The sequence below is a fragment of the Tursiops truncatus genome, chromosome 4 (genome assembly GCF_011762595.2).
Source record: "Tursiops truncatus isolate mTurTru1 chromosome 4, mTurTru1.mat.Y, whole genome shotgun sequence".
Lineage (NCBI taxonomy): Eukaryota > Metazoa > Chordata > Mammalia > Artiodactyla > Delphinidae > Tursiops > Tursiops truncatus.
Window position 1 is genome coordinate 32,177,978 of NC_047037.1, and position 144,179 is coordinate 32,322,156.

The following is a 144,179-nucleotide window of genomic DNA, read 5'->3' on the forward strand; positions in this document are numbered from 1 at the left end:
TCATCTCATGATGAAACAGTACCTTGCATTTAGAATAAGCAATCAGTACGTGTTTGAAGTGAACATCAATTTGTCCTTTCAAAAACGAAATTATAAATCACTGGATTTATTTACATGGCTGTTGACCCAAAAGACTGTTGAGTCATCTTCTTTTTCCCAAGTAACTGAAAGCTATATGCTGGGCGACGAGCTCCTTTGCCCCTGTGGGAAATGTGGATTTAAGGGACACAAAGGTTGCCACCTGGCTGGGCGTACTCCTGGTGTTCACCTCCAAAAAGCAACTGGGGCAACCGGTCGATTGGAGGAGTGCCCTTCTTCCCAGGGGAACTGCCGCCCTAGGCTTGTGCTGAGATTGCTCTGTTTCCACTGGGGGGACGGCTGAATGCCTCCGTGACACGAGGAATCAGACATAATTCCACCCCAGCTGTGCGGGGACCGGGCGAGGACGCCCCCTCTAGGGTGGCAGGGAGGACGGTGGGGAGGATTGTGCCATGAGGGCAGAGGGGCAGCCACACCGAGAATGGCCAGGAGGAATTGGGCCACACGATTAATGGAGAACAGATGTTAGGAGTGAGGGGCCCCTGGCAGCTCCCATATGGACAAGGAGTGGTGATGAGGGAGGACGGGGAACGTTTATGTAAAAGAAATGACTGCGGGATGACAAATTGTCTGGTGAGCGCTCTGCCGGTCTGCATATGTATTCGTGTGTATGTGAACACCAAGGGGATCTGAAAGTTAACATTGGTCATTTCATTATACGACAAAAAATTAAATGTAGCCAAGATACCGTAGGCATCTGGAGGCTGTTCCCCACCTTGCCCTCAGGACTGGATGATGAGTGTGGGCACTGTGAACCCTCTCATGTCTGTTTCATCAGCCTCAGATCCCCTTCCCCACCTCCCAGGAGAAATGCAGTGGAGAGAACCTGATCTTGGGAGGAAATCGACTTTGTCTGTGAAAACTTCACTTGACATTTTTAAAGCTCAACAAGAGTGTTCAAAGGAAAGATGGCCTCTTAGCCGCTGGTCACTGTTTGAGCAAAAGTTGCCTTGTGCGGTCAGGAGCCATTAATGCACGACTGAAACCTCAGTTTCTCTCTGTAAACATTGGCTTGACTCAGGGTAGAGGGGGGCGGGGCCTGAGGATCCCCAGGGACCCCTCCTCGCAGAGCTCTTGAGGCCGGATCCCTGGATGACACGAGGATGGTACCAACCGTGCAGTCAGCCACCCGGATTCCAACCCAGCGCGGCCACCTGCCGCTGCTGTTGGCAAGTTACCAAGCCTCCTGTCTCAGTTTTGTCATCACTAAAATGGGGATAATCACAGCACACACCATGTAAGCTTCTTATAGGGTTTGAATGAGTGAAAAAGAACACAGTGAACAAAGCCCCTGGCACATAGGAAGGGCTCAGTGAGACTCAGCTGTCATCATCACCACGCCACAGTTGTCACCAGCATCACGAGGATGATACTGATGTGTTGTGTGTTGTTCCCTGAAGAATCAGAAGGTCGCAGGCCCCTCATAAAATCATACCAGTCACTGATTCCAGCCTAAAAAGAAGAAATCCTGTCTCCAACACTTGGCCACCCTGCCTGTCCTAGAATTTTCCAGAGACCAGGAGCTCTGCACTTCTCAAGGCAGCTATTACATTACTGGGCACTTCTGCTGAAAGGGGCATTAAGTGAGAGCAGTTGACCAGTCCACCCACTGGCTGGTGGATATATCTGTTATATTCCAGGACCACCATGTGGCAGGAGCCCTGAGCCACCAGTACAAGACCCATCTGATGCATCCCAACCCCACTCTCCCTTCACCGTCTCCCTCTTCAGAGGATGAGGGTGGAAATTCTTGCTTTATCTCAGTAATGTTTAGTAAACTTTTTTAGAGCCTTGCATATCTTTTATTAGATATATTTCTAAGTAAGCACAGATGTATTTTTCATGATGCAGTAAATGGTATCAATTTTTTTTAATGGTATCAATTTTTAAGTTCATTTTCTACTTGTTTTTTTCTAGTGTACAGAAATAACAATTATAGTACCTGAAATCATGCAGTGTGTTCTTTGTAGATGTGTACAAATACAAAAATATGGTTGTGAAATGTTAACACTATCACCAGGATAGCACTTGCTTCTGGGGATAGAAGAAAGGGCAAGAAATTAGAAAGGATCACAGAAAAGTTTTCGGTAATCTTTGATGCTAGGTAAGTTTTGAAGCATATATGATGAAATGCCGGCATTTGTTAAATCCAGGGGAAAACAAATCACCCAATGCCACCATCTAAGAAAAAGAATCTTTGCCTAACCCAGGATCACGAAGATCTTCTCCTGTTTTCTTCTAGAGGTTTTATAGTTTTAGCTCTAAATGGAAGTCACTCTCTTCTATGAGCTCCATTCTCCCTGGAGGATGGAAGGAGCACGTGGCAGACAGCCAGCTGCTGTGGCCTCAGTGTCCCTCAGAGCTCTGCAGACAAGGGAAGGTGGCCTGTCCTCCTGCGGCCCTCCCCAACCCCTGTCCTAGAGGCCTTGGCTGTGGTGATGCAGCCTGGCCCCAGGTCATCCTTATCACCTCCACACTGGTGTGGGTAGAGGTTACAAACCTTACTGTTCAGACTGCACAGTGTTAACTGCAGCCACCATTTAAAAATCAGGAAAATCACATTAAAATCTGACTGGCAACTTTTACCAAGAAGCCTGTGAACAGCTCCACAGGGAACAGAGTTGCAGCGCTCGCTTTGGACGGGCTGGCTGCCCAGGTCCTCCTACCCCTCTCCCACTGACCATCTCCCAGACCCTGAAGCCAGGGTCAGCTACCCGCCCCTGAGTGGATGCTTTCCTACAGCTGCCCCCTTCAGTGACGGATATTACCTGTGAGGCCCCATCAACAGCTTTTTGATTCTCTTCCCTATTCAGCATCTCACCTGGCCTCAGGACAACCTCACTGAGCGAGTATCAGAGTCCACATTCTGCATATGAAGAAACTGCCCAAGGGCGTACAGCTGGTAAGTGGAGACCCAGCTTTGAGGTTTCCCTCTCTGCTCTCAGACTCATTTCACTCGGCCCATCCCGCTGGGCACTAGGGCCTTCTTTAAGCATTGGTGATGCAAATTGCTAAGGGCACAGGTGTGTTACTAGACCCGTCACGCACACTTGTCAGAGGTTCCGGGAGCTGGGGTCTGTGTCGCCGGCATCTTCAGGGAATCACAGGAGCTCAGGCTTCTAAGATGAGGAGTTTGCTTGGTTAAATATTTGATGAATGAATTAATAAATGGATGAACTGTCATCTGAGTAGCCCACATAGGTTTAACTATTAATCACAACACATTTTAACTGCAGAAATATTTTAGCTCAGGCATAAAAGAAGAGGAAGAAGGGTAGCCTACAATGCACCCATGCCAAACCCTCCCTCGCCACCGAGGCCCCCTTCTCATTTAAGGGAAGACTTCCCATGAAAAGCATAGACAATAATATTTGCACAACCCTCTGGGGTAAACTGGAGAGGATTTAAGGGTGTCTATATGAGACAAAATTCATTACATTTTCTCTGCAATATGTAATTTTGATGATAAAAATAAAATGCAAGTATTAGGAAAGACATTGAATTTATATAAAACTTCCAATATGATCTTTTCAAAATTTTTAATGAAAACCCTGAGCTTTCTTTCATGACCTTAACTTTTTTTTATTGCAATATAGTTGATTCATGATATTGTGTTAGTTTCAGGTGTACAGCAAAGTGATTCAGTTACATATATTTTTTTCAGAATTTTTTCATTATAGGTTAATACAAAATATTGAATATTGTTCCCTGTGTTACACAATAAATTCTTGTTTCTTATCTATTTTATATGTAGTAGTTTGTTTCTGTTAATCCCATACTCCTAATTTATCCCTTCCCCCTCCCCTTTCCCTTTTGGTAACCATAAGTTTGTTTTATATCTGTGAGTCTGTTTCTGTTTTGTAAATAAATTCATTTGTATTATTTTTTAGATTTCACATATAAGTGATATCATATGATATTTGTCTTTCTCTGTCTGACTTAGTAGGATAATCTCTAGGTCCATCCATGTTACTGCAAATGGCATTATTTCATTCTTTTTTATGGCTGAGTAGTATTCCATTGTATATATGTACCACATCTTCTTTATCCATTCCCCTATTGATGGGCACTTAGGTTGCTTCCATGTCTTGGCTATTGTAGATAGTGCTGGCAATGAACATTGAGGTTCATGTATCTTTTGAAATTAGAGTTTTTGTCTTTTCCAGGTATATGCCCAGGGGTAGGATTGCTGGATCATATGGTAGCTCTATTTTTACTTTTTTAAGAAACCTCCACACTGTTCTCCACAGTGGATGCACCAACTTACATTCCCAGCAACAGTGTATAAGGGATCCCTTTTCTGCACACCCTCTCCAGCATTTATTTGTATTCTTTTTGATGATGGCCATTCTGACCAATGTGAGGTGATACCTCATTGTGGTTTTGATTTACATTTCTCTAATAATTAGCAATGTTGAGTATCTTTTCATGTGCCTGTTGGCCATCTGTATGTCTTTGGAGAAATGCCTGTTTAGGTCTTCTGCCCATTTTTTGACTGGGTTGTTTGTTTTTTTTGATATTGAGTTGTATGAGCTATTTGTATATTTTGGAAGTTAACCCCTTGTTGGTCATATCATTTGCAAGTATTTTCTCCCTTTCTGTAGGTTGTCTATTCATTTATTTGGTTGATGGTTTCCTTTGCTGTGCAAAAGCTTTTAAGTATGATTAATGACCTTAACTTTTTATATCAGGATTTATACTGGAAATTGTTACAAACAATTCTTAATTAAGATATTTTTAGCTAACAGTGTCTTTAAATTCCTTCTAGTCCACCTTGATGAGAAACTTTACAAAGTAGTGATAATTTTCTTTACAACATTAATTTGAAAACTACCGCACTACAAAATGTATTTAAAGACTCATTGCAATTCCTCTTCTTTAACTGACAAATTTATTGTTGAAGTTTCTAGTAATTTATGGAGAGATTTTGAATCCAATGAAGCATTTTTAAGTCAACTGTTAAGTTATGAGAAACACTAGTTTAGGGAACTTCTGTTTCTCATTGGAGTAGAGTCATCTTGTACCTGGCTCGGGGTGAGAGGCGAGGGTACACAACAGAGAGCTATGATTATCTGACCATTGCTGGATAAAACATTTGCTTTGTTTGTAGGATTTAATTTTAGGCCAAGGGTCCAAAATGCATGTCCTGAGATTCAGAGACTACTGGATTGTTTTGTGAAGACAGAGATTCAGGACTGCCATCTAGAGTTGTACCTACAGGAACTCCGACTGGCCTCCCTGTGTTCCCAACCAGGGTTCCTGGCCTCCATAATCAATAGAAATTGATCAGAGGCCAGACAAGAAATTCAGGCAAGGCTTTACTGGGGCCCCTGCTGCAGCAGGAGGGAGCGAGAACAAACAACAGGTTCCCTTCCTCGATCCCCAAGGGGTGGGGGTTCAGTTAGCTGGTTAATTATATGGGGTGAGCGTAGGGTTTGGTCCAATGGTTGGGCCGGAGGGGTGGCTTAGGTAGTCTGCCCACTCCCTTGGGGGTGCTGTGTGGGTTTTTGGTGTTTTTGTGTTTTGTTGTTCATAATTTGCCCCGACTGCACATGCATGCAGTTATTTTTAGTCCCTTATCGTTCTTTGTATTGCGTTGCTCGAGGATAGGCGTGTCCAGGTGCAAGCACTGCAGCAAAGGCTCCCAGGTCCCAGCCTGTCTCACCTGCACCAGCTACCCTCCTCCGGTCCCTTGCCCCACAGTCCCCGGGTGGCTGCCCTTGGGCTACAGAATTCTGCTTGGGTGCACAGAGCCCCAGCTACCCCCGTGTTTCATAGCTCCTTGTCCACAGTGGACGGTGGCACCCTCTGCAGCTCTGTTGGAGGAGACGTCCGAGTGGTCCAGCTTCTCCCTGATCACGTGCAGCAAGCCCAAGATGCCACTTGTCACCCACTGGGTTTGTCACCTACAGGGATCCCCAGGCCAGGAGCTCTGACCATCCCAGGCTTGACCTGGTTGCCCTAAATGCTGAGAACATCCACAGCCCAGGGTCCCCTGTAACTCAGGGGAACGCTCTGAGCTGTCGAGTGCATAACACTAGTTCTCCAAGATGCCCAAAGTCACTCCACGAATAATAAAAAATAAGGTTCCTCTTGCATAAATTGGTTTGTGATCTCATCCGTTTAAAGACTGAGTTCTTAGAATCACAGGTGACACTAAGCACAAATACTGCCCCCACTACACAAGTGAATGTTCACAGAGAACCAGACTGACCAGGGACAAGGTAAAGCATAAATAAGCTCTAAGCCTCTAAATTCTTAACCTGGAGTCCGTGGACCCCCTACCAAGGGGTCCAAGGAGAGAATTTAAGCCTCTATGAACTTGAGTGGGAAAACTCAACATCCTTATTCTCAATAAGCTCTAACTGAAATTTAGTTTCCATTCTATTAGGAATATTGGCTATAAACTACAGCAACACTAGCAGTACCTGGGGCTTTATTCCAAGAGAAATCACAGGTATTTTCACCTCTCACTACAGTTGTTGCAGACACCTCAGAATAGTATCTTCATGCATCATTGCTTCAAAACATAGTGGGCAATAGACCTGTCACTGGGTCTCATTATTTAATGAATTAATAAAGAGGTGCATGTCATACTTTAATCACAAATTTGTTTTTTCTTAGGTTTTGATAACTGAATGTCAATGTAATTGGTTTTCTTTTTAACATTATATATTTCATTTTGTGGACTTAGTCAGTATTCTGAGGGGTTCATAGGCTTCATCCCTCTGCCAAAGAAGTCCCTGGCACACAAAATGTTAAGAACGTCTAAGTGCCTAAGGCCCCCAGCTCCCAGTGATTTGGAAAGCACAGGGGAGACTATCAGGGAGAGGGATGCAGGGGTCGTGGCCAGTGGGAGGAAGAGAGGCAGCTCTCCCAATTCCATCCCCGCTCTGCGGGGATGACATGCAGCCTTTCCCATTCTGCTTTGGTACATTTCAAAGGAGCTCTTATTAAAATTTTGAAAAATTTCAGGTGTCTGGAACACAGTTTGAGAAATGTGGATTTAAGGAATGGCTTAACCTGGGGATATATTGGAATTGAGTGGTGTTGCTAAACCATGTGTTAGTGTTAAAACTTTTGAAGCAAATTAAAGAGATCAGGGGATGCCTTCATAGTCCACAAGCGGCAGCTCACGCAGGAGGTAGCAGGTTGGACACATCACCCGTCTAGAACCTTCCCCATCCTTTGCTCATGGTCCAACTCTTATTAATAAGAACAGGCTGCTGCCAGCGTTCCACACTGGGCTGAGGCGCCTGTCAGCCCAGAGGAGAATCACTAGGGAAGCCACAGGGCTCCTGCCTCAGCCACCACTCTGTCGGGTTACACGGGGACCTGCACATTGTAGCACATGCTCCTGCTGGGAGCAAGGGCTGTGCTCAGCCATGGCTGAAGGGACTAACTGGTAGAAAACACTTGTTGCCTTGTTTGTGGCATTTAATTTTAGGCTGAGGATCTGAAATGCATGTCCTAGGTTGCAGAAAGATTCAGACTGGTGAGTTGTTTTAGTCCATATTACACATTAGGGGCAAGACACATCCAAGAGATGGCCCAGCGAGAGGCTCATGCCGCTTCCCCAAGCCAGTGCTTCGGGCCTCAGGACAGCTCCCAGAGCTAGCAGCCAGCTTATCCACACCGGATGCCTCCCAGAGCGTGGCGGGTCCATAACAGCACCGGGCAAAGGGGTGTTGACCAGTGTCCTGGTTGATCTTCTATCCCCTAGCTGAAGAAATGAGCGGGTGTATGGCGTGTACCTGGCTTTTCTTCCTCTGTTTTGCTGTCACGCTTGTAAAGACACTGGGGACTGGCCAAGCAGTCTTAGGGCACAGTCTCGTATTCCCACACTTCCCAGCAGTGGTCTGGAACTCCATCTAAAATGTTCTGTAAACAGCCCTCCTCTAACCACTGAGAGAGCGCCAAGCATTCCCGTAGCCCCTCCAGACAATATACTTGGCCAAGAAGATCTGCCTGGTTGGTGACCACGGACGTTGCTGCCAGGGCCCTCAGTCATCCTGGAAGCTGCCCCACTAGCGGCAGCAGAAGCCTGCGCTCCACTGCGGGGAGAGCAGGAGATCTCGGTGACCCGGATCCCGGCAAAGCCCTTACCCACGGTGTCTCAGTGTGTAATCTTGTCCCCACACAAGCAGTTATTCAGACAGAGCTTGATCACCACCCTCTAAAGAGGGGTGCCACTGTTACTCCCAAGTGTGAAAGTGGAAAATATGAAATTTTAGAATAGCATGTGCTGTATGTGCTGTAATGTTTTCTGAATATAAACTTGACTTTTTTTAGGTGTCGCTGTGCATCAGAGGCTTTTTTCGGAAAGAGCTTCATTAAAATATAATTCACATGCCATATAAGTCATCCATTTGAAGTGTACAGTTCGATGGTTTTCAGTTGTGCTATATTCAGAGTTGTGCAACCATCACCACAATCAAATTTTTGAACCTTTTCATAACCCCCAAAGTAACCCTTACCCTTTAGTCTTCACTCCCAATCCTGCCGTACCCCCCAGCCCAAGGCAATCAGCAACTACTTCCTGTCTCTACAGATCTGCACATCATGGACTTTTCAAATAAATGGAATCACACATATGTGCTCTTTTGTGACTGGCTTCTTTCACTTAGCTTAATGCTTTCAGGTTTCATCCATATTGTAGCATCAGTACTTCATTCCTTTTTATTCCCAAACAATATTCCATTGTATAGATATACCATGTTTTGTTATCCATTCACCAGTTGGTGGACATTTATGTTTTCTCCATTTGGGGGCTATTATGAATAATGTCGCTATGAGCATTCGTGTGCAACCCTTTGGACATATGTTTTCACTGATCTTGGGTATATACCTAGGCTCGGTATTGCTGGGTAATATGGTAAATCTAAATCTAACTTTTTGAGGAACTGCCAAATTGTTTTCCAAAGTAACAACCATTTTACATTCTCATCGGCAATGTATGAGTATTCCAATTTCTCCACATCCTTGTCAACATTTGTTATTTTCCATCTTTTTTTATTACACGTGGGTGTGAAGGGTTTTGAGTTGCATTTCCCTGAGAGCATCTTTTCATGTGCTTATTAGCCATTTGTATAACTTCTTTAGAGAAATGTTCATTCAGATCTTTTCCCCTCTTTTAAATTGGGTTATTTGTCTTTTTATTATTGAAAAGCTTGAATTTTTCATGACTATTCAACTGCACTTTAAAACTCAGCCCCCATAGGAATTCGTTGGGCTCCTCCAATTTTGTATCTCTCCCCAGGAAATGGAACACCATTCTGGGAGAATTCCAGCCCCTAAAGTTGTGGTTCTTAATCCAGTTTTGTCTCACAGATATCTTTGAGCGTCTGGTGGGAACTATGGATCTTCTCCCTGCATTTAGTATCAGGGAATTCCTGGACTTTCCACCATTCAAGCTTTGCCTTGACTAGGTTCCTTCTTTTCATAAGAGGAGTATAAACCTACTTCTGATTGGATTGTCAAATCATTTGAATGTGGCCTTAATGGGCAACATAAGTTTCCCAAATTCTAAGCTCCCACAGAGAGAAAGAGTGAACCGTGTTGTTACTAAAATCGCACTGTGGAGAAATAGCTTTTGTAGAAGATTGCCGTCCATCATTCCTCTAAATGTTCCCCTTTGATCAAGCCAGGCCATGAGAGCTTCACACCGTCATGCTGGGGACTTCTGAGAACCGGTTCTTCTGAATTGCACTTCAGCCTTACGCCAGCAGTCCACACTGAAGCCCCCGGTAAGGAAGCTGTACCGATCCTCTTATTAGTTACAAAAATGCTATGTCCCGCTCCGACGGCTCATACACTGAGAAAGAGAGTGCTTCCCTTGAACCCATGGTGTTTTGATTTTGTAATAATTAGTTAATAAACAATAATTTAATTATGTACTTAAGTAAGTAATAATGTTTTCTTCTCTACTCTGGCCCTTAAGAAGCTCAGAGCAGCATTGCTCCCTGCCTCTGGCAACTGGACTGGACTAGCTGTTTGTTTGGGACCAGCTTTTATAGCCCTCATCTGTCCTTTGGCCCAACCCCACTGTTAGTTCCTTTTTAAAGCATTTTTGTATACTATTTCAAGCTGTTTCTAGAACAAGTCAACACATTTCTTTTTCTAACCTTGCCATTCTGCACCTCATGTTGTGCACTTCATGAAACGCCATGCATGACAGCTGTTTGCTTAATGTACGTTCTCAATGACAGGTAGAGCTTCTCTTGTAGTTATTTTTCTCACATGTAACGTTTAGGTTCTGGACTCAAGGATATTTTGCAAACAGACAACCATCACCTATAGTTTACCAGGTGTTACATGTCTGCGTATGAAAAGGAAGGTAGAAATTTTTGCAGCTAAGCAGACAATAGAAACACATAGCATTGTATTGTTTCTATTCAACAAGATACTTCCATGTTTACTAGGCCAGGCACTGTTCTAAGTGCTTTACAAATACTTATCTTCACAAATCCTATGAGGTAAGTACAATTTTTATTTCCCCCACATTACAGATGAGAAAATGAAGTCATGGAGACGTTAATTATTTTCGTCAAGGTCACAGGGCTAATAAGTGGCAGAGCTAGGATTAGGAACAGGGTTGTGTGCCTGCAGAGTCCACACTCTCTATCCCCAGGCGCTGCTAGAAAGAGCTGGGGCTTTGGGACCCTGGGCAAGCCACTTAAATCCTCCCTGTCACATGGGACAATGACACTCACTGCCTCCTAGACTTGTTGAAATCAAATGAGGCTCCATGGGAAGGTCATGTCCATCCCATAGTGGGAACTCATTTGTATCTTCTTCGGCTAAAATCTGTGTAGAAATCCAAACACAACTTCACTAGAACCCAGGCCAAGGAAAATAACTCACCCAACAAAACATCATCCGAAAACCCAAAAGTAGACAACAGCACCCTTATCTTTTCAGCTAATTTGGGCACCCTGATCACCGAGAGGTTTTGTAAAATGTATTGTATATGAAGAAACTAACTCAAATTGAATTTTGACACATTTTAATATTTGGCATATCTTTTTTTTTTTTTTTTTTTGCGGTACGCCGGCCTCCCACTGCTGCGGCCTCTCCCGTTGCGGAACACAGGCTCCGGACGCGCAGGCTCAGTGGCCATGGCTCACAGGCCCAGCCACTCCGCGGCATGTGGGATCTTCCCGGACCGGGACACGAACCCGCGTCCCCTGCATCGGCAGGCGGACTCTCAACCACTGCGCCACCAGGGAAGCCCCTGGCATATCTTTTTGAAGAATGAAGTTGAGAGATGAAATTACAATCAAATGTTCTGACAAATTCAGACAATCATTAACTACTTCAACTTTAAACAACACAGTATAAATTTAAGGAAACACATAGCACCTCATGATTCCTTAAGTGCTTCCAGTGACTACAGAGTCTGCCATTGTTCCTCCTAGTCAACAAGTACTATGAGCATTCCAGAAGCAGGGGTTGCACCCTATATATTCTAAGTGGAAGCTTGGGACAGTCTTAAACTCAGAATCTCCTCACACCAGTCCACACTGGTACAGTATTTTCAGAGTCTGCAAAGCCCTCCCAGAAATACCTTTTCAGTAAATCCTCTCAACCCCATGAAGTATTATCCCCATTTTAGAGGTCAGTACAATGAAAGCTAGAATGGTGGTGATTTTCATCCACCTCGTGTTTGCTTAGTATCTATTATGTGTTAGGCAGCCTGCTGACTGAGGATGGCCCCTGCTTTTGAGGAGTTTTCCGTTCAGCGGGAGAGACACTAATTGTAAGAGGAAGCACAGGGTGCTCAGCGCTTTGAGAGACGCACACACAGGGCGCTGTGAGAAACAAGGAACTCCTCCTGGGATGTACGAAATTCTTGCCAGTTGAGGTACTAAGGGCATGGGGGGTGTGGGGGTGGAAGCGTGTGGGAAGAGGGGCTGGCTGAAGGGACGGCACGCACAAAGACTCACAGGGAAAATGTGTTGCCTCTGAGGAAGGACATTTATTCACTCCTCTTTGAACTGAGCACCTCCAAGTGCTGGGCTTGTGTGGAGAGATGAGGGCCCCACCAGACTGCCAAGTCCTTCCCCTCAAGGAGCTTAATTCTAAAGGCAGAATAGACAATAAAAACGTAAATCAAGTAACAAAATGACTGCAGAGTGCCGAGTGCTATGAAGGAAATAACCCAGGGCAGGGAGCGAGAGGAGCTGGGAGAAGTGGGTTTTGGAGACAGCAGTCAGGGAGGCTTTGGAGAAAGCGCCTATGGCAGGCACGGTGAGAGAAAGGGACACCAGGTAAACGGCAAGTGCAGCAACCCTCACAGGTTACAGCTGGCAGCACTCGAGAGGCAGAAAGGAGGCCAGCGCGGCTGGAGCACGAGGGAAGGACGATGATGCCGCGGGTGACAGAGGCGGGCACCGGGTACTGAGGGCCTCGTAGGCGACGACAAGCAATTCAGATTTAAACTGAGAGCAGTAAGGAGCCTTTGAGGGCTTGACGGTGTTTAACTTACATTTCTAAAGGGTATCTCCGGAGGCGCTGTGGAGAATGAATTAGTGGGGTCAAGAGTAGGAGTCGTCGTACCAATTAGGAGGCTACTGCCAGAACCTAGGTGAGTGACTGGTCGGCAGCCGTGAGAAGGAGAGAAATGGTTGGACCTGAGATAGGCGGCAGCATGGAGAGGACCTCCCGATGGCTTGGATACAGACGTGTGGGTAGGAAGGAATTAAGTATAACTCCTAGCAATCGGCACACATGACGCTGTCCTGACACGGAACCTAAGCAAGAGGGAGAATCGGGAGTTCTCTCTTGGAAACGTTCAACCTGAGATGCTTATCAGACATTCACGTGAAGCTATTCCATAAGCAGTTCAATATGTAAGGCAGCAGCTCTGGGGAGAGGTCAAGATCAGTTCTGAATGCAGGGGTCACTGGTCTACAGATGGTACTAAAAGCTTGAAGTTGAATGGAACAGTCTAGGGAAGAGCATGTTGAGTGAGAAAACCCACATGGAAGTCCTGGGCGGGGGTGGGGGGTGGGGGGTGGGCTTTAGAAGAGGAAAAGCCACAAGAGTAGAATGAGATGGAGTGGCCAGTGGGCAGGAGTGTCAGGTCAAAGAAGCCAGGAGTGGAAGAGGGAGGGGCCAAGTGTGTGAAATGATGCTCAGGACTAAGGAGGTCACTGGCAACCTCTAGAGCAGGAGAGCAGTTTCAGGGAGGGAAGTGGGGATGGAGAAGGTTAGGAAGATGATGGGAACAGTCACTGCAGACAATTCTCACCAGAGGTGTCTGCGTGAAGGGGAGCAAATGTATGCAGCAGTAGATAGGGAGGATATGGAACCAAGGTTTTGTTTTGCTTTAAAGAAAGAATAACAGGATGTTTCCATGCTGACGGGAAAGATCCACCAAGAGGGTCAGATCACAGAAGCCCCATCCCTGGGGGCAAGAGCCCTACACCTCACCTTCTGGTCTCTAGTCGCACATTCCAGCTCCTCTGCTGGGTCTAATCGCATGATGCTCTTGTGCCGGTGTCCTTCAGGGCGGCCAAGTTCTAAGCTCTGCTCTTCTCTCTCCTTGCCCTCCTCCTCCTCAGCTCTCCGTGGCTTCAAATGCCCCTGCACCTTGAGAGCTCCGTCTCCCCTTTAAACCTCTCCTCAGAAATGCAGATACCAAGATTTCCACCATGTGTCCCCAGGCTCCCACACTAACCCAGCCCCAGGCTCCACCCCCACCTCGCTCCTCCCCCTGTGTTTTGAGCAAGAGAAGGCTTCCTGTCAAAGTCCTTCAGCCCCTTTACACACTTCGGCCCAACCTCACACATTACCAGCCCAGCTGGCTAATGAGAAGCAAAACCAGTACACCAACCTGGATCACTCTGAGTCCGAGATCCATGCTTCCACTACATACAATGCTACTGCTCTCAGAGGAAGTTCCTATAGTTACTTTATTTTCAACACGAATCATAAAATCTTTAGTTAGTCTACAGCTATTCACATTTAAGTCAGCATGAGAAAGTATCACTTTACGATAATAAATATTAACATGAGAAAAAGTCTAGCAAAGTGGTTTATTTACAGGTTATTGCTGGAAAAAGTCCTTCGAACAAACCAGTGCAGTGAAAACACCTTAGAGCTAATATCAGTTTCTCAGACTCCTCATGGCAGCTTTATTAGTACATCTCATCTTTATGGTGTCTGTATGTTCGGCCTTTCAAAGAGCCGCTACTTCACGATGACAGTAACTCTTCGGTGTTTATTTTTATTTCCAAGTTTGTGATTTTTTAAGAGGCTACTTTAGGGCTGTGAATTGTTTCACTGTCTTTTCACTCTCTCTTTTTAGTTCTTCAATATGCGCATCCAGGCGCTCTAGAATGTGATGAGACCTCAGTTCCTCCTCTTCCAAAAATCTTGTGGCTATTGAACCAAGAGGAGACAGAGGCAAGGGACGCTAGAAGAGAAACACATTTTGACACACATAAGTTGAATAGTATATTTCTAAGACACATTATTCATGATATTTTCTAACTAGCAATATTAAAAGGTGATGTTTTAAAAAATGCTTTCCTCTGAAAGCATTTGTATATCCTTCTATACCCCAGAAGAGAAATACTTAATGCCTATTATTTCAAACACACTTTTAAAATCTGAATGTTACTTTTGTTTTAAAGCATAGAAAAGCTACCTATAATAAATTAGGTATCAGTTAAAATCAATACTTTCCTTCTTCCAAATTTTGAGTCCACAGTGCCTTATCTGAAACCACTGGTTTCAGAATTTAGATTTTAGAAAGGTCACATGTACCAAGTTCAGTCAATCCTCATTTGCAGTAGTTATTTTCTATGAAAGTCATCTCAAACACTGAATTAATGAATATTGAAACACTGTTCTTATGGGAAACACACACACACACACTTCACATGGACTATAATCCTAACTCCTAAAAACAACTCATCCAGTAGATTCTATTTTCTTTATTTTACAAAAGAGAAAACATGGTTGAGAGTGTTTAGTGACCTGCCCGAGGCCACCCCACTAAAGGGTGCCAGAGTCGGGGTTCAAACCCTGTTCAACGCCAGCATCTGAGCTTCTTGCACTGCACTGTGCTGTCCCCCAGGGGCTCCATCCTCTGGGTATCTCAACTCAGCACAAGAGTTGAAACAAGAGGGCAAAGTGCCACCTTGACTGACCTCAGCTGGAAACATGCAAGTCCAGTGACTCAAATTTTGTGCACCTCTGCACACGTTCACGAATGACTGTGGAAGTGCTCATGAGTACTGCTCAGGGGTTACAGTTTAGTGAGTAGACGAATTCGCAAATACAGACACATGAGGGGTCAGAGGTAACTCCCATAATCAAACACATTGATATTTCTGAAGTAAAATGCTAAATGGGATCAATAAAGTCTATACATACTATCACATCAACTCAGTTCAGGCCAGGTGAGGTTTCAGCGCCAAATAAGTTTTGCTGACAAACTTAGGAAGAAAGTTAGTTGTCAGGACTTTTTTGGATTTCAGAAATACATATATTACATATATTTTGACAACTAAAAGAAAACCTTCCCATGGACTTGTTGGCACATTAAAAAGTCAAAAATACTGAACTTTCTCAGATATACGACCACGGGAGGTTGATGGGAATGAATGGCCAGAGGCGAGTGCTTCAGCACAGAAGGTAAAGAAAAGATGGTGGAGTGGAGTCCTCACAGCAGCTGTGAGAACAAGGGGCCAGTCCACATGGAAAGGCAGCCTCTGACACCAGGGCCACCACTGTGTGGCACCCAGTCCATGTTCTAGACACGTCAGATGCAACTCCTTCCCCCGCCTCTACCCACCTCTTTCCCTTTCCAACCGTTCCTTTTCTCCTTCCCCACTGTCTATGCCCCAGGACTATCTTGGCAGGCAGAGATATTCCTTGAACCAATCATCCCAACACAAAATTGACCCTCTCTGAAAAAGGCAGCAATGGAATTTCCCATTCAGGCTAAAAAGAAATGAATACCTATAACTTATGTTATATTTCTTAAGATGCATTTTGAAAAGTAGTCGTGGACAACAGTGTCTTCACAAGCAAAACCTTAAGACAGAAATAATTGAGGATAACAAAGGCTGCTTAAGAGAGAGAACCAGTAAGGGGGGTGGGAGGGGGAATACTGCTCCACCTTAAAATAAAAAATAAAATCAAACTAAATAAACTTAATACACTAGTAAGCTCAGCAAGTCTCCATACCGAATATATAAAGTCTTCTTGGTCATTTATACTTTCAGAAACAGTGTCAGAAAAATTGGTTTCATTTGTATCTAGCACTGAAGGCAAAGAGTGAGTTTTGCACAGAAAGTTAGAAGGCAGAGAGATGGTGGAGCAGCAAGGGCTGATCTGATGACTCGGCGGGGTGAGGCCCCAGGACACAGCCTCTACGCTATCCAACGCTTGTCCTTGCGTAGAATGAAGACCTGCTTTGTAGTGCTCAGCCTCCATCCCATCATGCTTGCGCTGGCCACTGGCTGGCCTGGATGGCAGATGAGAAAATCAAACAGATAAACATTGTAGCAACTTTCCTCTTTTAAAACATACTTGTTGTTGAAGTTCACTTAAACTCACAGGACCAGGCTAAGAAGGCTGTAATTTACCAAATGAGCAGCTGGCTCCGACCAGATGGTCCTTCCTTCACTCCGGCCCCAATCCCCGATCCCCACCGCCAGGCCCCCGCCCCCCACACACTTACAATACAGCAAGGAAGATAAGCAAGCTGCCAGGGTGACCCCGTGTGGTTGGTGCTTAGGATAGAGGGAAGCACTGTGCAGAGAGAAGGCCCTTACCTTCATCTGGGGAAGAGGTGGGAGTGGGGGTGAGGGTGTCAGCAAAGGCTCCCGGTAGGAAAACGTGTAAACCGTACCGTAGGAGCTGAAGCCAGGTGGTTTTCCACTGAATGCTGACTTCTTAGGTAACAGTCTATCATTAGTTGACCAAAAATACAAAAGAAGCTTTTTACAAAAAGCCAACTTCTACTTCTTATGGGGCAAGTGGGGCTGGAGAGGTAGGAGGCGGCATGAGGAGGCTCAGTGGAATAGGCTGCCATTTACATCTACATCCAGAAGCCTCGATGAAAGTGCTTAGAACCCCTGCACCTCTTAACCTAACAGCTTTACTTGTGCACGGTGTACTTCAGGATTAAACAGAGTCCTTTGACGAAGGTTTAATTTCTGTAAATTGGAAATTATCCTCAAAGAAATGAGAATTATATTATAAAGATATATATTTTAAATAAACTATGAAGAAATTTTACTTGAACTCCATGTTCTTGAACTCAGGTACTCTGCTGTGTGTTGGTTTAAAGATCCTGTCCTGGTTTTTTTTTGCAAATCTGAGTAGAAATCTCCAGCTGAGCTTTGGTATCCATCAAATCTTTCTGTAGTTGTTGATTTTCAGACACTAATTTATTTAATGCCTCAGTATAATTCTCCTGGAGGTCTGCTAGTGAAACCTCTTTTGCCTAATAAAAAAGAATACTAGAGTCACTTACTTTATACAAGAATAACTTGTAATCTGTGATACTGCTGTTGGAAAATTACTTTCAGCTATGACTAGTTAATCTATGGCTTTACTCAGGAAAAAGTGAAGATTTGGTTTTGGTCCCCTAAAAGAGAAACAACGTTCTGTTTCTTACAGTGAATAGGGGCAGAAAACGAGGAGCACAATGGGCTTCCCTGATGTGCCAAGGAATATCCAAGGAACTGGAGGAAAGCTGGAACTAGGATGGAAGAAAGCTACGGATGAGAATCAAAAACAGGGAAAAAGAAAGAAAATAGCAGCCATGGATTCTTCCTCAAGAAAGAGAACGTTGAGCTCAGTGAAATAAGTCAGAAAGAGAAATCCAGATACTGTATGTTATCACTTAGATGTGGAATCTAAAAAATAAAACCAACAAATGAATATTACAAAACAGAAACAGAACTAGTGGTTTACCAATGGGGAGAGGGGAGGGGGGGGACCAGATAGGGGTAGGGGTTTAAGAGGTACAAATGCATGTATATGTATAAATAAATAAGCCACAAGGATATATTGTACAGCACAGGAAATAAAGCCATTATTTTACAATAACTCTAAATGGGCTATAATCTATAAAAATACTGAATCATGTTGTACACTTTAATATAATATTGTAACTATACTATACAATTATACAACTACGCTTTAACTTAAAAACAAAGCTACTGATTAAAAAAAAAAAAAAAGGAAAGAGCAGGTTGAATAGCCCCAGAACACCTGTGGAAGAAAATCAAAAGACCTATTTCAAAGAAAGAAATTTGGACATAAGGCTCTGAAAAGGAATTCTGGCTGGCAGGGACAACTTTTAAATAAACAACTCTCTGGTCTTAAAGAGTTTTACGTAATGTTGGCACCTATTCTGGTATGTGAAATAAATTTGGACATGATAAGGCAGTATTCAAGGATAAGGTAGGTATGACTACTCTGATCTGGTCTGAATTCTGTGATTATTTATTGTTCTTCAATTCTAGGTGTTTCCTGGTAATACAGTACCTAAAAAGACAGAGGTCTGGACCATTTTCTTCTAATGACAAAATATTTTCATTAGCATTCTGAAAAATTATGGTTATCTTCTTTGGAATTTAATTCGATGTTTAGCTTGGTCTTTTCTATAAAGAACTTTCCGAAAATAAGCTGGTAAACAGTGGTTTGACAAACAGAATGTACCTAGCAAAAAAATAAATCTTAAAATAAAACCATTTAACTATCTGTTCTAGCACTGACAGTAAGTTACAAAATGCTAAAATCTCAAAAAAAAATTTGCAGGACATAGGAGTTAAACTATAAACTACTGTCAATTTTTATTTTTACTGTGGTAAATACTTTATCAGAGCTATTGCTTTTACTATTAAGATATTAGATACTTTTATTAAAAGTTATTTAGCTAAAATATTCATTTGTAAAAGTAATATCACCTTCCTCCAAGGTAAAATGCAAAACGGCACTTTCTAATAATTGTTCTTAATACGTACACCATGTTTACACTGTGTGTAACTTCAAAACCAGAGGAAGTATAAACTGCTAACAGGATTCTCCCCCGCCAGAGTCTGATTTCTGATGTCATTTAAATATACTTTTTAAAAGAAGATAATGTTTGCTTTTGCCAGGCAGGCATCTTTTAATTTTTTCTCAAATTTATTATTTTACTATCAACAATTACAGATAAATGAATGTGGAAGGTAATATAAAAAGTGCATAGCAAGCACACACCTTGCTGTGTAAAGAAAGGACATTATCACCACTGTTAGATAGAGGTTTCAGGAGAAATTAAGCTGAACAGATTCTCTGGTCATAGTCTGGCTTACGCACCCCTGAGAGTTCCCAACTATTAAATATGAATAGGTAATCACTGCATAAGATAAGATTCTGTCAATCAGCTATTGCCAAATCCTGAGCCTTCTGAAGATTCTGTGGTGCAAATCAGATTGGTTCTAGGTTTTCTCCACCACTAGCTTAGTACTGGGTTAAATCAGGGCATATAAAGTCATTTTCCTCCCTCCTTCTCTTCTTCCCTTCTTCCCTCCCTCCCTCCCTTCCTTCCTTCCTTCCTTCCATCTTCCCCCTTACAAAATGTTTAGCTGTTGTCTCCTCTCCCACTTTTTCAATCCTTGTAGGTTTGTGCTTTAAAAAAAAAAAAAAAAATCCTTTCATTATAGTTTTAGAGGGATTTGGGGAGGGAGCGAGATTAGATGTGCACATTCATCTGCCACCTTAAATGATGGCATAATATTTCCTAGTATAGAAAGTCATGATTAACCATCCCTCTATAGATTAACATTTAGTTTTTTTCAAAATTTTGGATATTGCAAACAACACTGAAATGACCATTTTTATGCCTTTGCTCCTACAGGATGGGTTCTTTGGGAATGCAAACTGATACGACCTTTCTGGAAAACAATGATGATCAAAATCAGAAAAGCACATGACTCAGGACTTTATAGGCTACATGTATTTACATACAGTTTAATGGATATTGCTAAATTGCCCTCTAGAATAGCTATGTCAATTCACTTTCTCATTAACAGAGCACTGAAGAGCCTGTTCCTCTATATTCCTGCCAACACTGGCTATACTGGATTTAAAAAATCACTGCCAAGCCAATAAACAAAAGAATATTTATTTCTTTTGTTTTGATTATTAGAGGGGTGTAACTGCTTTTCTTCATTACTGGATTTTTGCATTACTTCTATGAATTATCTATTTATGTCCTTTACCCATTTTTCTACTGGATTCCAATCTTTTTATTATCTTTACAGGAAATCCTTACATATTAATATTTTATATTAACCTTTTATCTGTTAATAGATTGTTTTCCTCTAGTCTATTAGTCTTTTTTAATGGGGTCTTTTGTCATCCAGAAATTTTATATTTTTATGTTGTAAAATTCCTTATGTTGTAAAATTCTTTATGGTTTTGTGACGCTAAGAGAGTCTCACCCTCTCAAAATATTATAAAAATGGTCCCCCGTATTTTCTTTTAGCTGAAATAACGTATTCATGTAGTTTTTTGCATGTTCTGCCACCACAGCCTCCATAATCCATGAGTGTGGAACTAAAACTACTTAGGAGCAAACAGGGGCATTGTGTCACCATGAATCTTTGGAGGCACACACTCTCTGGAAATACAGAAAAAAATAATTTCTACAATCTCTGGGCATTTGACCTACATCAAGAAAAGATGGGTCAGATCAGATGGGTCATTTTGAAAATTACATAGATTTTATAACAAAATAGTTCAAGGAGCATCCACACAGTTTATAACTCACTGTAGCTGATCATGTTCTCTGATTTCACAGCAGTTTGTTTACATTTCTTATCCTCCCTACTAGATTACCCTCAACCTTGTAAAGGCAAGAATCTTACCTTAATTCATCTTTGTGTCCATTACGTTGTCTAGTAAAATACTCTGAACATAAAAGATTCTAGACTATTTGATGAAATGAACTATATCTTGTAGAAATATAACTAAAACCAAACTATTTAAAAGATCATATACTTTATAATGAAAAGATATTGTGAACACAATAATTTCAGTAATAATAATAACAGCATCAAACATTTATTGTATATTTACTAAATGCCAGACACTATGCTAAGCCCTTTACATACATTCTCCCTATTAAGAACACATTATGTATTTTATCACATACATAATATTTTTTTAAATCTTCCAATTGCTGGAGTGGAGAGTCATATTTTGCTCACTCCCATCACTGTCTTGACTTCTTTTCATTTGAGAAAGTTTTTGCAGAAGGATTGTTTCATAGTTTGATCTTAACTTTCTCTTTACAATATCAGTATTTACAAAGTGATTTCTTTAAAGGCTTGGATAGTAGAAAAACTTAAGTTTCTATTTATGTACCTCATGTAAACCCAATTCCAATTTCATCACCATTTCAGAAAGACGATGATTTTCTAACTTGAGTGACTCCAACTGAGCCAAAATCTCCTGAGAAGGGAAAAGCAAAAAACAAATAAATGTAACAAATAAATCAAGCGCATCTTATAAAATTTTTCCACATGTAATTTTCATTAGGCGAGGTCACATTCTTCATTCATATATACAAATACTTTCTGAAAGGTTGTTGAAAAGGTGTTTCAACATGAATTCATATGCATGCAATTAGAATACTATTCTAAGAAGATGAATCAGGCACTGGTAACCCCCAGCACTCCTCTTACTGGCCTCCACCTCCAGCATCATGTGGACTGCACTCCTTTCACAAGGCAGTAAAACTTATTTTCAGTCCTCATTCTCCTTAGCTTTTCTGCTTAGCCATTCCTACTTGAAAAGATTCCTTCCTTCCCTGCCTTCCTACTTCCTTTGTGAAAACTACCTGATTTCCTTCCTTATTGCTACTTTTCTTTTTAGCTCCATTCCAACACCTTTTTACCCTAAATGAGTAGATACCTAAGTTTGGTGCAAGTCTCTCCTCTTCATACTCTATGCCTTCTCGCTATAATAGCAAAGTCTCTCAGGGTTTCAAATGCCAACTTCATGCAAAGATTTCCACAACTAAATGTCTTACCTTGATTTTAATCTTGAACTCCAGGCCTTCTGTGGAATTGACTACTAGATATTTCCATATGGAAGTCCAGCCTTTATCTCAAACCAGTGTCCCAGCTTGCCCATTTTATGTACCCTTTATACAAACTCATTATCCTCCTCAAACCTGCTCCCTATCTTTTCTGTATTTCACTAAAGAGCATCACTTCCTATTCAGTTGCCCAAGCCAGAATCCTGAGTGACATCTTCTCCTAACTCTGTCTAACTCATTCTCCTGGTCCAATCAAATACAAAGCCCAGTCGATTTTCTCCAGAATGCATCCATTTCCCTCTGCCTCCCTGGCGCAGTGCTCGGGCCACAGTCTCGCTGCTGTGACAGCATCCGAGTCTCTTTGCCTCCTCACTTATTCTCCACACGACAACCACAGAGACCTTTTACTCCTGCACAGGGTGGGCAGGCCCTTCAGGAGCAGGTCACTGCTTTCCAGTCTCATCCCTGACCACTCGCCCTGTCTGAACTCTGGTCTGTCACAGCGAACGTGGCACAGCCTTAATACACACCCTACACGCCACAGAGAGGGTCTCTTCACTTGTCTCATCTACTCTCACCTCCCACCAATCTCCACTAGACTGCTTGTTAACCAGCCTACCCTTAGCCTGAAGAAGAGGGCTAATAAAAATTTACTAAATTAACTACTATGGAATATACCTTTAATAAATTGAATCTTCAAAAACAAACTTCAGGGGCTTCCCTGGTGGCACAGTTGTTGGGAATCCACCTGCCAATGCAGGGGACATGGGTTCGAGCCCTGGTCCGGGAAGATCTAACATGCCGCAGAGCAACTAAGCCCATGCGCCACAACTACTCAGCCTGAGCTCTAGAGCCCGCAAGCCACAACTACTGAGCCCGCGTGCCACAACTACTGAAGCCCACACGCCTAGAGCCTGTGCTCTGCAACAAGAGAAGCCACTGCAATGAGAAGCCCGTGCACTGCAATGAAGAGTAGCCCCCGCTCACCACAACTAGAGAAAGCCTGCACACAGCAACAAAGACACAATGCAGCCAAAAATAAATAAATTTAAAAAACAAACTTCAAATAAAGAGAATTTTTGTTCTAGTTTCACCTTGTGCTCTACTGCTTTTTCTTCTGCCTTTTGCATCTCTGCTTTGAGTTGCTTCTCCATGTCAGAGGAAGAACTTTTGGTGGAAGCAATAGTGATATCTCGCTGATGTAACTCTCGAGTTAGCTGAGAGATCTCCATCTTCATTCCCTCTAGTACAGAACTGTAACTCTGTTCAGCCTGCAAAATCTGTTCTTTCAACTACAAAGAAATAGAAGGCATTAAAAATTAAGAGAAGACATGTTAGATAGAAAAATATAATAATAAAGCAATTTTTACCTTACCTCAAGACATGAATTTTTCCCTGATTAAATCTGCAGAAAATTAGCAATTTACCAAGCTGCATATCTGTACTGAAGGTCAGGTGGTTATACCCACAATTACCTATTAGATTTCAAAACAGGGAGAGATGCCTTACTCAAATGCTGAGAACCAGTATCAAAGTCGAAGCCACATTGTTTAGAGGACAGCACCTGTCACCTTCATTCTTTTTCTAATTGCAAATCTAAAAATTTTGCTTATATAGTTTCCTGGTCCACAGAAGACAACAGAAAGGCAAGAGGAAGAAAGGGGCTAGTAGTAATCTCAAAGAAGTAATAAAAAATATGAGTCAACAAACAGGACAGCCAGGGCCCACTAACATAGAGACAAACTCTGCACACTTCAAATGCCAATGAGGATATAACTACCCACAGCACAGAAGAGAATACACATCCATCACCACCTTTGGTCAGTAAGAAAATATTAAATGCCAGCTCATATAATATGTTCATGTGCTTGTGCAAGCAAGAAGGTGCGTAGCTTCTAGAAAACTTTTCATCAAGGCACATTTAAAATAACGTTGTAGAGTTCAAAGGGGCAGGCTTCAACTCTCTTGAAAATACTTACACGGCATCCCTGGGGATGACACAGAAAGACACTCTCCTAAGCACCTTCCAGGTACTCTCTACTCGTGAGCATCAAATGGCCTCTGGGTTACATTTTTCTCTCATTAAAAATAATTCCTGTAACCTCTCAACCCACAGCTCAGTCCATAAACACAAAGGGCTTTGCGATCCCAGGCATGCGGACCTTTACCTTCTTAATCTCTGCCCTGTACTCATTGTTATGCACTTCCATCTTCTTTAGTTCTTCATATTTTTCCATTAGCTCTTGGCTCAGCTGTTTACATGTCGTACTCACAGATTCCAAGCTGTATGACAAAATTAAGGTCACATATTTAAAATAAAACAAAACCCTGAAACCCACAAATTGAGTTATCTAACCTTACCTTCTTGATGTCCAAGAAATACCCTTAAACATCACCTCCCACCCCAAAATAAAACTCATTTCTGATTTCCTTATCACTGGAGGCAGCTAAATCCAATTCACACTTCTGGAGATACTTTTGAGTTCTGTGTTTACCTATATTCTTTCTCTCTGCTTAGAATATTACTGGTTACAAAATTCTCAAGATTATAGCAACTTAGGTAGTTTTTTTCTCTCTAGTTGTACAGGAGCTGCATCATAATCTCAGTCTTCACCAACTTAATTACAATCCCATCCTACACACAGCTGCCAAAAGAATCTTCTTCAAAGAGTTTCCAACTTGTCACCCTTACTTAAGAATCAATCACTCATCAGATACAAGAACCTCAGGGGCACCATACCTCTCTTATCTCACAGCTCATATCTACTAATAAAGTCTTTTTGCCGCTAAATTGCTAGGCTTTACTGTCTGCCATGTGCCATTTGCTAAGCCTGACTTCTTGTCTCTTCACACACCATCCCCTTGACCACACAGCACCTTCCCCTCCTACCAGGCAATGGATAGTCAACACCCTTTCAAGAGTCAGATCAACATTTACCTGGATAGAGCCACACTGACCCTCATTCCTTAATTACCTTAAAAACAGTCTATTTTCAATTGTTAGAGCTTGAATGTAGACATTTTCTAGAATTTTCACTTTAAATTGCTCTTAGGTCCTTTAATGTGCATATTATGTTTCTCGAACCACAAATTCTATGATTAAAATAATGTCTTTTACTTCTTACCTCCCTCTAACCTTGCCCACCATACCCTTATGCCCTGCATCATTTGGTTCCAGACTGTTCAATACAGGCTTAATAACTATCTAGGTTGTTTCACCCACACAGCCAACTTACCAGATAAGCTATCGTTCAAAAATACCATCTCTACAATACAACAACACAGAAACAATCACTTAAATTCCTACAGTTCCTGTTTCAGGGAATATTCTGTTCAAACTGAACAACACAAATAAGCTGTCTAAAAGGGTTCATTTTTCTACTTGCCTTTTGATACAGAAAAATAATTTTGAAAGTCTTTGTTTTACTACTGAACACTGGTATTTGTATCCATTTATTCCAACTTTACCTATTTCTAAAAATCCTAGAATGCTTATTTATTTGGTACTTAGAATGTGACTACAGTGTGTCAAACATTGAGGTAGAGCGAGAAGAAAATCAGATAATCTTGTCCTATCTACAGATGGGAAAATCGAGGCCTAAAGAGACTAAAGTGTACCAGGTCACAATGCAAGAGGCAGTGTGTCAGAAACAAGAGGCAAGCCTTCAGGGCCTGCTGAGAGCACAGCAAAACATGTAAAAGATCACTAAAAAGTCTATCAATGGAAAATCAGGATAAAAAATGTAAATATTAGTTCTAATGTCAATAAGAATACTAAGCTTTTACTTTATTCAATCTAAAGTATGCAAATATACCTCAGTAATGACAACTAAGAATATCTTAAGTATTCCAAGGTGAGAAAGAAATAAAGCAAAAACTCTGTGTGTGTATGCATGTATATTTAATATGTAAAGAAAATATTTAGTGGTTTGCAAAAACAGAAATAAAAGATATATTACTTAAAGATAGGACAAAAAACTTATTACTGTACTTAAAAGGGTAAAACAGCAATTTTTTGGTTATCTGTTTGCCTAAAGGCTAACAGTTTATTTTATTTTTATCTTCTACACAGCAGAAAATACTACTTTACAAATGACCATGATTTACGTTTAAACAAAATATCAAACTCTTCCCAATCAGCAAGTTCAGCGGGATGATAAAAAAATTCACAGTATGGTGATACAAGTGAGCTGGGCATGGTATAGCGTAAGTCAGGATTCAATCAACACACTAGGAAATATCAACAGCATTTCAGCACAGAAGGAAGGAGCACCATGTGTCCAGGGAGATCTTCCCAAGAGCAGCTCCAGTGATGTGGCTGGTAGAGGGGAAAGGCTGCCTAACTGAAGGCCTTCTGCACAGGAGAAATGTGAAGATGTACAGTCAGTCAATAGAGACACCTCTTTTGAAGAATTTGGTTTTAAAGGACAGCAGACAAATACAGAAAGAACTTGACAGGCGTATAGAATTAAAGGAGGATTTTCATTTTTTTCCCAAGATGAGGAATATTAAAACATATTTTATACTAGTGGAAATGATTTAGCAGAGATTAAAAACTTGATGATGTAAAAGAGAAAAGGAGAAGCTGTAGAATCAGTATGTAAGTGGAGTCTTCGGAGCACAGACATCATCCACTGATTCATTCACTCTAACAGATTAAGGACACAGACAGATTGCAGGCTGACTGGTAGGTTTGGTGGTAAGAATATTAGGAAGTTCTCCTTTAACTGAGATTTACAGTTCTCCTTTAATCTCAATGAAATAAGAAGTTAGGCCATTTGTGAATGATAGAGAGGAAAAAATTTTTTCACTTGTTATATTAGCTTACTTTATCAATATGATGATTGAAAATAGTTTCTAACAATTTGAGTGTTTCTGAAATGTATGTAATTACGTACCTGACTTCCAGACGAGTCACTTCTGCCTGCAGAAGTTCTTCACTAGTGTGGGTAAAATCCAGTCGGGAGAGCACATTCTCTAAGTCTCCCTGCCCTTGAGAGGCATACCTCCTTTCTGCCTGAGACTCCTCCAGTGACCTATGGGAAGACACAGAAGGACTGTTAAACGCCTTGTATCTTTGCAAACAAAAGCAACACACAGCCAGTTCATATTTCCCAACTCTTTTTGGTAATGAAACTCTTCAGAACTCTTCAGTTTGTTTCCTGATTTACGAAAAAACAAAACAAAACAAAAAACTGGGCGAGTAAAGAGGCAGAGATGATGCTTCTAAAAAAGTCAGCAACAGTCTACTCCTTTCTCAACTGGGATTTGGCCTGTTTTTCAAGGGAAAAAGACAAAATGGCAAAATTCACCTTGTTGACACTTGATACCTTGAGTCAAAGAAACTGAAAAGTTATAGACAAAAACAGAAATGTGCACCAGACTTAAATTATAAACTTCAGAGCAACAATTCATACATAGAAGCAAAATTAACTTTAGGAATTTTTTAAAGGGCTATCTCAATAGCTGGCTTATTGATGATAAGCAGCTACTAAACATGACCTGTTCTACCAAGGAAGGGAGGCCTCCCAGGAGACGTAGACTGTAATTCCTTTCACGTTTGCAGTTTTGGCAAGGGTATGGATTGACAAAAGGGTTCCTCACTTTCTAAACATCAGAGTCTCTTGGTTAGGGGACTCAAACTGTAGGCAGAAAAACTAATCATACAATACTTTCTAAAGATATAAAAATTTAACTCAGAAATTAACACTGAATAAGAAAACCCATAATATGATCAAACACAAAATTATGACTATGCAATATTAAAAATGGTGCTTAATGCTAAACCACCCCATGGCTAAGATTAATAATATTTAAGATTAAATATACCTTATGGTCTCTACTTTGTGTTGAGTGTCAGTTGCCTTTAATTTTGCTTGTAGCTTCTCCTTTTGTATTCTTGTCTCACACATGAAATTTTCTTGAGTCTGAAGAGCTGCCTTCAATTCTCTCTTTTCTTCTTGCAGAACCTGCAAAAATACTCAGAAAAAAAGTCAGATGTTATTAAATTTTTCTATTTCATGAGAAAACGTAGCCAGGGAATCAAACTGTAAGTTATCTAACAGGCACCATATTAATAAGGCCTGTTATTAATATCTGATCCTGTTATTAAATCAATATATATTGGCTACAGAGTAGGGAAGAAACCATAGATTTTGGAACCTAGTTCCAGGTTCATTAGTCTCTCTTAAAACACACATTTCCTCAGTTACAGTATATTACAATTTAAAAACATACCTCTAACAGTTTTTCAGATTCCCTCAATTTTTCTTCTTTTTGCTGCTGGTCTTGCATAATAGTCATATTGGTTCCAACCAAGTCATTGACCCTCATGGTGAGGCGCTCTATTTCCAACTCATTGGCACAGATGGTGTCATTGGCCCGCTCCAGCTTACTGCTCAGGTGCTGAATTTCCGATTGGCTGGACAGCTCCACAGACTCTAATTTTTGTTTCCGATTGGCAAGCTGAGCCTAGAAACACACAAATTAACAACTGGTAACAGTGAAAAGGTAAAAGAATAATCAATGAATAAGGAAAACTAAAATGAAACTGAGTTTTACTTCCATAAATACATATAGCATTAGCTCATTAAAAATATATAATCCATTCATGATAAAAAAAATTTCCATGATAAAAACTAGGAATAGAGGGGAACTTTCTCAATTTGGTAAAGACGATCTACAGAAACCTTACAGCTAACATTATACTTAAAGGGGGGAAACTTGATACTTTCCCACTAAGATCAGGTACAAGGCAAGGATGTCTCCTCACACCACTCCTTTTCAGTGTCACACTGGATATCCTTGTCAATGCAATAAGGCAAGAAAAGGAAATAAAAGGTATACAGATCAGAAAAGAAGTCATAAAACTGTCTTTGTCCACAGATAACATGATCATCTATGTAGAAAATCTGAAAGAATCAACCAAAAAAAAAAAAATCTCCTGGAGTTAGTAAGCAATTATAGCAAGGTTGCAGGATATAAGGTTAATATATAAAAGTCAATCACTTTCCTATATGTCAACAATAAACATGTGGAATTTAAATTAAAAACACAATACTATGGGCTTCCCTGGTGGCGCAGTGGTTGAGAGTCCACCTGCTGATGCAGGGGACGCGGGTTCGTGCCCCAGTCTGGGAAGATCCCGCATGCCGCAGAGCGGCTGGGCCCATGAGCCATGGCCACTGAGCCTGCGCGTCCAGAGCCTGTGCTCCGCAACGGAGAGGTCACAACAGTGATAGGCCCGCATACTGTCAAAAAAAAAAAAAAAAACCCCCACAATACTATTTATAGTAACACCTAAATAAATCACTTAAGTATAAATCTAACAAAATATGTACAAGCTCTATATGAGCAAAACTACAAAACTCTGATGAATGAAATTTAAAAAACTAAATAAATGAGATATTCCATGTTCATGGAAAGAATCAATCCTGTCAAGATGTCAGTTCTTCCCAATATTATCTATGAATTCAACACAATCCCAATCAAAACATCAAGTTATTTTATGGATATCAACAAATTACAGTTTACATGCAGAGGCAAAGACTAAGAATAGCCAATACAATATCAAAAGAGAAGAACAAAGTTGGATGACTGATGTTACCTAACTTCAAGATTTACTATAAAGCTACAGTAATCAAGACAGTGTAGTACTGGCAAAAGAACAGACAAATAGATTACTGTAACAGAATACAGAGCCCAGAAATAGACCTTTATAAATATAGTCAACTGATCTTTGATAAAAGAGCAAAGGTGATACAATGGAGCAAAGATAGTCTCTTCAACAAATGGTGCTGGAATAACTGGACATCCACATGCAAAAAAATGAATCCAGACAAAGGCCTTACACTCTCCACAAAAATTAGCTAAAATGGATCATAGACATAAATGTAAAATGAAAACTATAAAACACTTAGAAGACAGCATAGGAGACAACATAGATGACTTTGGGGACAGTAGGAGATAGAGGACCTACTGAGGTAGGAGACAGATGGACCCCTGGGCTGGACAGCTGGTGTCTGCAAGTGAAGTAAAATTGAAGCTTTGTTCTCACCCAGCCACTCCAAGGACAAAGCTAGTGGCAAAAGCTGAGCTCTGCTGAAGTAAAAAGATGACCAGTCCTGAGGTCAAGGAAAACTTCCCTGTCTGCATATGTGCAGGAAGGCTCCTTGGGGGTCCAAAAGAGAGGGGGCACCACCCCATAATAAGTGTGGACATATCCCCACAGGCCTCTGCAGTGGGATCCATCTTTGCAAAAAGTTGCGCACGCATCTTGGGGAGGGTCCTAGGACCAGTCAGGTGTGAAAAAAGAAACAAGATAACTGGCCAAAGGTAAACAAAGACCTGGAAGAACTGTCCTACATAAAGGATTTAAATCAACTCTTTACTGCACTCCTCCTCATTAGACAGGACGCACATACTCTTTCTCTCTGGGTGTGTATTTATGCCTAACTTCTGACTTACTGCACTCCTCATTCAGGATGACCGCACTCCTCTCCTGGTGTGTATTTCTGCCTTGCTTCTGTCTTAAATAAACTGCTTCTCTGTGTGCTCTCCCACATGATATGCTGTTTCTCTAATAATAAACTTTGTACCTGTTTTTACAGTTTTTGCCTCCTTGAAACATTCTTGCCTTCAATGGGGGTTACAGCCAGGGCACAATGCTTCTAGCCTCTAGTCCCTGGTGGTCTAGCAGCTAGGATTCCTGGTTTTCATCCAGACTACCTAGGTTCAATTCCTGGCCAGGAAACTAAGATCTCTCTTCAGGACCGCTCACCGCTATCTCTCCGAGATCAATATCTTTATAGACACAACACCAAAGACACAATCCCTGAAAGAAATAACTGATAAGCTGAAATTCATTAAAATTGAAAACTTTTACTCTGTGAAAGACAATGTCAAGAGATTGAGAAGAAAAGCCAGGTCTGGGAGAAAATATTTGCAAAAGACACACCTGATAAAAGGACTGTTATATAACATATAAAAAGAACTCTTAAAATTCAACAAGAAAACAAACAACTCCATTAAAAAATAGGCCAAAGACTTGAATACAGATGGCAAACAAATATTATATATGAAAAGATGATCTATATCATATGTCACCAAGGAAACGTAAATTAAAACAACAATTACATATCTATTAGAATGGCCAAAATCTGGAACACTGATAATAGTAAATTCTGGCGAGGATAAGGAACAACAGGAACTCTCATTCATTGCTGGTGAGAATGCAAAATGTTACAGCCATTTTGGAAGACGGTCTGATGTTTTCTTACAAAACATATTCTTACCATATAATCCAGCAATTGTGTTTCTTTGCATTTACCCAAAGAAGTTTGAAAATGTATGTCCACACAAAAACCTGAATATGGATGTTTAAAGCAGTTTTATTCATAATTGCCAAAACTTGAAAGCAACCAAGTACGTGTGGGGATAAGTAAACTATGCTATAACCAGACAATGGAATATTATTCAATGCTAAAAAGAAATAAGCTATCAAGCCATGAAAACACATGAAGGAGTCTTAAACGCATATTACTAAGTGAAAGAAACCAGTCTGAAAAGGCTACATACTGTATGATTCCAACTATACAACATTCTGGAAAAGGGAAAACAATAGAGAAAATAAAAAGATCAGTGATTATGGGGAGGGTAGGCAGGGGAGTGATGAATAGGCAGAGCACAGAGGAAATTTATGGCAGTGAAAATAATCTGTATGATATTATAATGATGGATATGTTTATGGATGGATGGAGAAGAGACGCTGCCTACCTACTGAAAAGACAGCTGCATTATTCTACCTACTTGTACAGAAGTTTAACTATATCCATGACTCATCATATAGGAAAACTGGATTTATCTCTTATTTAAAACATAGGAAAAAGGAACTATAGTGCCTTATTTTATTTCTTACAGAAGTGCAGAAATTAAAATTTTTTAAAAGTCACTAAATCACTTAAATTTCCAGGTCAAATTTTCCTCTCTCCCCACCGCCAAACATGTTTCATGTAGTTAATTATTGTGTTTTAACATCCTTTTCATGAAAATCACACACATTCCAATGATTCAAATTGACCACAAAAATGTTTACCTGTGTGAGGAAAGGAGTGGGGAGAAGAGAATTGTAGAATTTTGTTCCTTCAGGAAAAAGGTGTGTGGAGGGGAGGAAGGATTTGTTCCGTCATCAACTTTTGGACACTCCCTGAGCTAAAAGACTCAACTAAATATAGTTAATCTCAAAGTTTCCTTCTATGCTTTATCTACTGAGTTACATACCAATAAGACCATTTTAGCAACTGTCTCATGGACCTGCAGTACATAGCTCCTAGAACTTGGATGATTTTTTAGGCTATGTATCCCAGCTATACTGTTTTTTAGCTCCCAACTTTCTAGTTTTCAGAAATTTTAATCCAGCATCCTGAAAAGTACTTCATCTTCACGCTGAAGATAGGCATAAATCATTTGTGTAAGTAAAACTTCCCTTATTCTAAATATTTTTAAAAGGTAAAGCAGGGCTCCCCTGGTGGCACACTGGTTGAGAGTCCGCCTGTCGATGCAGGGGACACGGGTTCGTGCCCCGGTCCGGGAGGATCCCACATGCCGCAGAGCGGCTGGGCCCGTGAGCCATGGCCGCTGAGCCTGCGCGTCCGGAGCCTGTGCTCCGCAACGGGAGAGGCCACAACAGTGAGAGGCCCGCGTACCGCAAAAAAAAAAGGTAAAGCACACAATTTTATTTTTAGAAATTTAAGTGGAAATGTCTCTGGGAAATCTATCTGCTGTGGATTTAAGGATTTTATTGTGAATAGTACAGGGCCAAAATCCTATATTGTGGGCGCATAAAGTAGACGCTCAACAATGCCCATAAGCCAGAAAAAGGGTGGGAGGAGAAAGGCAAAGAGGCAGATAAATAGTGTTTATATAAATTACAGATCCAAGATTCCAGCACAAAGATTCAAAAAAATTTTATCAGATTCCTGCAACAGTGTGAAAAAAGAACATCAAATAGGTTTAAATGCACAAGAATAACTGCCAGGATGCAACTGTCTCCAAACTTTTAAAATACAATATAAACTACCCACCCCCAACAAGGGGAAATCTTACATAGAATTCTGTACAGAATATATAACTGAAGACATTGGATGAGGATGATAAGAAAGAGCCCAACATGCTGAACCTCCCCAACCCTACTTTAAACTGCACAGCAGCCCTGGGGCTTGACAGAACATAGCTAGAAAACCACTGTTCAACTGGACGCTCCGGATGAAAAACAATACATAACTGCAAAACACTAGCATTGTCTTTTTAACACTGTTAACAGCTATTTAACATTATTCAGTTCAGATCTGTGACCTTAAAGTAAACTGGTATTGACGTTATAGTTTAAGCTATAGTTTAACCAGCTGGCCAAGATTTGATACTTAAAAACTAAACAACTAGTTTTGCAGCATCAAGAACATAGCTTTCTTTTTTTTTTAAACATCTTTATTGGAGTATAATTGCTTTACAACGGTGTGTTAGTTTCTGCTGTATAATAAAGTGAATCTGCTATATCCACATATACCCTCCCTCTTGCATCTCCTTCCCAACCTCCCTATCCCACCCTCTAAGTGGTCTCAAAGCACCTAGCTGATCTCCCTGTGCTATGCGGCTGCTTCCCATTAGCTATCTATTTTACATTTGGTAGTGTATAGATGTCAATGCCACTCTCTCACTGCGTCACAGCTTACCATTCCCCCTCCCCATGTCAAGTCCATTCTCTATGTCTGTGTCTTTAATTCTGATCTGCCCCTATGTTCTTCAGAACCTTTTTTTTTTTTTTTTTAGATTCCATATATATGTGTTAGCATTTCTCTTTCTGACTTACTTCAGTCTGTGTGACAGATTCTAGGTCCAACCACCTCACTACAAATAACTCAATTTTGTTTCTTTTTATGGCTGAGTAATATTGCATTGTGTATATGTGCCACATCTTCTTTATCCATTCATCTGTCGATGGACACTGGGGATGCTTCCATGTCCTGGCTACTGTAAATAGTGCTGCAATGAACATTGTGGTACATGACTCTTTTTGAATTATGGTTTTTTCAGGGTATATGCCCAGTAGTGGGATTGCTGGGTCATACAGTAGTTCTATTTTTAGTTTTTTAAGGAACCTCCATACTGTTCTCCATAGTGGCTGTATCAATTTACATTCCCACCAACAGTGCAAGAGGGTTCCCTTTTCTCCACACCCTCTCCAGCATTTATTGTTTGTAGACTTTTTGATGATGGCCATTCTGACCGGTGTGACATGATACCTCGTGGTTTGGATTTGCACTTCTCTAATGATTAGTGATTTTGAGCATCCTTTCATGTGTTTGTGGGCAATCTGTATATCTTCTTTGGAGAAATGTCTATTTAGGTCTTCTGCCCATTTTTGGATTGGGTTGTTTGTTTTTTTGTTATTGAGCTGCATGAGCTGCTTGTATATTTTGGAGATTAATCCTTTGTCAGTTGCTTCGTTTGCAAATATTTTCTCCCATTTTGAGGGTAGCCTTTTCGTCTTGTTTATGGTTTCCTTTGCTGTGCAAAAGGTTTTAAGTTTCATTTGGTCCCATTTGTTTATTTTTGGTTTTATTTCCCTTTCTCTAGGAGGTGGGTCAAAAAGGATCTTGCTGTGATTTATGTCACAGAGTGTTCTGCCTATGTTTTCCTCTAAGAGTTTTATAGTGTCTGGCCTTACATTTAGGTCTCTAATCCATTTTGAGTTTATTTTTGTGTATGGTGTTAGGGAATGTTCTAATTTCATTCTTTTACATGTAGCTGTCCAGTTTTCCCAGCACCACTTATTGAAGAGGCTGTCTTTTCTCCATTGTATATTCTTGCTTCCTTTATCAAAGATAAGGTGACCACACGTGAGTGGGTTTATCTCTGGGCTTTCTATCCTGTTCCATTGATCTATATTTCTGTTTTTGTGCCAGTACCATACTGTCTTGATTACTGTAGCTTTGTAGTATAGTCTGAAGTCCGGGAGCCTGTTTCCTCCAGCTATGTTTTTCTTTCTCAAGATTGCTTTGGCTATTCGGGGTCTTTAGTGTTTCCATGCAAATTGTGAAATTTTTTGTTCTAGAAGAACATAACATAGGTTTATTTTTTTCTTTATGTTTTTAAACTGAAGTATAGTTGACATACAATATTATGTTAGTTTCAGGCTTACAACATAGTGATTCTACACATATACATTACATATTGATCTCCATGATAAGCCTAGTAGCCATATATCACTATACAAAGTTATTACAATATTATAGACTATATTCCCTATGCTGCACATTTCATCCCCATGACTTAATTATTTTATAACTGGAAGTCTGTACCTCTTAATTCCCTTAGCCTATTTTGCCCAACTCCCCAACCCCAAACCCATGGCAACTACAGTTGTTCTCTGTATCTATGAGTCTGTCTCTGTTTTGTTGTTTGTTTCGTCTTTTAGATTCCACATGTAAGTGAGGTCATATGGAATTTGTCTTTGTCTTATTTCACTTAGAGTAGTACTCTCTAGGTTCATCCATGTTGTTGCAAATGGTAAAAATTTCATTCTTTTTCATGACTAATATTCCACTGTATACATATACCACATCTTGTTTATCCATTCATCTATCACTGGGCACTTAAGTTGCTTCTATATCTTGGCTACTGTGAATAATGCTGCAATGAATAGAGGGGTGCATATATCTTTTTGATTTTTGGCGGGGGGGGAATGCCCAGAAGTGTAATTGCTAGGTCATATGGTAGTTCTATTTTTAATTTTTGAGGAATCTCCATGCTGCTCTCCGTAGTGGCTGCACCAATTTACATTCCCACCAACAGTGCTTGAGGGTTCCCTTTTCTCCACATCCTCACCAACACTTGTTATTTGTTACCTTTTTGATAATAGCCAGTCTGACAGGTGTGAGGTGGTATCTCAGTGTGGTTTTAATTTGCATTTCCTTGATGATTAGTGATGCTGAGCATCTTTTCTCATGTCTGTTGGCCATCTGTATGTCTTCTCTGGAAAAATGTCTATTCAGGTCCTCTGCCAATTTTTTACTCAAGTTGTTTTTTGATGTTGAGCTGTTTAAGTTCTTTGTATATTTTGGATATTAACTTCTTATCAAATAAATCATTTGCAAATATGTTCTCCCATTCAGTAGTCTACCTTTTCATTTTGTTGATAGTTTCCTTTGCTCTTCAAAGACATTTTAGTTTGATATAGTCCCACTTGTTTATCTTTGCTGTTGTTTTCCTTGCCTGAGGACACAGATCCAAAAGACTACTGCTAAGAACGATGTCAAAGAACATATTGCCTATGTTTTCTTCTAGGAGTTTTATGCTTTCAGGTCTCACATTTAAGTCTTTAATCCATTTTGAGTTTATTTTTGTACAGGGTATAAGAAAGTGATCCAGTTTCGTTCTTTTGCCTATAGATGTATAGTTTTCCCAACACCATTTACTGAAGAGACTGTCTTTTCCCCATTGTATATTCTTGGCTCCCTTGTCATAAATTAATTGACCATATAAGCGTGGGTTTATTTCTGGACTCTCTATTCTGGTGCATTGATCTATGTGTCTGTTTTTGTGCCAGTACCATATAGTTTTTGTTTTTGTTTTTGTTTTTTGCGGTACACGGGCCTCTCACTATTGTAGCCTCTCCCGTTGCGGAGCACAGGCTCCGGACACGCAGGCTCAGTGGCCATGGCTCACGGGCCCAGCTGCTCCACGGCATGTGGGATCCTCCCAGACCGGGGCACGAACCCGTGTCCCCTGCATCGGCAGGCGGACTATCAACCACTGCACCACCAGGGAAGCCCCACATAGTTTTGATTACTATAGACTTATAGTATAGTTTGAAATCAGGGAATATGACACCTCCAGCTTTACTCTTCTTTCTTAAGATTGCTTTAACTATTTGGGGTTTGGTTTTGTGTGTGTGTGGTTCTATACAAACTTTAGATTTATCTGTTCCAGTTCTGTGAAAAATGTCATTGGAATTTTGATAGGGACTGCACTGAATGTGTAGATTGCTTTAGGTAGTATGGCCATTCTAACAATATTTATTCTTCTAATCCATGAGTATCGTACATCTTTCCATTTATTTGTGTCATCTTCATCTTCAATTTCTCTCATAAACATCTTAATAGTTTTCAAAGTATACGTGTTTCACCTTTTTGGTTAAACTTACTCCTAGGTATTTTATACTTTTTGATGCACTTGTAAATGGGACTGAAGTCTTAATTTATCTTTCTGATAGTTCATCATTAGTATATAAAAAAGCAACAGATTTCTGTATATTGATTTTGTAGCCTCCAACTTTACTGAATTAATTAGTTTTTTTTTTTTGTTTTTTTTTTTTTGTGGTACGTGGGCCTCTCACTGTTGTGGCCTCTCCCGTTGCGGAGCACAGGCTCCAGACGTGCAGGCTCAGCGGCCATGGCTCACAGGCCCAGCCACTCCGCGGCATGTGGGATCTTTCCGGACCGGGGCACAAACCCATGTCTCCTGCATCGGCAGGCGGACTCTCAACCACTACGCCACCAGGGAAGCCCTGAATTAATTCGCTTTAATAGTGTTTTTTGGTGGAGGCTTTAGTTTTCTATATATAATAACATACCATCTGCAAATAGTGACAGTTACTTCTTCCTTTCCAATTTGGATGCCTTTCATCTCTTTTCCTTGTCTGACTGCAATGCCTAGGACTTCTAGTATCATGCTGAATAAAAGTAGTGAGAATGGGCATCCTTGTCTTGTTCCTGATCTTAGAAGAAAAGCTTTCAGCTTTTCACAGTTGAGTATTACGCTAGCTGTGGGTTTGTCAAATATGGCCTTTATTATATTGAGGTATGTTCCCTCTACACCTGCTTTCTTGAGAGTTCTTATCATAAATGAATGTTGAATGTTGTCAAATGATTTTCCTTCATCTACTGAGGTGAACATATGATCTTTTATCATTTTTAAATGTGGTGTATAATGCTAATTGATTTGCAGAAATTGACCCATCCTTTTATCCCTGGAATAAGTTCCACTTAATCATAGTATATGATCCTTTTATTGTATTATTGAATTCGGATTAATAATATTTTGTTGAGGACCTTTGCATGTATGTTTATCAGGGATATTGGCCTATAATTTTCTGTTTGTTGCATCTCCATCTGGTTTTGTATCAGTGTAATGCTGGCCTTGCAGAATGAGTTTGGAAGTGTAGGAAGACTTTCTCTTCAATTTTTTGGGAACAGTTTGAGAAGGACAGGTATTAACTCTTCTTTAAATGTTTGGTAGAATTCACTTGTGAAGCTGTGGTCCTGGACTTCTTTTTTTTTTTTTTCGAAGTTTTTTGATTACTGATTCAGTTTCATTACTAGTGATTAGTCTGTTCAGAATTCCTATTTCTTCCTGATTCACCCTTAGAAAATTGAAATCTTCTAGGAATGTATCCATTTCTCCTAGGTTTTCCAAACTGTTGGCATAAAGTTGTTCATAGCAGTCTCTTATGATCCTTTGTATTTCTGTGGTGTCTGTTGTAACCTCTTTTGTTTCTCATTTTATTTATTTGGGCCCTTTCTTCTTTTCTTGATAAATCTGGCTAAAGGTTTATCAAATTGGTTATCTTCTCACAGAACCTTCTCTTAGTATCATTAATCTTTTCTATTGTCCTTTTAGTGTCTATTTCATTTATTTCTGCTCTGATCTTTATCATTCCCTCCTTTCTACTAATTTTGGGCTATATTTGTTCTTCTTTCTAGTACTATAGGTGCAAGGTTACACTGTTTATTTGAGATTTTCCTTGTCTCATGAGGTAGGCCTGTATCACAATGAATTTTCCTTTTAGAACTGCTTTTCCTGTGTCCCACAGATTTTGGAATGTTGTGTTTACATTTTCATTTCTCTCAAAGTATTTTTTAAATTTCCTCTTTCATTTCTTCATTGATCTACTGGTTGTCAAATAGCATGTTCTTTAGCCACCACGTTTGTGGTTTTTTCCACTTTTCTTCTTGTGCTTGATTTCTAGTTTCATACCATTGTGGTATTAAAATGATGCTTGATACAACTTCAAATTTCTTAAAGTTATTGAGACTTGTTTTGTGACCTAACATGTGATCTACTCTGGAGAATGTTCCATATGGACTTAAAAAGAATCTGCATTCTGCTGTTCTGGGGTGAAATATTCTTTATATATTTATTAAGTCCCTCTGGTCTAATGTATCATTTAAGGCCAATGTTGTGTCATTGATTTTCTGTATGGATGACATATGTATTCATGTAAATGAGGTGTTACAGCCCCCTACTATTACTGCATTACTGTCAATATCTCCCTTTATGTCTGCTTTATGTATTTAGGTGCTCCTATGTTTGGTGCATATTTACAGGTATTACGTCCTCTTGATGAATTGGTTCCTTAATCATTATGTAATGACCTTCTTTGTCTCTTGTTACAGTCTTTGTTTTAAAGTCTATTCTGAAATTGATAAACCATTAGCCAGACTCATCAAGAAAAAGAGGGAGAGGACTCAAATCATTAAAATTAGAAATGAAAAAGGAGAAGCTACAACAGATACCACAGAAACACAAAGCATCCTAAGAGACTACTATAAGAAACTCTATGCCAATAAAATGGACAACCTGGAAGAAATGCACAAATTCTTAGAAAGTTATAGCCTTCCAAGACTGAACCAGGAAGAAATATAAAATATGAACAGACGAATCACAAGTATTGAAATTGAAACTGTGATTAAAAATCTTCCAACAAACAAAAGTCCAGGACCAGACGGCTTCACAGGTGAATTCTATCAAACATTTAGAGAAGAGCTAACACCCATCCTTCTCAAACTCTTCGAAAAAATTGTGGAGGAAGGAAAACTCCCAAACTCATTCTATGAGGCCACCATCACCCTGATACCAAAACCAAAGATACTACAAAACAAGAAAATTACAGAGCAATATCACTGATGAATATAGATGCAAAAATCCTCAACAAAATACTAGCAAACAGAATCCAACAACACATTAAAAGGATCATACACCATGATCAAGTGGGACTTATCCCAGGGATGCAAGGATTCTTCAATAAATGCAAATCAATCAATGTGATACACCACATTAACAAACTGAAGAATAAAAACCATATGATCATCTCAATAGATGCAGAAAAAACTTCTGAGAAAATTCAACACCCATTTATGATAAAAACTCTCCAGAAAGTGGGCACAGAGGGAACCTACCTCAACATAATAAAGGCCATATACTACAAACCCACAGCAAACATCATTCTCAATGGTGAAAAACTGAAAGCATTTCCTCTGAGATCAGGAATGAGACAAGGATGTCCACTCTCACCACTATTATTCAACATAGTTTTGGAAGTCCTAGCCACAGCAATAAGAGAAGAAAAAGAAATACAAGGAATACGAATTGGAAAAGAAAAGTAAAACTGTCACTGTTTGCAGATGACATGATACTACACATAGAGAACCCTAAAGATGCCACCAGAAAACTACTAGAACTAATCAATGAATTTGGTAAAGTTGCAGGACACAAAATTAATGCACAGAAATCTCTTGCATTCCTATACACTAATGATGAAAAATCTGAACAAGAAATTAAGGAAACACTCCATTTACCACTGCAACAAAAAGAATAAAATACCTAGGAATAAACCTACCTAGGGAGATAAAAGACCTGTATGCAGAAAACTATAAGACACTGATGAAAGAAATTAAAGATGATACCAACAGATGGAGAGATATACCATGTTCTTGGATTGGAAGAATCAATATTGTGAAAATTACTATACTACCCAAAGTAATCTACAGATTCAATGCAATCCCTATCAAATTATCAACGGCATATTTTACGGAACTAGAACAAAATATCTTAAAATTTGTATGGAGTCACAAAAGACCCCGAATAGCCAAAGCAGTCTTGAGGGAAAAGAAATGGAGCTGGAGGAATCAGACTCTCTGACTTCAGACTATACTAGAAAGTTACAGTAATCAAGACAATATGGTACTGGCACAAAAACAGAAACATAGATCAATGGAACAAGATAGAAAGCTCAGAGATAAACCCATGCACCTATGGTCAACTAATCTATGACAATGGAGGCAAGGATATACAATGGAGAAAAGACAGTCTCTTCAATAAGTGGTGCTGTGAAAACTGGACAGCTACATGTAAAAGAATGAAATTAGAAAACTCCTTAACACCATACACAAAAATAAACTCAAAATGGATTAGAGACCTAAATGTAAGACCGGACACTATAAATCTCTTAGACGAAAACATAGGAAGAACACTCTTTGATATAAATCACAGCAAGATCTTTTTTGATCCACCTCCTAGAGTAATGGAAATAAAAACAAAAATAAACAAATGGGACCTAATGAAACTTAAAAGCTTTTGCACAGGAAAGGAAACCATAAACAAGATGAAAAAACAACCCTCAGAATGGGCGTAATATTTGCAAATGAATCATCGGACAAAGGATTAATCTCCAAAATATATAAACAGCTCATGCAACTCAATAACAAAAAAACAAACAACCCAATCCAAAAATAGACAGAAGACCTAAATAGACATTTCTCCAAAGAAGACATACAGATTGCCAAGAAGCACATGAAAAGCTGCCCCACATCACTAACTATTAGAGAAATGCAAATCAAACTACAATGAGGTATCACCTCACACCAGTTAGAATGGGCATCATCAGAAAATCTAGAAACAACAAATGCTGGACAGGGTGTGGAGAAAAGGGAACCCTCTTGCACTGTTGGTGGGAATGTAAATTGATACAGCCACTATGGAGAACAGTATGGAGGTTCCTTAAAAAACTAAAAGTAGAATTACCATATGATCCAGCAATCCCACTACTGGGCATATACACAGAGAAAACCATAATTCCAAAAGACACATGCACCTCAATGTTCACTGCAGCAGTATTTACAATAGCCAGGTCATGGTAGCAACCTAAACGCCCATCGACAGATCAATCGATAAAGATGTGGTCCATATATACAATGGAATATTACTCAGCCATAAAAAGGAACGAAATTGGGTCACTTGTTGAGACGTGGATGGATCTAGAGACTCATACAGAGAGTGAAGTAAGTCAGAAAGAGAAAAACAAATATCGTATATTTACACATATATGTGGAACCTAGAAAAATGGTACAGATGAACTGGTTTGCAGGGCAGAAATTGAGACACAGATGCAGAGAACAAACGTATGGTCACGAAAGGCGGAAAGGCGCGGGGGTGGAGGAGGTGAGGGTGTGATGAATTGGGCTACTGGGATTGACATGTATACACTGATGTGCATAAAACTGATGACTAATAAAATAAATTAATAAAATGTACATGCAAATTTTTTAATGGGATTGAGTTAAATCCACCTCTATTATGCCTAATAAACATTAAATTTTTCATTAATGAATAAATAAACCTATTTTAAAAAGTCTATTTTGTATGATATTAGTATTGCTGCTCCAGTTTTCTTTTTGTTTCCATTTGCGTGGAATATATTTTTACATCCCTTCACTTTCAGTCTGTGCAAGACTTTAGATTTGAAGAGAGATCTTGTAGGTGAATCTCTTCCTTTTTTATCCATTCAGCCACCCTCTGTTTTTTGGAACACTTAGTCCGTTTACATTTAAAGTAACTATTGATAGGTATGGACTAATTGCCACATTGTTAATTCCTGGTTGTTTTGTACTTCTTCTCCATTCCTTTCTTCTTCTCATGGTCTCTTCCCTTGGAATTTGATGACTTTCTTTAGTGCTATGTTTGGATTCCTCTGTCTTTATTTTTTGTGTATCTGTTACAGGTTTTTGGTTTGTGGTTATCACGAGGTTCATATGTTAACAACTTACCTATTTTAACTTAATGGTTGCTTAAATTTGAGTGCATTTAAAAGCACTAAATTTTTACTCCCTATTTTGTTTTTGATGGCATATTTTACATTTATTTTGTGTATCACTTACCTAATTTTATTATTTTATTACTTTTTCAATTTTTTTTAATGAAGATAGTTAATTTACAATGTTTTCTTAGCTTCTGGTGTACAGCAAAGTGATTCGGTTATACATATATATATAAGATATGTATGTATATATATAGTTTCTCATATTCTTTTCCATTATAATTTATTACACAATATTGAATAGAGTTCACTGTGATGTACAGTAGGTCCTTGCTGTTTATTTTATACACAGTAGCTTCCAGATACCAATCCCAAAACCCTAATTTATCCCTCCCCTCACCCCTGCTTTCCCATTTGGTGACCATAAGTTTGTTTTCTATGTCTGTGAGTATGTTTCTGTTTTGTAAATAAGTTCACTTGTATCATATTTTAGATTCCACATATAAGTGATACCATGTGATATTTGTCTTCTTCTGTCTGACTTCACTTAGTATGCTAATCTCTAGGTCCATCCATGTTGCTGCAAATGGCATGCTGCTGCAAATGGCATTATATCATTCCATTGTATATATATACCATATCTTCTTTAGCCGTTCATCTGCCAATGGACACTTAGGTTGCTTCCATGTTTTGGCTGTTGTAAACAGTGCTGCTATGAACATTTGGGGTATGTGTCTTTTTGAATTAGAGTTATCTCCTGATATATGCCCAGGAGTGGAATAGCTGGGTCATATGGTAACTCTATTTTTAGTATTTAAGGAAACCTCCATACTGCTTTCCATAGTGGCTGCACCAATTTACATTCCTGCCAACAGTGTAGGAAGGTCCCTTTTTCTCCACATCCTCTCCAGCATTTATTATTTGTAGACCTTTTAATGATGGCCATTCTGACCAGTGTGAGGTAATACCTCACTGTAGTTTTTATTTGCATTTCTCTAATAATTAGCGGTGTTGAGCATCTTTTCATGTGCTTATTGGCCTCTAGAGAAATGTCTATTTATGTCATCTGTCCATTTTTGGATTATGTTGCCTTTTTGTTACTGAGTTTTATGAGCTGTTTCTATATTTTTAAAACTAAGGCCTTGCTGATTACATTGTTTGCAAATATTTTCTCCCCATCTATAGGTTGTCTTTTCGTTTTGTTTATCGTTTACTTAGCTGTGCAAAAGCTTCTGAGTTTGATTAGGTCCCATTTGATTATTTTTTATTTTATCTACTGCCTTGGGAGGCTGACCTAAGCAAACACTGCTACGATTTATGTCAGATAATGTTTTGCCTATGTTCTGTTCTAGGCATTTTATGGCGTCATTTTCTTATATTTAAATCTTTAAGCCACTGTGAGTTTACTTTTGTGTATAGTGTGAGGGGGTATTCTAACTTCATTGATTTACCTGCAGCTGCCCAACTTTCCCAACACCAGCTGCTGAAGAGACTGTCTTTTCTCCACTGTATATTCTTGCCTCCTTTAACAAAGATTAACTGACTGTGGGTGTGTGAGGTTTATTTCTGGGTTCTCTATTCTGTTCCATTGATCCATATGTCCTTTTTTGTGCCAATACCACACTTTTTTTTGTTTGTTTTTTGGCGGTACGCGGGCCTCTCACTGCTGTGGCCTCTCCCGTTGCGGAGCGCTCCGGACGCGCAGGCTCAGCGGCCATGGCTCACGGTCCCAGCCGCTCTGCAGCACGTGGGACCCTCCTGGACCGGGGCACGAACCCACATCCCCTGCATCAGCAGGCGGACTCTAAACCAACTGCGCCACCAGGGAAGCCCCACACTGTTTTGATTACTGTAGCTTTGTAGTGTTGCCTGAAGTCTGGGAGGGTTATGGCTCCAGCTTTTTTCTTTTCCCTCAACATTGCTTTGGCAATTCTGGGTCTTTTATGGTTCCACATATATTTTAGGACTATTTGTTCTAGTTCTGTGAAAAATGTCATGGGTAATTTGATAGAGATAGCATTAAATCTGTAGACTGCTTTGGGTAGTATGGCCATTTTAACAATATTAATTCTTCCAATCCAAGAGCATGGGATACCTTCCCATTTTTTGGATCACCTTCAATTTCCTTTATCAAAGTTTTATAGTTCTCAGAAAATAAGTCGTTCATTTCCTTGGTCAGGTTTATCTGTAAGTATTTTATTTTTTTGGATGCAACTTTTAAAGGGATTTTTTTTTTTTTTTTACTTTCCCTTTCTGATATTTCATTATTAGTGTAAAGAAACGTAGCAAGTTTCTGTATGTTAATCTTGTACCCTGCTACCTTGCTGAATTTGTTTATCAGTTCTAGTAGTTTTTGTGTGGAGTCTTTAGGGCTTTCTATATATAGTATTGTGTCATCTGCATATAATGACAATTTTACCTCTTCCCTCCCAATTTGAATACCTTTTATTTCTTTTTCTTGTCTGACTGCTTTGACTATGACTTCCAGTACTATGTTGAATAGAAGTGGTGACAGTGGGCATCCTTATCTTGTTCCAGATTTTGGCAGGAAGGCTTTCAGCTTTTCACCATTGAGTATTATATTGGCTGTGGGTTTGTCATAAATAGCTTTTATTATATAGAAATATGTTCCTTCTATACCCACTTTGGTAAGAGTCCTTATCATGAATGGGTATTGAATTTTATCAAATGCTTTTTCTGCACCTATTGAGATGATCCTGTGGTTTTTGTCTTCTCTTTTGTTGATGTGGTGTATCACATTGATTCATTTGCATAGCTGAACCATCCTTGTGACCCTGGGATGAATCCAACACGACTGTGGTGTATCACCTTTTTTATGTGTTGGTGGATTCGGCTTGCTAATACTTTATTGAGGATATCTGCATCTATATTCATCAAAGATATTGGCCTGTAATTTTCTTTTTGGTACTGTCTTTGGTTTTGGTATTGGGGTGATAATGGCTTCACAGAATGACTTTGGGAGTGTTGCCTCCTCTATTTTGGATTAGTTTGAGAAAAATCGATGTAAGTTCTTCTTTGTCTGGTAGATTCCCCATTGAAGGCATCCAGTCCTGGACTTTTGTTTGCAGGGTGCTTTTGTTTTTGTTTTTTTGCTTATTACAGATTCTATTTCACTTCTAGTGATCGGGGTTTTCAAATTATCTATTTCTTCTTGATTCAGTTTTGGTGGGCTGTATGTTTCTAGAAACTTGTCCATTTCTTCTAGGTGGTCTAATATGTTAGCATATAATTGTTCACAGTATTACCTTATGGGGTTTTATTTGGTATTTCTGCAGTATTGGTTATTTCTCCTCCTTCATTTCTTACATTATATTATTTATTTGGGTCCTCTCTCTTTTCTTCTTGGTGAGCCTAGCAAGAGGTCTATTGATTTTGTTTACCCTTTCAGAAAACCAGCTCTTGGTTTTATTATTTTTCTATTGTTTTTTTTAATCTCTATTTTATTTATTTCCTCTCTAATCTTATTATTTCCTTCCTTTTGACTTTAGGTTTTGTTTGTTCTTCTTTTTCTAATTCTATTAGGTGGTAGGTTAGGTTGTTTGAGATTTTTCTCATTTTTTGAGGAAGGCCTGTATCACTATGAACTTCCCTCTAAGAACTGCTTTTGCTGCATCCCAAGGATTTCACGTTTGTGTTTTCATTTTCATTTGTCTCAAAGTATTTTTCAATTTCCTCTTTGATTTCATCACTGACCCAGTGTTTTTTTAGTAGCATGTTGTTTAGTCTCCACATAATCGTTTTTTCTTTTTCTCGTTTCTTTCTGTGGTTGATTTCTAGTTTCATGCCATTGTGATCAGAAAAGATGCTTGAAATAACTTCTATTCTCTTAAATTTGCTGAGGCTTGTTTTGCATCCTAGTATGTGGTCTATCCTAGAGAATGTTACATGTGCAGTTGAAAAGTTTGTATTTTAAGTCTTTTTTTTTTTTCTGGATGAAATGTCCTGAAAATGTCAATTAAGTCTAACTGTTCTATTGTGTCAATTAGGATCTCTGTTGCCTTATTGATTTTCTGTCTGGAAGACTTGTCCATTGATATAAGTGGGGTGTTAAAGTCTCCTACTATTATTACATTCCTGTCAATTTCTCCCTTTATGTCTGTTAGTATTTATGTATTTAGGTGCTCCTATATTGGGTGCATATATGTTAACGAGTGTAATAACTTCTTCTTGTATTTTTTTACCATTATATAGTACCTTATGACCTTTAAATTTTGTCTGAGTATTGTTACCTCTGCTTTCTTGTCATTCTGTTTGCATGAAATATCTTCTTCCATCCTCTCACTTTCAACCTATGTGCGTCCTTCACCCTAAAGTGGGTCTTTTGTAGGCAGCATACTGTAGGCTCTTGTTTTATTATCCAGTCTGACACTCTGTCTTTTGACTGGAATATTTAGTTCACTAACATTTAAAGTAATTATTGATTGATATGTATTTACTGCCATCTTAAAACTTATTTTCCAGTTGATTTTGTATTTCTTCTTTGTTCCTCTCTGTTTTTCCTTTTGTGATTTGATGGTTTTCTTTTGTATTATACTTGAGTTCTCTTCTGTTTGGTTTTTATGAGTCTACTGTATGCTTTTTATTTGTTGTTACCCGTTTTTCAAGTATGTTAACCCACTACTATATATACTTGCTTTAGACTGATAGTCATATAGGCTTAAACACATTCTTGAAAAAAAAAAATCTACATTTTCTTACTCCCCTCCCTGACACCTTATGATTCTGATGTCCTCTCTTATATCTTCATGTTTATCCTTCTGCTGTTCATTGTAGTTATCATCACTTTCACACACACTAAAAATTTTTAATCTATGTACTGGCTTATTTAAGTGATTTGCTTTCCAATTATGATTTTCTCTTCCCTATAGATTCTTGCTTCTTTTCTATTTGGAAAGTTTTCAGCCATAATTTTTTCTTTTTTTTTTTTTTTTTTTTTTTTTTTTTTTTTTTTTTTTTTTTTTTTGCGTTATGTGGGCCTCTCACTGTCGTGGCCTCTCTCGTTGCGGAGCACAGGCTCCGGACATGCTGGCTCAGCGGCCATGGCTTATGGGCCTAGCCGCTCTGCGGCATGTGGGATCTTCCTGGACCAGGGCACGAACCCATGTCCCCTGCATCGGCAGGTGGACTCTCAACCACTGCGCCACCAGGGAAGCCCTATAATTTTTTCAAATAAACTTTCGATCCCTTTTTCTTTCTTCTCCTTCTGGGATCTGTATTATGCACTTGTCGGGATGCTTTATATTACCCCATCGGTCTCATACATTGTTTTCATTTTTCTTTGTCTTTCTGTCTGCTGTTCTGATTGGGTGATTTCCATTATTCTATCTTTCAGATCACTTATTCATTTTTCTGCATTATTTAGTTTGCTATTTATTGCCTTTAGTTCAGCTCTCATCTTGGCAAATGAGTTTTCTAATTTTAATTGGCTCCTCTTTATAGTTTCTAGTACCTTGTTACAGTGATTTACATTTCTATTGATAGCCTTTCTTAATTCCTTCCGTATTTTTATTACCTCCTTTTTGAACTTTGGGGTCTGGTAGATTGGAGAGATCTGTTTCATTGTTTATTCTTTCAGGGGATTTCCCTTGTTCTTTTAATTGGGAGTGGTTCCTCTGCTTCTCCATTATCCTTATATTTCTCTGACTCTATAAATTTAGGAGAAACAGTTATCTACTGTGGTCTTGAAGGGCTGTTTTTATGAGAGCATCCCTGTGTGGCCTGCGTGAGTCTAATGTTTTTGGTGCAAGGGCTTTTTTTTAGTATGGGTGCCTGCCATGTCTTTCCTCAGGGTGTGCTGGCTGTTATCCCCTTGATACAGGGTGTGATTGGTGTTGTAGTGACCAGAGTCTGCGCTGGATGTTGAGCGGGGCCACCTCCTCTTTGCTCTGTGGTTGTCAAAGCCCTGTCAGGAACAGGGTCTCTCCCCAGTTGTTGGAGTAGAAGCCCCCAGATCTATTTGTGAGCTTCAGTGTGGGGTAGGTGGGACTGGAGAACTTCCACTGGGAGAGGAGTCACTGAGCATTCCTCCACAGGAGCTGTCCATCAGGAAGTATGCTCTGTGGTGTTGTCCATCACTCATTGTGCATGCTCACAAAGTACACTGTTGTTGACACTGCCTTCAGGCCCACCTCAGCTGTGGGAATGTAGGACCAGGTGTCCTCAGGCACTGTGCTCACAAAGTCACCAGCACAGATCCACTGGCACAGATCTAATTATATCAGGCACTGGGACCCACCATAGTCACAAGTACTTGTGCACCTGGACCCACCATGGGAGCTACAGTATCAGTGCAGACCCTGGCCCTGGCTCCACAAGTGCCTGCCCACAAAGCCCACAGCTGCTAACTCCAGACCCACCCCAACCACAGGAGCACCAGTAATCTGCTCTGATGTCCTGATAACAATGAGCTTACAAAGGCACCTCAGCGTAAATCCACTTAAGTTGCAAAGCTGCCAGACATGGCTCAGATTTCAGCCCTGCTTCCAAAGTCATGTGGCCCCTGGGGATCTGCTCAAATTCCAGCCCCGCTTCTGTGTGTGGGCTTCCATGTGTGGGCAACCCTCCCGCAACTGCACAGTCCCAGAGCTCATAGAAGCAGAGCCATACCCACTGCAAGCACGCTGAAAATGAGGCTCCCATCATGGGGTCCCACATATCCCTTTGCATGCATGTTAACCATGGAGCTTCTAAAGTGGACCTGGGCTCTGTCCTGCATACACTCCCAGTTGTGGCCTGGCCAACACTCCAGCCCCTTCAGGCTATCTCCATGCAGCCTACCCCAGTCCTCTCCCCAGGTCTGTCCTCTGAAGCCCGAGTTTCAGCACCCAGCCCCCATGTGCACCATCAGATACATGTCTCCAGCTGGGGAGTAGTGAGGTGGCCAGGATTGTCTGTGTTGCTCTCTCTCTGTTCTGCCTGCCACAAGCCAGCTGCTGTACTCTCCTCTGAGCCTTCGAAGCTCTAACCTTGCCAGTTAAGAGTACTCTTGGTTGTTAAGTTTTTTTCTTTCAGCACTTTGAATATATCATGCCAGTCCCTTCTGGCCTGTAAAGTTTCTGCTTAAAAATCAGCTGACAACCTGTGGGGGATTCCTTTTTATGTAACTAGCTCCTGTGTGTGTGCACACACGTGTCGATGCTTTTAAGATTCTCTTTATTTTTAACTTTTAACATCTAATTATATTGTGTCTTTATGTGAGCCTCTTTGGATTCATCTTGTTTGAAACTCCTGGGCTTCCTGGACTTTCATGCCTGTTTCCTTCACCAGGTTACAGAAGTTTTCAGTCATTATTTCTTCAAATAGGCTTTCTGACCCTTTCTCTCTCTCTTCTCCTTCCAGGACCCCTATAATGCCAATGATAGTATGCTTGATGTTATCTCAGGGATCCCTTAAACTATCCTCATTTTTTAAAATCCTTTGTTCTTTTTGCTGTTTTGATTGGATAATTTCTACTACCCTGTCTTCCAGATTGCTGATCCATTCTTTTACATTCTCTAATCTGCTTTTGATCCCCTCTAGTGCATTCTTCATTTCAGTTATTGTATTCTTCAGTTCTGACTGGATCTTTATATTTTCTATCACTTTGAGCTCTTACTGAGTTAATCCACTCTTGTCCCAAGTTTGGAGACTCTTTATGACTATTACTTTGAACTCTTTATCTGGTAAATTGCTTATCTCTGCTTCATATAGTTTTCTTTCCCTGAGGTTTGGTCTTAGCTTTCATTTGGAAGATATTCCTTTGTCTCCTCTGTGTTTGCCTAACTCTATGTTTGTTTCTATGTATGAGGTATATCAGCTACATCCTCAGCCAAGTGCTCCGGGGGTATCCCCTGTGTGGGTGTGCCCTCCTGTTACATTGGACCACAATTACTGCAGGCATACTGGTAGGTGGGATTGGTCCCCAAGCCAGCTGACTGTAAAGCCTGGCCATGACTGCTGTGGGCAGGCATAGCCTATCTTTAATTATTCAATATTTCAATCACATACAAATACACCATTTTTAAGCATAGTGAAAATTACATAATTATTGCAAGAACAAATTCTAAATTTTCATTAACTAGAATGAATACACTAGGCAAATACAGCAGTCACTAGCCACACGTAGCCACTGAGCACCTGCATCATGGCTAGTCCAAATTGAGATGTACTCAAAGCGTGAAGTACACACTGAATTTCAAAGACTCAATTTTTTAAAAACGTGAATGTAATAATATTTTTGACAAACTCAGATAAACAGAATATATTAATTTTGTTTCTTTTTACTTTTTTAATGTGACTGCTAGAAAATTTTATACATAGGTGGCTCATATTTCTATTGGACAAAGCTACACTACAGTATCTCAAGACTACCTCTTTCCAATATGAAGAGAGTCAGAAATAAAAATATAAACGTTATAAAATAATGATTATTTCTCTTAAATATCTGGTGTTAGAGGTATCTTAAGGCTAATATATTTTTAAACCTTTTTTTCCCCACTAACCACTGCCACTAATTTTTTGCACCAGAAACCAGAGTTTCCTCTTATTAATATAATATATAGCATCCTAACTATTCTAGTGGAGTGGGTAGAATTATTTCAACAACATAAATCACAACAGAGGTGGTTAAAAGTAAAGAAATAATTAAGAAAGCAATTTATGTCAAGGAGATAAAAACAAAAACCGAGGGTGGGCAGCGAAAGTGTGAAAATAGTTTGGAAGGGCTGGGGATTGGGGGTTGAACACAAATCCTCCCCTGGCTTTGTGGTATGTAATCCTGGGACTTCAAGAAAATAACTTTTCCATATAGTGAGATTACTGAGAAGAATATGATACAAAGCAACAGGGTTTTTTATTTTCCAAAGGATCTCAACATGAAGTTATGGCCACTGCAGGCATCAATTTTTACGAAGCTTCCCATCAGAGTCAACTCCAAATGTGTCAGTGCAGGCCACAGCTCTGCAGTATTTCCACTAAGTAGCAGCTTGAAGAGCCAGCCCATTAACAGTACAGCTCCCAGTAAGACCTTCTTATCACTGTTGTGTCTCTGTCACCATAAACTTTTAAACAGTGGGTCTGAGCCAATTCAATTAACTCTGTGATAATTCTACCAAGACAACAGATTAACGTTTGAGTTAGGATCATCTTTTCCTCATAAGGAAAATGGTGCTTTTAAAAATATAACATATATTCAAACCTATAAATATACATATATAATTGAACAGAGGATCTAAAACTAACTTGAACAATATCACATAGCTCATCTAAATATTTCAAAAGGAAAACATATACAATGCAGCCTTTACTTTTCTCACATACTATGAATAAGCTAAGTATTTTACACTCTGTGTTGGCTTAATACTTTTAATTTTTTTTTTCAAATGTTCTTATGTTCTCTAAGATTTCCCTGAATGTTTCCTTTTCACTCTTATATTATTTGAGCAGGAGGGAAAGGAGCAAGTGATTCTTTGACCTCTAAACACAAAAGACCTTATGTTTTAGTGACTATACTGATATTTTCCTATGCTTATAATAACCATCATTATGTCTTTGCATCTAATAATTGTCATGTTGTTTAACAACTGTACTTTTAAATTTAATACATTTTAATATTTGATAAAAGAAACATCACCTTTACCCTTCTTTTTAAAAATGTTGCCTAGTACCATTCATTTATCCTTCCATATGAATTTTAGAATCATTCTGTAAAGTTCTCAAAATGTAACAGTCAACAAATTATGTGGATAACCATTTGGAAAAAGACAAATATAGATTCCTACCAAATTCCTTATACCAAAATAATTTTCAGATCAAATATATTAAGAAGAAATTATAAAGCATTAGAAGAAATCTTGGCTTAGTAAGGATTTATAGTATGACAACCAAGATAAAAACCTTAAAAAACTAATAGAATGAAGCCATTCTAAACAATTGTTTATAAAACAATTGTATTTCCATAAAAATTACTAAGCAGAATTAAGGTAAACTGGGAAAACACACACAATTGCAATGAAACAGCAAAGGGTTAATATATTTAATGTAGGAAGAGCTCTTTCAAAATAGTAAAATATAAATATCCTTAAAAAAATGAGCAAAGAATTTAAATGAAGTTGTGGCCACCTCTGTTGGAGGACAGGGCTCTAAGTTGATTGTGTAATAGATAATGCACTTTCTCAATGGCTCTACAGTCATTATTAACATGTCTTCCTTCCTCCCCACAAGGACATAAGGTCATTTCTGTCCTTCAAGTTTGAACAGTTAATAAATCAGAGAATCCAAGGGGTATGTTCTATTTCCCAGGAATGATTGACACTTTGGTGCTGGGGTTTTATGGGGGGAGAGGGTAGTTTTTGTTTAGCTTGTGTGGGATTGTGTGGGAGGGGAAGTTTTGATTGTTTTTTTTTTCTTTTCTTCTGTGAGCTGTTGACGCCTGAAGTAGAACAAGTACCTCTTCAGGTATAGAGAAGGATTTCTCAACCCACTTTCTGTGATGTCAGACTATTGGAGAAACCCTTTCAGCTGCTTTCCAGATGTACCTAAATTCAGTCAGATATTTTGGATTAAGAAACCTGAAATCCTGACAGATCATATACTCCAAGGAAATACATCAGGGACAGATAATTGGCTGAAAACACTGATGCTTCAATGTGACACATTTTTATAGAACATTTCTACCAGGGGGTACTGACTTGATTTCTCCTACAAGGACCACACTGCCTTTGTGTTTAATGTAATGCAATCTGTGTACCTTCTAATAATATATCTGCAAAATTTTCTCATTTTTATAAAAATTCATGCCAGTAAGCTAGATGTTGAATATATGTAAGCAGCATTTGGTAACTGTGCTAAGAGGCTACACAAGTGCATTACTGGTTTAAAATTTTTTTTTTTTAGTTCTGATTTGGTTGGATAAGGTTTCATTATGACCTCTTCTGGGTCTCAGGCTCTAATGCTTGGTTGAAATAGAAGAAAATATAGTGGTTTTTGAAAATCAGTGTATTGTGACTTGAACTGCTATACATTCTTCCACACAATATGTCAGAGTGATTAGTGCTTTGTACATTTAGACATTTTTATTTTATTGTTCTGAAAGAAAAAATATACTGAGTTTATAGAAAGTATTCCCCTAATTAACAAAGTTTAAAATATTATCTCTACTGATTAAAATTACAACAGATTTTGATAAATAAAATAACCAGAAAAAAGAGCAAAGAACATAAATAATTTACAAAAGAATGGAAATAGCCATAAGTAGATGAAAAAAATGCTCAATCTCATTCATAATTAAAGAAATACAAATTAAAACAAATAATCAGATACCATTTTTTCCACCTATCAGATTGACAAAGACAAGCCTAAAAGTAGGAGAAATTTTAAAAAATAATAAAATAAATAATAGTGCCCAATACTGAGAGTGGGAGGAAATGGACAATATTGAGAAAGTGTGAGGAAATGGACATTCCCAAACACTGCTGGTGAAAGTGTGTATCAATGCACCTTTGAAGAGTACTTTGACAATATATATCAAAATCTTTAAGAATGTATGACTACTCTGATGCAGCAATCTCACTTCTAGGGTCATTTCCTAAGAAAATAAATGGACATATACTCCTAAATATTTAAATAAGGATGTTCACCCATGCACTACTTATAAGAGTGAAAAAATAAAAAAACTGTATGTTCCACAACAAAAGATTGGTTATATAAATGAAGACATTTAATGGTAGATTGAACTTCTATACAATCATTATGACTCACATTTGTTGACATGTATTTAAAAAGGAAAATTTTTAACTTGTGAAAATTAAATAAAATATTGCATTATAAAGTGCTTATTAGCATACTGCCTGTCACATTGTAAGCATATAATTTACATTTTTACATTATGTTTTATGGAAAATTTCAAACGTATACAATATGGAAAGAGTAAGATGATGAACCCCTATATATTCATCACCTAGCTTCAACAATTATCAACATTTTGCCATTCTTAGTAATTTTTTAAGTTTGCAACTATTCCTCTCTTCCCATACACACACATACAGTGTTTTTCCTACCAAATGTACATGAATGCAATGTACACAGCATACAAGCACAGAAAAAGTCAGAAGAAACTTACATGCAAATGTTAACCATGGTAAATCTCTAAAGGATAGAATTATGAGTAATTTTATTTAATTCTCATTTCATCTACATTTTCTCATTTTTCTAAAATGAACATGTATTATGTCATTTTAATAGCTGACTAAAAGAAAAAAATCAAGCAAATATATGACTCAAAGAGTGAGAAGTTATTCTGAACTCCATTTTTTTTTTTTTTTTTGGTTATGTGGCTTGAGGGATCTTAGTTCCCCGACCAGGGATTGAACCTGGGCCCAGAGCAGTGAAATCACTCAGTCCTAAACACTGGACCGCCAGGGAATTCCCTGAACTCCACTTTTAGATGTTAAAAAATACAGAAGAAAAAACTTTACATCAAATTTTTTTTTAAATTGAGGGGAAGTGTGGATGTTGATATCCATTTATCCAATCTGCAAGACTTTCTACCTTTATTGTTCAATGGTGATTCACATATCAACGAAATGCAATGTTTCAACCTTAACTGGAGGCCAAGACATTATTTCACACAACTCAGGAAATTTGAACAGACTAGATATTAAATTATTTAAGAAGTTATTTCGTCTGTTAATGTGACTCTGGTATGTCTATTTTTTTTAAGTCCTACCTGTTGGGAAATAAGACAATGTCTGTGATTTGCTCTATAATATTCCAGCCAAAAGTAAAAAGTAGGGAAGGATGAAACAAAATTGGCAAAATGAGTTGTTGCTCAAAGAGTCTTAGTCTTGCAAGCTGAAAAAGTTCTAGAGATTTGTTACACAACAAGAGGCATATAGTTAACACTACTGTACTCTTTAAAATGGTTAAGATGGTAAGTTTTAATGCTTTTTACCACAATTTTTTAAAAGATTGGCAAAATGATAACTATTATTGCTGGGTAATGAGTATACAGAAATTCATTTTTTAAAAAGATTTTAAATGAGGACCACAAGGGAGAAAGAAATATAAGTAACATTTTTTACTTAATCAGAGCAGTTTTAGTTTAAAGAAAACTATCAGAAGAATAATTCAAATACCTTTAAGTAGGGAAAACAAACGTTGGCTTTTTAAAGGCATCTTATTCTAGCCCCAGCTAAATTATGGTAAATAAAAATCTCATTTTTACTAACAATGAAGCTTTAATTATGCTGAGTAATCACAATAGTAATTTGAAAAAAGGATCTACAATCAACAATAAGCATACTACATAGATGAATAATTGAGAACTTAAAAACCAGGACTCAATTTTCTATTTTGCCAATCTGAGGCCTGCAATATCTTACAGCTATTTATGTTTATACAGTGCTTTAGCATTCAGGCCAAAAAACGCTGGTCTAGACATCCAGGATTTTACTGGCCCACTCTGGCTGCATAGCTTGCTGCAGCCTAGTAAATAATTTTGTTCCTTGAGATTGCTATGGGCCCCTCTTGCCATTCTGAGTAGACTCACTAACAGCAGAGCCATTTGTGGTAGTTTACTAGCCTGCTGATATTTCAGGGGGGATGATTAAAAGCCAATATATTACTGAAACTTAGAGCAGCAAATAATACAGATTGTTTCTTAAAAAAAATTTTTTTAGAGCTTCTCTCTAGCTCTCTTAACTTCTCCAGTAATTCTCTCTTCTACAAAACTGAGATAACTACCAACCTTGACAAATTATCATGGTATTAAACAGATAACATATAACTATATATTCTAGATAACTACATTTAGCAGAAGCACTGAGACAGTGTCTAGCACACAGAAGATGGTCACAAATATTCACTACCCTCTATTTTCATTTCCCTTTTGATCTTGGTTTTTAATTGAAAAAGCAAACAAACTGAATACGTTCTAAGAAGAAAGTTCCTAAATTGGGTAGCTAATTTTTTGTTTTGTTTAAGCCATTACTTTTTCATTAAAAAACAGTTTCTAGTAGTGTTCTAAGAAGTGTTTCTGTTGCCACAAAGATACTGCTTTTAGTTAGTGTGAATCTTTCAATATTTGTGTCCAAACAGGTGGACTGGCCGAAGCTCCCTGGCTGAGGGACCTCAGCCAAGGCACTCCGAACTATCAGAGATGGAACAAGACACAGACAGAAGTGGAACCAAGGCAAGAGCCAGAAACAGCCAGAATAAGTAAGCCAGAGCCAGAAAGAAATGGAAAAGGAGACAGAGAGAGCAGAGGTAGAAAGAGAAAAGGAGAGAGGGAGAGACCAAGATTAGGAGAGTGAAACAAATGTGAGTGTGGAGTGAGCATGAGAATGCAAGACAGTGACAGAGTGAGAGAGCAAGAAAGAGCACGAGTGAGGAGTTAGGAACTGCTGAGAAAAGCAGCAAGCAAGGGAGCAAGAGGGCGTGGGGATGTGGGTGGACATGGTGAGCACATGCGCACAGCATTAAGCCTGCTCAAATTTAATCAAAACCTCTCTGCCTCTCATTATCCCAAAATGTCTTAAACTTACCTGAATTATCTCTGATTGTTCAGCCAGAGCCTTCCTTTGAGCCTCCAGAGAAGATACCTGTTGCTGATAAATCAAGCGCTGCTTCTCCCAGTCCAGTGATTTCTGACGAAATTCCTGAAGAAGCAATTAAGGTACTTAACTTCTAAGTGCTTCCCCTTGCTGTCACTACTTTCCAGATTCACTTTTACTTTAATTGTTCCCCAGGTCCCTGGGTACACATGCACCTTTCTCCACAGCAGGAGCCCCATTACTCACTTAACTGATAGAACTATAGAGTAATACTAAATTCCTTACATACTGTGCCTCTGGAGATCTGTCTTTCTAAATTTAACACCCTAATGGTGAAGAGTATGAAACACAGATGCTAAATACTGGATTCATGATTTTCAAAGATCTGCTGCCACCTAAGGGTTGCTAATAATTTTTTTAGTGATTTTTCAGAAAACTGATGCTAAGATAATGAAAATTTCAAAATATGATTACAGATACCCCTCACTGCCCAAATTCTTGATATCCAAACCCAGGAACTGAACAGATTCAATTAAATTTTCAGATAAATCCCTGGGTAGCCCAATTCTTATCAGTGTCTAAAACTCAGGAACCAAATAGATTCAGTTAACACAGTATCCTTTGATATCCAAATTTTTATTATCTCAACAGAACTGCAAAGACATGAATAACAAGAAATATCTGTATTAAATTTTAACAGCTATCTGTAACCCAAAGCCAAACAGTTCAAAATCAATGATGGATCAATAGTAACTTCAAGTTGCACAATCAAGAAAATGAGCCCAGTATTTATGAAAATGAGGCAAACCAAAGAGAAAGGAAACTCAGTCTTTCCATCACTGTCCTCCAGGAGCCTCAACTCCAGAAGTCTCATGCTAGCTTAGGGTAATTACTGTTCACCAGCTGATACTCACTTATTCATTATTTCTACCATATACATGCCAGGTACTGTTCTAGGTGCTGGGGATACACTATTTAACAAAACAAAAATTCTAGCCCCACTCAATTGGAGGGAGATAGGCAACACATTCATTGTACAGTACCTTAGATAGTAATACAGTCACCCCTCAGTATCTGTGGGGGACTAGTTCCAGGCCTCTGCAGATTCTAAAATCCACAGATGCTCACGTCCCTTATATAAAATGGTGTATTATTTGCATATAACCAATGCACATCCTCCCATATACTTGAAATCATTTCTAGATTACTTATAATACCTAATACAATGTAAATGCTATGTAAATAGTTGTAAATACAATGTAAATGCTGTGAAAATAGTTGCTTGTGCATGACAGATTCAAGGTTTGCTTTCTGGAACTTTCTGGAATTTTTTTTCCCCAGAATATTTTAGATCCATGGTTGGTTGAATCCATGGATGCGGAACCCACAGATACAGAAAGCCAACTATACCTGTTTTGGGGAAAATAGAGCATGAAGTGCTCAGAGTTGGGGGCTGCAATTTTAAAAAGGAGTGGCCACATTGAGTAACATTTAAGTGAACACCAAGGGAGACAGGGATGAAGTTATACTATTCTGGGAAGAGGGAACAGCAAGTACAAGGCCTTGAAGTGGAAGCATCCTGGTATGTTCAAGGATGAGCAAGGAGGTTGGTGTGGCTGGAATGAGTGAGTAAAAGGAAAAAAAGGAAGAGAAGGGTCAGAGTTAACAGGCGGTGAAACTACATAGGTCATTATGATAACTTTGTCTTTTAAGAGAAGCTACTGGAAGGTTTATGTACAGGAGAGGACATGATTTGACTTACATTAAAACAGAATCATTCTGGCTATTGTGCTGGGAAAAGAGAAATCAAGGGTGACTCCAAGGTTTTTAGGCTTGAGCAATCTGAGGAATGGAGTTGCCATTAACTGAAACAGAAATGGTGCTGGAAGATAGGAGAGAAAAAAATCAGGACCTTTATTTTGGACATGTCAAGTTTGAGACAGCTTTAGACATTGGAGATGTGAAACAGGAGGTTGGAAATTATTCTGTAGCAAAAAGGAGAGGTCAGGACTAGATATACAAATGTGGGAATTATCAACATATACACAATGCTTAAAACTATGAGACTGAATGATATCACCAAGGGAGTGGGCCTAGACAGAAAAAAGAAGAGTACAATGACACAACCGTGAGGTGTTCCAATGCTAAAAGGCTGGGGAACAAAAGAGACTGAGAAAGAGTGGCAAACAAGTTAGGAGAAAACCCAGGAAAGTGCAATCGTTCTCCAAGCCAAATCCAGAAAGAGGTGTAAGGAGGACGGAGACCAGCTGGGTCCAGTGCTGCAGACAGGATGGGGAAGATGAGGGCTGGCCACAGGCTTGAGTAATGGGGAAGTCACTGGTGACCTCCATGCAAATAGCTTCTGCAGAGAGAGGGGGCAAAAGCCTTACTGAGTGGGTGTAAGAAAAATGGAAGGAAAGGAACTGGAGACAAGTATAGGTACATAAAGTAGTTTAGTTATAAAATGAAGGAGAAAAATGGGGCAGTATCCAGAGTATGAAGAGAGAGGTCAAGAAAGGATATTTAAGAGGGGGTAAGTTTGCATGTTGGTGGAAAATATCCAGTAGGGAGGAAAAACCTGATGATGCAGAAGAGAGGAGCATTTCTAGAGTGATGTCATGGGTAGGGAATAGGGAGAGCATGGACAGTCCCTCCAGCAGGAAGGCAGAGTATACGGGTGCAGTTGCAAATAGGCAGATAGACACAAGGCTGGAAGTTTGTGAAAATTATTTTCTATTTTCTCAATGAAATAGAAAGAAAGATCATCATCCAAAAGTGAGGATGTGGGGAAAAGTGTTGAAAATTCAAGAAAAGAGAACGTATGAAACAGTCATTATGGAAAGTAGGAGAGTGAGGGGAAATATAATATGATTCTGGGCAGCATGAGGACCCATTTGAGGTGAGTGACCATGAATTTAAAATGAGGCCAGTCAGCACGATTATATTTTTCTCCAGCCATGGTCTGCCACACGACAGGTAGAAAGTGGGGAGAAAGCTGGATTTAATGAGAGTTACAGTTTTGCCAAGCAAAGGCGATGAAGTAAGAGAGAGCACAGAATTGAAGGGGAATATAAGGAGTGTAACCATGGGATGGAAGCTGGGTAAGGACTTGTAACTGAGGACACAAGGTAGAGACAGAGCAGTGACAAGTGGCAGGATCCAAGCACTTTAAGGGATGGGGGGTCAGGTGAGTATCGAGCATCAGGAGCCAGAGGGAGAGAGCTGAAAAGACAGGGATGGTAGTTGGAGAATGTGATGCTTAAAAATGTGATTCTAGGAGGGTTGCAAGTATTGGTAATGATAACACCTAAGGAAGGACAATGGCAAAAGGGAGAAGAGACAGATAGGAGATCAAAATATCCGTGGAGGAAAGAACACCAAGGAACTCAAAGACCACAGTATTATAAGCATCAACTCTGTGGATACTGAAATCCTCAAGAATTATGATAAGAGCAAGGTTGGAGAGAATGACAGTGAACTGGGAGCTGAAGTCTTTGAACAGGGGAGTAACCAGGGATCAGAAGATGACTAACTTTGGCGTATGTACACTGGTTGGTGGTATATGCTGATGACATGAAAATCAAAGATGGATTTTCTTGTTGGTGGGAATGTAAATTGATACAGCCACTATGGAGAACAGTATGGAGGTTCCTTAAAAAACTAAAAATAGAACTACTATACGACACAGCAATCCCACCTCTGGGCACATACCCTGAGAAAACCATAATTCAAAAAGAGTCACGTACAACAATGTTCATTGCAGCTCTATTTACAATAGCCAGGACATGGAAACAACCTAAGTGTGCATCGACAGATGAATGGATAAAGAAGATGTGGCACATATATACAATGGAATATTACTCAGCTATAAAAAGGAATGAAACTGAGTTATTTGTAGTGAGGTGGATGGACCTAGAAACCGTCATACAGAGTGAAGTAAGTCAGAAAGGGAAAAACAAATACCGTATGCTAACACATATATATGGAATCTAAAAAAAAAAAAACGGTCAGAAGAACCTAGGGGCCAGACAGGAATAAAGGTGCAGACCTACTAGAGAATGAACTTGAGGATACGGGGAGGGGGAGGGTAAGCTGGGACAAAGTGAGAGAGTGGCATGCACATATATACACTAACAAACGTAAAATAGCTAGTGGGAAGCAGCCGCATAGCACAGGGAGATCAGCTTGGTGCTTTGTGACCACCTAGAGGGGTGGGATACGGAGGGTGGGAGGGAGGGAGACGCAAGAGGCAAGAGATATGGGGACATATGTATATGTATAACTGATTCACTTTCTTACAAAGCAGAAACTAACACACCATTGTAAAGCAATTATACTCTAATAAAGATGTTAAAAGATGGAGTTTCTGAGGTACAAAGAAAAGACAATAGTCAGGAAGTGGTAATGGGGAACAAGAACATGAGGGGTTTTTCAAAAAAGACCCAGATTTCACTGAAGAGGGCTGGAGGGAAAGCAGTATCTGATTCTAAGCTCTTCAAATGTATAAAAATATTGAGATATAAAAAAATATTAAATGCAGAAATTAAAATTCTAGGTAGTAATAATATACTGGCATTTGTGGGTGACACGTCACTGAGTAGAAAAATTGTAAGTAATCACACAAAGATGTTGAACAATGTTTCTCAAATTAGCATTGGCTAGGGAAGCTAGATAAAATGCAGAGTCCTAGCTCGCATGCCATACAACTGGATCAAAATCTCTGAGAGCCTAAAGAGGGCCCTGGGTGACTCTTAGGTACCGTTGAGAACCAAGAGCATAGACAGAGGGGATCCAAGGGGAAAAAAGTGACAGCCTCGTGCTGCTCTTTCATCTACTCTTGGTGGTTTTAACCCACCACTCCCTTAACTCCTCTAGGGAATCAATATATACAATAATAATGGAGTTATTCAGTCTTAATAAAAACAAAGTCAGCAAAGGGGGAGGTAAGTGACTTACCATATCTAAATGGGAACTGACGATAAACAATCTGATATGCAGAGTACTCTGTACAAAAAAGCTTCAACACTTAGTACCTTCAACACTTACTAAGCCCCTACTCTGTTAGGTGATAAATAAGACAAGGACACTGCCCATGGAGGACAGCTAGTAACTGGTAGTCAATGTTCCTCAATATTGGCATTTTGGGTTCAATACTCCTTCCTGTGTGGAAAAGTCCCAGCCATGTTTAGTGTCCCTGGTCCCTGTGCCCTACACACCAGTTTCACTCCCAGCCATTCTGACAACCGAAACAATGTCTCCATACATTTCCAATGCCCTCAAAGGAGGGTACTGCCCTGTTGAGAGTTACTGATAGCTAGTAACCATCCTGGTGACAGGATGCACAGTGGATCACCCTCCCACCTTTGAAACAGCTCAGTAGTAGTCCTGGAGATGAGAGAAAATTGGTTTCAGGAAATAGCACTATTAGAAACAGCATTTTCCTACATGAAGGCTGACAATCACTATGAGCAAATCAGTACTATGAACATACCTCTATTTTTCCAGTTAATCTCTCAATTTCAGACCGATCTTCCCTGTGATTTCTGGCATTTCCTCTGAAGTCTCTTACATGTTTTCTCTGTAGCTTTTCATAGCTTCTCTTCAGTCTGCCTAACTGTAGACACAGTTATTTCTAGACTTAAAATTTAAGAATGTGTAAACAGTGCTGATACAACAAATTGGCATTATGAAAGCACGCATAGAGCCAACTAGTATCCCTGAAAATAGACAGCATGTCAGATAAAATAACAACTCAAAACTACATATAAAAAATAAACACCAGAAAAGAAATATATTGAGTCAAAGAAAAATAAAAGGAAAATATTTTATAAACAGAAGTTAATTTTTCTTACAATGTACAATCGCCTTGCACTTAGGAGCCCCTAAACCCACCCCCACAATAAAAGCAGCAAATAAAAACCCTGTCTCTCTTCTCTAGGCCTGTGGTTCTTGAACCATTCTCCTGCGGAACACTGAGTAAGTAAGCAAGAGAGGAGTACTGTGGAATTAAATGAAAATAAAAGCAGTTTTTTCCCAATCTGAAGAATAAAATTGAGTTAACTGATAGAATTTTCTTACTTTTCTTATCTATCCCAAAATGCTTCTGAAACCTTTGGATCCTCCATTATTTAAAATCTAGTAACTGATTCAACTTAAAAATTAAAACATTTAATATAAGCTTTTGGTATCAGTATTTCATGGTATTATACAAAAATAGCTCTATTTCTTTCAGGTCCTCAACCAACAAACACATTTTAGAATCGCTGTTGTAGGTAGTATCAAACATATAAATAGGCAAGATTCTTTACCTGGGTTTAAGAACAGAGAAATGGATTTCCTCCCCTGCACCTCCCTTAGTATATATACATCCACTCTATGAAGTAGAAACTGGCTCGTTAACAAAATTCTCATGGGTTGAAGAGACAGAATTATACAACACATAACAGAATTAAAATCTTACTTCTTCATGTAGGTTCTTTAACTCCAGCTTATACTCTATGGCCATCTCTTGCTTGACTTTTTCATGTTCTTCAACCTGCTGACGCAACATTCCAACCTAAAAGCAGAGAGGTGGTAGCATTTTTCACTATTAGCATTGAAACAATAACCCTGAAACACAAAAATAGGAAATAACCTTTGTACTTATCTGTGAATACACATTCTCAACTGTACAATTTCTCAGGAAGTCAAATATCTAATTATTTAATAATCCATAACAATGCCAAAAAATGGAAAACGAGCAATTGTTCTAGAATTGCTAGGTTTAGAGAGAAACTTCCTCTGTCTCATTTATTCTCCCCAACCCTTTTTATCAAAAAAAACCTCACAAAAAATTAAGAGAGATAAAGTTACAAGAACCTTGGAATCTAAAAATATGGAACAAAAATCTATAAGACTTCAAGAATAAATTCTATAAATCAAAGTACAGAATAGTAACATCAGACAGAAAGATAGCAGGAGACTTGTACCTGCTTTACCATTTACCCCACTTCAAAGAAAACCAGTTTCACCAGCCAGAGTGAGCATGTTATCCTAACCCATTTTTCAGTGGTTTGATGCCAGCCACAGCTAGCTCATGCCCAGCCCTCACTTCCATCACTATCCATCAGCATTTCTCTACATCTCTCAATAACCAGTTAGCATTTCATCTACTAATAGCTAGAAGGGAAAGGAAGAACTGGGAACAGTAAGTAGTAATCTCAATCACAATACAGAATGGTAATTTAAAAATAAAAAAACTGTAGATCTTAAAAGTTCTCATCACAAGAAAAAAAAATTTTGTGACTATGTATGGTGACAGATGTTACTAGACTTACTGTGGTGATCATTTCACAATATATACAAATATCGAATCATTACATTGTATAACTAAACTAATATAATGTTATACCTCAATTATACCTGAATTAAAAAATGCAAAAATAAAATTCTTATAAGAAGAAGGAGTTAATGCAATTGCAATTAAAAATTCTAGTAGAATTCTTTTTTTGGAACGAAAAAGTGATTCTGAAGTTCAAACCAGAGGAATGATTAAGTATAGCCAATAAAATAGAAAAAACTACTTAATTTTTTTTTAATTTAAATGAGTATTTACTGAATTCCTGGATAGGGAGAAATTCCTGGATAGGGAGAAACTCAAACCAGAGGAATGATTAAGTATAGCCAATAAAATAGAAAAAACTACTTAATTTTTTTTTTATTTAAATGAGTATTTACTGAATTCCTGGATAGGGAGAAATTCCTGGATAGGGAGAAACTCAAACCAGAGGAATGATTAAGTATAGCCAATAAAATAGAAAAAACTACTTAATTTTTTTTTTATTTAAATGAGTATTTACTGAATTCCTGGATAGGGAGAAACTGAGCTTAAAACTAATGAGTCATTTGAGAATGACAGATTTGACTCTGCAAAATATGGAACTTCTATATTTGAAAAAATTCCATTAAAATTAAAAATCAATAAACTGAGAAAAACATTTACAAAAGTATGTCAAAGGGTTTTTAGTATTTAGGTATCTTTTTGTAACTTGTTTCCACTATGTTCAAAGAACATACTCCATTATTTCAAGACTCTGAGTTGTGTCAAGATTTATCATATGGTCAGTTTTGGAAAGAGTTGCTTGTGCTAGAAAAAACCGTACACCACAGTTCTCTTGTGCAATGTTCTGTATATATAAATTAGGTCAAGTTTGTTGATCATGGTGCTCAAATCTACATCCTTACTGATATCTGTCTCTTGTTCCATCAGTTACTAAGAAAATTGGGTTAAAATCCCCAACTACAATTGTGGCTTCATCTATTCCTCCTTGTAGTTCTGCCACTCTTTGCATACAGATAAGAGAAACAGAGAGAAATTTAAAATTAGAAACTTACAAATTCAGATTTTTTTTGGTCTTAGTTTGAGTTCTCCCAAAAGTGTAGATTTTAGGGCAGTTAGGTAATGGAGGTGATCCCAGGAAACACAGTAAGGAAATGAAGAGAGAGATCCAGGAAGGAAGGAAAGCCAATAAAGTGTGTTACTGAGCTGATTTCTGCAGTAAGTGCTGGAACCGCTCCCACAGGGAACTCACCAAGGAAGCAAACAGAATGTGTTTCAGAATTGTCCCTCTAAGGGATGGGAAGTTGGAGAGTTTATCCACCGATTCCAGTCCCTCCACTGCTTGAGGCTTGCCCCAGGAGTGTTAACTGCCCCCACAATCCCAGGTTTCACCTGAGCAGCTTTTAAGTTTCCAGAAAGAGAAGCACAGTGTAGTGAGATGCTGGCAGTACACAGTGAGCTGTATGTAATATCCAGGTGAAATGAGGGGGCAAGGAGGATGTGATACAGGCCAATAAGAATATCTGCTACAGTTACATATACGGAGGTTTCATATTTTATCATTATGAAGTGTTTCTCTTCACCTTTGGTAACGTTCACTGCTTCTGCTTCAAGTACAGTTTAGCTACACCATCTCTCTATTCAAAGTGTTTGTATGGTATATATTTTTTACATTTTACTTTCAACTTTGCTGTATCTTTATAAACATCAAATAATTGAGTTCAATTATCTTTACCCAGTTGGACAATTTTTATCTTTTAATTAAGCCATTTAGTACATTTACATTTACGGGACCTCTTTCGATTTATATCTATTGTCTTACTAAGTGCTATTTGTACTTAATAAGCTCTACGTTCCTATGTTCCTTTTTCTCTCCTTTCTTGCCTTCTTTGGGGCTGATAACTTCTTACTTCATTTTTCTCCTTCTGTTAGCTTAGAAGACATATACTCTATTAACATATTACTATATACTTTTAATGGTTCTCTCAAGACTAAAACTTAACTAATTAACACTAGATTTAACTAACGTTAATTAGATTAACATTAGCTAACATTAACATTAGTTTTACCAATTCCCAGGCAACCCAAGGACTACAGAAATACTTTAATTCCATTTACCGCCCCCCCAACTTGACTGAAATGCCATCATAATTCCACATATATGTTCAACTGAAGGCTCTTGTTGTTATATACAGTAAATATTTGTTTAGATTTACCCACATATTTACTGTCACCTTTCGTTTCTTCCTTTATCTCTTGAGCTTCCATCTGGGGTCACTTTCCTTCTGCCTGAAGAACATTCTTTTAGTATTTCCTTGGTGCAGGTCTCCTAGTGACAAATTCTCTCAATCTTTGTTGATCTGAAAATGTCTTGATTTCATCTTTATTCTGGGTATAGAATTTATTTCTGGTTTGGCAGGGAAGAAAGTCATTTCTTTGTGGACATGATTCTATTGTCTTCTGGCTTTCACTGTTTTAGCTGACAAGTCAGCTGTTAGAAGCCGTTCGTAGATCACCTTTTTTTCTTGGTAAATATCTGGTTTTGTTTTATTTTGTTTTCTTTGATAACTTTTCAGATGTCCTCTTTGTCTTTAGTTTTCAACCTAGGTATATAATTTTTTCTGTTTATCTTGCTTGAGGTTTTCAGATTTCTTAAGTACACGGCCTTCCTCACTTTTGGCAAAATCTCGGTCAATTTATCTTCAAATATTGCTTTAGCCCATTCTCACTTTGTTTTCTCCTTCAGGGATCCCCAAAACACTCATATTTGACCTTCTCACTGTATCCTCTTTTCTCTTATCCTCTCTTCTATATTTTCTATCATTCTGTCTGTGCTTTATTCCAAACATTTTCTTCTGTCATATCTTCCAGTTCACCAATTATCTCTTAATCTTAAAGGCCTTAATTTCGTTTATTCTATTTTTCAACATTATGATTTCCACTCATCTTTTAATAGTTTCCAATTTTTTCAAAAGATAAGAAATGCTCAATCTTATCTTTTATCTCCTTGAACACAGTAAACATAGCTATTGCAATTTCCTTTCCTTTTCTTTCTTTTACTTTCTTTCTTCCTGTGAAAACATCCTTCCTGGAGCTTGCCATTCTCAAATATTGGTAAGTTACTCTAGGCTACCTGTATAGCTGTCATCTTGGGAACTTCCTTCACCATTATTCTGGAGGCTTTCTGTGCTTTTCTGCTTTTTGCTTTTTTAAAAAATTCTCTGTCATCTTCTTTGTAAGTTTACTTCTCATTTTGGTAGAACATTCTTTTGAGATTTTACATGTCTGAAAATACCTTTATTCTCTTTTCACATCTGGTTGAAAGTTTGATTGGCTGTAGAATTTAGTAGTAAATTTCACTCAGGATGTTTTTAGTTAAATGTGAATCTTTCAGACTTTAACATTTGGTAATGGCAGGCTAGGTATTCTGGGCCAGTCCATACACTGAGGACAACTATATAAGTAAGATTTCTTAAAAACTGTGCCTGAAGTCAAGCGCTAACATGATAGGGAAGAATTACCAGGTCAGCATCTGGGCTAGGCTAGAGGTGGAGGGAGGTGAGCCCAGAGTTTGGGGCAAGTATTAACTGAAACTAGAGAAGGCAGCTGAAAGGATAAGAGGCCGAATGGGAGTTTTGATAACTTCAAGGGGCTAAGAGAATAAAAGATTTTGTGCCCAAGACAGCTCTGAACCCATCCTTGCTTTGAGTTGGGACCCTGAAAGGCTGTACCCTAGGAGTAAGAATGGGCCAGATGTAGAACAGGACTTCTTGAAATTGCCAATCAACTGCAGACATCTGAATCTCTGAAATCAGTTTAAGATGATCTTAAGAGAGTGCTAACGTCTGTCCCCAGGCATCTCCAAAGTGCTAGGGATTCCAGGAACTTGGAAAAAACAACCTAAACTTTCTCCAAAGGAAAAAAAAAAAACACTATTCTGTGCCTTAAACTATTTCTTCAAATAATTTTACAAATACAGTGCTTGATAACCCACTCAGAAAGTAACCCTACACATACAAGGAGATAAGACAACAAAAGTGAAAAAAAGTAGAAGCAATAAAAGAAAGAGATCCATGGCAAATCTAGATACTGGCATTATCAATTCTTCCTATCATTGAGAAGGTACTTTTTAAAAAAGCAAATAAAAATGAGACAGTTACTAATTCCCCAGAAAACAAAAACATTGCACAAGAAATAAGCTTGATTATTATTATGCTATCTGACTCAGTTGTAAATAATAATTACCATCTTAATGATATAAACACTAAAAACTGACCTAACGAAAAATTAAGATATACAATTCTGGCAGGATGAGGGGATGGAAATTGTATATGAGAGCAAAGCCCTCAATTTTCATAGCAGCAAGTTATTAGATAAATAGTTAAAACTGAAAATTAAGAAGATTGCCATAAAATGTTATATAGAAATATGAAGAGAATAACAAAAAAAAGAGTAAAAGACACTGAAATGACTGCCTCAGAGAAGCAAGAATCCTAGGTTCAGAGGACTAGGGCAGGTGATCACTGTTTTTTCTTACGAGCTTTGTAGAACCATTTTTCTTTTCATTTACTATGTAAGGCAAGCATAAATATAAAATGTGAAGAAAAGATTGTTTAATTTCATTTATTTACCAGAGTCTGGTTCTTAGTGGGCACGCAACAATATCTAAATTTCTTAAAGAAAAAGAGGAGGAAGAAAGAGCTTAATTGCTGAGAGCAAGAGATGGCATTAGAGAAATGGAAGAGAGGTTTGAAAACTGTCAGTATGGATGATATCGTTTTAACTACAATTTAGAGTTTTCAAAGTGGTTTCTTAAAACAGTAACTCAATCTTCACAACAACATGGGAACACAGGGATTATATCCTAATTTTACACATGATGAAATGGGCTCAGAGAGGTTAAATTATTTGTCCAAGGCCATTCAGCTGAGAAAAGGCACAGCCAGGACTCCAAATTCCTTACTTGTTTCATTAGCTCTACCTGCTCTATAGGGCATTAGAAGGTAACAGCAGCAGAAACGTCCATTAAAACCAATCCAATCCCAACAATGTAATCAGAAAACAGATCATTCACTTATGAAGCAAGTTGTTTATACTAGTACTCCTCCAAGTATGATCTGCAGATGGGCTGGAGCTGGTCACAACAGCAATCCAGTGTGAGATAAGAACCTTGAAGCAGAATGTAATCAACTATGTTACAAAACACAGTTTAGTGCAACTGACATTTTTATACAGCAAAACTTTCCGTGAAGTGAAGGATGCAATGTACTACTTTACATTCTGGTGCAATCCTTTCATCTCACCATGGACCTGTCATTTCAGTAGCACTGGTTTATACCATAGGATTAACTGCTTCTAGGACTGAAACTTTCAAACAAATAAAACTGACAAAAACTTAAAGCTCTATATTCTAGTTCTTCTATCATGTACTTTTCAAAGTAGATTATAAACATATTATTACCAATAACAGTGAAATTACAATTTCACAGACAAACTCTATGGAACAGATTCCTATAATTAGTATTTACCTCTAGAAATTTAATCAACTTCCAGCAACCCAATCAATGAAGCAGCAAATCATTGACAGCTACATTTCTAAACATCTTTTATGTCCCCAGGCCAAACCTGTAATCTTCAAATGTTTACCAAGGAACCTATCTACTCAATCTCTTTAATTCCTCTTTAAGGTATTAAGTACAGGCATACTTCAGAGATACTGCAGGTTCCTTCCAGATCACAATAAAGCAAATACTGTGATAAAATGAGTCACATGAATTTTTTTGGTTTCGCAGTGCATATAAATGTTATGTTTACACTGTACTGTAGTCAACTAAGTGTGCGAGAGTATTATGTCTAAAAAACAATGTATATATCTTAATTTAAAAACACTTTATTGCTAAAGAAAAAAATGCTAACCATCATCAGAGCCTTCAGTGGGTCATAATCTATATGTTGGTAGAGGATTTGAAATATTGCAAGAATCACCAAAATGTGACTCAGAGACATGAAGTGAGCAAATGCTATTAGAAAAAAGGTGCCAACAGACTTGTTCAACACAAGGTTGCCACAAAACTTCAATTTGTAAAAAAATACAATATCGGCAAAGCATTATAGAGTGAAGTGCAATAAAATGAGTAGTTTTATTACTGCATGTAGTGCAGTAATGCCCTTGACATCAAAACTAAGCTGCAGGAATAAGTTTCAACAGCCTCGGCATGAATATTCTCATGATCACACACACAGGAATTTCTTTAATGGGTTTCTAACAAAGTAAACAACTTAGATATCCACATACACAGTTGACGGTTTGAACTGTGCAGGTCCACTTATACATGGATTTTTTCGATAAATATGTACTACTGTACTACACCACCCAAAGTTGGTTGAATCTGCAGATTCAGAACAGATACAGATACAAGGGCCAACTGTAAAGTTATATGTAGATTTTCAACTGCATCGGGGATCAGTGCCCCTAGTTCACAGGTTGTTCAAGGGTCAACTATACAGTGTTTTTTAACTAGGAAAGCACTATCACCTTAACTTTCTAAACAGAACTACTTTTGTTTTGCCCCGGGAGAAATAAAGAAGTAGTAACTAAAGTAACTTACCAAGGAGCACTGACCCTACCTAAATTACGATTTTTAAAAAATCAAATATGATTATCATTCCATGCACTTTTTTACCCACCTTCTATATCTTTTCATGAGGTCTAATTTTACTTTTTTTAATTTTTAAAAATTTATTTATTTATTTTTGGCTGCATTGGGTCTTCACTGCTGCACGTGGGCTTTCTCTAGTTGCAGTGAGCGGGGGCTAACCTTCTTGTGGTGTGTAGGCTTCTCATTGTGGTGGCTTCTCTTGTTGCGGAGCACGGGCTCTAGGCACGCGGGCTACAGCAGTTGTGGCGCACGGGCTTAGTTGCTCCGCGGCATGTGGGATCTTCCCGGACCAGGGCTCAAATCCATGTCCCCTGCATTGGCAGGCATATTCTTAACCACTGCGCCACCAGGGAAGTCCCATGAGGTGTAATTTTAAAATACATTCTCAAAAGTCTACCCAAATTTTAAAATAAATTCCAGTTTAGCAAGTGGCATTCTCAGAACACTGAATCTAAATCTAACACGGCCAATGTTACTATGTATGGTTGACCCTTGAACAACATGGTTGAACTACATGAGTCCACTTATATATGGATTTTTTTTCAATAAATACTATAGCCTGGAGGGGTGGGATAGGGAGGGTGGGAGGGAGGGAGACGCAAGAGGGAAGAGATATGGGAACATATGTATATGTATAACTGATTCACTTTGTTATAAAGCAGAAACTAACACACCATTGTAAAGTAATTATACCCCAATAAAGATGTTAAAAAATAAAAAAAATAAAAAAAAAAAAAAAAAAAAATAAATAAATAAATACTATAGTACTACATGAATTCATGGATGTGGAATCTCAGATAAGGAAGATTGACTGTAAAGTTATATGTGGATTTTCGAGTGCATTAGGGGTTGATGCCCCCAACCCCCACATTGTTCAAGGGTCAACTGTACTGCTTTGACCCAATGTGCACATGGCCAATTGAGAGATTCTCTTGACAAGGAAAAAAACACTTTATGAAGCCTAACTCTTTCCTTGTGACATGAAACATTTCTAAAATATTCTTGATAAGTAAGTATCATCAACAGAATCTACCACTCACAGAAGCACCCCTGAAGAAGCTGAATGACAGCACTGGTGATCCTACTGGTAGGAAAGCCCATCCAAGTGGGGCTTGGGACCAGTGTTTCCCTACAACTCTTCCAATCCTTCTGAGATCAACATTGATGCCAGAAATTTAGGGGCAATTCTTGCACTTATATATGCTTTCTGCTTCCCTTCCAATATTCAATGTTCTTTTCACTGTACCAGCTAAATTAAGAGAAATCATCAGGGCTTCCCTGGTGGCGCAGTGGTTGAGAGCCACCTGCCGATGCAGGGGACGCAGGTTCGTGCCCCGGTCCGGGAAGATCCCACATCTCACAGAGCGGCTGGGCCCATAAGCCATGGCCGCTGAGCCCACGCATCCGGAGCCTGTGCTCCGCAACGGGAGAGGCCACAACAGTGAGAGGCCCGCATACCACAAAAAAAAAAAAAAAAAAAAAGAGAAATCAATTAGCAAATGTTATTAAACTTTTCCCCCAAATCACCAATAACATTGGGTGATGAGATCGCAAATAATATTTATTTTCCCCTTTTCTTTCTTTTTCCCTAATTGTTAACAAGTGCAAATATAAATTTTTTTTTTTTTTTTTGCGGTATGCGGGCCTCTCACCTCTCCCGTTGCGGAGCACAGGCTCCGGACGCGCAGGCCCAGCGGCCACGGCCCACGGGCCCAGCCGCTCTGCGGCATGTGGTATCCTCCCGGACCAGGGCACAAACCCGTGTCCCCTGCATCAGCAGACGGACTCTCAACCACTGTGCCACCAGGGAAGCCCACAAATATAAATTTTTTAAGAAGAGTTTTCTGAATTTTATTTTAAACCTAACCAAAAGAAGCCAATTATTGAATTTGGGGCTTAACTTTTTACACTAGTCATACAATGAGGCCAAAAACTATGTTTGCTAAACTCGCTGATTATTAACATAGGCATGTAATAGAATGAAGGTTTTTACAAAGATCATGTGACACCCTTCACATTTTCTTAAAGAAGTTATTGTATGTATTACATGTGACCAAGGTAACATGATCCTTGAAATAAATATTAACACTCTTATGCATTTTCACCAATGAATTCTTCTTCTGAAAGAAACCATCAGAATTTGACACACAAATGCTTTCTGACACACAAATGCTTTCTTTGCATTATGAAAAAGACAGTATCACCAGTTCAAGACGGCAGTGTAGGAAGATACTGAACTCACCTCCTCCGACAGACTCACTGGATCTACAGCTAAATATGGAACAATTTCTTCTCGAAAAAAGAACCTAAAGGCTGGCTGCGTGACGACTACACATTGGGTAAAAGAGAAGAAAACCATACAAAAGCCTGTAGGGGAGATGGGGACACAATCTCACCATAAACCTCACCCCTGATTTAGCAACCAACAACCAGAAGGGAACTCAAAACTCCCTGAGGAGCAAAGGATTCAGACCCCACATTGGGCACCCCAGCTTTTAAGACATGCACTTGACAGATAAGCCCCCAAAACATCTAATTTTTGAAAACCAATGGGTCTTGTGTCCCAAGACCCACAAAATGATAGTGATGAGAAACACCTCTTAGAGGGCTCATGTGCTTGGACTCACCCACCCCAGAGTCCAGCTCAGAGACAGCCAATCATGCCTAGACTTAAAGTTAATAAGGCTCACCTGCTTATATTAAAACCTCCATCAGAGGGGCAGGAATCTAGTTCAACACACATATCTAGAAGCCTGCTGGAACGCTCTGGGAACAAAGACTGGCAGGCACTACCTTTGCTGTGCTCCAGAGCACCAGTATCTCTCAGCAGGGAGCTTTTACACACATCAGGTGTCCTGACTTTTACAGCTGCTACCCAGGATATGATTCTTGGTTACCTGGCTCTGGAGGCCAGGGGAGCTTGTGTTCTGGGTCCCAAGGAACTGTAATAATTGGTGTCACCCAGAAAGGAGCTCATGCCCCTGTCTGGTGCCTGGATTTTTGTGACTGATGCTAGGGAACACCTCTACATCAACTGGCTCTGGTGGTCAGTGGGGCTTATACTCATAGGTCCTACAGGGCTGTAGCCCAAGGAGAAAGAGTTCTTAAACAGTTACAACCCCAAGGGCACAGCAAAGGCAACAGACCCAGGAGCTCAATCTTTCTGCGAAGGGAGACTATTAACTGATCATCCTGACTGCTAACTGAGGGGCAAGCTTCTGATTAGGCATGCATCTTGGGGTTGACTGTAATCCTTTCCAGAGACCTTGGAGGGCAGGTGCTACCTTTGCTCTCACACTCTGCTGCCTCTAGTGCACCAGTGTCTCCTGGAGGGTAGCTACACACGTGGCTGGTGCCCAGGGGACTCCCCTCAATTACCTAGCTCTAGGTGACTGGAGGGATTTGCATTCCTGGATCCCACAAGACTATGGCAATCAGAGGGATAGTTCTTGGCAGGCTACCAACCCCAAGGCACTGCACAGAAAGCAGAATGAGGCACACTCCCTAGGGTTTCTGTGAAAGAGTCCTCTTTATCTTTACTTGTCTTGGACCTTCGGCCTGAGGAGCAGGCTTCAGGTTTGGCTCACATTCAGTGGCCTACGGAGTTGCTATCAAGAAACACAGGCTGTGGACGCCATCTAGGCACTCTCCCTCTGCCTTGCTCCAACCCATCAGTATCACCCAGAAAATAGTTCATCTGGACCCCACATAGTGGACACCTCCAGATCACCTGGCTCTGAGGACCAATGTGGCCTACCCTCACAGCCCCTCAGAACTGTATATATTTGCATACTTTAAAAGCTGCTGCCTGAGGGTCCAGATTCCAGTCAACCTGAATCTAGGTGCTGAGATCCTCCACTCTGGGACAGTGACAGGTTTTGGCACATCCTCAACTACTGGGAGCTACTAAAAATATAACAGGCTACCTGGACAAGCATAGAGGTTTGAGAGACAACCAGGAGCTGAGGCAGGGTTGAATAACAAGGTTCATCTCCTACACAAGGCCACTCAATCAAGACCGGAAGAAGTGGTTGTTTAATCTACTGTACAGAAACCAACAGAGAGTCAAGCACACTGAAGAAACAGAGGAATATGTTCCAAATGAAAGAACAAGATAAACCTCAGAAAAAATCTTAACGAAATGGAGATCAGTAATTTACCTGATAAAGAGTTCAAAGTAATGGTCATAAAGATGGGGAGAAGAATGGATGAACACAGTGAGAACTTCAACAAAGAGATGAAAACATATAAGAAAGTACCAAATAGAAGTCACAGAGCCAAAGAATGTATTAACTGAACTGAAAAAAATACACTAGAGGGGTTCAACAGCAGACTAGATGAAGCAGAAGAAAATATCAGTTAACTCAAGGACAAGGCAGTGGAACTTACCCAACCAGAGCAGCAGAAAGAAAAAAGAATGAAAAAAGGAATTTATGGAACAACATCAAACAGACTAACATTTACTTCATAAGGCTCCCAGAAGAAGAGAGAAAGGGGCAGAAAACTTATTTGAAAATATAATGGCTGAAAACTTCCCTAACTTGGGGAAGGAAACAGACGTCCAGATCCAGGAAGCCCTGAGAGTCCCAGAAAAGATGCTACCAAAGAGACCCACACCAAGACACATTATAATTAAAATGTCAAAAGTTAAAGACAAGGAGAGAATCTTAAAAGAAGCAGAAGAAAAACAACTAGTTCTATACAAGGGAACCCTCATAAAACTATCAGCAGATTTTTCAGCACAAACTTTGCAGGCCAGAAAGCACGATACATTCAAAGTGCTGAAAGAAGAAAACTTCCAACCAAGAATACTCTACCGAGCAAAGTTTTCATTCAGAATTGAAGAAGAGATAACAAGTTTTCCAGAGAAGCAAAAGTTAAAGGAGTTCACCACCACTAAACTAAACTGGCCTGACAACAAACTTTAAAGGAACTTCTTTAAGCTGAAAGAAAGGATGCTAATTAGTAACAAGAAAACATATGAAAGGATAAATCTCACCGGAAAAATAAATATATAGTGAAGGTAGTGGATTAATCACTAATAAAGCTAGTATAAAGGTTAAAAGACAGAACTATGATTACAATAATTAGCTAAAAGATACACAAGGTAAAAATACATAAAATGTGACATCAAAAACATAAAACATGAGAGTAAGTGTTGAGCTTTAGAATGGGATCAAACTTAAGATGTTATCAACTTAAAACAGACTGTTATAGATATAAGTTGTTAAGTGTAAGACTCACGTCAACCACAAAGCAAAAACCTAGAATAAATACACAAAAGAGAAAAAGAAAGGACCATAAGCATACCACTAAAGAAAGTCATCAAACCACAAAGGAAGAGAGAAAGAGAAGAAAAAAGGAACAGAGAGAAACTGCAAAAACTGCTAGAAAACAATTAACAAAATGGCAATAAGCACATACCCATCAATAATAACTTTAAATGTAAATGGACTAAATTCTCCAACAAAAAGACATAGAGTGGCTGAAGGCATAAAAAGCAAGACACACCTATATATGCTGCCTGTAATAGATACAATTTCGATATAAAAACAGACTGAAAGTGAAGGGATGGTAAAAGAAATTCCACGCAAATGGAAACGGAAAAGAAAGATGGAGTAGCTATACTTATATCACACACACAAAAAAAAGACTTTAATACAAATGTTTTAATAAGAGACAAAGAAGACATTACATAATGATAAAGGGGTTAATCCAATGAGAGGATATAACATTTGTAAATCTTTATGCAGCCAACACAGGAGCACCTAAACATGTAGCACAATTATTAACAGACCTAAAGGGAGACATAGACAGCAATACAGTAACAGTAGGGAACTTTAATATCCCACTTACATCAATGATCATCCAGACAGAAAATCAATAAGGAGACATCAGCCTTAAACAACATGTTAAACCAGATGGACTTAACACATATTTATAGACTATTCTATCCAAAAGCAACAGAATACATATTCTTCTCAAGTGTATATGGAACATCTTCCAAGATAGATCATGTTAGGCCACAGATCAAGTCTTAATAAATTTAAGAAGACTGCAATCATATCAAGCATCTTTTCCAACCACAATGGCATGAAATGAGAAATTACACGAAGAAAAATGGGAAATACACAAATATGTGGAGATTAAACAACATGCTACTGAATAACCAATGGGCAAAGAAGAAATCAAGAGAAATAAAAAAATACCTTGAGAAAAACAAAATGGAAAGGTAACATGCCAAAATTTACAGAATGCAGCAAAAACAGTTCTATGAGGGAAGTGCATAGTGATAAACACCTACCTCTAGAAACAAGAAAAGCCTCAGACAAACAACCTAACTACACCTTAAGGAACTAGAAAAAGAACAAAAAAAGCCCAAAGTTAGTAAATTAGGGCAGAAATAAATGAAATAGAGACTAAAAAGACAACAGAAAAGATCAATGAAACTAAGAGTTAGTTCTGTGAAAAGAGAAATAAAATTGACAAAACCTCAGCTAGACTCACCAAGAAAATAAAGAGAAAAGACTCAAGTAAGTCAGAAATGAAAGAGGAGATATTACAAGCGACACCACAGAAATACAAAGGATCATACAGACTACTATGAAAAATTACATGCCAACAAATTGGACAAACTAGAAGAAGTGGATAAACTCTGACAAACATATAAGCTACTAAGACTGAATCATGACGAAATAGAAAATCTGAACAGACCACTTACCAGCAAGCAGATCAATTCATTAAACAAAAACTCTCAACAAACAAAAGTCCAGGACCAAATGGCTTCACTGGTGAATTCCACCAAACATTCAAAAAAGAATTAATATCAAGCTTTTTCAAATTCTTCCAAAAAATATAAGAGGGGGAATCTTTTCAAAACACATTTTATGAGGCCAGTATTAGCCTGATACCAAAACTAGACAAGAGTGCCACCAAACAAAAAAAATTTCTTTTTACAGGCTAATATCCCCGATGAACATAGATGCAAAAATTCTCAACAAAATATTATCAAACTGAATTCAGCAACACATTGAAAGGATCATATACAATCATGAAGTGAAATTTATTCTAAGGATACAGGGATGGTCCAATATCTGTAAATCAGTCAGTGTGATACACCTCATTAACAAAATGAAGACAAAAATCATATGATCATCTCAACAGATGCATAAAAAGCATATGACAAAATTTAAATCCATTTATAATAAAATCTCAAATCTCTCAAAAAAGCAGGTATAGAGGAAACATACCTCAACATAGTTAAGGTCATATATGACAAGCCTACAGCTAAATCATACTCAATGTTGAAAAGCTCAAAGCTTTTCCTCTAAGGTCAGGAACAGGACAAGGATGTCCACTCTTACCACTTTTATTCAACATAGTATTGGAAATACCAGCCAGAATAGTTAGGCAAGAAATAGAAATAAAAAGCATCCAAATTGAAAAGGCAGAAGTAAAACTCACTGTTTGCAGATCACATGAAAATAGCTAGGAAACCCTAAAGACTCTATCACAAACTAACAGAGTTAATAAATGAATTCAATAAAGTTACTGGATACGATATGAATACACAAAAATCTATTTTTTAAAAATAATAACTATCAAAAAGAGAAATTAAGAAAACAATCCCATATACAACTGCATCAAAAAGAATAAAATACCTAGGAATAAATTTAACCAAGGAGGTGAAAGATCTGTAAACTGAAAACTACGAGACATTAATGAAAGAAACTGAAAAAGACACAAATAAGTGGAAAGATATTCTATGCTCATGTATTGAGAGAATCAATATTGTTAAAACTGCCATACTATCCAAAGCAATCTACAGATTCAGCGCAATCCCTATCAAAATTCCAATGGCATTTCTCATACAAATAAAACAAAAAATCCTAAAACTTGCATGGAACTGAATAGCCAAAGCAATCTTGAGAAAGAACAAAGCTGGAGGCACCACACTCCCTAACTTCAAAGTATATTATAAGGCTATTATTACATACAAATGGTACTGTATTGGCATAAAAACAGAGACTTAGATCGATAGAACAGAACAGAGAATAGAGATCACAGAAATAAACCCACACATATATGGTCAATTAATTTAAGAATATACGATGGGGAAAGGACAGTTTCTTCAATAAATGATGTTGGGAAAACTGGACAGCCACATGCAAGTGAATGAAGCTGGACCACTATCTTACACCATTCACAAAAATTAACTCAAAATGGATTAAAGACTTGAACATAAGACCTGAAACCATAAAACTCCTAGAAGAAAACATAGGCAGTAAGCTCCTTGATATAGGTCTTAGGGATGATGTTTTGAATCTGCACCAAAAGCAAAAGCAAAAAAAGTAAAAGCAGCAAAAGCAAAACTACATAAGTGGGACTACATCAAGCTAAAAAGCTTCTACACAGCAAAGTAAATCATCAACAACATGAAAAGGCAACTTACTGAATGGGAGAAAATAACTGCACATCATGTATCTGACAAGGGGCTGATATCCAAAATATACAAAGAACTTTTACAATTCAATAGCAAAAAAAAAAACTATCCACTGAAAAAATGGACAGAAGATCCAAACAGACATTTTTCCAAAGAAGACATACAGATGACCAACAGGTACATGAAAAAGATGGTCAACATCACTAATCATCAGGGAAATGCATATCAAAACCACAGAGATATCAACTCACACCTTGCAGAATGGCTAGTATCAAAAAGACAACAAATAACAAGTGTTGGCAAGGGTGTGAACAAAAGGGAACACTTGTACACTTGGTTGAGAATGTTAAGTTGGTGCAACCATTATGGAAAATAGTATGGAGATGCCTCAAAAAATTAAAAATAGAACTACCATATGATCCAGTAATTCCACTCTGGGTATTTATCTGAAGAAAACAAAAAAAAATTAATTCAAAAAGATATATGCACCCCCCTGTTCACTGCAGCTTCATTTACAATAACAAAGATACTTAGAAACAACCTAAGTATCTATTGATGAATGAATGGATAAAGAAACTGTGGGGGGCTTCCCTGGTGGCGCAGTGGTTGAGCGTCTGCCTGCCAGTGCAGGGAACACGGGTTTGAGCCCTGGTCTGGGAAGATCCCACATGCCATGGAGCAACTGGGCCCGTGAGCCACAACTACTGAGCCTGCGAATCTGGAGCCTGTGCTCCGCAACAAGAGAGGCCGCGACAGTGAGAGGCCCGCGCACCGTGATGAAGAGTGGCTCCCGCTTGCCGCAACTAGAGAAAGCCCTCACACAGAAACAAAGACCCAACACAGCCAAAAATAAAATAAATAAATAAATAAATTTATTAAAAAAAAAAAAGAAACTGCGGTACACATACACATATATAAAGAATATTATTCAGCCATAAAAAAAGTTGCCATATGCCACAGCATGGATAGACCTTGAAGGCATTATGCTAACTGAAATAATTCAGACAAAGAAAGACAAATATTGTATGATCTCCCTTACATGTAGAATCTACAGAAACAAACAAAAAATAAGCTCATAGATATAGAGAACAGATTGGTGGCTCCAAGAGACAAGGCTTGGATCAGGGGATGGGAGAAATGGGTGAACTGTGTTTTGTTTTAAATAAATTGAATTCAAAATTTTTTAAATGCTTTCTTCAACAAATATTTAAGAAACATATTTATTATAAAAGGTAAGGTGAAAATATCAAAAAGAGTAGCAAATCATCTGCTTTACCTCTTTGTGTTTCATACCCACCTGACTCCTGAGAGCCTTAAGTTCCCGTTCACGGCTGTCCAAGCAAGTTTCTAGAACATGTGTCTGTCCTTCCCACGCAGATTTTTTATGAGCTACCATTATGTCAATCTGTTTCATGAGCTCCTGTAGTTCTGCTTCACAGGATGTCAAAAATCCCCTATAAATAAGGACAGACCCTTAAGAACATAGAACATATCTCCAAGTGGCTTTTCATCTTTCACATGTAAAAATATAGCAGATGTAAAGCTACCTGAAGTGGAACAGTATCAACAAATAATCAGAAGCAGAGAACAGGATCTCTGAGCTTTTCCTTTTAATGCTCACTTAAGATGATCACTTATTCCACGGAAGTTTGTCTTCCTACAGTAGCCGACCTAAAGCTTAAGTCAACTGGTCAAACGCAAGGTTTATGTTTGAAGCCTAGTTTGTGAGTGAGACTTCCACAACCAACAACTAGCTCTTCTGTAACATTTTAGGGAAGCTTTCAGGAAGAATCCAGGCAAGCATATGTCACATTCTCAGCTAGTCAAACAAAATAAAAAGCTTTGGAAACAAGTAGGCTATTGGGAAAATTACAATACAATTTTAAGAGCTGTTTTAAGAACCTCCATCCTTGAGCCAAATTTATTCCAACTATTTCTTCCCAACTTATTATTAGAAACTTACCACATCCTATCTTATTGTTGTAAACTTACTGATGTCCTTCAATGTTTCTGGAGATGCAAAATGTTACAAAGGTAGAAACAGAAGTGGACACAGATGTACTGGATTCAGAGATTTCCGGGAATGGCCACAGAGAGATAACTCCTAAGGTTTAAATACTTTTTAAAAAAAAAGCATTTGTTCTTAGTGTCACAAAACCTCTATAGCCTTTTGCTTTTTAAAAGCAGAAAATTTAACTGGGATGATAGTAAGCATCCAGCTTCACACTGCTGAGATGAGGGAAACACCCCAAGGAGAGAGACTGTCCACAAACACGACATGGATCAGTTTAGATTTTGGTCACACTTCTGCTTCTGTACCCAAAGCACAAAATGGTCAGAGGCATAACTCAGACATGCTTTTTAAACTCAGTGAGAAGCTTAAGGTCAAAGTAAACTTACCCATCATGTCCCCGATTTTGTATTCCTTCCAACAAAGCCTCCATCGCCAAATCCCCTTTGTTTTGGCAACTGGGAAAGCAAAGAACTCTGTCAGGAGAAAATTCATTTTTTATGTTCTAACATTCCAACTTACAAACTTAAGAATGTGAATGAAAGCATACAAATAACAATGAGAAAATGCAGCACTTCTTAAGATGACTGTAGAAGCAGTCAAGGAATATCTCTTCAAGAAATACTAGAACCAAATACATTTCAGACTAAAACAAAACAATTTAAAATGATCTGAATTGCCACTGACACTCCCCCTGCACGATTGAAATCAAATACCTCACTGTCACGTCCCTACTTCCTCATGTAAGAGTGGGCCTGGGTGGAGATGGGGTGCTAGCAACAGAGGAACACTGACACTAACAAATTGAAAGGTCAGAGGAAACGTGTAGCTTCTTTTAAAGAGATATTGTAAAAAGGTTAAATGCCCTGCGCTTCAACTTCTTGGCCCATCATGGGAGATCCTACTCACCGGCTAGATGACAGGCCCATGAAGCTCCTAGAACACCTTCCCTCACCTAAGAGGCAGCTTCGTGGGCCCTCCCTCCTCTGCACTTCATTGCTCCCAGTCCTTAACAGGTTCTTTCATAGGAGTTACACCACCCTGGAAATGTCCTTTTGCACACCTTTTCCCCCTACTATTCAACCGTCAAGGGTAGAAAACCAGTTTTTTTCACACCTGCAGCTCCAGGGCTTAGAGTAGCATTTCAGCCTGGCCTGTGCTGAATGCTTTTGGCTGAATGTATCTCAATTCCCCTCCCTTTTCACCTATCCCCCTATGCAAACTGGTCATAGCTGGAGAACTACAGAGAAGAGTCTAGCAGAGAAACAAGGGAAGGGAGATAAAACAGAGACACAGGAGAATGAGAAGACTGGAAAATACAACCACTACACGTTATTTGCATCTATTTCTAAAGTTACTAACAGGAGTACTAAATAACTGTTCACACACACATATGGCAGAGAGGATTTCTTTCCAGCTGGTTTATCCTTTGTATTACACCAACATTAGACAAAATAAAAACCTAAAGAAAAATGTTTTCATGGTCTATTCCACTTTCTTTCAAACAATGATACAGTCAATTACAAGAGGACGCAGATTCTGTGTTTTGATCCACTCTAGGGAACTGAGAGGCAGTACACAGTTCACACAGTACCATGTATATGGAAACCCGGATAGAGTCCTGCTCTGCAACTAAGTAGCTTTGTGTCCTTGGACTTCAGTTTTTGCCTCTATAAAGTAAGAAGCATGATCTATATAATCTCCAAGGTTTCTTCCAGCTTTTTAATGGGATTCTAATAGCCAATTACATATATTCTGCACCATGCATGCTCCTGACAACTCTACATGGATATTTATTAAATACGTTGGAAAGTGCTCTTCCTAAGGACAGAGCTACTACAGTTATTCAAAACCATCATTAGTAAAATTATACTCCTTTAGGTCATGTTATTCTTAAAAAATACATTTAGTAATATATATTAGAAACAGATTTAGTAACATACAATACATTAATATATTTTCTGGATGATATTTAGTAATTAGGAATATTTATAATAGAAGCTAAAAGTCATTGAATGCTCAACTGTTCTGCCTGTCTATATTGTCAGATTCAATCTTCATAACAATTTTAAAACATAACTACTATTACTTTGAGGAAACTGAGGCTCAGAAGGTTAAATAACTTGATTATGGTAAACTACAAACCACAGTCCTAAGATTCAAACCTAGGCAATGTGACTCCTAAGTTCCAGCCAATGTGCAAACTTTATATATTTTACAGTATTCCAGATCTTAAAATACATCAGCATATCTTGTTTTTATTTAATAATGTGTTCTTGGCATAAACAAAATCAAACCAAATTGAAAAGTCTGGACACAGGAAAAAATATACAAACTTAACTATGATGTCACCACCATGGCCACCAGGTGGCAGTAGCACAACAGTGAAAATAGTCCACATAGGGGAAAATAGCCATTTCAGAAATTAAAATGATGGTGTAAGACTTAGTTAAGGAGATCTCTGTTTTTTAAATAAAAGGTGGGAGGGGCTTGCCTGGTGGCGCAGTGGTTGAGAGTCCGCCTGCCAATGCAGGGGACACAGGTTCGTGCCCCGTTCCGGGAAGATCCCACATGCCGCGAAGCGGCTGGGCCCATGAGCCATGGCCGCTGAGCCTGCGCGTCCGGAGCCTGTGCTCCACAACGGGAGAGGCCACAACAGTGAGAGGCCCGCGTACCGCAAAAAAAAAAAAAAAAAAAAAAAAATTGGAAACAAAATGAAATAAATCAACTATCAATTAGATATCAAGTTGGCACCCTTACCATATAACAAATTGTTTCATTGGTTTTAAAATGCAACAATTTTACTGTACATATTCCAACTGGGATATATACTAAGGACAAAAACGTACTATAGAGAAACCCTAAACATCACTCAGGAATCATATTATTAATAGCAAAATTGGTATCATTAATTTGAAAGCATTATATATAATACAGAAAAAGTATGTTAATAGGCAAAAGAGAAAAAGATACAAATATAAAATCAAGTGTTTAAAAAAAACTATGAAATTAAATTGGAAATATCACTGTGAATTCTGGATATTTCTCTTTTTAAAAAATGTACGTATTTCCTAACTTTGGCCACTGTAAATCCTAAAACCAGTGACCAGTCTAGTAGCAAGAGTACCTTCAGCACCCAGACTGGTCTCTAAACACCATCTCCCACTGAAAGGAACCAGGGCTTCTTGGTGGCCAGAAATGTTTAAATGAGCCAGGAACATGTTTTACCAGAAAATAAGGAAACTCTCAAAGATTACTGGTCATATCAAAGTGGACAGAAGCCAACTTAAATAGGCTGCCACTCGCCAACAAAAGGACAACTTGAGTACCCCCCCCAAAAAAAGACTGCAGTAGGTTGAAACAGTTTAAATATATTTAAGTCTATAATTTCATGATGATAAAAAAAAAAATGGCAAAACCCTCATGGTTACCTTTGAGGTTGCCAGGCCACCAACTCATTACTGTGCTCTGAAAATAGAGGGAAAGAATTAAGCATTTTTCTTGCCTTTCCTATACAAACTATTTCAAATAGCTGGTGGGGTAGTCAAATAGCTGGTGAAGTAAAAAGTTCTTATTCATAAAAAATTTCCAGCTAATAAATGCTGAGGAATGACAGAATCAGAAAATCACCATATTGCAACCGCCGATGCAATAGTGGATGCAGGCAACCTAAATCCATGAAAGGATCTCACCATTAAGTGAAAGGCTCATGGAGAATTTCATGATGGATGGACTGGGCTGACAACACCTGAACCCACTAAGATGCTCAATTTTAAAATCACAGAGAGAAAACTCAAGACATCATGTGCCTCTCTGGAGTGTTTTGCACCACCGATGAAATTTTGCCCTGCCCTCACCCCCACAAAAAAAGTCAAGGTTGAATCTGATCAATCTTCTAGACCAGTGCTGTTCAACAGAACTTTATGCAATTATGGAAATATTTTACATATACACCAAACTACTGGGCCCTTGAAATGTTGCCAATGCAGCTAGGGAACTGAAATTTTTAGCTTTATTTCATTTTAATTCATTTAAATAGCCACCAATGGCTGATAGCTACTATATTGGACAGTGCATTTCTAGACCTTACTACCAGTTTAGAGGGAATAAAGGGAATAGATGTACAAGTTAAAGGATACCATGTGGATGCAATCAACTAAATCTAAAATGTTAAGGGAAAAAAGAGATGCAGTGAAACTGCTATATTAAAAAAGACTGAAAAGGTGTTATCAACTCAATGCAACACGTGGATCTCTATGAGATTTTGATCCAAACAAGCTACTTATAAAAATACATGTATGGGACAGGTGGGGAAACCTGAACCCAGACTGAATATTGACATTATGGGATTTTTATTAATTTTCATAGATGTGATGACAATACTGTGGTTTTGTAAAACTGAAAACACAAACTTAGTTCTTGAAGAAAGAAAACCCAAAGTAACATAAAAACCGAAAATTCAATTCCTGAAGCCCAGGTCAATGTTGGCTTTAGCTGAATTTCAAATCAAGTTGACATATGTTTAAAAGTAGGAAGCTCTGATAAAGTGGACCACTGACACTGTCACCATCTGCCACCACTACTACATAAGTGAGAACAGGAAGGAACAAGCAAAGGTGTTCTACCTTTTAATGGGAGACAAGTGGCATCAGTACAATTAACATATACAATAACTACAAATAATTGTTAAAACCTGAATACATTTTAAAGAGCAGTGTAACTGAATGTTTATAAATATCTAACCCACTTTAATTTCAGTCATTCTTACCATACTGATCACTGGTAATGATATAGTCAAAAGGCAAGAAGCTCAGGATAAAAATCAATCTAAAGATGATACTGCATTCCAAATAAGAAAATACATACCCTTTGTTATATCATTAAGCTACAGCTATGATCAATGTAAATTAAAATATTTGAAGGTAACATGTAGTTAACGATCCTTATGATTTCCTCTTCGTATCTAGAAAATAAAATTAAATGCAAGCATGTGGGGAACTGTATAAGTACAGGGCACAGATCCTACAATACTTTTATTAAAGAAAGAAAAAAAAATTTAAGACTGGCTTAGGAATCGTCTGTAAGGCTCAAGGAATACTACTCTGCAAGTAAGAGTGCTGTTAACTGTAAACTCGCTGAGAGCAAGCTCATCTTTACCCTGATGTTGTAAGTCATTAAAAAAACAAAACAACACATTATGAGCCGAGATTTACTGCCTTCAAATACCTTCATGATTAAAGTATTCTAAGAACCCGTTCCTTTTATTCCCTTACTTCATTATCTATTTCCCATCCCTGATTTGAATGGAGCAATCCAAAAGTTCAGGGTTCCCCAACTTCAGTCCTTCATGATTTCTGCCACATTTCAGTACCTAATGTACTAACATTAAGGTTTTTAAATCAACTCACTTTTTACAACTTGCTAAACTTCCCACCCATAAATGAACCGCTATCACCTGCCATCAAAGACCTAAGTCTCAACAATGTTAGGAAGCTAACCAGATGAGGCGGCCCAGGCGGGAGGGCTGGGCCGGGGGTCCCTCCCCTGAAGTGGAAGACTGGCCCGCGGCCGACTCCGCTCGGGGAAGATGAGCAGCTCGCCCAACCCGCAGCCCTCCCGCCGGCCCGGCCTCCGGGGAAGGGCTGACCACGTGGCTGGCCCGAACAGTGCGCTGGGGGAGGCCATATCTGTCTTCGCGGGTCCGCAGAGCGTCCGCTGCGAGGCCGAGGGGTGGGGCGCCGGGGCGGGCCCGGGCCGGCGGGGGCGAGCCTGGAGGCCAGCGGGCCGCTGAGGAAGCTGGCCCCAGGCCATACGACCGCACTGGCCGCGGCCCCACCGCAGCCAGAGCTGCCTGTGGACACTGCCACGCCTCACTCGTCCGACGTTCCCACATGCTGTTACGGGGATGCCGCGAGCGCGCCCCCGAAGCTTCCCGCCGTTACCTCCCGCCGGGGGCGCGCACGCGCGTCACCGCCAACCTAACGTCCAGCCACAGTCGTCTGCACGTTCGTTCCGCCCACTGCCCCCTCACTTTTAATTGAAGCAACATCCTCCCTGACTCCCCCTCCGCGCCTGCAAATGGGCTCACCCGTATCTGGGGATTGGAGAGAAGACCGTGCCGGTCACGTGACACTGAGGGTGTGGTCCGCTGGAGGCGGGCGCTGCGCTGGGCCGGGTGCTGGTAAGGGTTTCCCGCGCCCCTAGCCTAGGTCTTGGAGAAGCGGGGGTGCGTTCGGACTTATGCTGCTCCTCTTGGCCGAGGCCGTTCTCTTAACCTCATCCTCATAACCACTCCCCTCACCGCACTTCGGGAGAGGTGGAAAGGGACTTGCGCGGCGGTCCTGGGCCTCCCCCGCTGCCGCATTTGGTATATCCTGCCTCGGGCCGGAAGCCGCGGCTGTGGGGCCGCCTCCCACACCTGTACGGATGGCGGTGGCCTGCGAGGGTCATTTTTAGCGCGGGAAAAGGAGTTCTAGCTTTGCTACTGTAACTACACGTTTGCAGAGCTCTAAAACAGAGATGGATAAAACTGCCCTGCCCCGGGGAATGTACGCACCGCCTGTCTGGGAAGACCCTGTGACGGGCAATGTAACAAGCTCCCGATGGGGACCATTCACTGCGCCCAGGGAACTATGGGGCCCGCGGAGGGGCGGGGACCGCGTTCTCCTTGGCGCTTAGAGAAAGTTCCTGCAGGAGGCGACCTGGGAGCTAAGTTTTTAGACTGACTGAGGGTTAGCTAGGGAAAAAAGGAGCAACATCGTGCATTCCAAGCATTGGAATAGTCACACGTGTAAAAAAAAATTTTGTTCAGGAAAGTGGTAATGGTTTGTACTGGCAAGTGTGGCAAAGTGCTTGGGATGGTGGCCGTGTCCTGGTCATTGCACACCTTATGCTATCCACCCTTCCAGCTCCTGAAGAGCGAAGGCACCTTAGCGCCTAATTCTGGAAATGGGATATTGACCCCGATGAGCTGACGCCCAACTTTGAGTTTGGAAGGAAGAGTAGGTGTTAGTGATGGGGCAAAAAGACCTTTAAGTGCAAAGGTTGGAAAGTATGACAGGGTTAGAGGTGTTTGGAAGAGAGACAGGTGGGAAAAGATTGAGGCCAGATTGGGGAAGGCTATGCTGAGTCATTGATACAAATTTTACACACAGCAATTGGAAACAGTAATGCCTGAGCAATCAGTCATAAAGCCGACCTAACTTGTTTAGTGGATCATAAGGACAAGAAGGAACCGGTCAAGGGCAGAATGTGTGCTGAAGCTGGAGTGATCTGAGAAAACTTTACAGAAAGGTGGAATTTGTGTGTGACCGGGAAAATCAGCTGGGAGGGACTATGGTCTTATAAATAAACTGCAACCTGACCCAGATGAGATGAGTCTTTCCCAGGGTGATATCATGCCACAATTCACATCCAGGCTAAAAAGCCTGGAGAACCCTACTGCTAGATTACATCATCTCCTCAGTCTTCATGTTTAAGAAATAATCTTTTTGGCTTACAGATCTGGCAAGATCAAAGCTGCAGGAGAATGGACAGTGAGGTACAGAGAGATGGAAGGATCTTGGATTTGATTGACGATGCTTGGCGAGAAGACAAGCTGCCTTATGAGGATGTTGCAATACCACTGGTAGGCTGTAATTTGTGCTGAGGGTGATAGGTTAAAGGTATGATCTGGTAGACCCTAGTAGGGGTAGGATATCAAGACAAATAAACTAGTAAGGCAAAGAAATCAAAGCTGTGGAGTCCTCTAACTCTAGAAGCTTCTGGAGAACATTTAGCTTGACTTTGAAGAGAAATGTGGTTCAGAGGGCTGACGTGACCAGCTCAGTTAGGGGGTCATTCCAGAGCTAGAACCCAGGTCTTCTGAGCCATGTTCTGTCTACCACACCAAAGCTAGTAAACCGGATGATGAAAGTTTAATGCACACAATGAGGAGGAATAAGAAGCAGTGGCATGTGCACTTTATTTCTTCCCTACCTGTGGTTTGTCAGTTGACATTTTTAGAAACTCACATTTTTGGAACACATACCTATTCTAGGTTCCCTGGAAAGTATTTGGAAGAGAACTGGCTTTTCTTCTTTTGCATTTAGACCATCACACTCTTTTCTTTCCTGACCTCTGGAAAATTCTCCTGCAATGAGTTTGTTAAACCTAACGTAATAAGTGACCTAAACATTTTGCTTGAATAAATATTTATTAAAAATCCTATTTATGTCACAGAGGACTAGCAAGGAGAAGAGACTGTTTTTCTTTAGAGCCTGCCAATTGCAAAGAGCCATTAATAAAATAGAGCTTGCAGGCAGACCATGTGCTGCTGCCATTTACATTTTCATCTAAGAATAAGAGGTAATAATGTTCAGTGAATAATAAACATAGCAAATAACAAGTAACAGCTGAGTTCAAGTTTAGAAAAATAATCAAAAGAGCATAATGAGAATTATAGTTCCACTTATTGAATACCTGTTTTGTGTCATAGACCAAGGTTGAAATCTGACATACATTATCTGTATCCTTAAGACACCCTTCAAGGGTGGTTGTGTTCTGCCCACTGTATAGGAAGGAAACAGAATCAAAGAGGGGAACTTGCCCAAAGGTTGGTAGCCAATAAGTTGGACTTCACACCGAAGTCTGTGAGGCTCCAGATCCTGTCCGGTGGTGGTTCTTTCATTCCGCAAGCAATTCTTGAAGCCTACTATGTGCCTTAAGACTTGGTAAACATAAGTACAGTTTCTGCCCCTCGGAGTCTAGAGAGGCAACATATATCAATAAATAATTGTAATAGTAAGTGTTCTAAGTGAGGGTTGTGAACAGCTATGTAGTGTAAGAAGTGGCTGATTGCCTGGTGGGCATCAGGAAGGACTTCAGAGAGATAAATCACATTTAAGCTGGTCGTAGGGAGGAAAAGAGGTTTAGTGAGGGTAGACAGGGGCCAACCAGCAGAGGGGACAGATGTGCAAAGGCTCAGAGTTTTAAACTGCTTTCGAGCTGGTGAGGCAATTCAGTGTGGATGGAGGATATACTTCTCATAAAAGGTAGGGAGAAAAGTTGGTCTTGGACCCAATTTTGAGAGGAGCATTTGATGCCATGCTTAGCCCTCATCCTGAGGATATCCAGGAGTGAGTGATCTTCAAAGTAGAGATCTGCCATGCTCAAATATATTAGAAAATCAGTTTAGCAGCATTGTTAGAGAACGTGTGTCAAGGAGAAAGGGGCCAGTGACAGGGCAAAGAGACCAATTAGAAAGCTAATGCAGTGTCTAGACAAGGGAGGAGGACCTAAACAAAAGCAAGAAAGTGGAGGGGAATTGCTGAATTCTGGACATACTAATAGTAGGATTTGGGGACCATTTGTGTGGAAGGGGTTGAGGGAGAGGAAGATTTCCATGCTGACTTCCAAGTTGTAGCCTGGCCCTGTTGCTAACCTGTGTTTTTTCCCAGGACGTGTGATTCTAAGGCAATGTTTGTGTCGTTAGCTTCTGTTGCTGCCTAACAAATAACCCCAAAACATAGTGGCTTAAAACAGCCGTTATTTATGTCATGATTTTGTCATTCACCTGAGAGAGTCTTGTGATCTTTGCCAGCTCGGTTGATCTCTGCTGGACTTGGTGGTGTTTTGCAGTCGGCCAGCAGGCTGGCTGGAGGCTGGGATGATGAGCTGACTACGCCACAGTCTCATGATCCTGCAGATTAGCCCAGACTTCACAATCATTTTAGGGTTCTAAGAGCAGCATGAGAGGAAACTGCAAGGCTTCATGGAACCTAGGCCAAGAAGTCACATGATCAGCCCCAATGCAAGATTGGGGAAATAGACAGTGCCTTTTCATAGGAGTGGCTACAAAGAATTGTGGCCATTTTTGCAGTACCCCACAATAGATGATTGTTATGTTCACGATACTTTATGATACTTTGTGTTTGTTTTCCAGGCATATATGCAATTTTATATGTTGGCATTCATTGCAAGAGACAATAGTGACCAAATGAAAAACGTGTTATTTTAGAACAAGATGAAACTAAATAATATCTGAATTAAATAATTGATTAACCAAGGACTTGTTTATGCTTTGTCAACTGTAAGTAGTTACTGAAACAAAACTTTCTCTTTGTGATATTGCTTTAGAGAAAATGGTAGTTCCTTTCAATTTGTACAAGTATGTTTGAATCTGAGTATTTGTAGAGCAAGATGTGATTCAAACATACTTGTACATATTGTAATTAAATCATTTTATTCATATTGAACATCACTTTGAAGGAAAAAAGTTATTATATTCATATACTTCACATTGGAGTCCAGTGGGAAATCATAAGTCTAGATATTGAATAACAGTTTGCTACACTTAAAAAAAAGTCGGGCTTCCATGGTGGCGCAGTGGTTGAGAGTCCGCCTGCCGATGCAGGGGAAGCGGGTTCGTGCCCCAGTCCAGGAGGATCCCACATGCCGCGGAGCAGCTGGGCCCGTGAGCCATGGCCGCTGAGCCTGCACGTCCGGAGCCTGTGCTCTGCAACGGGAGAGGCCACAACAGTGAGAGGCCACAACAGTGAGAGGCCCGCGTACAGCAAAAAAAGTCTAAATTCAGATAACTGAAAAGAAATATATTGGTATCAGTGAATTCTAGTACGAAACAGAGTTCCAGTAGTAATAAATTTAAATTTAAAATACAAGGAAACTATCAAAAACTTCTCACCACACGCCAAAAAATGGTGAACTGTGCAAGGTGATGGATGTGTTAACCTTATTGCAGTAATCATTTCACAATATATATGTGTATCAAATCATCACATTGTACATTTTAAACTTACACAATGTTATATGTAAATTAAATCTCAGTAAAGCTCGAAATATATAAAAAAATTCCCCAGATTCTACACTAAGTGTGGCCCATGGCTTACCATTTTAAGAAAGTTGCGGGTAGGCTATGTTGTTTTATGTTGCCCTGCTCCACCACTAGGGGGAAGCCTCATCTATTGTGTTACATTTTCAGTGCTCCTACCTCCATTATAATATAGGCACATTGGATACAGGATCGTTGTTGAATACCTTTCTTGTGCTTAAGGAACATGCCAGCAAGTGTGGTATTCTATAAAGCAGCCTTCCCAAAAAAAGATTTAGTACTAGCTCTTTTCAGTGTTCCTAGCCGCTAGTAAGGATGACAGTCCTTGCACTGGATACCCCATGCAGTGCTGGGCACCTGACCTGCATTTCCTCATTTAGCCCTCACAGCAGTCCTGTGAGATGGTGACTACTTTTTTTCTCTCGTTGCCTAAGAGGAAGCAAAGGCTGCAAGGGTCTGAATACCTTGCCTGAGTAACCCAACAAATGGTGGAGTCATAGCCTTGGATCCCAGTGGCTCCCAGAAGCCTGTGTCCTGAGCCTTCTGCCACGCTGCCTGCCACACAAGTACCAGAGTCATAATGCCATCACTCCCGGCTGGAGACGGATGGGGCACGTTTGAGCGAGACTTGTGATGTTTCCTCACATTTTTTATTTTCTAGCTCTTTCCATAGGATACGCTTCTATGCTGCCTGTTTCTAGGAACTCACAGTTTTTAATTCTAAGTGCTTTTGAGTTTTAAGGGGTTTGTAAACAGAGAGTGTGACATCGTCCTGAATGTCCATTGTACCTTTTCAGAATGAGCTTCCTGAACCTGAACAGGACAATGGCGGCACCACAGAATCTGTTAAAGAACAAGAAATGAAGTGGACTGACTTGGCCTTACAGTACCTCCATGAGAACGTTCCCCCCATTGGAAACTGACGCCTGGCTCCTTGTTCATCCACAGATTTTTTTTAGATACACAGATACAAAATGTTTTCTTTCAGCCTCCTAATTTGAGTCTTTTAGTGTTAGATCAATGCTCAAAAATGTACAACTAATTTTGTGGCCACAAAATGCAATGTGGAAATACTCAACCCGAACCGGAAGCTGATGGCGATTTCTTGGGATTGCAGAATATCTGGCCCTTTGAACCTAAAGTTCTTCATTGACTAGCTCGTATTTGAGCATGATTGATTAAACATTTGCCTTTAACTCTGATTTTGCTTTACTGTCAGAGCTTAACACTTCCCAACTACTTATATATGTCCTGTGACACAGGTGATTGAAGATATGAGAGGGAAAGGTGAAGAACAACGAAGCCAGACATGAGAATTAACTTCTTATGTACCCCCATTCTGAGAATCATCTGAGTGGGTGTGTGTGGAGTCTGTAGATGTAATGGACGAATAGATGGCCCATTCACTGACTACTGGGATTCCTAAGATTCCCCATGATATTTTCAAACTTTGGATAAATTTACAAATTAAAAGCTATCTTGACGGTTAACCCCTGCTCTCCCTACAGCTTCCTTTGGTGCCGCTGGAAAGGCGAGATAGACCATTAGTTTTATCCAGTAACAGGATTTCTTATTTTCTCAAAGCCCTTTCAGATATAACTGAAGCACCATGGAATCAATATTTGGTTACACATTTGTGAAATAACTTGTATTTTGGAAAACGCATTGATGGACATTATCTCCTAGAATTCTTTGCCTGTTTTATGTGGGATCTCTTTTATTCTCTCCCCAGATTGTAAATTCTGTGGGAAGAGGCCCTGGCTTTTACATCTGTATCCCTCATTGAAAAACTGGAAACACTGAATAATTGAAATCTCTCTTCTCATCGTTTTTTTAACTGAGTCATTTTATTTACGTACCTTTTAGGAGTAGGAAGTGTACCACAAAACAAATGAACCGATTTTAGGGTTTCGATAAGAAACATGGTTGTAACAACTCACCTGACATCCAGACACACCCAGGCTGATCTCCCTGTGGATCAGTGACTTGCCTAGAAGTCATTTATCTCAGAATAAAGACCCCAAGTCTGCAGTCCCTCAATAACTGAAGACAGACAACCCAGTAGAAAAGAGAATTACGATGTTCAGAAAAAACATTTTATACCGAAAGAGAACAAAGCTTTTCAAAAAATTAAAGTACCTAAAATTCCACAGTTCTTCCATGTTCTAGTTAAATGAGGGCTTTACTACAACTTTATTTGTGGTGTATAATACCTAAAACACTGACATCTGGACATTAGGAGATGTTCATATGAATCCATCCATGCTTGTGGACCCAGCCTTTCCCAGGGGTATTGGTAGAACAGTGAAATATGAAAGCTGTCTGGATTTCAGCTGAATCAGAATGAGGCTTGTAAGACAGGCAGCTGTTGGTTTATCTGCTTGGCTTGTGACCCTTATCTGAGAACTGCCCCCACGCCAAGTTTGTGACCTGTGATGTGGTGACAGCCATAGCTCATGTGAGGAACTAGGTGACAAATTCTTGGCCAAATTGTCAACTGCAGCTTTGGAATCTGCCCATCTAGGACTGGCTTGAGGATCATGGGCACAAGAGATGCTAGGCTGCCGTTGTAGGGTGCCTTTTCAACCTTATGTGCCAGAATACCCAAGGAGGAAAGTGTCTGCAGAGGGAGGCTCAGAGGCTGTGTCCCTGTAGCTTTCCAGTTGGTTCCTGCGCCTTGGTTCCTGTAACTTTCGAGTTCAAAGCATGTGTGTTGCTCTCCTCTATGGGAGGCACCTCACTTGGTGCTGAGAATGTGGCAGTGAACAGAATAAGTATGGCTTCTGCCTTCATTTAGTGAGGGAAACAAGCATTAAACCAATAGGCATACAAATCTTTGATTTTAAATTGTGACACATGCTAGGAAGAAAAAATAGAAGATGTCCCTTAGGTTCCTAGAAGCAAAATCTGAAGCAGTTTCTTGTGCAAGGAATTTATTGAGATTGTGCGCTCAGGAGAAATCTGTGAGGGAAGCAGGGTAGGGCAGGGGAAGAACCTGAGCAAAGATGTGGCTTCAGCTGGAGTCTGGCCTCGGCCTGATCCCACAGGAGCTACAGAGCACGATGTTACCAAGAGACTTCCCACCTTGAAGCAAGATCCTAGGCCTTCGTGTTGAGTATGCAGTGGTCAGCCATTGGCTCTGCCCTCCCTCCGTCCCCCAGGGAGGGCATAACCAGGCATTGCCAGGGTCCAGGGCTCTCCAGGGAACAGTGTATCTCCTGGCAGCCAACACAGTCAGGGAATGGGTGCACAGACAGACGGGGCAAAGGGGATCTGGGCCCCAGCAGTGACTATTGCAGGGTATAGGGAGTATGACTGGGGACCTGATTTAGATTAGATAATCACAGCAAAACTTTGTGATAAGTAGCTTTTATAGCACATAATTTCAAATATTTTGTATTTGAATTTTTTCCATTGTCCAAGGAAGTGGCCAGGTCCTTAGTGCTTCCAGTTCACAGCAGAGAGCATGTGCTCAAAACCAACCCTACCCCCTTTTGGGGAGCAGAGGAGGGAGGGAGAGGAGGAGCCTCTTAGGAGTAGTGGAAGTCTGCGCCCCAGTGGCTGGTGGTACCCAGGGAGATGGTGAACTTCAGAAGCTTGTGGTTTGGGGGTGCCCCAAAGGAAACCTGAAGTCAACCTGAGTCTCCCAGCTTGAGCAAAGACACCCTAGCACTGGAACCACCTCCTTCAAGGGCCCCTCAGAGTTGATGGTGAGGATAGCATCAGGGACGCAGATGGACTGGAGAGTAGAGGTCCTCGCCCATTTTCAAGCTCATTTATGAAAATCCTAAATGCTTGTGAGACCCTGAAAGAGGAAAGGATGCCTCAGGGACCACAGATCTAATTTCTGCTGCAGCACAGCAGAATGGAGCCGAAAAGATTTAATTTGCTCTGAAGAAAATAAGAAAACATGATATTTCCTGTACCCTCTTTGAGTTTGTGGGCCAACACCTGACAGATGGGTAGGAGTAGCCAGGGTAAGAATTAGGGGGTGAGGATTGATGGCCAAGAGCAAATTGCATAAAGCTCAGAGGTGGAGCTGGCATCCCGAACAAGGTGGATGGGGAGGCAGGAGGAGGTAGAGGAGTGGCCTAATCAGGTTTTGGTTTTTTTAACCTTTTTTTTTTAACCTAAGTCACTCTGAGTTTGAGCAGGTAAGAACAGAAGTGGAAAGACGGAAGAGTTTGCCTTGGCTCAAGTGAGGGCTGATGATGGCTTGAACCAGCAATATGGGGGTGGCAGTAGAGGGACTTGGAGTACCTTAGAGGTCATTGTCCACAAGTGCCAGGTGAGAGGTGTGTGTCAGGAAGCCAGCACCCCGGATGGTGGTTGTGTGGTTCAAAAGAGACTCTGGTGCCCAGTGTGAGTGCTAACCTGTGACCAAGGGGGAAATTCTCTGAGCCAGACATACGACTCTGGGTGCAGCCTCTGTCCTCTAGCAATGGAGAATCTGGTCCAGGAGCTGCCCATCCTTTGAAGTCCAACTTAAACCCACTTCTTAATAATATAGTAACAATAATACAGTTAACTGAGTGCTTCTTTGTGTTTTAGACACGTGACCTCCAGCCCTCATGTCCACTTTTTAAGGTGGATATTATTGTCCTCATTGATCAAGTGATGGCAGCTTAAAATTGAATAATTCATTCCAAGTTAAAGTCACTCAAATAGTAAATGGGTTCCATCCTAGGCTGTCTGATCCTAAAATCTGTGTCCTCTTCCTGGACCACGTGATGTCCCCTGAAAAACCTTCTGTGACCACTGCATTCTGAAATGGGAAGAAAATCCTATTGGATCATTTAGAACTTGCAAATGTTTACCTTCTTTTACAATTGAGATAAAAAAACTGAAAAATTTTTGCTAGGAACCTAGGAGTCATGAAACATTTAAAAATTCAACCTATTACCAAACCTATATATAATTCATATAACTCATAATTTTACCACCATGAGTCATGTTGTTGTCACTGGTTTGTGTACAAGGTCAAATCCCTAAGATGTGTTTTCAGATTTTGGTGCTTTGACAGTTTGATGTCAATGCTACTTAGTACCCAGCAGGAGGCGCTCAATTCCTTTAAGAAAGTCAGAATTGCTGGCGGAACTTTAAGTAAACTCTAACTCAAGGTCCTGAATAAATGTGGTGTTTTGCTTGGGAGCAATTCTGCGTATCTGGATTCCCAGTGTGCTGGGTAAGGATTTGTGTGAGTCCCCGGAATTTTGGCTGGCCACACATGGACTGGACAGCTCACCTAGTGGGCTTCTCACTCCCGCTCTGTGGGGGGCCAAGAGGGCACATGGAAGGTGTGGGGAGTTCAGAATTTGGGTTACAGAAAAAGGTAGCCAGAATCAGGGGGTTTGCCCACCTGTGACCCCAGCTTATAGACATAGTCCGGCCTGGGGACTCTTTACTATGCCGTTTCCCAGCTCTTTGTGTTAAGTTATTTGGAGATGTTAGGTACCATCCTGGAATGATCTATTAGACTCTAGAAAGACTGTTTGTTTCCCAAATCTTCCTCCTTGATGTGGCCCTGCCACGGTTAAATTCATCCCCCAGTCCATTGCCACGCTGCACCTCATCCATGGGCTCCTCTGGGAAGTACTGGGGGAGGTTAGGGGCTGGCAGGGAAAAGCAGCTGCGCCATCTCTTGAGAGGACTTCACGTCTGTGGCCTTCCTGGCCTTGGCCTCTGCACCTGAGCCAACCAGGACTGGCTTCGTGAGCACACAACCTGTGCAGACATACAGGCCCTGCACGCAGAAGGCCCTGCTGTGGCTCTGTTGAAACCAGTAATCATTTTTGAACAAGTGGCCCACATTTTCATTTTGTACTGGGCTCTGTAAATTCTGTAGCTGGTCCTTGGCAGTCATCTGTAGGGGTTCCACCTTGTTAGTGAGAATTCAAGACACCATGAGTATCGGCCTTTGGGGTGACAGAAAAGCAGGCAGGTCCGGGAAAAGGAAGAGAAAAGCTGGTGCAGACCTCCAGGCTTGCTGCGGAGTCCTGAAATGTATTCTGGCTCCTCAGCAAATCCTACAAGTGCAGTTGCTGAAATTGTTTCCTGAGCTCCTCTGTCATTCTTGCTGCCTGATAGCTGACCCTGGGGTGAGGGGTATGTATAGAAATGCTAGAAGTGCAGCAAGACAGATTTTTGTGGATGGCTAAGAGAACCTGAAGAGAGATGATCACCCAATCCCAGGCGTGTTCTTGCCCAAGTTTCATCTGGAGCTCAGCCGACTACTATATGGATGTGTACTCTGTCGCCCTGGGTACAGCAATGCAGCTGGCTCACAATATAACCTCTGACCAAGTAAGAGGAGAAGCACAACTAACTACAGAGCTGGGAAACACCGTCAACACATTCCTTCATGACGCGTTCTACCTAGGTTTTTATTTAGTTTACCCTTCTGTGTTGAGCCATATGAAAAAGCTGCTTTTATAGGTCAAAGTCATCAGTCACAATTTCCTCTGTCTTTAGCTAATATTCTTACCTAGAGCCAACTGTGCGTGAATACACCCAAAGACACATACACACACAGCGCACACAAACCAGATTTGATGGGGGAGGTGAGGAGTTGGCAAAGGGTGGAGAATGTGAAAACAGCCAAATGACTGGAAAGGAAGTGAGGGAGGTTGATGCATAAACCCATCCCAGTGATTCCATGCCTCCCCTAGTGACTCAGCTCCCCTTTATCGTCGCGCCACCACCCAAGGCCAAAGAGGTTTTCCTCCGCCCTTGCCATGGTCCTGCCTCCATTCTCCTGACACCTCTGCCCATGCAGCTCAGTCTCAAGCACTACCCGCTGCCCCCACCACCGTGCTCACAGATTGGTACTCACTCTAACTGGCAGGCAGTCTAACTGAGGTCTTCTTGAGGAAGAGTGAGGTGACAGCTTCCCTGCTCTTTGCCAGTGGGGACACCCTTACATCTGTCATCCAATAAGACCTTCACAGCCTACCCCAGCTCAGCCCAGACAGATGGGAACAAGCCTACCTGGTGAGGCCCTTCTCTTCAGGCCCATCTTCCTGGCTTTCGCCTTCCCAGCCACTTTCCTCCCAGCTCAGGCTCTCAACTCCCAGGGCTATGCAGATGTTGGGAGATACTCCTTCTGCCCCACTTACAGCTGCTGTTCAGCCAGGACTGCCTTCTAAGAGATTCAGTGCTGACAAATCCAAGCTCTTAGCCAGAGAGTACAGGCAGCAGAGGCTTCAGGAGTACAAGAAAAATGAGCCCCAGGCCGGACTGGAGGGTTCCTGATGGACTGGACTCAAGACAGGAGTGGAAGGGCTGTGGCTCTGGTCCCCCCTCCTCCCATTGACTGCTTCCTGCCTCTTTCATCAGGTTTCAGTCTTTCTCTAAAATCAATCAAAGCATCAGTCTTTCTCTGCGTATGTTCCTATTTCTCTTTCTTGCTATTTTTCTCCCTTTCTCTTATTCAAGCATTTATCTAAATATCTTCCTCTATACATTAGACTTATCTTTCTTCTTTCATGTTGCAAATTCCTTTAAAGTAGAACTCACATCACATTTGCATCTTGTTTTATTTTACATAATAGTTACTTATATGAAATTACATATAAGTAAAGCATATATAGGCTGCTGCAAAGTATAGTGGCTAAAAGTACAGACTTTGGAGGCAGAAAGACCTAGGTTGCAAACCCAGCGTAGGAAAAAAAAAAAAAAAAAGCCAGCGTAGCACATCTGGTGCCCATCCTCAAATAAGTTATTTACCTTTCTGAACCTGAGTTTCCATGTTGGAAATTGGGTTGACAATATTGCTTACGTGATGGCTTATTGGAGGACTAAATGAGACAATGCAAGTAAAGTGCTTAGAACAGTTTCTGGCACGTGGGAAGCACTTGACAGACATTAGCTTTTATTTGTTTTCAATATAATAAAATAAGCGTTTCCAAAATAATTCTACACTGATACTCAGAAGTAAAGCAAAGAATAATCCATTTTATTATGTAGATAATTATTCCCCCCAAATCCTCGGGGATTATTTTATATAATAGAACCAGCAAGGAATTAGAAGGCAAAACACCTGGGTTCAAGTTCTAGCTCTATTACTTACCAGCTGTGTGACCAGGAGCCTGCCTGTCAACCTCTCTGAGCCTACATCACAGGGTTAGGGAATAACATGAGTACAATAAATTGAAAACTGTTTTGTAGTTATAAAGAACTCTATACACTTACATTAGACATCTTTATTTACTTCATAAATTCACAATTTATTCTAAAATTATGTTTCATAGAGCTCTTAACATATGTGCTAATTTAAACATAATAAATGTACATGTAGGTATATCTGTATGTGAATGTACATAAACATGTTTTTATAAGTCTGGAAGGAAAGACAGCAAATTATTGGCAGTGGTTGCCTCTTGGAACAAGATTAGACTGGCCAAGAAGGAAATTGTCACATCTTACTCTATCTTCTTCTGGAAAAGGATAGTGTTGGGGTTATGGGTAACTTTTGAAAATTATAATGTAGATATTGTGAAAATCAGAATGGCATTGCTTTTAAAAAAAGTATTTCCACTGCCTTTGAATAAAGATTTGGAACATACGTTAAAACTTGTGTCAGCATTCAGTAACTCATTCTACTGACGTTCAGCAGGAGCACCAGCTCTGTGTGAAGCACTCTGGGAGATGCAGAAGTAGATCAGATGTGGAATTTTACCTGAGATTACAACAGATCAGGTAAGACACTTAGGCAAAGAGTCATAATCTAAGAAGAAAGTGGTCAGTGTGCTTGGTGTACTATAAGTGCTCAGTAAATACTTTCTGGATAGATAGACACAGGGATGGATGGATGGATGGATGGAGATATAAAGATAATGCCATGAAAGAAGGAAGGCAGAAGAGGAATAGGTCTAGAGCTGAGGGAATTTAGAAAAGCTTTGCAGAAAAGATAGCCTTAGAAAGACACGCTGGTTTTGGACATCTAGAGATGAAAAGGGGAATTGGGAAAGTCCCTTAGTGATGATATCCTGTCATTCCTGATTCTATCCCAGTTTTTTCTTCCCTCTCTCACTTCCTTCCAACTAAGAGGCAGAGCTGGTATGTTTGGAAACATGTGAGAAATTTTGGTGTTACAGTGACTGGGGTGGTGGGGAAGGGAGGTGTCAAAGGCTACTGCTGTATTTAGTGGTATTTTGGCCAGAGCTGTTAAATATACTGCAGTAAAGAATTATTCTAAAATATTGATGGTGAACACATTGAGAAATACCAGTTGGTGAGAGAAGCATCATAAACGATTATTACAATGTCATAAAGAAAGTGCTGGGCTTCCCTGGTGGCGCAGTGGTTGAGAGTCCGCCTGCCGATTCAGGGGACATGGGTTCGTGCCCCGGTCCAGGAAGATCCCACATGCCGCGGAGCAGCTGGGCCCGTGAGCCATGGCCGCTGAGCCTGTGCGTCCGGAGCCTGTGCTCCACAATGGGAGAGGCCACAACAGTGAGAGGCCCGCGTACCGCAAAAAAAAAAAAAAAAAAAAAAAAAAAAACATATATAACAAAAGTATATGTTTCTATTTAAACATGCATATGTCTGCAAAAATCAGACAAAGGTCAAGAAGGACACAAACCAAACTACCCTGAAGGGTGAGGAGGGACCAGCACAGGGCTTTTGCTTCTACTCTCTAATCTTCTGTATTATTTGAACATATGAATATTTTACAATAAGAATGTACTCATATATTACATAATTATAATACATAAAATATTTTAAAACGCTACAGGGGTAAGATTCCAACTTCCAAATACCTAGACATTTGACATAGAGATTGATCTATCATCTCTCCATCTATCTAGAAAGACGCAGTGAGAGAGAGAGAGAGAGAGAGAAAGCAAATATGACAAAATGTAATACTTGTTGGATCTAGGTGGAGGGATATGGGCATTCATTGTATTATTTTTTCAACTATTTTAAAATTTTTCTCATAAAGTTGGAAATAAAAACACATCAAATACACATCCTTGGACACATACACACTTTTCCTGCGCAAGCAAATTTTTCCAGATGTGTGAGCAAATCCTGTGGCTTGCTCGGCTGCAATTATGGCCAAAAAGCATTGGCAATCCTTCCCTCTGGCTTCTTAAAGCAAGTGTGTCTCACTCCTGTGTCTTGAGTAGGCTGCAGAGGTCTCAGTGTACACTAATTGGGGTGGTCAGCAGCCCCCTCCCCAGTCCCTCTGCAGGCAGAGTCTGGGCCAGGGCCTAGTGGGGAGCAGGGACCTAGCTGTCTCTCTGCCCCTCTTCCTACAGAGACCAAAGCCAAGGGCACCTTTAACATGAAATATGCCCCACCCCAGGTGTGTATTTATGCCAGCCAGCCCCATGAAGGGTAGAGGTGGCCATTGGTAAGAAGAGGACCTGGGGGCTCCTTCATGGCCACAGGACCCTTCATCAGTCTTCCACCTGGTGTTTATTTTTGAGATAGCAGTGTGAGAAGAATGGGGGGGAAAGGAATTGCAAAAAAAGGAATTGGAATTTTAATGAGAACCATCTGGAGTGTTTGCCAAGGGTGTAATGTTTGGTATAAGAAAGTAATTCCTCAGCTTCAAAGAGGAAACGAGAAGTGAAGGAAATTGTTATATCGTGCTTACCCCCCAAAACTGATGCTGAACAGAACCACCTATAACACGCACATCACACATGACCGGGGGGTGAGGCAGGGCTGCGGGGAGAAGGAGAGGGCCCTTCTTCGCTCTGGTTCTCCTCTGTCAAGGAGACTTTGGGGGATGCGTTGTGGTGGGCCCTGGTCCAGCGCCTGGAATCTGGGTAACCATGGAAACGGGCCCGCGGGTGACAACAAACACGGGTTGGAATTTCAGCGTTCGCAGCCAGGCCACGGAGGAATGGGAAAGTTCGGGAAAGTTTTTCTGTTTGTTTTTTACCCGGGGTTGCGGGGGAAGCACAGGAGGGAGCAGCGGTGCTCCGAATAAACGCTCCCTGCCCGGCACCCCAACGGAATCACAGGGAGCCAGATTCTCTCGGAGTCTCTGTCTTCACCTTATTCCTTTTATTATTTATAGCCCCCCGCATTCCACCAAGCATTGCACCGGGTCTAAAGCCGCTCCTGAGGGGTGGCGGTGCACAGCCGATCCTTGCCTCAGCGGGAGACGGGGGCCCCAAAATCGCAGAGCCTGAGGGCGGCCCCCTCCGCATCGTCTCAATTCAGCCTCACAACAGCACTGCGGCCAGGGTGGCCAGGTCCCCACTTTACACAGGGGGTCAGGAAATTCAGAGAGCCAAGGTCGGAGGGCGGCCTTCCCAACCCAGCCCATCCTCCTTGTACCAGGCCATCCCACCTGTAATCGTTATTCTGAAACAAATGAATAATTACGGTAGTCAACATTTATGAAGAAAAGTCAACTGTTCTACGTCCATCGGCACACAAATGCCAGCTATCCCTGTGGCTGAAGATGTGAATCTTGACTGAATGGGAAAAGATCTATATGATGGAAGGAAGAAATTTTTAGAGCTAACAGGCAGAAAAAATTAAAGAACCCATGATATAGATAAACAACAAGGTCCTACTGTATAGCATAGGGAACTATATTCAATATCTTGTAATAACCTACAATGGAAAGAATCTGAAAAAGAATATATATATATATATATATATATATATATATATATATACACACACATAAGTATCACTTTGCTGTACACCTGAAACATTGTAAATCAACTATACTTCAATTAAAAATAAAATTAAAAAAAGAACCCATGGACTCTAGAATTTTCTTCTCTGAGACCTTTAGAAAGAGAATGCCTGGCAGAATACCTAGACAGAAGCACGCCTGAGACTGAAGGAACCGTAAAGACACTCACTGCGGGCTCTGTGCTTTGCAGACAGGGAAACCAAGGCAGAATCGGGGGCTGGGCCCCATGTCCTGCTTCCTGGTACGAGGTTGTCTTCTGGACAGCATGTCCCAGGACCCCAGAAACAAGCCCATGGTTGACCCTGGAGTCCAAAAGTGGGTTTTGGTGAAATAGTATGAATCAGCAGGGTTAAAATAGTAGGTAATACAACTGTTACAGAGCAGAGGACAGTTGCAGAAAAGGGGAAAAAATGCTTAACTTCATATTCTTCGCAACTGAGATCAATATGGTGTAAAATCCTCCCTAGTTTCACCATCGTGACCATCAATAGTTAAGAATGAGTCTCTGTTCTGAAAAGAGAGAGAGACTCAACAGTTAAGAATTTAGCAAAGAAGATAGTTTTAAATGAGCAAAGTTACATAACTTTATAACAGTTTCAAGAAATCATCTTGAAACTTCATTAGCAAAAAATGCCCCTGAAGAAGCCAACAGGAAATAAAGAATTGCAAGGAATTTCTGGAAATAGGAGAGTGTTTTTTTGTTTGTTTTCAAAATGGGAAAAAAAAGTTTTTAAGGAAAAAGGAAACCCTGACCCACATAAAGATAGGGTTTCAGTGAAACTAATTTGAGACCAAGAAGGAAAGTGTTAGCCTCAGTTTGAGAGCCAGGCCCTGATGGCTTTGTGTGGGCTGCAGAGAGCAGCAGCTACCCCCAAAACATGGGCTCAAGAAACAGAGCCAGTTTTACACTAAAGATGAAATTTCATTCACAGGAAAGTGACGAATCTGCCCAACTGTCCACAGCCATGTTGAAATTTATATAGAAACTTAAAAATTGTTTCAGTGAGTAATCCAGGAATAGTTGCTATTTATCCTGAAGTCACTGGTTTTTCCCTAAAGCTCTGCCTTATAACTTTCTATCCTGACACCCCTATTTCCCTTATTTAGTTGTGAAAAATGGCGGGGAGGGGGAATATCATTCATTTTCTCAGCAAATATTTTTAACAACGTACTCTATGCCAGGCCCTGAATAAAGGGCTGCTACTGTATCAGATTATTGCCTCTTGGGCTTAATACCGTATCTGAGTTAATATTACAATGCAGAGTCTGCTGTGAATCTCTGAGACTCCCATAAAGTGTTGAGAGTACATAATACCGTAAGTACTATGCAAGCTTAAAGAAGCCACTGCCCGTTCTTAATGAGAATCTTCTGTTTATGATTCATGGATTAAACCCCCATAAATGGTTTCATGTACATGCCCAAAATATGTGGATCCACAAGAGGTCTGAGTGTATTCACATAAGTATGTGTCTGCTCGTGAGAAAGTGTGTGTGGGATGGAGGGAAGGAGTAGAAACTGTTTTAATTTTTAAAAGCTTAGAGGGCAAGCAAAAACTATTTATATACATCATTACAAAAGTGAGTGTATAGGACATAAAGATGGGAGAAGCCAATGCATTTCCAAATTGTCATTCCTTTAGCTCTTGAAATGATGACTCCTTAATGGGAAATCATGGGCTGGTGTTTGTTTTCTCAGTGATAATTACACTGTTACTGTTGTTTTTTAATCCCAGTGATTATAAAAAGGGGGTTTAAATAGGATTTTAAGAATCACTTTTTATCCTTTTATAAAAAACTTTTTATCCTTTTATAAAAATCGTATTAAAAAAAAACCTTTATCACTCAGCTTTTCATTATCTCACTGATAATTACACTGAAAGGTCCCCACTGCTGTTGGCATGGTGGCCTCCACACCATTACAGCACGCAGTACTAGCCTGACTGATTTGAAAGGGCCTTAGACGAGATCATCCCAGCCCAGGGTGCCCAATTATTTGTCATGAGAAAGTGTTCTCCAGGCAAGGTGTCCCTTTCTGACCGACTCCAGATTGTACCCATTGGATGAGCGGAAGCCTAAGTATTGGGCGTGTTCTGAGTGAGGAACACCCTGCAGACCCTTTCCTGTCCCCTCCCTGGCCTGTCACCAGTGGCTTGCTTCCAGCCTTCATGGGGACAAACCACCAGAAACATTAGAGCTATTACTTAGATGTTCTATGTTATGTAAAATTGAAGAGCATCACTTCTGTTTTTGCCAAAATGCCTATGTGAAGCTGGATTTTTCAACATAACTCTGATAAAAAAAAAAAAAAACTATGAACCAGAATATATTGAACTCAGGTTTGTATTGTGCTGTCAAATGCATGTCCACAGACAAGCCTGTATCAAGGTAATATCCTATATCCAACAAGGAAACCTGCAATATCTGTGTGTTATTTAGGATGCTTTTGGCTGGAAGTAAGATGAGACTCAACTAACAGAAGCTAAATCAAGGGGATTTATTATAGCATATAACCAACCCAGATCCAAGGTTGGTTAATTCCACAGCCAAATGACATCATCCAGAACCCAGGTTCCTGTCCATTGTTAAGGTTCTTGTGTCCTCCTCAGCTGTCAGCTTGCTCTGCTCTGGTCACAAGATGGTGGCCACAACTCTGGGCAACACATCCTCACATCTGAAGCAGAAAACCATTTATCTTTTCCCTCTGGTTCGAGGATGGGCTGATGGCAGAATCAGAGCCAATGAGAGCCTAGCTGGGAAAGTGGAACAGAGGTGAGTAACACACATGCATACACTGGATGGATATAGCCATGTGGGCTGCTGGCAGCTGTCTTGTAACTATGCGGTGAGTGCATATCTGAGAATGATCTGACTGTTCAGAGAAGAGAAGAATCAAGCAAAGAGACAGAGCAGAACTGGATACGAATGCCATTCTGAAGCCACGTATGCCTTTTGGCCTTTTAGCTACCTGAGTCAATAAATTCCTTGTTTGACAGGACAGTTCAAGGTTGGTTTTCTGTCACTTGCAACATAGAGACCTCACTCATACACCTCTCTTGTCTAACTTTTCCAGCCCTAAACTGGTCCTCCAATTTTGTTTTGCTTTCTAAAAGCATTACTGGTTGGGACGTCCTACAATATAGCTGGCCGGTACTCATTAAAACTGACGAGGTGTGATAAACAAAGACTGAGAAATGGTCTCAGATCAGAGGAGACTAAGGAGACATGAAAACCAAATGCAAAGTGGAATTCTGGATCAGATCCTGGGCGAGAAAAATATATTAGTGAGAAAACTAGGAAAATCCAAATAAAGTCTGTAGATTAGTCCATAATATTGTACCTGTGTTAATTTCTTAAATATGCTGTGGTTAGTAATGCGTTAACATTAGGGGAAGCTGGGTGAAAGGTGTGGGAACTCTCTGTATTATCATTGCAAATTCTCTATGAATCTAAAATGATTCCAAAATAAAAACTTTTAAAAGATATATTACCAGTCCCTAATACTCCAAAGTCTAGTAAACACTGAACTTGTCTGCCTTCTTCAAGTCACAGATAAGCACATTAAGTCCCAGAGAGGTTAAGGGACTTGCCTACCTCACTTGGTGATTCATGTCAGAGCTAAGCCTAGAATCCAGGTCGTATCACCTGGACACACAAATCACCCTGCAGCCAGGGGACCCAGGGACCTTGCTCAAAGGAATTAGTTTCCATGGAAACAGCTCTTCTCTAAGCATACTAAATTCCCTTGCTGCTCCCCATATTAGCTCTGGACTATTACATTTCAAAGTCCATTTTTCACATTGATAAACGACACAATTACAGCAGTCTAGGAAGGAGCTATAACATCGTGGAAAAGGAATCTGTACCAGAAATTTAAACTACCATAAGGTCAAGGGATTAACATCAACCATAAATAGAAACCATCACATTCTGTGGTGCCTGCCGATCACATTCACATGAATTAAGCATTTTCTGAAAAGCAATACACACAAAAAATATTAATTCCGGATAAGCCCAAGCCACTACATTTCCAAAGACAGATTTTTAACGGGGCTGTATCTCCAAGAAATTAGGTGGGAGGGAACATGGAATCCTGGAAAAATACAACATTAGGTGACTCAAAAAGTGGTTCTAGTGATGACAGACACTGATGTCAAAGACTTGTTTGTAAAGCTTGGAATAAATGTGTTTCATACCATGTGAAGGAAGAAGCAGAATAAGGCTCAGCCCTCCTAGAGTAGTCTCCTGTACCATGCTGAGTTCCTCCATGTAGAGCTGAATAATACAGTCTCAAAATGAGACTGAGTAAAAGGGAGCTACCCTGGTCCACCTGCTTCCCCCCAGGCACACCAGTCCCGTCCTCCACGGTCCCCCTCCTGTGATGCTGGTGGCATCCACACCCCGGTACCCAGAGCTGGACAAGGAGTTGGCCACGGATGTTAGTTCCCTCCTCCCCTCTTTTCCCGCCCAATTATTACTCCTCTTTCACCTTGTGAGCATGGGCCCTTAGGCAGAGCTCAAGCATCTGCTGGTGTGTTGATCACAGAAGGTGAGAACCCAGGAGATCCCTGAGAAACATGGACAGAGGTAAGCTCATTAGCACCCTTCCCCATAATTGCTGGTGACTATTGGAATTATCTGATAAAAGTGATGACAATAGTCCCCCTTCGTTGGCACAGAGATGATTCAGGAAGCACATCTTGATAGAGGGAAAAGCCATAATTTCCAATGTTGGCTATGGTGTCCCTCATTACCTAATGGTTATATGACAGAAGATAAAAAATGAGCTTGACAGGCAGGAATAACGGGCCCCAAATGAGAAAATGTAATTTAGAAAGAATGTAGGCAGTGCCCTACAGTTAGGTTCCAGAAAGTGCCTTGCAGAGGCCCAGGAGGCAGCGTGTGGTGACAGCCAGGGAAGAGGGCTGGGCCTAGGAGTGCCAGGTCCCAGCAGAGCCTCTGGCCAGCTGGCTGTGCTTGGACAAGTTACTAGCTTCGGGGAATGCAGTGTTCTCATCTGGAAAATAAGAAAAATGGGATGCTCTTTCCTGTACGTCCCAGATTTGAAGCAATTTTTTGCCAACAATAGGAGTATGACTCAGTGAATTATGGTGTGTCCTCATGATAGAGTATCATGCAGCTGTTACAATCCCTTTGTTTCCCAAGAATATCTAAGGTGAGAAAGTGTTTCTGACATGATGCTAAGTTAAAATTAAAAGTAGGATGAAAAAAATCAAATATGGATTATGATTCTAATTGTGCAAAATGGAACAGATGCCTCAGAGAAATAAAAGACTGGAAGAAACCACAAAAAGTATTAACAGTGTTTACCATGGGTTGTTTAGTTTTTATTATTCAGAGTGTTTAGAATTGCATTTATTATTACAAATTGCAAATGCTTGATTAAAAATTCCAACGATACACAAGTATATACAGTAAAATTTAAAGTTCCTCCTTTTTCCTCCCACTGCCACTCCCCAGATGTAAGCTATATTAACATTGTGAAGTAAATTGGACTTTACCAAGTTTGAAGCTGAATTTGCTAGAAGTGTCCTTTGGTACAAGCAGTCTATTTACAATGAGAAAGTTAGAAACATAGATGGTTTCTATTTTAAAATAAAACCTTTAAAACCATTGTAAACCCTAGGAAGAGAACTTCAATGAGATATTAGAATAAAAGTAAGAATTAGGATAAGAACAAATAATAATAATTAAACCTAGGTACTAGCACTTTTGTAAATGATTTTAATAGAAATCTAATAATCAGTTTTATGATGACTGATATTTGGAGTGTTATTATTTCTTAAAGTATTTAAGAAAGGCTAATATAATGAATTTGTAATTTTAGAATATGATAAATGTTTAGAAAATTAAATAATTTTCCATCAGTGGGAAAAAATGACTGGGAAAATTTAATTTGTAAGTCAATGAGTTTTGACTTATAATTGTGTAAGTGCTGTGTGAATATGTAGAGAAATATGGAACATTTAAAATTAATGGAATGTTAATCATTTGATAAATTTGGAAGATTGATGAATGAACCATTAAACAAAGTGCAGGAGTAGTAATTCTCCATCCTCAAAAGCCCTCAACCATTAAAGAATTGTTTATGTACATGCTTAGAGTTCAGGCCATACTTTGTTGAGGACACCAAAGTATGAGCCTCAGCATGAGGGTGTGGGAAGGGGGAGGAAAGGGAAGTCAGCCTCCATCCCCACCTGCAGACCCTCCGCCTCTGCCAGAGGCTGCACCCAAATAGGAGACTCAGTCCCAACTGGCCACTGATTTTCACCTGTGACCAGTGGTGTGACATCCTTCTGTGATGAGGGCCCCAACGGCAGCAGAGGTCTCCAGGGACATCAGAGGCATCGGCTGTGATGCCTGATTTCTGGCTTCTGGGATAGGTCTGAGTTCTTCTCCACCGTGAGGCAGGATGCAACAAACACAAGTTAGCAACTTGGACGCTTCTCAGTTTACCCTGGCAGGGTAGACTCCAGGAAGAGAGAAAACATGAGTTGAGATTGGGGGCACAAGATGTTTAATTGGAATACTGCAAAGAGAGATATGACCTCAATTGTACCCCAAGCAGATGAAGTGGAACATATTTGTTACTTTTTTTTTAATAGATCTTTATTGGAGTATAATTGCTTCACAATGCTGTGTTAGTTTCTGTTGTACACCAGAGTGAATCAGCCATATGCATATATATATCACCATAACCCCTTCTGGTTACTTTTAAATCTGTGGTTTAGTTGGAGTGCTATTGTTTTGCCCCCAAAGCATCTATTCACTCTTTTTACCAGGTAGCTGTACATCACTTCTCTTCTGGGGAACCGCCTCTCCTCCATGGTCAGTGCACCTGTTCCTAGTGCCGTGGATTCCTACCCCTTCTCTACCTGCCGGACTGTGATCAGGACCAGCCAGTCAGAGCATCACTTGTAAACTCTGGAGCCTGGAGCTCCGAAGGCCATCACATGGGGTGCTAGAATGAACCAAACACAAAGGAAGGCTGAACCTGTCAGCTAGACAGGGAGAAACCAACCCCTGGACCATGGCAGTCCTGGAGCATTTCCTGGACTTTTCAGTTAGTTGAGCCAATAATTTCTCTTTGGGGCTTAAATCTATTTGATTTGGATTTTCAGTCATTTGTTACCAAAAGGGTAACAAACTTGTATCCTAACTGATACAAGTGCATCTGAGTGCTTGGAAGGATCTGGAAATTTCACCAAGGAGAGCAGCTGAGGAACTGGTGATGTAATCCGGAGAAGAGAAGATTCTAATACTACACAATAAGTCTTCAAATACCATGTCGATGGGTGTTAGTGTCCATTCAGCAGGTAGATGAGTTTTCTAATAATTAAAGTTGTGCAACAAAGGAACCAACTTCTTCAGATGGAGGTGACCTCCTTATCAGAGGAACAATCCAGTCAAGGATGGATGGCTTCCTGACAAGGCTGTTGGCACTGAGATCCCTTCACTGGGTGGGAAACATGAATCTCAAATGACTCTTCTGACCCTAGCAGTCAACAGAAAGTCGGAGAAGATACAATCACTAGGGAAAATGAATGAAGGTACTGCAAAACTCTGCAAGGTCCTGGCTTGATCATTGAGAAGCTTTGGCATCAACTCTCTGAATCAGCTTTGGTCTACAGCCTGATGCTGCATAATAAGAGAGTTAACGTGGAAGTCAGAGGCCTCACTGGAAAGCATAGAGGGCTAACCACTTCCCTCTCGTAGAACACCAATTCTTTAAATGGGAATTCTGTAGTTGGTTTGGAATGCTTGTCCGCAAAGTCACTTCTGTTGACTTGGCCAAGATGAGAGTAAAATATGGAAGAGACCAGCCAGAAGCCTGGTGGGAACAAAGGATTCTACATACACCTGCATATATGTGTGACTATGGAAGTGACCAAAGTCAGCTCCCTGCCCCACTGGCACCTAGTGTTAGGGGTCTAGAGATCGAGATGGGCATAGAACAGTTAATGTTTTCCTTAGTGTGGCAGGTTGGCAGTTTTCACCACATGCTCTACATCTCTGACCTCTTCTTCTCCCCCAAGCTCATTGCACTTGAATCACTTGGACTTTCTTTTGATTCCTCACATACATCTGGCTCATTCCCATCTTACAGCCTTGGCCCTCGCTCTTCCATTTACCCAGAAAGTCCAACTTCTAAGTCTTTGTATAGCTGGCTTCTTGGGGTTGTTCAGGTATTAGCTCAAATGGCACCTCCTCGGTGAGTTCTTTCCTGACCACCAACGCAAATTAGCAACTTTGTCCTCAACATGTGCCTGAAGAGCTCCCATTCCCATTTTATTGTCTCCGAAGAACTCATTACTATTGGAAATTGTCTTGCTCATTTATTTTCTGCCTGTTTTAGTCTTTCCTCTCCATGAAAGCATAAGCTCTGTGAGAGCAGGAACACTGTCTGCTTTGTTCACTACCACATCCTCAGCTCTTAGAACAATTCCTAGCACGTGGTACACATGTCATGAACGTTTGTTGAATGAATAAATGATTGATTGAAACTACTCTTTCCCACCTTGCTCTTGGAGAAATTTCCTCCTATGTAACATAATGTTTTCTGGAAAACAGAGCAAGTGAGTGACTGAGACTCAGCTATAAAGACTCTTGTGTTGAAAGGACTCATCCCTGGTATGGCAACTTGCCCTTTAATTGGTTTAGTGTCCTGAGGTGACCAAGGAGGAAGGGAACACAAGACTTTATCCAGAGCCCAGCTCTCTCTGTGAGCACATCTAACGTACTCTGCAAGAACAAACTGACCTTATTTGTTAAAGGATCCACGGCTCAGCAACACACAGCCCATGGTATGCTTACTGCCTTTTCAACCCATTAGCTCTCCTCTGGTCCTCTGTGAAGAGAAGCATAGACAGAGACCTCCCTCCTCCACTGTGAAAGCCCAGAGCCTCGAGCTCAATTCAACTCTCAAGTGTGACGATCGTTTTTCCTCTTTGTATATACAAATAATTGCTTGCTTGCATGCCCAGTGCCTGAGATGATTGATAGAGGATGGTTTGTAAAGTATGCATGCACATCAACAAAACCAGGCTTGGATCACCTTCCAAGGACTTTGCCCCATGGGAAACTTCTTTCAGGACCTGGAGAGGAAGAGACCTGTAATTATTTAAATGAAAGAAGATGGGAGGAGTACTCTTTGGAATGTCATCTCACAGGCTTTCCTGAGTTAGGAGTAATCTCCAGGCACTCTAAACACGCTGGCCAATGTGGAGCTGGCTTTAGCTTCTCAGGGAAGTCTGGGTACAGAGGGTGGGGGAAGAGGCTTCCTACAAGGAATTTTTTTTAAACAACATCTTAAATACAGGAATGGCATCTCTAGGGCAGGGACAGATATTCAGGAGGGAAGGATTGCTCAGTGATGGCGAGAGAGGGTAACCAGACCCAGCACAGGGATCATGCCCATTAGAAAGGTAGCCACGGGAGGGGTGTATTTTTTGGCTAGAATACTGAACTATTGGGAAGGCTTTTATTTCTCCACTCACTTTTATAGCTGCTGGAAGTATAAGAATATGGTCCATCCTGCATTCACTCACTCATTTATTCATCAGCCAACATTACTGAGTTGCTGTTATGTTTCAGATACCATTTTTGGTTCCAAGGAATCGGCTCTGAACAGTACAGACAGGGCCCCTTTGCACATGGAGATGACATTGTAGAGGTGAAGATGAACATTTAAGAGATATTTGCACCAGGAATTAATACAGATATGACGTTATATGTAGGTAAGTTGGCCAAATGAAAAGAGGGTCATGAGGCCAGTTTCTTCCCTTTTACACTCCACCTGTTAAAAAACCCTGCAAGGAGTTGGGAGTGGGATGGGGGCCAATAATAGCCAGAGGCAGAAGGTGAGCAGCAGCCCTGGATCCCAGGGTCCCTACACTCCGCCCAGAAAAGGGGAGATCTCGGGAGGCACAGAAACCAGAGGCGCAAAACTTTCCCCATTTCACTTCCTGCTCAAGCCATGCTCTCACGGGCAAGTGGCTCTGGGCAGGCCACTGCTGACTCGCCCCGCCCTCAAACCGTTTTTGCCCTCTCTGCTGACAGCTGAAAAGCCACATGTGGTATTTCTCACACAGACTTCCTCAGATGTTAAATCAGTTCATGTTCTCCAGGAAGCAGACACCAAGATGGAGTTAGGAGGGCAAGGGATTTCCTGGAGATGACTGAGAAGAAGGCGGGGAGGCAGGGAGAGCCTTCAGACCACAGTGCCGTTCTGACCCCATGAAAGACAGAAGGAAGGAAGGAGAAATAAGCAGCAAGAGCCTCAGAGCAGTACAAGCCCCAGAAAATCTCAGCCAGCCCCCCCTGGGAGCTCCGGAACAAGGATTGCCCATGAGAGGAGCCCTGCACTGGACAGAGACAGTCATGTACGTGGTCATTGCCTGTTGCTGCCCAGAAGAGTGTGGCCTCGGCTGTAACACAGCAACGGATCCTGGGGGTGGTGCAGCCGGAGCCTATTAGCTCCTCTGGACAGGTTCCCTCTTGAAGGGAGAGCTGTGTGGCTCACTCCAGTGGCTGCCCACAGGGTCAGCCATGCTGGTGGCCTCACTTGCGGTTCCAGTCTCCACTGCCATGATGGACACCAAGGGAGGCTTTCCGTAAGCAGAGCCTTTGGCCTCTGGGGAAGACAGTAGGGATGAGATGGGGGCAGTGGGCACAGAGGGCACAGGCGGGCTCCTGGGGTTTGAGGAGACACCAGAAACTTTGCCAAGGCTCAAGAGGTGCCAGGTGTGATGGCTGAATGACAACTGGGGGGGGGGGGGGAATCAGTGGTGGAAAGTCCAGCCAGTGCTGACCAGGGTGACCGGAAGTGGCTGACCGCCAGGAGTCGTCATGTGGACAGGCCAGTGATGACATGACCCTCACAGGCAGGCAGCCCAGCCCGCAAGTTTAGTTACTCTTCCTTGGTTCCCTATATTCTCCTTGGGGCAAATGTAGACACCCGCCTCTATAAACACCCGTCTACACCCAGGGGTGTCAATCCTTCTTATCCTCAGGAGCTTAGTAACTGGTATCAAAGAAAACACCTGAAAATTGTTTTGATAAAAAATTCAAGAATTAAGCTGAATCTATCTTAAACTAAGTTTAAGTCATATTTCTCAAAATAGAATAGAACATCTTAGCAGTACATTTAGTCTAATTTAATAGTTCTTTGAAAAACTCATCCTGAATATTACATCCAATGTTAAGAGGCCCCTGGACACACCAAGGATTATATTGTATCGTGAGATGAGGAGTACACTGAACTGACATCTCTGTAGCTAAGGTCCAAAGAGAAAATAAAATGAAATAAAGCAATGCTAACCCAGCGAGAGGGGCCCCATACTTTTGAGCACCCCACATGTTACAAACACAAAATCCAAGCGTCCACCCTCGTGATGAGCACCACTGAGAGCCTGGGAAAACCTATCCCCAGAGCTTTTGTCCCAAATCCTCAAAACAAAGTGACTATTGATTGCTGTGAAGGGGCAGCCTCAGAGAAGTGCAGTGTGCTTAGGTGGACATGGGGTGCTCAGATCAAGAAAGACAAATTAACCTGCCTGATCCTTCCTCTCAGAAAGTATGAATGCAATAGATTCTTACATAACGGGATATAATTTCCCAGTCGTACTGAGCATCTACTTTCCTGTTCTCTTCCTGTTCTAGTGTGTGCTTCTAGATGTTCTCAATTAGTGCTGCATTCACGGCAGTTGTGTATATATGAGGCTAAGGAAACTTCTGCAATTTTATTACATCATTCCCATTGCTATTCAATTTGGTTGTCAGCTGAATCTGAAATGTTTCAGTACATACGCCTCCCTTTGCACTCTTGGCCGGGGCCCCTCAAATCTGAGGATCAGGCCTGGACCGTGGTATCCCTGTTACCCAGAAAAAGTCAACAAAAGGATCCATAAAATTGGGCCACAGTTCATGAAAATATTCCCATGATGGATCGTTAGCAATGGTGATAATCACAGCAGCAGTTCTATAAACACACCCAAAGGCACTGGGTCTTACACAGTCTGCTCTCGTAATTAGCTCTTTGCCCTGTTCTGTGTGGTATCTCTGTGTACTGCTGTAAGGAGCATCCCTCACACCCCAGCTTGTAAAAGAAGGACCACTTCTTGTTCTACCTCAGCCCTCGTCCTCCCAGTCAGGGAATCCGGGCTCTCTGAAATCTGCTCCCTGGTGGGCTCTGGAGACATGCTTCCAGATAGCCTCCTCACTCATCCTCTGCCCCAGCACTTCTGCCCCTCTGCCTAAGGTCCACGTGAAGGCATGTCTCTGTGGGTGGCTGGGCTGAGCCCCACCAGAGCCTTGCTGCAGGGCCCGGCCTAGAGACCTAACTCTCCCTTTGGCCCCTCACCCATGAACGGAAATCCCTCCTCCACTGCTGCTCCACGCATCTTCTCAGACAGTGCCTGGCTCCTTCTGCCGAGTCCCTTGTCTGGCTGGCTGGCTTCTCCCAGCTCCCAGACGTCCTCCGAGGACCTCTTGTGGCACCTGCCATATGGCTCTCCACCCTCACCCCACCTAATCCCCAGGTAACTCCATGGCACTCGCTCAGCCCTGAGAGAGCAGGTCTCTCCCTCCCCAGACCATGTGGTAGTACTGCATGGTTCCTTTAAAAATAGACAGTTAGGGACTTCCCTGGTGGTCCAGAGGCTAAGACTTCACGCTCCCAATGCCAGGGGCTCGGGTTCGATCCCCTGTCAGGGAACTAGATCCCACATGCCGCAACCAAAGATCCCACATGCCACAACGAAGACTGAAGATCTTGCGTGCCACAACTAAGACCCAGCGCAGTCAAATAAATAAAGTAAATAAATAAATATTTTTTTAAATAATAATAAAAAAATAAAAATAGACATTTAGTCTGTCCCCAGCATGACCCTTTCAAAGTAGTCATTTTTCTCAGTTTTAAAGAAAAAGAAAGAAAAGGCCATGCTACAATCCAGTTCCACTGCATTCTTTGTTACACATCAAATGATCCACCTGACAGCTTCTCAGCTGCCGAAGATTTCCATTTCCAACCTGTTTCTCAGAGCTAGGCACACTCAGGAGGGGAGATAAGAGACAACACCCACCAGACACCACACATCTCCGGAGAAGTTCTGGAGTCTAGTTCTGGAGCCTTCCCAGTGGAACACAAGGCCTCCTTCATGTGTCCAAACTGTCAGAGATGGAAGACCAGGAAAGCCATGCAGCGTGGTCCCCTAATTTTACAGGTGGGGAAACGGAGGGACACGGAGGGGAAGCAACTGGGCCAGATCACTCTGGAGTCAGCTGTGGGGCAGGAGCTCTGACCCGGGGTGCTTCTCATCACAGAAAGGCTGTGGATTCTATTCCCAAGAAACAAGCCCACACTTCTTCGGTAAATAAGAAGGGACTTCCAGGGCCCTTTCACCACCCTGAAAGGAGAATTGTGGCCAGGAACTGTGGGCAGAAGTTCTTGGGCAGTTGCCAACCGCTGCCCAGCTCCAAACTCATATGGGCCTGGAGCATAAGAAGAAAGTGTGAGAGCAGGAGAAGGAGAAGGGGCAGTGGGGACCCCCTCTGTCTCTGCATCCTCTGCTTTCTTCCCCCACTTCCCTCACCGTTCCCGGATCCACACTCCTCCTTCCCACTGCAAGGCATCCTGCCTGGCCTTCCCCACTGTCTCATCACCTGTGCTTCCTTCTGAGCAGAACAACAGCAAGGTGAGAAGATGCTCAGGAAAGTAAAGGAAGAGGGTATTAAGTAGGTGAGATACACATCTGATACAGAGAGAGCATTTGATACAGCTCCCCAAGGAGAAAGAACTACAGCCCTCATGCTGACTGTGGAGCTTCTTAGGTCAGTTGCCTCAACATTGGCAACACAATGGAATTACCTAAATAGCTTTGAAAAAATACAGATGCCTGGACCCACCCAGAGACTGACATTTTTTTTTCAATACTTCTGAGCATCAGGATTTGTAAAAACTCCCTTGATTATTCTAATATGTACCCGGGGTTGAGACGCAGTTTTTAGAAGAAAAGTCCCTGGTCCATCTTATATTGGGTTCTCTACTTCAAGAAGAAGCAAATAATGTTTAGATAGAAAATACTCAAATCCTTTTCCTACCCTGTTCTCAGCCTGCACACCAGGAATTACAATTGTTCTAGATTAAACTGTCAGATTTTCTGCTGAGATCCTTTTCCTGGCATCCTGGGCCTCTGCTACAATTGTCAAATCTCCATACCTCAGATTCTCCAAAGTCCTTTCCAGTTCCCAAAGTCCCTTGGTATGTGGCTCTATAAAAAACGTTTAGAATCACCACTGCTATGAATGTGATCTTCTAAAAAATCCATCTTTCCTTTCTAGGCATAGTTGAGTAACTGGTACCAGGTTTGTCCTCCTACTATTAAAAAAATGATAAAATTGGACAAAATGTATGAAACTGCTGTTTCCAAGTACAGGACAACAGGCAGTGCAGGACACTGGTCGAGGAGAGTTAGGAAACACAGTGAGCCCTACAATTGCCCTGGCTTTCTGTCAGGAGCCACTTTTCCAGACAGTGGTGCAGAATAGCATTACAGTCTTGTCAAGTTAAGCAGACAGAGATCAGAGTTCAGAGAGGCAGAAATGGCTGGAATTTACGGAGCTGAGTACTAGAGAGGAAAGAACTATGGGAAGAAGGAGTTCCCCTGGATCTACATAGTGGTCTCCTTGAGATTATTGCTGAAAACCAAGCTGTGAATGCTTAGGGTGAAACTCCAAGAGGCTATGCAAAGAAGTACTGGGAATCTGTGCTAAACAATCCCAGAGCTTACTCAGGGATATGAGATAGTATAGATCCAGCCAAGGAAGAGTCACTGGACACCAAGGGCACTTAGTAGAGACCCTAGAGGGTTACATCTTAATAGTAGAGCTAAAATAGACCTAAAGTAAAGGCTACTCTAGACCTGCCTTAACAAATTTAAAAGCAAACCTTCAAGAAATTTAATTGATTCAGTGTATGCTGAAACAAAATTCAATATTCTTTAAAGAGAAAAACAACAACCAAAAAATCCACTCAAAAAGGCTACTGTGACAATGCCTAACACCCAACAAAAATTTACTAGACATACAAAGATGCAGGAAAATGTGACCCATAACTAGGAAAAAAATCAGCAACAGAAACATACCTAGAAATGACAGAGATTTTGGAATAAGCAAACAATTATATTAAAACAGCTATTATATATATGTTAACATAAATAGGCATAATGAGGGAAGAAATAGAAGGGTTAAGAAAGAACAAATAAAAATTCTGGGGATAAAAAATACAATATCTGAAATGAAAAGTTTAGTGAATGGAATTACCATCAGATAAAATACTGCAGAAGAAAATGCAAGTGAATTTGAAGATGGAACAATAGACATTCTCAAACTGACACATGGAGAGGAAAACAAAAAAGCTGAAAAAATTAATAGAACCTGTGAACCATGAAAACAAGTCAAATGGTTGAACATGTGTTCATATAGAAATGATGTCTGAAGTATTTCCAAATTTGGTAAATTTTTCTTTGAATCACAGATCTAATTAGCTCTACTAACCTCCAAGAAGGACGTACACAAATAAAACAACATGAAGGCATATTGCTAAAACTAAAGATAAGGAGAAAATCTTAAAGGCAGACAGAGAAAAAAAAAAGACATACAACATAAATAAAACAAAATGATAGTTCCCATAAATTTATCGTCAGAAAAAATGCAAGCCAGAAGACAATGAAATGGCATTTTTTAAATGCTGAAAGAAAAAAAACAAATCAATCCAGAATTCTATAAGAAATGCAAATATGCTTCAAAACTAAAAGTGAAATAAAGATATTTTCAGACAAACAAAAGTTGAGAGAATTCTTTGTCAACAGACCTACTTTACAAAATAATATTTTTTATAAATATAAAATTTTTATAAATATAAATAGAACTTTTTCAGGCTGGAGAAAAATGACTCTGATGGAATCTTGTACCTACACAAAGGAATGAAAAGTGTCAGAAATAGTAAATAAGTGGGTAAATATAAAATACCTTTTCCTCATTTAAAAATTTATTTAGGAGATAACGCTGTTCAAAGAAAAAAATAATAACAATATATTGTAGGACTTATAACAGAAGTAATATGTATGATAACAATAGGATAAAGGATTAGGGGCTTAAATATATTGTTGTAAATTTCTATATTACACCTGAAGTGATATAATATTATTTAAATGTAGACTGTGGTAAGTTAAAGATATACATTGTAAATCTTATTGCAACCATTAAAAAATAAAACAAGACATATAGCTAAAAACTAAAAGTAGAGATGAAGTGAAATACCAACTGGATTAAAAAAAAAGAAAACAGCCCCAACTATATGCTGTCTATAAGAATCCTACTTTAATCATAAAGACTCATAAAAGTTAAAGGTAAAAATATCTTTTGTAGAAAAGGATATAAAATGCAAATACTAACTATAAGAAAGCTAACAATGCTATATTAATATTAATTAAGTAGGCTTTAGCTCAAAGAATATTATCAAAGGTAAAGATGGACATTTCATAATGATAAAAGTGTCAATTCCCCAAGAGGACATAACAATCCTAGACATTTATGTACCCAAAAGTAAAACTTCACACCACACGAAGCAAAAACTAACAGAACTGAAAAGAGAAATAGACTTTATCCATAATTACAGTTAGATATTTCAACATTTCTCTATTAATTTATAGAACAAGTAGACAGAAAAACTGGTTAGTATATAGGAGATTTGAACAGTAATTAGCCAACTTGATTTCATAACATTTATGGAACACTCCACCAAAAACAGCAGAACATACATTCTTTTTAAGTACACATGGAACATTCACCAGTATAGACCATATTCTGGGCCATAAAAAAAGTCTCAATAAATATAAAAATATTGAAGTATATGTTCTCTGCCCACTCAGAATTAAATTAGAAATTGGTAACAAATATATCTAGGGGAAAAATTCCCCAAATATTTGGAAATTAAAAAACAAGCTTCCTAATAACCTATGGGCCAAAGAAGAAATCATGAAAATATTTTGAAGTGGATGAAAATGAATACACAACATATCAAAATTAGAACAATGTAGCTAGAGCAGTACTTGGATAAAAATTAATAGCTTTATATGTTTATATTTGAAAAGGTCTAAAATCAAGTATATAAGCTTCCACTTTAAGAAGCTAAAAAATGAAGATCAAATTAAACCCAAAGTAGAGAGAGTGAAAATCAATGAAAATGGACAAATGATAAGAACATCAATTTTTAACCTCTAGTTTTTTTTTAAAAAGATTAGTAAAATTGATAAACTGTTAGGTAGATTGACAAGAAGAAAACAGAGAAGACACAAATTGCTAATATCAGGAATGAAAGAGGGCACATCATTACAGATGCTATAGACATTAAAACGATGCAAGAGAATATTAGGAACAACTCTATGCCAATAAATTTGACAACTTAAATGAACAAATCATTTGAAAAATACAATAACAAAACTGGAAAAGGAGAAATAAAAAGTCTGGATAATCATATGCTTACTAAAGAAATTGAATTTATAAATAAATTTCTTTCCATAAGGAAAACTGCAGTCCTAGATGGTATCACTGATGGATTCTTTTGAACATTTCAGAAAGAATTAACACTAGTACTACATAAATTCTTTATAAAAGAGAGGAAGGAACATTTCCCAACTTGGTTTATGAGGGCAACATTACCTTGTTACTAAAATCAAGCAAAGATGTTACAAGAAAAGAAAACTATAGACCAATATCCCTCATGAATACAAACACAAAAATATCTAACAAGATATTGGCACAGAAAGTTTAGCAATATTTAAAAGGGGTAAAGTATTATGAACAAGTAGGGTTTATCCCAGGAATGCAAAGTTGACAACATTTGAAAATCAATCAACATAATCCACCATATTGACAGAATAAAAGAGAAAAACAACATGATTGTCTCAAGAAAAAATAAAGAAAGGACATTTGACGTAATTCCACATCTATTCATGGTAAAAACTCTCAACCAATCAGAAACAGAGGAGAATTTCCTCAACCTATAAACAGAATCAATGAAAACCCTACAGCTAACTTCATACCTAATAGTAAAAGATGGAATGCTTTCTCCCTGAGATCAGGGAGAAGGAAAGAATGTTTGCTATCATCATTTCTATCCAACACTGTACAGGAGGTCTTAGTCGGTGTAAGAGACAAGCACAGGAAATAAAGGGCATTCAGATTGGAAAGTAAGAAGTAAAACTACACTGTTTACTGTGTACAGAGTTTCAGCTGAAGAAGATGAAAAAGTTCTGGAGATGGATGGTGGTAATTGTTGCACAACATTGTGAATGTACTTAATGTCACAGAACTTTACATTTTAAAATGGTTAAAATGATAAATCTTATGTTATATATATTTTACCACAATACAAATTAATAAACCTTTAAAAAGTAAAATTGTATTTTCAGATAACACAATTGTATACATAGAAAATTTAATGAGGCTACAAAATGCTACTAGAAGTAATAAGTTCTAGATCTCAGAATACAAAGTCAATATACAAAAATCAAACAGAAGTATTTCTATATAGTAGCAATGAACAATTCTAACAGAAATTTTATAATTCCATTTACAATACCATTGAAAAAACATGATATATTTAAGAATAAATTTAACAAAAAATGTGCAGACATGTACTCAAAACTACAAAACATCACTAAAGGAAGTTAAAGATGAACTAAATAAATGGAGACAGAGTACATGAATTGGAAGACTCAATATCATTAAGAAATCAAATCCCCCCAAATTGATCTATAGATTCAATGTGATGTTTATGAGTTGAATCTAAAATTTATAAAGGAGTACAAAGGATCTAGAATAGTTAAGAATATTTTTATAAACAACAAATTTGGAGTTCTTACCTACCTGATTTCAAGACTTACTAAGTACTATAACTATCAAGACAATGTGGCAGGGGACCTTCAAGATGGTGGAGAAGTAAGACGTGGAGATCACCTTCCTCCCCACAAATACATCAGAAATACATCTACATGTGGAACAACTTCTACAAGACACCTACTGAATGCTTGCAGAAGACCTCACACTTCCCAAAAGGCAAGAAACTCTCCACAAACCTTGGGTGCATGAGGAGAGGGGATTCAGAGCACCACCTAAAGGAGCTCAAGAGGCGGGTGCGAGCCGCAGCTATCAGCACGGACACCAGAGACAGGAGTGAAACGCTAACGCTGCTGCTGCAGCCACCAAGAAGCCTGTGTGAAAGCACAGGTCACTATGCACACCTCCCCTCCTGGGAGCCTGTGCAGCCCGCCACTGCCAGGTTCCTGTGATCCAGAGACAACTTCCCCGGGAGAATGACAGAGAGCCTCAGGCTGTTGTAACGTCATGCCTCTGCCTCCACAGGCCTGCCACGCATTCTGTACCCCGCCCTCCTCCCGGCCTGAGTGAGCCAGAGCCCCCTAGTCAGCTGCTAATTTAACCCCATCCTGTCTAGGTGGGGAACAGATGCCCTCAGGCAACCTACACGCAGAGGCGGGGCCAAATCCAAAGCTGAACCCCAGGAGCTGTGAGAACAAAGAAGAGAAAGGGAAATTCCTCCCAGCAGCCTCAGGAGCAACGGATTAAATCTCCACAATCAACTTGATGTACCCTGCATCTGTGGAATACCTGAATAGACAACAAATCATCCCAAAATTGAGGTGGTGGACTTTCGGAACAACTGTAGACTTGGGGTTTGCTTTCTGCATCGAATTTGTTTCTGGTTTTATGTTTATCTTAGTTTAGTATTTAGAGTTTATTATCATTGGTAGATTTGTTTATTGATTTGGTTAATCTCTTCCTTCTTTTTTTTTTTAAATATATATTTTTCCTTTTTCTCCTTTTGAGAGTGTGTATGTCCTTTTCTCTTTTTGAGAGTATGTATGTGTATGCTTCTTTGTGTGATTTTGTCTGTATAGCTTTGCTTTTACCATTTGTTCTAGGGTTCTGTCTGTCCGTTTTGTTGTTTTTCTTTTTAGTATAGTTTTTAGTACTTGTTATCATTGGTGGATTTGTTTTTTGATTTGGTTGCTCTCTTCTTTCTTTTTTTTATTACTTTCTAATTTTAAAATTTTTAATAATTATTTTTTATTTTATTTTATTTTATTTTATTTATTTATTTTCTCCCTTTTCTTCTGACTGTGTGGCTGACAGTGTCTTGGTGCTCCATCCAGGTGTCAGGCCTGTGCCTCGGAGGTGGGAGAGACGAGTTCAGGACATTTGTCCATCAGAGACCTCCTGGCTCCATGTAATATCAAATGGCAAAAGCTCTCCAAGAGATCTCAATCTCAACGCTAAGACCCAGCTCCACTCAATGACCAGCAAGCTACAGTGCTTGACACCCTATGCCAAACAACTAGCAAGACAGGAACACAACCCCACCCATTAGCAGAGAGGCTGCCTAAAATCATAATAAGGTCACAGACACCCCAAAATACACCACTGGATGCAGTCCTGCCCACCAGAAAGACAAGATCCAGCCTCATCCACCAGAACACAGATACTAGTCCCCTACACCAGGAAGTTTATACAGCCCACTGAACCAATCTTACCCACTGGGGGCACACACCAAAAACAATGGGAACTACGAAACCTGCAGCCTGCAGAAAGGAGACCCCAAACACAAAAGCTAAGCAAAATGAGAAGGCAGAGGAATACACAGCAGATGAAGAAGCAAAGTAAAAACCCACCAAACCAAACAAATGAAGAGGAAATAAGCAGTCTACCTGAAAACGAATTCAGAGTAAATGATAGTAAAGATGATCCAAAATCTTGGAAATAGAATGGAGAAAATGCAAGAAACATTTAACAAGGACCTAGAAGAACTAAAGAGCAAACAAACCATCATGAACAACACAATAAATGAAATTAAAAATTCTCTAGAAGGAATCAATAGCAGAATAACTGAGGCAGAAGAATGGATAAGTGACCTGGAAGATAAAATAGTGGAAATAACTACTGCAGAGCAGAATAAAGAAAAAAGAATGAAAAGAATTGAGAACAGTCTCAGAGACTTCTGGGACAACATTAAATGCACCAACATTTGAATTATATGGGTCACAGAAGAATAGAAAAAGGAAGGGACTGAGAAAATATTTGAAGAGATTATAGTTGAAAACTTCCCTAATATGGGAAAGGAAATAGTTAATCAAGTCCAGGAAGCGCAGAGAGTCCTATACAGGATAAATCCAAGGAGGAACATGCCAAGACACATATTAATCAAAATATCAAAAATTAAATACAAAGAAAAAATATTAAAATCAGCAAGGGAAAAACAACAAATAACATACAAGAGAATCGCCATAAGCTTAAAAGTTGATCTTTCAGCAGAAACTCTGCAAGCCAGAAGGGAGTGGCAGGACATATTTAAAGTGATGAAATGGAAAAACCTACAACCAAGATTACTCTACCCAGTGAGGATCTCATGCACATTCGTTAGAGAAATTAAAACCTTTACAGACAAGCAAAAGCTGAGAGAATTCAGCACCACTGAACCAGCTTTACAACAAATGCTAAAGGAACTTCACTAGGCAAGAAACACAAGAGAAGGCAAAGACGTACAATAACAAACCCAAAACAATTAAGAAAATGGTAATAGGAAAATACATATCAATAATTACCTTAAATGTAAATGGATTAAATGCTCCCACCAAAAGACATAGACTGGCTGGATGGATACAAAAACAAGACCCGTATATATGCTGTCTACAAGAGATCCACTTCAGACCTATAGACACATACAGACTGAAAGTGAGGGGACGGGAAAAGATATTCCATGCAAATGGAAACCAAAAGAAAGCTGGAGTAGCAATTCTCATATCAGACAAAATAGACTTTAAAATAAACACTATTACAAGAGACAAGGAAGGACACTACATAATGATCAAGGGATCAATCCAAGAAGAAGATATAACAATTGTAAATATTTATGCTCCCAACAGAGGAGCACCTCAATACATAAGGCAAACGCTAACAGACATAAAAGGGGAAATCAACATAACACAAAAATAGTAGAGGACATTAACTTCCCACTTTCACCAATGGACAGATCATCCAAGATGAAAATAAATAAGGAAACACAAGCTTTAAATGACACATTAAACAAGATGGACTAAATTGATGTTTATAGGACATTCCATCCAAAAAAACAGAATATACTTTCTTCTCAGGTTCTCATGGAATATTCTCCAGGATGGATCATATCTTAGGTCACAAATCAAGCCTCAGTAAATTTAAGAAAATTGAAATCGTATCAAGTATCTTTTTCTACTACAACGTTATGAGACTAGACATCAATTGCATGAAAAAATCTGTAAAAAATACAAACACATGGAGGCTAAACAATACACTACTTAATAATCAAGAGATCACTGCAGAAATCAAAGAGGAAATAAAAAAATACCTAGAAACAAATGACAATGAAAACACGATGACCCAAAACCTATGGGATGCAGCAAAAGCAGTTCTAAGAGGGAAGTTTATGGCAATACAATCCTACCTCTAGAAAAAAGAAACACCTCAAATAAACAACCTAACCTTACACCTAAAGCAATTAGAGAAAGAAGAACAAAAAAAAACCAAAGGTAGCAAAAGGAAAGAAATCATAAAGATAAGATCTGAAATAAATGAATAAGAAATGAAGGAAACAATAGCAAAGATCAATAAAACTAAAAGCTGGTGATTTGAGAAGATAAACAAAATTGATAAAACATTAACCAGACTCATCAAGAAAACAAGGGAGAAGACTCAAATCAATAGAATTAGAAATGAAAAAGGAGATGTAACAACTGACACTGCAGAAATACAAAGGATCATGAGAGATTACTACAAGCAACAATATGCCAATAAAATGGACAACCTAGAAGAAATGGACAAATTCTTAGAAAAGCACAACCTTCTGAGACTGAATCAGGAAGAAATAGAAAATATAAACAGACCAATCACAAGTACTGAAATTGAAACTGTGATTAAAAATCTTCCAACAAGCAAAAGGCCAGGACCAGTTGGTCTTACAGGCGAATTCTATCAAACATTTAGAGAAGAGCTAACACCTATCCTTCTCAAACTCTTCCAAAATATAGCAGAGGGAAGAAAACTCCCAAACTCATTCTAAGAGGGCACCATCACCCTGATACCAAAACCAGACCAAAGATGTCACAAAGAAAGAAGACTACAGGCCAATATCACTGACGAACATAGATGCAAAAATCCTCAACAAAATACCAGCAAACAGAATCCAGCAGCACATTAAAAGGATCATACACCATGATCAGGTGGAGTTTATCCCAGGAATGCAAGCATTCTTCAATATATGCAAATCAATCAATGTGATAAACCATATTAACAAATTGAAGGAGAAAAACCATATGATCATCTCAATAGACGCAGAAAAAGCTTTTGACAAAATTCAACACCCATTTATGAAAAACACCCTCCAGAAAGTAGGCATAGAGGGAACTTACCTCAACATAATAAAGACCATATATGACAAACCCCCAGCTAACATCGTTCTCAGTGGTGAAAACTGAAACCATTTCCACTAAGATCAGGAACAAGACAAGGTTGCCCCCTCTCACCACTCTTATTCAACATAGTTTTGGAAGTTTTAGCCACAGCAATCAGAGAAGAAAAAGAAATAAAAGGAATCCTAGTCAGAAAAGAAGAAATAAAGCTGTCATGGTTTGCAGATGACATGATACTACATACATAGAGAATCCTAAAGATGCTACCAGAAAACTACTAGAGCTAATCAATGAACTTGGTAAAGTAGCAGGATACAAAATTAATGCACAGAAATCTCTTGCATTCCTATACACTAATGGTGAAAAATCTGAAAGAGAAATTAAGGAAACACTCCCATTTACCACTGCAACAAAAAGAATAAAATACCTAGGAATAAACCTACCTAAGGAGACAAAAGACCTGTATACAGAAAACTATAAGGCACTGATGAAAGAAATTAAAGATGATACCAACAGATGGAGAGATATACCATGTTCTTGGATTGGAAGAATCAGTATTGTGAAAATGACTATACTACCCAAAGCAATCTACAGATTCAATGCAATCACTATCAAACTACCAATGGCATTTTTCACAGAACTAGAACAAAAAATTTCACAAGTTGTATGGAAACACAAAAGACGCTGAATAGCCAAAGCAATCTTGAGAAAGAAAAATGGAGCTGGAGGAATCAGGTTCCCTGGCTTCAGACTATACTACAAAGCTACAGTAAAAAGGCAGTATGGTACTGGCACAAAAACAGAAATATAGATCAATGGAAGAGGATAGAAAGCCCAGAGATAAACCCACGCTCATATGGTCACCTTGTTTTTGATAAAGGAGTCAAGAATATAAAATGGAGGGCTTCCCTGGTGGCACAGTGGTTGGGAATCTGCCTGCCAATGCAGGAGACATGGGTTCGAGCCCTGGTCTGGGAGGATCCCGCATGCTGCGAGCAGCTAATCCTGTGCGCCACAGCTGCTGAGCCTGTGCTCTGGAGCCCACGAGTTGCAACTGCTGAGGCCCTCATGCCTAAGCCTGAGCTCCGCAACAGGAGAAGCCACCCAATGAGAAGCCTGCGCACCACGACTAAAGAGTGGCTCCTTCTTGCCGCAACTAGAGAGAGCCCTCACACAACAACAAAGATCCAAAACAGCCAAAAATAAATAAATAAATAAATTTATTTTTTTAAAAAAAGAATATACAATGGAGAAAAGACAACCTCTTCAATAAGTGGTGCTGGGAAAACTGGACAGCTACCTGTAAAAGAATGAAATTAGAACACAACCTAACACCATACACAAAAATAAACTCAAAATGGATTAAAGACCTAAATGTAAGGCCAGACACTATAAAACTCTTAGAGGAAAGCATAGGCAGAACACTCTATGACATAAATCACAGCAAGATCCTCTTCGACCCACTCCTAGAGAAATGGAAATAAAATCAAAAATAAACAAATGGGACCTAATGAAATTTAAAAGCTTTTGCACAGCAAAGGAAACCATAAACAAGACGAATAGACAACCCTCAGAATGGGAGAAAATATTTGCAAATGAAGCAACTGACAAAAGATTAATCTCCAAAAGTTACAAGCAGCTCATGCAGCTCAATATCAAATAAACAAACAACCCAATCCAAAAATGGGCAGAAGACTTAAATAGACATTTCTCCAAAGAAGATATACAGATTGCCAACAAACACATGAAAGAATGCTCAACATTACTAATCATTAGAGAAATGCAAATTAAAACTACAGTGAGGTATCACCTCACACCAGTCAGAATGGCCATCATCAAAAATCTACAAACAATAAATGCTGGAGAGGGTGTGGAGAAAAGGGAACCCTCTTGTACTGTTGGTGAGAATGTAAATTGATACAGCTACTATGGTGAACAGTATGGAGGTTCCTTAAAAAACTAAAAATAGAACTACCATACGACCCAGCAATCCCACCACTGGGCGTATACCCTGAGAAAACCATAATTCAAAAAGAGTCATGTACCACAATGTTCATTGCAGCTGTATTTACAATAGCCAGGACATGGAAGCAACCTAAGTGTCCATCGACAGATGAATGGATAAAGAAGATGTGGCACATACATACAATGGAATATTACTCAGCCATAAAAAGAAATGAAATTGAGTTATTTGTAGTGAGGTGGATGGACCTAGAGTCTGTCATACAGAGTGAAATAAGTCAGAAAGAGAAAAACAAACACCGTATGCTAACAGATATATATATGGAATCTAAAAAAAAAAAAATGGTGCTGAACCTAGGGGCAGGACAGGAATAAAGACACAGACGTGGGGCTTCCCTGGTGGCGCAGTGGTTGAGAGTCCGCCTGCCGATGCAGGGGACACGGGTTTGTGCCCCGGTCCGGGAGGATCCCGCATGCCGTGGAGCGGCTGGGCCGCTGAGCCTGCGCGTCCGGAGCCTGTGCTCCGCAATGGGAGAGGCCACAAATGTGAGAGGCCCGCATAACGAAAAAAAAAAAAAGAAAAAAAATCCTTTAAAGACACAGACGTAGAGAATGGACTTGAGGACACAGGGAGGGGGAAGGGTAAGCTGGGACGAAGTGAGAGAGTGGTATGGACTTATATATACTACCAAATGTAAGGTAGAGAGCTAGTGGGAAGCAACAGCATAGCACAGGGAGAGTGGCTCAGTGTTTTGTGACCACCTAGAGGGGCGGAATAGGGAGGGTGGGAGGGAGACGCAAAAGAGAGGAGATATGGGGATATATGTATATGTATAGCTGATTCACTTTGTTATAAAGCAGAAACTAACACACCATTGTAAAGCAATTATACTCCAATAAAGATGCTAAAAAAAAGAAGATAATGTGGCATTAGCATAAGGATACACATATCAATCAATGGGACAAAACAGAGAATCCAGAAATGGACCCTCACATATGTGGCCATTGTTTTTTGACACAAGTGCAAAGGTAATTTAATGTCGGAAGAGAAGTTTTTGGAAAAGTGGTGCCAGAACAACTGGATGTAGTATGTTTAAAAAAAAAGAAGGACAAGAATCTTTTCTCTTATCTCATACCATACACAAAAATGTACTCAAAAGGCATCATAGACCTAAAGATAAAGAATAAACTATAAAACTTCTAAAAGAAAACTTAAGAGCAGATTTTTGTAATCTTAGGGTAGGCAAAATTTCTTAGGATACCAAAAAGCACAAATCATTAAAGATAAGATTATTAAATAGAAAGGACTTCCTCAAAGTTAAAACTACTTCTTTCTTTTGGCTGTACCACAGGGCATGGGGCTTCCCTGACCAGGGATTGAAACTGTGTCCCCTGAAGTGGAAGTGCAGTCTTAACCACTGGACCACCACGCAAGTCCTAAATACTTCTACTTTTAAAAGACACTATTAAGAAAAGACAAGGCAATCCACAAAATGGCAGAAAATATATCTGATAAATGCACACACATTTGACAAAGAATGTATATCTAAAATATATAAAGAACTCAGTAATCAGAAAACAAACAAACAAATATGGACAAAAGATTTGGACAGGAACCACAAAAGGAGATACACAAATAATCAAAAGCATGTGAAATGATGCTCAACATGATTGATTAATTACCAAGCAGATACAAAGTAAAATCACAATAAGAGATATGACCCATCCATTAGAATGGCTAAAATTTAAAAGATGGACATACAGAGAACTGGCGAAAATGTGGAGCAACTGGAACTCTCACACATTGCTGGTGAGCATACTAAATGCTACAAACACTTCGGCGATTTGACAGTTTAGCAGTTTCTGAAAAGCTAGCCATACACTTAAACTACAAGTCAGCAACCCCATCCCCAGGTTTTTGCCCAGGAGAAATGAAAACCTATGTCCACACAAAGGCTTTATTCATAATATATAAATACTGTAAACAACCTAAATGTTCATCGACAAATGAATGGATAGACTCATTGTGGCATATCCACACAATGGACACTAGTCAACAATAAAAAGGGAACAAACTACTGATAATCACATAAACAGGATGAATCTCAAGAGCATTGTTTTGAGTAAAAGAAACCAGACACAAAGAAGTGCATATTTATGAGTCCATTTATATGAAACTGAAACTGAGTGGGACCATGGGGCCTTCCCAGGTACACACCTGCATGTCCCATGCCTCTTGTTTATGTAAAAGCTTTAGCCTCCTAGGCCTTCCCTGAGTTCCAAAGAGCAAATTTAATTAGAGAAGTGAGAAAATGCAGAGACACAGAAAAAGAGTCAAGTGAGACAAAATAAAAATAGGTTAGCCATAGAACAAAATCGAGGACATTTAGTTCTTCCTCAAGGGCTAGATAATATCCTGAGCCATATCCTTGAGCTGTTCTGCAGATACTAAAACCCCACCAGGTGGAAGAAGTTAACTGCATGGTGACCATGAGTCCCCAGACGGGCTGGAGCCTGAAGACTGATAATGCTGACCCCTGTGACCTTCCCTGTTACCTCACCACCCACCAATCAGAAAATTACATACAAGCTGATTGTGCACCCTGTGACACTCTCCCTCACGCTGTCTTTAAAAACCTTTCCTTAAAAGCCATTGGGGAGTTCTGGTCTTTTGAACATGAGCTGCCCATTCTCCTTACCTGGCCCTACAATAAACCCTGTATTTTCCTTCATCGCAACCTGGTGTCAGTCAGTACATTGCCTTTGCTGCAAACCAGGCGAGCGAACCCAAGTTTGGTTCAGTAGCAAAATTCCAAAAAAAGACAAATTTGACCTATATTGACAAAAGCAGATCAGTGGTTGCTTGAGACTGGGGTTGTCGGAGGGGATAAGCTGTGAAGAGGTACTAACAGTACTGGCTACATAATCTGTGGGGCCCAGTGTAAAATGAGAATGTGGGGCACCCTGTTCAGACGTTAAGAATTTCAAGGCAGGGACAGCAGAGCATTAAACCAAGCGAGGGGCCCTTCTGAGCCTGACTCCCCGACCCCGTGTGAGGGCACAGGTCGCACACCCATGAAACCGACCCTGGGTACAAGGGGACTTTTAGTAGGGGTGAAATGCTCTATATTTGATTTTGGTGGTGGTGACATGTTTGTGTACATTTGTCAAAATGCAAATGGTAGAAATTACCAAAACCACTGGGAACAAAACTGCAGACAAACCAGCCAACAATCTCCAGTGACTGGCTTTCTACATTAATCTATTAAAAGCAATCCTTTAGCCTTCAGATTTCAGCCATGCTCTCTCCAGGAACCTCCCAGAAAGTCCTCATTTTCATTTATTATCTGTTTATCGCATATCTACTTACTGGCATTATCCAAGGAGTTGGAGACAAAAAGTTTTTTTTTTTTTATTTTTGGCCGTGCTGCACAGCATGCGGGATCTTAGTTCCCCGACCAGGGATCAAACCCGCAGCCCCTGCAGTAGAAGCCCGGAGTCTTAACCACTGGACCACCAGGAAAGTCCCACAAAGATTTTTTAAAAAGCAATGTCTGCTCTCAAAGAATAAATACAGTTGTCCCTCAATATCCATGGGGAATTTTTTCCAGGACCCCTGGGATACCAAAATCCAAGGCTGCTCAAGTCCCTTATATAAAATGGCATACTATTTGCTTGTAACCTATGCGCATCCTCCCGTATACTTTAAATCATCTTAATGCCTAATACAATGTTAATGCTATGTAAATAGTTGTAAATTCAAGTTTTGCTTTTTGAAACTTTCTGGAATTTTTTTTTCTGAATATTTTCGATCTGAGCTTAGTTGAATCCATGGATGCAGAACCCACGAACAAAAGAGTCTAGTCCTGTGCCATCTGATAGAGTAGACTTAAGCGGCATGTGGCTATTTAAATTGCATCAATGAAAATTAAATGAAACTAAAAATTTCAGTTCCTCGTTGTCACTAGCCACATTGCAAGTGCTCAGAAGCCACCTGTGGCTAGTGGCTGTCATATTGGATCAGAGGATATTTTCACATGGCGGAGAATTCTATTGGATAGCGCTTGGCCTGGGGATAGGCAGTGGGAGAGAGACATAAATTAGATAGATCCACATTTCTCCTGGTTTTAAATACTTGCCGACACCACAGTCTTTTATGTTCAATCGCCTACAGACCAGAAGCAGCCCCTAGCCAGGCCAGGGAATGCAGTGGGGTTTCGGGGTCCTGCTTACCTGGGGAAGAAGCCAACCCCTGGGAAGTCTGCTTTTTGTCAAACGTGAGCTCAGCTTCCCTTCCTGGGCTGAAATACTCCTAGGAAGCTCTTACTCAGTATTGTCCATTAGCTACCCAGGTATTTCTTTCTCCAAGCACCTCAGGCGAGAGCATCAGTCCAGAGGTCCTCAACCTCTCCTCCCCAACAGCTTAAAGGACACGATACCTGCCCACCGGCTTCAGCAATTCATGATGTGAGATTTGGGGAGCAGCAGATCAGTGGCTCCAAAGACAACTGTAAACTCTAATCCCCTCCACCCATGGATTCAGAAACCCTCTCTCCACTGTCTTTCCTGCTAGAATAACTTGTCTATTTTAATCTCCCACCTGATACATGAATCCCCTCTGCAACTCATCTGTCAATGAGTTGCCAGCCTCTGCTTCAACACCTCCAGTGATGAGAAGCTCCTTGCTTCCCCCTACAGCCCATTCCGTCATTTGGGATGCATTCTTTCGACGGAGTCAGACAGAAGGTGACTATAGAGACTCCTCCCCTTGGTCTTGGTTCCCTGATTTCTCCATCTTTTGAAAGTCCTTTAATTTGTGAAGAGGACTCTGGGTTCCCACCAAGAGCCTTAGCCTCTCCTGCCTAATAAGCTCTGCCCGAGAGCATCTCTTCCTGCACCCTGTGCAGGGGACCTAGCACAGCCTGCACCACATCCTTTGTAACAGGAGTGCTTGTGCTAAATGCTCGAGGTGGCCCCCAAAGAATCACTGGTCTGGAGCCTCTTTTGAAGTCTTCCATTGTTGGTCACATCAACAAAAAAATCATTAAAAATTTACATTTGCGTCAATGGCAAAACCACTGTTACAGATGCAGGTCACTCAAGGTTCTCTGCAGAAACACCACACAGGATATTTCTTCTTGAATTACGCTCTAGGTTTTAAAAATTGTCCAAGAAATTGGTAAGTTTCCTCCTTTATTATGAGAGCTCTCTGGGTGTTTATTTGTTAACTTGTTGAGCCTTTCTCATCAGCTGCTCTGGAGCTCCCAGCCAGCAGGACCCCTCTTACCTGATGCTGTGTCCTGGGTGATACCAACACTCCTGTGGCCACGGCTGCAGATGCTGCAGCTGTTTGGGGAAGCTCAGGAGGCCTCAGTGAGAAGAACGGGGAAGGCGAAATCTATTTATGATCCCCTGGCCCCGATCCCTCCCACCTCCGCCTTCCTCCTCACTGCCAAGGAAGGGACACTGAGGGGCCAAGAACAGGGACCCACCTGATGGAGACAAAAAGGCAAGTCAGGGGACAGCAAAATCACACCCCAGACTTCTGAAATGTGTTGTAAAAGGAGTGGGAGTGGCTTGGCAGGTGGACTTAACCAAACGAGTCTGTTAAAAAGAAAACTGCCATGAAAAATATTTTAATCGTTAGCACTATGTCAAAGTGAATTATCATTTCATCCGGGAGGGTGGCTTCCTAAGGGCTTCTTCTTTCTCTTTATTTCACAACCTGGAGTCAGTAGAACCAGCCTGGGCACGTACCATATCCCTGGTCCTCCTAACCCAAGTGTACCCCTGATCCCCTCTCCCCAAGGGTACCTCCATCCCCTCCCCAAGTGTACCCCACCCCCTCCCCAAATGTACCCATACAAAGAGCTGCAGCCTTTCCTTGGAGCCTCTTCCACTCTCTTTCACCTGAGCATCCCACACTGAGACCCACCACCAGGCAGCCCACCCAGCATTCATTCTCAGCTGTCCCTGAAGGTGGGCGGGGCCCGTCCACAAACCCCAGGGGCCAAATGTGTTTCAGAATCCAGAACTTTTGGGATTTTGGAAAGTTACTATAGTGCATATTACTTGGATTATGTAAAACCCCAGTGGGGCCTGGGGCAGGACTCAATAGTCAAATGCATCAGTATTTCTGCACTATGTGGGATAAAGATGACAAAGAGCTGCAGGTCAGTTCAGGTCAGGTCGTGCTGCCAAATGAGTTTTTTTACAACTTGCAGTTTTCAGAGCTGTCTTGACCTGTTGGAATTGCAGGTAAGGGATGCTAGGCCTGCCTGTCTTCTCCTTTCTCTTCTTTTTATTGCTTGAGTTATTTCCCAAATTAATTTGCCATAAAGAGATTCCTCCTGTGTTTGTGGGCAAAGTTTGAAAGGCAGTTAATAAATAGTGATGAAATCTTTGTGCTCATCCCAAATTTAAATAGAAAAAAATCTTTGTTTCACCTGGGCAAAACCCTTTCACAACACCTGCCTGTCTGTCATCTTCCGTGTTCCCTAATTTGTCTTCAGAAAACCAAACCATCTGCCACCTTCCAGCCCAGCCCTTGCACCTGAACTTTCCAGATGGCCACCTTTTCTTCAAAAGCACCTCACCCCCTCCTTTAATCCCCGGTGACATCCAGAGCCAGTGTGTGTTAATCACAGATTTGGTGGGGGTGGGGGGGTGGGAGGGGGAGGGGGTGGGGGTGGGGGGGCGGGGGGGTGGGGGTGGGGGGAGGCTTCATCTTTGAAAGAAAGACGATAGGGACTAATTATCCGAGGGCCACTCACAGACTCATCTTAAATCTACGCAGTGTGGGAGCAGGGGAAATCTCTTAGTGAATGGAGAGAAAGTTCCTGGAGGAGCCCCTCACCATCTAACACGCACTGCTTTCAGGTCAACCGCAATGTAACGTCTTTTCGGTTCCACACTCACCTTTCACAGAGCTTCCTCTTACGAAACCCACACAATTCCCACACCCTCCCTCCAGCCTCCCTGAGCAGGTGGGGATATTGTTTTAGCGAGAGCTGGACAGATGTGCTCATGTTTCAGCTCTGTTTATAATTCAGAAGTTGGCCACCCAGATGGCCGTCCAGCCATACAAATGGCTCCAATCCCTGTCTTCGAGTGGCCTCAGGCCCCTTCCCTTTGTCCTGGTCAGCAGACTCTAATTTCCTGCTCCCACTGAATCCATCATCTCTTAGGCATTGCCTCTAAGTGTGGCCAGTGCTGCAGTAACTCAGATGGGGACACAACCCCCTTTCTTGTGTCATCTCCAAACACCTGTTATGTCAGGTGCTGCTAGCAATACACCTTCCACTGAAGAGGCAGGGGCTGGGGAGGGGGCAACTCTACAGGCCCAGCCATTAGACAGCTAAAACCAGACTATCTGAACTCTGGAGAGAAGCTCTGACTCTCAGGCCCAGCCCCGCTACTCTCCTCACACCCTCCTTCTCTCCCTGGTCTCCCTCCACACTCCTCAAAATTCTGCTCATTAGAATTTACCAGGCAATTTCTTTTTTCATTCTTTTTTTTTTTTCTGCAGTCTGGCTGAAACAGACCAGGCCTAATTGGGCCAAGGCCAAACCATGTGGGCCCTACCACACTGGCCACCAGCAGGCTTCTCTCAGATGGGCCCCTGCACCCGCATCTGTGGTCAGACCTGGGGTATGTGTGCCTGTGATCTGATCCTGAGGGCCTGGTGTACTGGTGTTCCCATGTCTGCCTGTGTCCTATGAAGGTTTCCAACTGTAATGAATCACAGCTAATGAAAACTGAGCGTCCACTCTGGGCTCTGCAGTGTTCCACGTACCTTCTGTGTAACCTTAACCACATTACCCTCTTATTATCCTCCCTGTTCACAGACAGGAGACCTGAGGTCTGGAAAAGTTAAATAACATTTTAATGGACTGAAGTGTCCGGGGGTCTCTAGGTTTTGGGTCCCCTGACACGTCTCTCCTTGTGTGTGTTACATAATTATGTGTTCCCATGTGTGTCCTTGTATGTGTATGTATGTGTGTGTTTGCAGCCCCAGAACCCTGTATCCTCATCCTGGCCCCCTGCTCACTTCAGGGTGGGCCTCTCCTGCTTTGGTCCTGGGAAGGTTTAGTGCTGCAGTGATAGGTGTTGGTGTATGGCTCAAAGACAGTGATGGGGAGGGGGTGTCTGTGCCTGCGTTGGGTTTAATCCAGGCAGCCTTCCTGCTATTTCAGCGGGACCAGTGTTCCCTGCATCTGTAAGCTCTGAGGTGGGAACTAGGGGAGGAGTCCTGTAAGTGGCCAGGGGTCCAGGCACCTCTCACTGGTGATGGTGCCCAGACGCTGCCAGTCTCGACTTGGGACAGATCAAGGAAGATGGGCTCCAGCTGCCGCGCAGAGAGACGTAGGGCAGGACTTCCTGGCAGTGATGGTTGATGGATAAAGGACTGTCACAGGGCCCTAATGGCAGAGGAAGTTTCTCCTTTCTCAGAACACAGGTGAAAAGCCACCTCTCTCAGATGGTGTGAACATTTCCCTGCCTCCACTACTTACAAACACCATCTGTAATCCTTGAAACAGCTGGATAAGCGTAGCTTGTTGCAACTGTTCCTGAGTCACAGATGAGGACATGCGGCTCAGAGAGGTTAAGTGAACTGCTCAAGGCCACACATCTAGTGGCAGATCCAGAATGCAAGTCCAAGTCTTTCTGGCTCCAAAGCCTGGACTCCTTCTACTATATCAAAGTATCTGTGAACTACTTGGTTCTTCCTTAGGATTTCTCCAATTCCTAGAGTAAGGTACCACCTCACGATGAAGAGACTGCTATGGTCCATGACCCCAGGGTTTGCTGGCTTGGAGCGGGGCAATCAGCAGCCTCTATCTAGGCCTAGATTGTCCATTAGAAGAGCACAGTGCTCCCCTCCAGCCACTGCAATCGTTTCCCCTTAGAAATTCGACATGCTGATCCAAGTCTTATTCAACTCATTTTACAGTAAGGGGGACTGAAGCATCTGCCCAGTCAGCCACTGTGGGTCTGGGCAGCATGACACCTGGAAGCCAGCCTCCTGGGGCAGAACATCTGGTCCGGAGCCTCTCTCTCCCTGGCTGTGGGCTTGCACCCTTACACAGGTGTGACTGATGATGGGGGATCAGAACACCTAACCAGCAGGATTCACAACTGCAGCGCCACCGGAGACCCTGTCCTCCACCCTCCCCTGCCTGAGAATTGCTCTTAAGATAAATCCCAGCATCCTCAGTGCAGCCCCCACAGGCCCTGCCTGGCCTGACTCCTGTCCCTCCCCGTCACTCCCCTCTCTCAGGCCACACTGACCACACTGTTTCTCAAAGCCTGCGCTTCCTCTGTCTCCTCTGCTTGGAACACTCTTCCCTGTGAACTTTCCGCCCTGCCTGTCTCATCCTAAGTGTACTGCCCTTGAGGAAGCCCTCCTTGGCCCTCCAGGTCCTGCCAAGTCCACTTAGAGGCATTCAGAGCCCCCAGGACTAGGTTCAAATTGCACTTGATTATTTGTGGTTGTTTAGTGTCCTTCTCCTGCAGTAGACCACAGGGCGTGTGGGAGCAGGGACCATCCATGTCTCGCTCATCTCTCCGTCCCCAGCCACACTGCCTGCACTCAGTAGTTGTTTAGTAAATATTTGAAAGATGCATATAGACATGATGGAAGTAAGGAGGGAAGGAGGGAGGGAGGGAAGAAGAGAAGAGTTATCAGCCTCCGAATCCCCACAGTTTCCAACCTTTGGAGCGCTGATGCACACTGGCTCATTTTGCTGTAGAAATGTCATTTGTGAGGCTCTCATTCCTTTGAGGTCACTCAGGGGAGAAAACACATGAGAAAAAAGCAGTTGAGGAAGCTGTTCCCAGGATTGCCGAGACCTCTGTTCCGTGGGTCCCTGACTCACCTTCCAGACACGTCCGTGACGTTGACCTCCCTCAAGGCGCTCATCACTCACAGGGGTGACTACCCTGGACTCCGCCGTCCCGGGATGCCTCAGTCTACACTCAAGCCAGACCTCCTGCTGGCTCCTGCAGCTGTACCAGCTGGGCTCCTGGCCGACCTCACAGAGGCTGAGGTCACCATCTCCCTCTCACTGAGCTTTGCCACCACGGTCTCAGTAACCGGGGGCTTTGTACACCGTCCATCCTTCCCTTCACCAAGGGTGGTTCATTTGTCACCTCCTTCTGGAAGCAAACTAACTCGGCTGCTCTGATGGTACTGCCCCTCTTCCACTTCTAGAAGCTGGGCAATGTCCCTGCTGGTGACTCTGACAGGGGTCCCCGCCAGGCAAGGCCGACCTACCCCTCCACGGTATATTCCGAGCTTCAGCTTGAGTTGCTCTTGCCCCAGGGAGTCTCTGAAAAGATGGAGGGGGTTGGGGGAGGGTGTGAGGAGGGGCAGGATGAGGCAGGCTGTCTGGGGCTGCAGGCAGCGAAGCCCCGATTGCCCATGGCTGCTGCTGTGCACCTGGCTGTGTCCTGCCCCCTTAACCACCAGCCTGAAGAGCATCAGGCCCCACTGCAGCTGGAGCAGCTCCACGGAGGCGGGATGTGACCACAGGCCATACGTCATAGAGGGTGCCCAGAGCCTCACAGCCCTGTGCTCTGACTAGGAAAGGCCTCCAGAAACCCACAGCGGGCTCTTCCCAGAAAGCTGCCTGCAGGCACCTGGCAGGAAAGGGCTGTGTGTCCCACCAGGGTGGGCGGCTGGGGTGGGTGCAATGCAGCAGCTGACCTTTCACCTGCATCCCTTCCCAGGTGCTCCTGGAGGAGGGAGTGGCTCACAGCTTACTGTCCAAAGTGTCGCTTTCCCCAGAGCATCTCATGGGACTGCTGTACGTGGATAACTGATCTATGCCTGCCCGCTCGTTTTACACGTGGGGAAACAGGCCTGGATGGTGAAAGGTTGAGTTGGAACTGAAAGTAACTTCTCTCTGAGAGGGGGCCTCTGTGTCCTCACCCCTGAGTACCCCCCAGGACCAGCATCCAGCCTCGCTCAGAGATGAATTGTAGGTGCCTGCTCCAGAGAGGGAGCTTGAGATGGGGGCCCTAGAAGAAAGAAAAGAGCAAAAGGGAGGCTTTGCAATGGAAGGAAGGTTGTTTTAGACTCTTTCTCTCCCGAATAGAGGTAAGCTGTCCCTCTGACACCCCAAACAGAACTAATCAAGGGTATTCCTGACCTTGAACTCTGAGCAGAATAGGCAAGCACCTCACACCTGGAGTCATTCATAACTAAGGGAGAGAGTACAAGGGGACAGGGTATGTATTTACAAATGGAAAAAAAGTATGATGGACTTCTTAAATTTCCTTTCCTTGCCTTTTTTCATTAAAAATTTGTTTTCCTTGTTTTTGCTCTATATTTTGGAATTGCTTTTTATACTCTTTGGTGAATAAGATAAATCAACAATGTTAAACTTCATTAATACGAATAAGTTTGGGAGAGAGAGGCTTGATCCTTGATAATCAGTGTGATATTTTCAGAAAAATCTCTTCATTACTAAATTGAAAGTTCTGGCCAGGATGAGCTCCCAGTCCTAAAAGGGCAAGGCCCCAGTGCATAAGCAGCTGCACAGCACCAAGGGGAATGCTCCCGGCTATATTATGTGCCTCTGTTTCCTTGCCTTTCCACTGCTTTGCACAAAACTTCCTACTGTCATTGATGCCGTGCTATCGCTGAACGCCCAGTGCCTGGCCCAGGGGCTGCAAGAGATGGGGTGTGGGAAGGAACATATTGGGTGGATGGTGGATGGAAATGGTGAGGATGCTCAAAGTCGCGTTATGGGCATCCTGAGAACAACAGTGGGCATGGAATTGCCTGAGGAAAGTGGAAATAAGAAATGTAGACAAGAAGGAAATTAGCATTTGTTGAGCACCTACTAAATGCCAGGCAATTATTTAGTGCTCTGTAATTTACCAAGTGCCTTCTTACAATCAATCTCTCTTCTTTCTCTCTCTCTCTCCCTCTCTCTCTCTCTCTCTTTTCCCTCTTTCTCTGCCTCTCTCTCTCTCTCATCTTTCATAGTCCTTTTCACTTCAGAATATTAGATTGTATGTGCATCTATTCATTTGCTTATTAATTGTCTCTCCCAATAGAATATAAATTCCATGATGACAGATTCTGTAGGTCTTATTCACTGCTGCTTTCCTAACATCTAGAATGGAGCCTGGCACATAGTAGTTTATAGTTTAATAAATATTTGTTCAATGAATGGATGAATAAAATCATCATCATAACAACCACTTTTGAGAGGGATTGTTATCCCCATTTTTCAGATCAGTATGCTCAGGTCAGGGAAGCTACAACTTTGCCCAAGTTCAGACAACTAGCAAGTCAGGAAACTGAACCCAATTTTTCTGATTTCTTTCCATGATGCCATAGCTGCCTTATGCGTAAACATTATTTCATCTAGTCTGTACCACACCTTTAAAAAAATAGATCCTCATTCTCAGAGAGAGGAGGTTTGGTCTCAGAGAAGTGAAATGATGCGCAAAGCTGCTCAGCAAGTAACTGTCAGAGCCCAGATTTGAACCCAGGACTTGTTCCCATCCTTTTCCTCAAGGAGAGAGAACACAGTACAAGGACACACTGAAAGAAGCAAAGACAGATGACATCCAGTGGTAAAATTGCTCTAGACAGGGCCTGGTACTAGAGGCCTGGTCAGCCCAGATTGGGTGGGAGAGCTCTGCAATGGTGGGCAAGACCATGCCAGAGGAACCTGAAGACCTGTGGGTGTCCCTGAGCCCCTGAGCCCAGCCTTCTTCTCTGTGAAATGAAGTCTTCAATTAGGTGGTGATTAAAATCGCTTCTAGCTCTGAGGTGCTAAACAATGTCCCCTTTGTGACCCTTGGACCTTATCCAGAGTCTTGGGTACCAAATTCTCTCTTCCTCCATTGTCCACAGGTAGTGGCCAAAGTCCAGGTCCTGGGAACATCATGGTGGGTACGCTGAGATTCCCCATAGGCAAGATATGGAAACAACCTAAATATCAACTGACAGATGAATGGATAGAGAAAATGTGGTATATCCATACAATGGAATATTATTTAGCCTTAAAAATTAAGGGAACCCTGCCATTCACAACAACATAGGTGGATGTGATGGTTAATTTTATGTGTCAACTTGACTAGGCTAAGGGATGTCCAGATATCTAGTAAAACATTATTTCTGGATGTATCCGTGAGGGTGTTTCCAGAAGGAATCAGCATTTGATTGAGTAGACTGAGTAAAGAGATCCACCCTCAGCAATGTGGGCATCCAATCCATTGAAGGTCCAATTGGAACAAAAAGGTGAAGGAAGGGCTAATATGCTCTCTTCTTGAGCTGAGACATCATTCAGCTTTTCCTGCCCTCGCACATCAGAGCTCCTGGTTCTTGGGCCTTTGGACTCTAGAACTTACACCAGTGGCCCCTGGGTTCTCAGTCTTTCAGACTTGGACTGAATTACGCCACCGGCTTTCCTAGTTCTCTACCTTGCAGATGGCAAATTGTGGGACTTCTCAGCCTCCATAACTACATGAGCCAATTCCCATAATAAATGTCCTCTTATATGTATCTATATATTTCCTGTTGGTTCTGTTTCTCTGGAGAACCCTGACTAATACAATGGACCTTGAAGTCATCAAGTTAAGTGAAATAAGCTGAATACAGAAAGATAAATACTATATGATCTCACTTATAGGTAGGATCTAAATAGTCAAATTTATAGAAGCAGAGAGTAAAATGGTAGTTGCCAGGGGTTGTGGGGGAGGGAGTAATGGGGAGGCGATGGTCAAAGGGTATAAAGTTTCAAGTATGCAAGATAAATAAGTTCTGGAGATCTACTAGACAGCATAGTGCCCATAGCTAACAATACTGCATTGTATACTTAGAATTTTGTAAGTATACAATGCAGTATATGCTAAGTGTTCTCACCACACACATAACAGTAACAATAATAATAACAATAGCAATAATAATAAAGGTGTCAGGAGGAAATTTTGGGAGGTGATGGATATGTCTATTGCCTGTTGGTGGTGATGGTTTCATGGGTGTATACTTACCACTCATTGAGGTGTATACATGAAATATGTACAGCCTTTTCCATGTCAATCATACCTCAATAGAGTGGTTTAAAAATAAATCAGGGACTGAGAAGTGGGAGCACAGAGAGGGCAAGGATGAGCCCTGAGGTGAGGGCAGGTAGGGATTGTAGCAGGAAGGAAG

General features: G+C 40.7%; 2 protein-coding genes across 3 annotated transcripts; one reads left to right on the forward strand and one right to left on the reverse strand.

The window, feature by feature from the left end:
* Nucleotides 1–13,991: 13,991 nt before the first annotated feature.
* Nucleotides 13,992–87,925, reverse strand: CEP63 (centrosomal protein 63). Its single transcript, XM_019934200.3, is given in 16 exon segments — nt 13,992–14,518; nt 16,300–16,579; nt 17,357–17,409; nt 17,411–17,563; nt 21,481–21,567; nt 23,251–23,448; nt 24,325–24,439; nt 27,055–27,192; nt 27,986–28,125; nt 28,394–28,627; nt 57,569–57,682; nt 63,069–63,191; nt 64,038–64,133; nt 81,295–81,451; nt 82,398–82,466; nt 87,656–87,925. Coding segments are annotated over 16 exon segments (2,280 nt in total). The 5' UTR covers nt 87,820–87,925; the 3' UTR covers nt 13,992–14,359.
* Nucleotides 87,926–88,060: 135 nt separating this feature from the next.
* ANAPC13 (anaphase promoting complex subunit 13) lies at nt 88,061–94,038 on the forward strand. Of its 2 annotated transcripts, none has more exons than XM_004329191.4 (3): nt 88,061–88,189; nt 89,510–89,635; nt 93,634–94,038. In XM_004329191.4, exons 2-3 carry the CDS (start codon nt 89,537–89,539, stop codon nt 93,757–93,759), a joined length of 225 nt encoding a protein of 74 aa, XP_004329239.2. In that variant the 5' UTR covers nt 88,061–88,189; nt 89,510–89,536; the 3' UTR covers nt 93,760–94,038. The 2 variants fall into 2 exon arrangements, with proteins under 2 accessions (XP_004329239.2, XP_019789771.1); XM_019934212.3 differs by lacking the exon at nt 88,061–88,189 and adding an exon at nt 89,280–89,301.
* The last annotated feature ends 50,141 nt before the right edge of the window (nt 94,039–144,179 follow it).

Excerpts from the sequence above, each read along its gene's own strand:
- ANAPC13 (XM_004329191.4), top strand. The coding sequence starts at position 89,537 with ATGGACAGTGAGGTACAGAGAGATGGAAGGATCTTGGATTTGATTGAC. Across the intron at positions 89,636-93,633 it reads AGGATGTTGCAATACCACTG|AATGAGCTTCCTGAACCTGA; the intron begins GTAGGCTGTAAT and ends GTACCTTTTCAG.